Here is a 144,179-nt window from a genome sequence, read left to right on the forward strand (position 1 = left end):
AACACAAAAAGATAAGAAAGAAAGAAGCACCCCCTCCATCATCTCAACAAACCGAACCGGGTGACCGGCAACGAAACAATGAAATTGTTTAATCACCCAACGGGAATCGATCACATGATAATCGCCGCCAGTTGTTTCGCCAATTGTTCTCCGTCTTTGCTCGTCGCCGGCTTGTCAATCATTCGTCGCTGGCCACATAACGTTCCATTCGAATGGTGGCCGGGTTTGTTTGTAAGCATAGGCCACACTACAGCTTTTTATATGCAAATCCAATTGCACCCTCGGTCGGGTTGAAGGGCTACCTCGGTGCGACGGTGTTTCTTGAAGACATGTGAAGTCGATCCGGCAGTCAGGTTGACTAACTGCGAACGGAAATGTGGTTTGCGTGATCGGTTGGTGTATTGGTTAAAGGTTTCCGTTGGCGGAATCGGATATTCAAGGTACGATGCGTATGCTTCTCTTCCATTTACCGGAAAGTCTATCAGCGTTGATCACTACCAACGGGGCCAAATGTCATCGTGGGTAGAGGTTGAAGAGAAACAGCAGATGAATACCAATATCAATTCCGGTACGAAAATAACTGTTTCTACATCCTAGAAGGAAGTTGATGGTACATTAGCTGTACGGTGCCAATTTATGCACACCAGAATGGAAATCCTAACGGAAAACAATATGTGTTCAGTGCAGATACAATACGGTGCTTTTTTGATATAATAATTATATTCATTCATCATTCATTAATTTAAAAGCTTAAGATAGCAAACCTAGAAAGTTTTTTTTCTTGTCACCACGGCTTAAATGTATTTTTTTTTCATAAAAATTTTTAGCAATTAATAACAAATCAATAAATTTTTATATAAAGTGGAAAATATATGTTTTTTATAATGCTTACTTTAAAGGTTAATTTTTATTCATAATTGCAAAAAAATAAAGCTAACAACTATAAACTTTTGCTGTGGAATTTTCTTGTGTGTTTATATTTTTTAGTTTTTTAACTACAATTTGTATTGAATTTAGTGTTGTTAAGAAGGCACAATGCACCGGGACGATACTGTTTATGTTCAAAAAATGTATAATGTTTTTAGTATCAATGCATTAAGTAAGCTCACAGTTCAATGCATCAATTTTACATCCCAACTACTGCAAAACAGTGAAAAGAGCTTACACGAGCGACAGAGACAATTATAGTGCTCGGGGCGTATCCAAAGCTGTCCAAACCACCGTTTCAACGACGTTCACATTTACAGAGGGTGGTAATGGATGCTGCTGAGGGGTGTGTGCTTTTATAAACTGGGGAAAACTTTCATCCCTCATCGAAGCGATCGGTTAACTAAACAGGGGAAAACTTAAAGCTTTATAGTATGGGTGTGTAAGTGTGCGAGCAGCGTCAACCGCTAGTAAACTAAAGGCGAGTGAAAAAGAGTGAGGAAGATCATCGCGAAGTGCGTACACAACACAAGCACATCTCACGACCCGAAGATCGTGCGGACGATTTGTTGTCGACCACACCAACACAGCTGTGGGTCCGAACAACCCCATAGCGAGCAAGTAAGTATATTTCAACCCGCGCTGTGGGGCTCCCCATACAAAGTACACATACGCACCGAAGTGTGGTCCCACACGCACACACCGCTTAAACCACGAGCACGAGCAACGATCGCGCCTTCGGGTTGATATTATTTTATTTTCGTAATTTTATTATATCGACAGCGGTCAGCTCGAATCATATGTCGAATGTTGGCAGGTCCACGTGGTGCGCTTCCCGGTTTCGCTCGCCAGTGTACGTTGGTCGATTGATCGTTTTGGGCGATTGTTTGTGATCGTTTTTGGTTTTGGCGCCCCCGAAACTAGTTTCGTCGTTTCTGGATTTACCTCGTTGCCCGTGACAACTTCCCCGGGGCTGTTTGGTTTTTTTCTTCACCTGCCTACGTGTTGAGGTACATCGTGCGTTTGTTTTTACACTTTTTGCGGTGCGTTTTTTTCCCCCGAGTGATAACCATTGCCCGCGGTTTAGGATTCCCGGCCGCAAGCGCACTAACGTGACTGATGAGATCGCATCTGCAGCGTAACTTCAGTTTCGTGACTCGCGTGACGCTACGGACAGTGGCAGCATATGGTTTTCAGTGCAAAATCGTACGACCACCTGTCGCTTGTTTTGTTTGGTTACAGTGCAAAAATTGATCGGAATATTGAATCAAACGTACAAGTGGAAGGATCTAGCAAAAAGTGACCTCCCCGAAGAAATTGTTCTCCAAAAGAATGTGATTCGTTCAGATGAACGAGAAAAATATTTCAAACAGCACGAAGCGTGTGAAACCATAAACCAATGAAATATAAGCTGAATAGTGAAAAGTGTTGCTCGATAAACAAGATAAATAAGTGCAACTTTTAGTTAAATCACAGCAGTTTTCTGTTACAAGAAGCTTACCTGCTAATATCACTATTGAAGCATCACGTTATAAAATGTTAGCGAAACACTTGTGAAAAGATAAATCTTCAATCGATAAATAATTGAAGCAAAGATTGGGCAAAGTAAAATTGAAGTGAAAACGTTACAAAACCAATGTTTATGTTTTAAACGGAAAAGTTCATGTTCAAAAATCAACGCCGAAAGATGCTTTGCTGATTCAACTTTTACTGTGTAATTACTGCACCGCTGTTGCTGCATGCCGTGAGAGCTCCTGCTGGACAAAGCTGATTTGGAATTACCATTGACCCTGGTTGCTGCGATTGCTGAAGTGTTCCCGACCTGTTGCTGATGTTGCCGGTTGCTGTGCTGCAGAAGCTGTTGCTGTTTGCTGTCATCCAATCGCCGAGCGAGCTGTGTTGCTGACCATCATCACCTGCACCGAAAGAAAACATCGTGTACCGTCGTCATCGAGGAAAAATCGCACGTGTACTGCATCATCTTTAGCGCATCTGAACGAGAAAACCGGACCGTGCCATTATAACTGCCGCAAACATTCTCCACCACATCTGAACCACCCTGTGCCACACGCCACTCGCAACACAGCTGTCAAACGCGGTATGCGTTGACGTTTCCGAAGAAGGGTTTGTTTTGAAGTTTGATTGTTTTGATTCGGAGCGCCGTGTTGTTGTGGAGTTCGCGAAACCGGATCAATCCGTGATTCCGGTCAGGCTCGCGCAAAATCCGCGTATCTCGTCGTTATCGGTCCGGGTAGTATCATAGTACAGCGTAGCGGAAAGAGCAGGTCATGCGATAAAACGTTTTCGCGCTGTGAAAGACAGCGAGAAAGAAAGAAACCCCGTCTATCAAAACGCTCGTTATCGGCTCGAATACTTGGTTCTTTTCGTTGCTTTCGGTGTGATTATTCGAACCCCAAAGGTGTGTGGTGTAGTGTGTCGTGTGTTACGCGAAATTTCGGTGTCCCCCTCGTGTGTGGCCTTTGTAGTAAAACGTGTCACCCTTCTTAACACGTCAGAAGCATACGCACAAGGATTTACTTCCTTTCGTCCGGAAAAGCGCATTTGATATTGTGTGTGTTTGTGTGTTTACGTGCCCTCTGACCACGTTCCGCAGTTGTAGAGTTGTGAAGCGCCTCTTGTCGTTAGTTTCGGCCACGCGACTCAAATCCCTTTCGTACGTTTCGCACACCTTGCTAACCGTGCGAACCCGGCCGCCCGTGCCAACCATTTTTTGTGACCCCCGGTACCGTAAAAGCCGCAAAAATTTGGGAAATAATGGATCCGACCGGTGGGCGCGATTCGCGCTACAATCTGAACTACAGTATGAGCATGATGAGCGAATCGCCAGAGATATACGGCAACCCGAACGTGTCTCTGGCGCGCCCACCGAGTGGTGGTTTGGTCGGGCAAGTGATGTCTCGCGGTGGGACCGGCGGAACGGGCTTGATGAATGCCAACGGTCCACAGTGCGGTAGTGGTGGGGGTGGTGGTGGTGGTGGAGGAGGTGGCGGTGGTGGTTTGTCCCGCGGAATTAAGCGCACCAACTCGGACTGCTACGACGATCGGCAACAGATGGTCGGTTCGCAGAACATGACCGGTCTCGATGGATGTACCGTCGGGTCCGAGGTGGTGGACGACAGCTACACCTCGCTCCAGCCGAAAAAATCACCACCTAGCAATGGCAAAAAGACGAAGGGTCGTGTTAAGATTAAGATGGAATATATCGACAACAAACTGCGACGGTACACGACGTTTTCTAAGCGCAAAACCGGCATCATGAAGAAGGTAAGATTGTGTGTTATTGTTTTGTCGAATAGCCTCGAGCGCACAGTAGTCTTGCTACAGCAGGTTGTTGGAGAAATTGAAGTGACAGCTCATAAAACGAATTGCTTTGTAATTTAACTACAATGAAAAGGACATTATACACTGTTACGAGTCAAAGTCTGACAACATTATGTGCATAAATACCATAACTGTTAGGAAAAATTGAATGGGGACCATATTTGAAATGCACCTTAATTAATACAGATTTCGCCTCTATAGATCATGCTTATTAGATTTTTATCTTAAAACATTACGTATTTTTAATGTATTTCGTCTTTATATAGTAACATGTTCAGTACAAAAATTCAGTGTAATTTGCTAAAGAATGTTTTCCTTTTTACTATTGTTACTTTACTAAATACTTTACTCAAAAAAACATAATAATTATAAAAATATGTATAGATAAATAAATAAAAACATTTTAAATTACAAATATAACTTTATAGTAAGTTCTGGAAAAACATGTACAGCATGTATATTTTTTGTTTGGTTATCATAAAAAAATTGAGTTGCTATGCTGTGAGTAGCTTACAGTTTTGCTTCTATCTTATCGATTTTTCTTATCACTTATCATCCTTAATGACCGCGTTCTCTGTCGAATACCATAAAAGCACAAAATAAGTTGCTTCGTTTGAGAGTACCAACTGGGAACTTGCTCGCAAATTAAGCTGCGCAGTTACTCGAATCAAAGTATTTCTGGTTTTGAATACATCTACAAATTATTTGAGTTTTTATAACAGTCCTATTAAACAGTCCTATATTTAAGTTGATGTCCTTTAAAGCTAACTGTTGACAAATGAACGGTAATAGTAGGAATGCGTTGGAATGTTGATTTTAATGTGCATAAATTAACATTTTGTACAACATTACCCGATCGCTACACTTATTGTCAATAAGAATTTAATGAACAGCCAAAAGTCTTTTTGCTTCCTTTGACCAATCGTTGTTGTATCGCTTTGAAACGTTTCGTCAGGAGACGAGGGTGTAGAAAAAAGCTTTCACCCTGATACCATCCGCAACATCGAGACAAATCAGGTACTAATTATGTTTGAATGTGTTTCTCCACGAATGAGCCACACCAACGTAATAAAACCGTCATCGACAGTTCTTCCGAGTCTGCCTTGTGCCTGGACAGACGTGGAACAGATATAATGGTGATGATGGTATTGCGTGCCTAAATGATGAAAATGCGAAATCTGTCAAAACACATCTTTTCGCACCTTTTGCATACTTTTTGGGGAGAGATTTTTAATTTTTGCAAAACAAAAAAAAACATTCGCAAAGAGTTCACGCTGATTGGTGATCTTTTTATTCGTTTTGGAAATAAAAATGCGAAACTACGAAGCAGAAGTCACAACGGGGCCCATTTCTTCAGTTTGGGGCTAAATTCGGATTCTACTTAGAGGTTTACTGCCGAGAATGTCGTAAAAAGTCCAAAACTGCGCCGATCTTGTTAATAATAAAATAATTACTCCCTTGTCTTCTGCCCCAGATAGCAATCCTTGTTTCGAAGTGTTCCCGATAATTAACGACTCGCTGTATCGCAAACAGTGGCGGTGTCGGTTGGCCTTTTCTTTTTTGTTGTTGTTGCAAACTCGCTACTCAAAACTATCCTTCGTGGTAGAATCCTTTTTTTGTTGTTGGAATAGACGTTAAAAAGAACAGAAAATTAAGCGTCGAGCCATGGGGCTATGTGAGAGAAACATTAGACAAGCGAAGCACTCGTACGTGTGCTCGTAATTGTCGAATGGCCAATTATTCACCCTTTCTCTTTTTTCCCTGTCGAAAGCCAACATATTTTTCGAGAAGACTCTCTACCTGTTATGGAAGTTCCTTTTTTTTGCGTGGCGCACGTGAAGGAGACCTCGTCACGAGTATAGAAAGGAGTTGAATGGTTTGAGCATCTGCCTCGCTCCCTGGCAAGAGGAGGAGAGATTAATAAATAAATAAAACCCCAATAAAATGTGTTCATTAATTTTTGAGATGCCGTGCGTTCCGATGCGTTGTTCCGTGGTCGTTCAGTTCGCTACTATCATTTCGTGGGAGAAGTGTTTGAATATTTCACCTCAATGCTGTGTCAATCTAGAGACGCTGGTTCGTTTATTGAGCGCAGAGATTTCGACATGAAACAAAAAAAAATGCAAATAAATAATTACCATCATATCCGAATTACGGAGTGAAAAAAAAGTAACACAAATAACGGCCTTTTTGGGGGACCAGACGTAGATGTTTAAAATTTATTGCAACTAAAGGTTCCGACGTTGTGTTGCTTTTTATATCATATGTTTGTGTGTTTATAGCGATCGTAGGAAGAAGGCGCATCGTTAGCCAATTCGGGAGAAATGCACTTTTTGGTGGTGGTGATGATGGTAACATTCAATTATTTTTTCGCACTTTTTGATGTGGCTCCTCCCGACATCGAGCGGACCTGTCGTCGACCTGTCGCAAAGATGGTACACAAGTCAACGAGTTCTTGTGAACAACACCTAGTAAAACAGATCTCGTCTTTCCTTCGTACTGGGGACACACTTCCAGCTTGTTGCACAAACATTGCTGCACTTTTGGACACTTGAAGTTCCGGAACACAGCACCTACTTTGAAGTGTTGCCGAACGCCCGAGGTCGTTGCATGCTGACGGTGCATTTTTGGAGACGTTTTATTTTAGCCGCATATTCTGAACTAATAAAAAGGTACTGTGTGCTTCGGGACGCGGCAATGGTTTGTTGTGGTAAGCAAGTCTCTGCATGGACGTTTTGTTGCTTTTTTTCTGAAGGATTTCAACGCATCTCATTTCTGTGCTACGAACCATCCCGCCAATGCTATAATTTAATTAATCTTTAACCATCAACTTTTATCATCGCCATCATTATCGGGCTCGTAAAAAACGTGTTATCATGCGCAAGAGGCTTGGGTTGGGTTTCAGGTTACTGTGAATTTGCCTCAGGATATTGAAGGAACTCGTAATCAGTGTTGAAGAACTGAAGTGTATGTCGAAGAAATGCTGAAGCTCTTCCTCAGAAGTCCTAGTTGAAGAAGTTGAAGTTCCTGGTGGGATACTCCAATTTAGAGTTGGGGAATTTTCATATCTCAAATGTTGATCCTCATCGAAATCCCCCAATGTCTCAGGTCATTGTGTTTGTGACGTAATCCACATTTCTGTTGAAGTTAAAAGGCATTTAACCAGAAGACCTATTTTCGATGGATGAGAATTTAAGCATAGCTTTCATCAGTCCATGTGACGCGAGTGTGTGCGTGAGCTAATTGTATGATTGTAATTTGATGGCTACGCGCTCGCTGGTTACGCACAAAGCTTTGGCGTGAAATGAAGCGCCAACTTTACGCTTCGGAAAGAAGTATCGTTTTTATGATCCTTCTCCAGTGAAAACCGGATCTCGCTCGTTGCAATGCGTGTTTGCGTGATCGGTGGCACTTATGTGAAAAGTGTTAAAGTCCTGTGGGATGGCTTAATTTTAGCAAACGGTTTGGAGAGTATTGTGGTAAACACATAGTGTTGCCGACGGGCGTTGTCGTGACCGGTTGACCTGGCTACACAAAACCATGATAGCCGGAGGACCAATTTGGCTTTGGATCGAAGCGTCCCAAATGTCACACTTAAGGTGCAAAAACAAAAAATTATATATGAACTGTTGGTACCAATCAGAAACCGCTTCATTGAACTCTTAAAGCTCGCACGAAGTCGTACAGCGTGTTCGAAACGTTGTTTAAGCATTCTGATTATGATACAATCAATTAATGGGCGTTTTTTTTCGTAATGTTTCAAAAGGTAATACGGTGAACATCAATAATCTCACTTTACGGCACATTTCCTGTCATGATATTAAGGAAGTTTTATGAAATTCCTTTTTAATGAGTTCCTTGGATTAAATTCTCAAGACAACGGTCATTTAATCGATGAACTTTACTGCATGCTGTAAACATATAGTGCTGACAATCAGTGCCGGCGGTAGAAATGAATGGTTTCTTCGCATTCTTCTGGAGCTGTAGTGTTTTAGTGCAATGACAGCGAATCGAAAATAGATTTACCTTAAGTGTACATCTGTGCCAAATTGTAAATATTTCACAGCAACAATGTGTTCAAACTACTTTAAACGTCGATCAAGTTTCGGAAGTTACGATCATTGACATTTGAAGGGAAAGGTAGAGATTCGAACGACACAGGGAGGTAGTTTCCAAATGATTTCATCAGCCGCACTAGGTCGTTTATGTTATGAATGAATGAGTGCTCCAGATGGTCATAACAGAGTAGAACTTCGCGGGGTAAGGGAAGAAGTAGGAAGTGGTGCACGAATGGTTTCTAACTTCTGTTATGGCGACGGGAGACGTCAGCGTCCGATCAACCGAAACCAAGGCGAAAGCGTGCACTGGGTGAGCGAAAGGGTGTTTCGGCGAAAGGGCATCCACGACTGGAGAGGGATGTATTTTTGTGTAACTGCTGAATGGGGCATAGAGTGTACAGCGGTAGATAGAGAGAGAGAGAGAGAGAGAGAGAGAGAGAGAGAGAGAGAGAGAGAGAGAGAGAGAGAGAGAGAGAGAGATCAAAAGAAAACAGGGACGGAGGTATAATAAGAGAGACGTAAGGAAGGGAACTAACGTTCCAATGTAGCAATCGGAGCAATGGTGTGCGGAAATCTGCACGGCACATGTTACATCTTCCGCTTGTATGCACCTTGTCAGTTGGAAAATGGTACAAAGTATTCAGAAAATTCATTAGAACTTGCTGCAAACATTCAGTTGTGCAAAGCTGGTCGTACGGAACTTACGCGTAAGGCACGGAAAAGGCCACCCAACGGGAACAGTTGTATCAAGCAGCTGGTTGACCCAACAAAACGTTTTGGGGTCGTTTCGAGCTGCTCTCGGGCATTTCTCATCCGCAGGCTGGCTTTGTTGGTTTGCAGATGGTTGGTACCGCATGGTGAACTGAACAAATCGCCAAGCATTTCGGAATTTAAAGGTGGACACGAGCAACAGGAACCACCGCAAGGTACGTTTGTTGTTTGTCCATCGGGGCATGTTGAGTTGTTTGAGTGTAAGAAGCCTGTCGTCGGTATGTGCTAGTCGATGTCTTTCAGAGGAGGTCCCTGCGTTACCAGTTCGATTTTTTCAGAATGTCGTTTTTGGACTCGGTCCGCAAACTAGACTTTACCTCCAATTCCTGTATTTGTCCCATTGAAGTTCGAACAAACTTTTAAAATTTTCTCCAAAGAGAAACAACAGAGCGAACCCCATGAATCATTCGTATGCCGGCAGAACAGATGGTTTCTGGTGTGGTGGAATTTTTCCGATTCAGCGACAGACAATCTTCCACGGCGCTATCGCCGTGCGCAAACCGTTAGAGTCCGAAAGCGTGGTGCTGCTTGTAGATTAGATAAAGCCAACGTTTGAACCAACCCGGTCGAACGTTGCGCAGTGGTGGCTATCTGCAATCGACTGAGGTGCACAATTTCAAGCGCCTTCCAGTACGAGTCGTATGATAAGCTTTCCGATATTGAATCACGGACAGCCTGCAGACCATCTTGAAGGTATTAGCATTAGTATTCTCAGGCATGATGTTGATATCCTAAGGCGACGACTATCTGTTATCGCTCGTCCGCTCGATGGAACACGACCTTTTGTTATGCGTATGTTTGTGTCCGGTCGGTCGGCTTTAATCTGGCAAAGCCCTTAGCGCAAAGGCCTCACGACGTAATGCGGAGTCTATCGCGACGTACCGACCTAGGGTCGTCTATCACATAATTAACACTTTTTCAATTAGATGGTCTCGGATGGAGTTCGCCATACGGTTGCTGCTCTCGCGATATTAACATCCGAGTATCTTGTTGTATCTGAAGCTTCTCGCCATCTGGTACGCCTTCTATCCCGCCCTCGGTGTGCGCTGAAACTAACGGACTGCTCATAAATCTGAAAGCCAGCCAGCACCCGTTCCGTCAGTAAGTGGCGGCAGAGGTGGTCGTTCCAGCGATTCGTTTCGCATCGTTTCGTTTTGTCTTGGAAAGACCTGAAAGAAAAGTGCGGCGGCGACGATGCGGTCTTGTTTCTTAAATTACTTTTAAATTGTAAACCCATTGTGCGTTTGCTTCAGTGTGAGCCTTCAGTGTGAGTGGGGACGTCTGTTTGGGAACGTTTGCGCTTTCGTACGGAACGCGAAGCTCGGAGAAAAGATTGGCTATTTCTTATCGTCCAAAACTGCCTCCTCCACCCTCTGCACACACATACTGCGTCAATAATGTCTGATGAATGAGTCAAGTTAAATGTTTTGATCGCTGAGCATCGGCGGCGCTGAACTTAATCATCACCATCATCATCATATCGTATCGATCGTAGATCTAGCAGCTCATATGAACAGATGACGATCGTGTTATGGGGCAGAAGAGAAAGAAATAGAGGGGAAAAAAGATCGATCGTTGGATCAATCGTTTTCGCTTCTTCAGTAAGCTGGTATCCGTTGACTGTTGTGAAGAAGTCATTAACTCTTGAGTAGCGTTCGCGTTGATCCCGATCCTGGAAGAAAGACCTCCTTGATCTTGGGCTGGGTAGGCATTCGCACCTTACGCTCGTATAGCGGGACGGTAGGTTTATCAGCTTCTTTTCTTCGTAATTAAAGGCGTAGAAAATGAACTTAACGAGGAGTCAACGAGCTCTTTTTATCGGACGATCGAAATCTTTGGACACATACGCGATTTGGCGCACGCGCGTCCATGCTCATACGAGCTCCTCTCGTTTGGGTAGCTTACGACGGCGATCCTTTCGAAGGCTTTTGCAGGAATGCGACTAAAAAACCAAGTTGGGCGCTGGCGCTCGTTGAGATAAATAATTTGGAATGGGGGAATTGGGTTTCCATCGCCATTCAGCGACGGTTATCGGTAGATGAAGGAACTTAATTTTTCATCTCTTGTACATATTTTTTTACGACAATTGTATTCCTCGGCTGGCAAAAACTGTCGGAAAGATTTTTGTTTTTGTTGCTGTACGTTACACGGGTGCTTTTGGGCATTTGTGTGATGGTCTATCACGCCGTAGATAACGCGATTGGCTCGCTGCTTACGGTGTTTTTTTTACTGTCTGTGTATGAACAATTCTTCAAACCATTGTTTCTTTATTCAGCATACTTATTATTTTCTAACGAGGAAGGAAAAAAGGGAAACTAATTGCGGAAGATTGATTAGTGGGAGAAAGAAGATAGGCAAAAGACCATTTTTTACGGTATGTTTAACAGGATTCTATCAGATATATTCTTTCTCAAAAAGAAAAAAGAATTTTTTCTTTCCGTTATGTCGTGGCAGATAAGAAAATTGGAGATAGATTAATGAATATACCAAATGACTGAAAAGATTCTTACAGTAATATACACCAAATGATTTTTTTTCTGTAAAATAATTGAATGCTTTATTTTTGCTTAATTTTTTTGCACGTTTATGTTGCATTTTGTTGTAGAATTGTAGAGGTTTTGACGCTGAAGGGTATCTTTCTCCTCTTGGTTTAATTGAGAACAAGGATACAGGGAAATGCAAATGATAGAAACAGGCAAATGATAGGACGACCATTCCTATAGAAACACCAAATACGTTAACGGATCACCCAACACTGATACGGAATCGCGTGCCATTTATATGGAATGTCAAATGAACAGGCTGTTTACATATGAAAGGATTAAAGAGTTGACATATAAAATAATTTTTTTAAAGAAATTTTAAACAAATGTTTCTCAAAATAAGGACTATTAATCAATAATTTCACACAATAATATTTCTCACAATAATCGGATCAATTTTTTTTGTTTTCTAAATTATTGAACATTAGCATTGCACATATTGAGAAATTTACATAATCGATTGCCAGTAATGAATTTACTATCTTTTGTGTATAATATCCTAATAAAAACTGTCTTTTCGTTAAGCTTGATCATAAGTGCGGTAGAATTTTCGAATCACGATAAACAAATCAAAACAGATCTAAATTTACGATGGCATTTTCGAAGCTTCTATGGTAAAAATTACCCAATAGGTAACGCTACAACTAAAAGGAAGAAGATTTTGTGCATTTTAATGCTAGAGTTGCATTTTAATTATGTCCCCTTTTTCGAAGTAACTCTTAGTCATACCAATATGGTTTATATTTTGAATGAGATAAAGCGTATCTGATATTTTGCATATTAATTTATTAATTCAACGAATTATTTCTTTTCGTTAAACAACACAACAATCGTTTGAATGCCTCTGTATTTTTTTTATTAAACCACACGCTTCCGCGTATGCTGCCATCAAATGAAGAAAATTCTCTTCTATTCGCAGCACCTACAGCAGATCCCAGCAAATCTCAGCCCCATTTTCTAAATAAACACAAGAATTCATCATTTGCTTATCCTAACCCCAAACATGAGGGCGCAGCATTCGTGCGAGGCAGTATGCAGGAAATGTAGAAGAAACGAAAAATCCACCACAATTCATTATGAACGGACTCGTTCCATTCCCGTTCCCTAGTGATGCACCCTCGCCGCTTTAATCGGTGTTGGTGGATCTGTTTTTGGTTCTAGTGACACGATCGCAAGCGGAAAAATAGGTTACGCGGTCCACATTTGCTCCCGATGCGAACAAGTGTGTGCTGCTGTTCGCCACCGCTTCCCCGAACACGATCGTAGAACACTGAACGGACAGCTAAAATATCACACCGAGTTCAGTCTATTACCCTGCCTTTGCAAAGTGGTTGGATAAAGCGTGAAGCGGCTAGAAGCCTGGGGAGTGTGCCAAGCATACATGTTGCTGTATGCTGTGCGGGAGCGTGTGCAAGAATTGGTTCGGCAGCTCCGACGCGTAATCGGACGGTATGGCCCGGCATCTGATCCGATCCGAAAATGGTCTAAATATAGAGAGTAAATACCGAATCGGTAAGCGACACACAGCCGGAAAACAGGTCTCATAGACCCCGGGGAAGGTTTTTTCGCGCATTAGGGAGTTTTCACCGGTTTTGGTTTTTGTGCATCACAATGTTATGGTGTGAGTGTGTGTATTTATGTGTGTGAATGTTTTCTTTCCTTCGTGTTACGCAAAGCAATACACACAACGTACCGGCTAGACGGTTGTGTTTTCTGGCGACTGCAAGTCAGTGATTCAATCTTGTGCCGTGTTTATCTCGCGCGATTTTTTTTATGAATATCACTTCGAAGTATGAAGTATATGCTATGTTTAAAAGCTATTATACACCCATTTTAATTATTTATTTCGATAGTGTATTATTTATATTTGGGTTTTGATTAAGATGTCAAAAAGATAGCTATTAGTCCGTACTTCAATTCCGGATGGATAACCTGTACTTTGTACGACGAAAAACGTGTTTTCCGTTGATAATTGAATAATATTGTACTATTATACTCTATACTGAATAGATTAAATTGAAATATCTTACTATGGAATAACTTGTAAAAGCTTATCCAGTTTTTTTTTTATATTGGAGCAATTTATTATATAGTTACAATCGACCTGTGAAATTTACAATATGCTAAAATTGGGTTATTTGCTCGAAAAGTTTCATAAAAATTTTATTCTGAAGTTGTGGAATTAAAGAATAGTCAATTGAAATAACACCACTACATACGGTTTTTTTGGGAGTTCATATAAAAAAAAAATACTTACATAAATAAAAATTGAAAAAAAATATATAATTTTCAGTACAGCACAATTTTTAGTATAAAGTTTGACTATGTATTTTTGTTCCCTTATATTCGATACTCTTTTACAGTATCATGTAATATGTCAAACTCCTACTATTTAGTGGAGATATTTGGAATGGAATAGCTGATGGCGGTTGTACATTTTGGTCGAGGGTACGTTTTCGGTGTCGTTTTGCTGCCAAATCGGGATGAGATACAATTTCTGTGTGGAAGATGTTTTTTTTTCTCAACGCAAGATCTACCGATGTTCTCATTTGCTGTGCAGCACGACATTTGCATGGGCAACATATTTCAACTTCCATACACACGCGCAACGGCAACCCACGCGTCGTCGACGCTCAACGCAACACGGGTGTTATCTTCCGTGTCGCCGTCTTCAAGAGATATTGGAGATTGGGACAATTTTCAAAACGACATCCACCTTCACTGTTCAATCGGTGCTGACTGGTGTGTGAGCTCGTCTTTGAGACCTGGGGCTATGTTTTCCACTTAGAATGAGGAAGGAGAAAGGCCTTTGGCCTGATGCCATGGTGTGTGGAGATGATGTGTATAGAAGAGTGTGCGAGCAAGTGTAAATGAGAAGAAAAAAAAACACTTTAAATCGTTTTTTGGCCACAATGTTGCCCGTCTATTTGGCGCGGTTAAAAGAAAGCGACATCCAAAATGTGTCTCATCGCTTTCGTACAGTTAACGATACGCATGGCTATACCCGGGAAGCTGTCTGTTAATTACTGTTTCGTCAGGTTGCAATCGATTTTGAGTTTTTTTTTATTTTTTTATTTTTCACTCAAAAGACAACCCCGTTGGACTTGGTACGGATTTTGCGTGGGCCAAAAATTGTTTCAGAATAATAAGCAACAGAGTAAAAATACGGTGGATCACATATAAATGGTTCTTGTTGCTTCTTGCCCATCGAGAGCATCTAATCTCGTGCTTGCTTTGGGATATTCCAAGTGAGGTGAAGATCGTGCTTTTAGAGCAAATGTGCTAACCTGCTCTTTGCCAATTTGTATGATTCACCAGTGTAATTTAGTGGGAAAATAGAGAGCTGAGAAGGAATGGTATGTAACGCGATCCACGATGCGAGTGTGCGACAAATTAGAATTTTGCTGCTACCTTCATTCATCGTGAGAAAATTAATGACCATTAATTCGCGGCTCATGTATGGCGGATTTAGTGCAGCTTAGTAGGCAATTTATTTATTCCTTTACGGTGCAACTAACGATTTTGTGCTGTATTTAGATTGTTATGCATCAAAAAGCAGTGTTACATATAAAATGTAAATTTGTTTCCTCAACACATTTTAAATCCAAAGCAAATATTCTATATTTCAAACATGAGTTTCTGAATCAAACCCTCACTGATAAAACAGAAGATCTCTCTCGTCTCGTCTAATAAACATTCGTACTCATAAATATGTAATTATAGTTTAATTTACATTTTGTTTTTATTTCATTTGTCAGATTTTTTACGTTAGTTTAGTTAACCAAAAATGTTCATTCTTGATGGTTTTTCTATAGTTTTGTGATTAATTTTCTTTAAAAATTTCTTTTAAAGAAAACCTTAACCAATGTGAAGTGAGTTTTTTTCACGAATCCGTTGCAAGTTCAAATGTTAATCAAAATTTAATAATACTTGAACCGAAGATTAAATCCTGGTAAATGTAGTGAAAATGGTAAGAATTTGACATCTACTTTGACACATTCTAGTTCAATTTGAACGGAATCCTTACTCTGCCCCTTGAACTCGAAATGTCATTTTCGGAATTTCAAATACTATCTCCTATGTTTTGCTAACGACTGGAGAAAGCTTCCTATTTTAGATGGTCTCGCACTGATACCGGTGATTAATTTAAGTGTAAAATGTTTAAACCGCACGTACCATAGCTGATTGGAATGTGTTTTATCAACGCGGGAAGGTGACGCTTGCAAATTTGGTCAGGTTAGCGGTCTCTGCAGGTGAACAGGTGTCATACAAAAGATCTGTCGCTGCCGTTTCATGCTTGCCTTTTATCATCCACTCCTATCTTATGCTAAACGAAACGATCGTAACGCTGCAGATCACATGCTGCATTTTGTTCGAGATGATTGTGCAAAGTGAGGTTCGAAGCATGGTTTTTTTTTGGCTCTATACCCTAACTTTTGAAGGAGAGGTTTGCGTGCTTGTATGCTTCGTCCATCGTCAGCCTGAATGGAATATAATCAAACTATGAATTTCTATCGCTCTTTAACTCATTTTCTTTCTATTCTCTCTCTCTCTTTCTCTCACGTTCTCTCTCCACCTTTGCTCTCTCTCGCATACGATCTAGTTTTCTCAGCGGTTTGTGCCATGGTTATCCTACTGCATTAAGGTGGTTCGCACCATTAATCATTTAACACGTAGGAAAACATTCTTTCGCATGCCATCGTACCGAAACGATCGTTTAGAGCTGAACGATGTGAGGATGATGAAGGGGAAGGCTTTTACTATTATTATTTCTTGGTTCGAAACGCCCGCATTTAGGACTGAGCAATGCCCACTATCGGCACCTTCATATCGTCGTATCGGCTTCTTAGCTTACGAGCTGGGTAAAGAAATGATGATTTGGCGCTTTTTTCTGCGGCGGCCAAGATACGGTGAGGTGCCAAGCAGAGCAAACATATTTACATACATACTTTCGGGGGTGTACGACTTCTACAGACGGTCGTCGGCGATGACGCGTTTTCTTAATGTTTGTAAAAGCAACCTGTTGCTTTAGAGTTGGCTTCTGCTTCCTTCGGTTGGATTGTGAGCAAAAAGGGAGGTGTATTAAAAGGCGATCGTCAAGCGCACAGGATTTAATGAGTTTTTTGTTGACGTTAGTTTGACACGTTCGCTCCATGATGTGTAGTAGGAAGAAGTGTCCATGTCGAAAGCGCCCTAGAGATGGAATCCGATCGATCGAGCGCTGATAGGGAAATAACGGTGGACGGTCAGTTTGACTGTCTGTCTTTAGCATTAGTATCCTTTTTGACTTGTTCCGAGATTGATGTTTCTTCCTTGTAAAATTATCTCACCAACCTTAGGCGTACAAGCGTTATGTCAGGCAGAACCCCCGTTCAGGGTACCTGTTGCACGTATGATAGCGAGATCAGGGCGCAACATTAATCTTTTAATTATAAACCCATTCATAAGCGATCTTATCCGTGGGCTGTCAAATTTCTCAAACCACCGTCAGCTGTTTGTAGCGCATGTTCGGAATGTTGGAATGGTTCGCTAGGACGGAGGCTATTGTTTTCTTGCAGTTTTTGGTGTTATTTTACGGCAAAGCAAACAAACACGGGGGTTTAACCGTGCGGGGGAAAGGGCTGGTTGGCGATTGATTGTATTATGATTATGGATATTGGTTTGACTATTGTTTTCGGATGTGATTGGTTTGCATTTGATGCTCCGCCGATGGTAAAGGATAAGCGGATTTAATGAGAAGTGACTCGCAACAAAACATCCTGATTTTCGGTGTTGATTGTTGTCGTACGACGCAACGCTATGATCGCAGTACGGTCATTTGTCATTTTGTGTTACGTTGTCGGTGTCCCTCTACCTGTACCGTTCGAACAACAATGGCCACATGAATGCGTTTGCATACACACGATTGATGAGACCGACGACAGGTGATTTGAAAGGTAGGAAGAAAAAAAAAGAGGTTGATTCTTTACGCAAACCCAAAAGAAGGAAGGAAAGTTTTTGCCTTTTATTCGGTGGAACATTACCATTTCAAGATGAGTTTATATGAAATCTGCATGAACTCAGGAACGGTTTTAATTTTTTTAAATAATGTAATTCTTTAGAAACATTACTGAGTTTTCCAAAATTATCGTTTTTTTTTCGACAAAATACCTTTACGTGATTTAATTATCACATTGTGGCGATGAGAACCGCCAAAATCAATCGGCAAATATCACAATCACTATCTTAACATAAATCTGGTACAAATGATTCGCTTCACCAACATCCACCATCCTGCCAGTTTTCGTTTGTGCAAGGCGGCAACCCATTGCCCATTCGGTGCTGATGCATTTCTCCTTTCTTTTTCCGATACCATTTGCTTTGAATTGCATGAAATGCACAAGACAAAAAAAATGAATACAATACAATATGCTTCGATACGACTCCTGATGCGAGTAAAGCATACACGGCAACCGAACGGTTCATTCGCACCTTGTGTCGTGATAATTGATCAATTGTGTGTTGTCTTGCTTCATGTGTTCAGTAGCGCATCGGTGTAAAATCCGTGACTTTTTTCCAAACGAATTCAGAAAACCGAATCCTGTGGGCATCGCATAAAAAGTATTGAATTTGAATTGTAGCCTGTGTTGCGAGCTATTTGTGCCTTTTGAACTTGTGTTTGACTTTAACTTTAAACCAAACATGAAATTTTGTTAGGCTTGAACAAGTACAAATATAATAACACAAAAACAAAAAATAATAATAATAATATACCATTTTGTGGGTAATTATTTAAAATTTCTTAAAAAAATCTTAAATTCATTAGACATAATATTAGTACATCTACTGTTTGTTTTTTTTTAACTGTACCACCCTGTTGATTTTAGCCAAGCGTCGGCAAAGGCATTCAACTTGCAACGTAGAATAAATATATCAAAGGTGTTGATTTTATGGTTCATATTCATAAATTTATGCCTTTTACGCCTGCAGGCAGTGTAAACTGCGGGAGAAAAGCGTAAGAAAAACAAGTTTGAGCACCATCGGGTGCGCATCGGTGCAACGCGTGTAGGGTCGTGGGCGATATTCGTTACATCGGTCCGGAACGAAAGGGACGGTGCTCTTGATTTGCGTGTACGTGTGTGCGACGAGAATCGAATTTGGTTCATTTGCATCTTGCTGGTGTTGCGACGTTTGAGGCGATGTGTCCGTGCTACTGTGCTGTGGCTGCTAATGCACACACTCTGGTTTGGCGAGGTAGGAGTGCAAATCGTCGAATTCGCCCGCAGCTTCCGGAGGCACCGTCATAAATAACGAATGCCTTCGTTATTCGCTTCTGGAAAATGGAACGGTTGGTTCCGCTCGCCTTATGGTAGCTGGAGGGAATCACACGTCCTGTCAACTCGTTCCTGGAGTATCGTTTGAGCTTACGGGGTTCGAATGTACCGGCATTCAGGCGATTCGGGTTCGATTTGTTTAATTTTGTTGCTACGCGTAAAACTGAGCTGAACCTCCAATACGGGACTGTAGCAATGTCTTCAGATGTATAAACCAGACAGTAAATTCTGACCGCAAAGAGCATGTTATTACTGTTGGGAACAGTACGATATTTTGTTTGCTTCTGTTACTGCTACTGTTTTGTGCTGCAGATAAAGATGGTGTTTTTTTATTCCTTACTTCACTTTTGTTTTGTTATGAAATTCTGCCCTTGCGGAGCGGCACAACCGGAGAACTAAATCGGCATCGGTAGGATGTCGCCGTTGACAAAGAGCACAGAAACATAGATGCTTAAGATTCAGGTTCTGATATTGTGCTACTCTACTGGTGAGTTTTCGAAGCGAGCTGCATAATCCTGCACGTGCCTTCAGATTGAGACGGCACCGTTTGGTTGTACAGTGCTTTGCACCTCGAAAAGAATTTTTATTCTGTTTGCTGTGTAGACCGATCTAATAAATAAAAATTCTGAAAAAACCATCCAAAATTTTGGTTCTTATTTATCCTTCACTTTTTGCTTGAATTAGCCGCCGTTCGCATCGCTTCAGGATTATCCAATCGAACAAAAGCAAGACGTATTATTCTCTTATTCCTTTCAGGGCAGAATTATCTTCTACAATGACACTCTTTTTGTTGTGCTCGTATTGTGATGATTATTCAGTGTTGAACCTTCGAATAACAATTGGCTTGCATACAAATTTTCTCGTGTTTTTTCCTTCGTTTTTGTTTGTATTTTTGTATACATCGTACCGATCGATACATTTGCAGATGCATGAGCTATTAACGGCTTATCTTTACGCCGGCAAGCATGTTGTCGAGATCATGTTGAATCTTTGGCACAGTAATTCGTACGGAGATGGAGTTAAAACATTTTCCCAGATGCAAGATATAAAGTTGCTAGCTTCCAGTGCTGCTGCTATCCGCCGAATTTAACTCCGACATTCTTTAATCGTAATGTTCCGCACTGATATGTATCAAGATGCTTATCGCGTATAAGAAGAAAGAATGCGATCAGCAAATATTCCAGTTTGCTTTTTTCATCCTCAATTCTTATTCTTTTATCGCTGTTCATGTTGTTACCTACACTCTGTATTATGGTATTTCATTATAGGCCTACTTTCCGATAACGCTTCGTTCGGGACAGATGTGATATCTGCTACAAATTTCTCCCATCGAAATGATGAAGTGGTTTCGGTCGTTTTTTATGGGCTCAAGCCATTTCCAGCCAGAAGGATTTGGTTTTGTTTTATTTCATTAAACTCTGGTCGATCAAGCCTCGTGTGATGAAAGCCGCTCGAAACTTGCTGTTGTGACATTATCGCGATGAATTAATCATTTTTATTGCCACTTCCGGTGTCTTTTAACCGTTTCGGCGTTGGGTGACGGGTTAAGAAGAAAGGGAAACCACAGATGCAATATTATTTTCTTTAATGAATTCCTATATATAGTTGTAGCAATATGGCCTTTTGTTTCATGTAATATTAGGTCTGTGTATTTTGGAATTTTCGATTATATTATCGATTTATGTCCTTGACTAAAAAAACATGTTTTAGGAATACATTCACAACTTTTTATTGTACCATCGTGGACCGTATATTGTATAGGTTTTATTTCCATAAGAATTTTTTTTATTCAATTAATAATACGAATGTATCATATCCGTTTTTGAGTATTGCACAAGTTTGTGATAAATCGTAAAATAGAGTCAGTAATAAGTAAAAAAAGTAGTTTCATTGAAAGATTATAATAGGTCTTATTAGGTTAAGTTTGATTATACTTAGTTAGATTTTATTTTTTATAGACATATATAACTATGAATATAAAAATTATAACATTGAAATGGAGAAGACTAACGATGACAGTTACTGGCCCAACAAGTTTCAAAGACAGATAGTGCCAATTTTCAAAAATAATAAACTGAGAAATGCTATCACTGCTGATACTAAATAAGTAAGTCGTTTGACAATACAATTCGTTAGAATGCAGCAATAAGCAAGTAGATAATATTTACTTTAAAATAAAAAAAATCATTGCCTCAGAAAAGAAACTCCCAAACATCCTATTTGGATGAACGTATTTGAAATGTTGCAAAGATGTCGCTTTTGGAAATGATTATTTTACGATGAGCAAAAGAATGGACCGCCACACGCACAGCAAATATGCAGCCACTCGCACGTTCGAATTTGAACTATCTCATGAATTTTAAAACTATTTGTATTGCGCCGATGCTGCTCGAAGTACGAAAAGCTGTTTACCGCCTGTGTCCAGATCATTGCCGCTTCCTTTCTTTCCGTTCGTTATATACACATGAGATGGGATTTCGCGTCGCTAAACCCTTGTCTTTCCGAGCACTTTATGGATGCTTATGTTTAATCATCATCCACTTGTGTCCACCACCGCATTCACCTACTTTCCCCCTTGCTGGGGTGGATTGAATCGAATGTGGGTAAAATATAACGCGCCCGTAACAGTGTTCGGAGTAAGCCCGAATGGTGGCTAAAACATATTCCAAGATCGACGTCTGCGCGATCTTCAGCGCGGGTCAGATCCGCATGTGACTGGGGATTAGCGGTGGAATGTTTCCGTTTGCTTCTGCTTCTGTAGTGCCCTCGTAACCTTCCTTTGAGCTCATTATTCTGAAAGTATCCTCCTTCCGTACCAGGTACTTACTTCAACCAAGTCGCACATATGCAGCGTAAATTGTAAAATCGTTTCGGGAATCTGCTGGGTGATTTTATTATTTATTTATTTTGCACCTTCTTGTGTGTTTCTCTGTGTGCGTGTGTGTGTGTGTTTGGCGAGTCGCTACAAAGAGCCAAGGAACTGTGGATGGAAGATCGTATCTCTGTTTCTGTCGCAGCATCCCTTCATTGCTTTCATTTGTACCGACGATACTTTGCTAACATGCAACATGAGAGCGCGCGCCGTAAAGTCTCGTGCCACGTTTGTTCACACTTTGGTGTCGGTATGTAGTACGGTATTGCGGGAGGTTATGCTAATTTCGCGCACAATTCGCGTACTCCTCCACTGTGCCAAAAGCGTACCGTATCAAACCCCTTGGCTGCTAAGAGCAGCTCGATGACATTCGTGAAGAAAATCGGCACATAAAATAATGTTCCGCGAGGAAGCGGACGAGGACTTTTGGGCACGCAGGGGTTTACAGCGGGGTTGTGCTAAAGATATGCTACTGTCCGAATTCGACGAATTCGAGCTTCTCGAAAACGCATTGTCTTTGGCGGTCCTGGTGTGATTGTGTTTGAATGCGGTTTTTTTGTTGTCGGTTTACTCTCGCCCTGCACACGCTGGACGCTGGTTGACAAGGCTGGGAGAAAAGTTAACACCTTCACCTTCCGGTTTGAGGTCGGCTTCGGTCTTTTGGTTTGTAGATCGGTTTTCTACTCTTCGGAAAGCGCACCATGCCGCCCTGTGACTAAGTTACCAACCCGTCCGTTCAAGCATGATGCAAAGAGACCGAAAAAGTTGAAAGCGAAATCACCTACCAAAGTGAACCAAAGGCCCCGCAAGTATTCGAACGACGGTCGGAACGGATGAAGTAAACGCGAATTCTTCCTTGCCCCGGGAAGGAGCGAGGCTGGCGGGAGGTGAAAGAGATGGAAACATTACTCTTTTTCTCCTGCTCTCGTTGAGGGATGACTTACGGGGAAGGCTGAAAAACATATGTTCGAACATAAATTCACACTTTGGGGGCTACAAATGCAATGCCAAAAGAATGGCACCGACACGGATCTGTATCCGACCCGAATATTCGATTAAGTGTCTTCTTGCGTTTCTGTTCGGTCGGGAGGAAACGTGTTGCTGGAACGAGGCACGTGAGGATAAAGCGTTGAAATACAATCGTCGGGTATTCGAATAAATTGAGGTGACGGTGACCCATGCGTTGTGTTGTATTTTGTGTGCGTTCGTGAATGGAGAATGTTTACTTCTTGCGATATTTAATTAAAACGATTGACTTTAAAAAAAGGGAACACTACCATGAACCATACATGTTTTGTAAGCAATATGTGAGATATTATGTATGTTTTCTTTTTTTATATATTCTTAGCTTAATATTAAACTATATTGCTTGCATCTGTTTTGTATGACACTAATGGAAATTTATTATTTCATGTATTATTTTATCTATCCATGGTACAATAATTATAAAACGTGATGCTAAAATCGTTAGTTTCATCAAAAAATAATTTGAAATTAATGTATAAAACTCTGTACCCATACAGCAACATAGCAAGATCTGATTGAAATGAAAACTTCTATGATGAATGATGAAAGTACGCGTAAAAAAACAGAAGATCCATTTAAGAGCTATTCCGAGTAAGCTCTTGAAAATCGGCATGATGATGGGGTTAAAACTTGCAGTACGGCGAAAAAGGAATGAACAAAGCTACAATAATTAATCGTAGTTCTTTCGTAACGACCGCTAAATGCACAGCTGTTTAAGTTAGTGGTACGTCGCCACAGCTAAGTATAGCGACGGTTTAGTGATTTATGATTGCAGCAAGACAGAACAATTTCCTTCAGTAAGAGTTCTAAGGGCACGTGTGTCTTATAGGGCAAAAATGTTCATTAAAGAATTTCGGCACGATCGTAATGATCTCTGAGATCAGGTGCTCATTTCCAGTTGATCGTTTCTGCTATAAAATTGCTGTCTAATTTTGTGGGTCGGACGCATATCTGAATAAAAAAAAAACTTACTAATCGTCACATGCCATTGGCGGTGGGCACGCGCTCGTACATTGATTAGAAAGCACAAAATCCTCGATAAATTCGATTTCGGTCAATCAGCGTTCGTAGATACGTCGATGACATCTGTGAAGGTGTGTGTGTGTATGCGCGCGCTAAGGAATTAATAGAACTGTCCCCTACGGCAAACCAAAGGGTTACATTTCTCGGTCTCGTGTGGTGGGCACCTGTGCGTAATATGCAAATGAATTAATCAACGTGTGTAGCAAATGAACGCCCCCTCTAGGGGTAGGTGTCATAAAGTTGATTGAGCGGAATCGAGGCAACCAACTGGATAAAACGTAGTAATGGTAGAGAAGCAGCAGGTGTGTGGTTTTTTTTTGTAACACAAGTACACAAAAAGAGCTTTTTCATTGGGAGTAAAAATAATCAAGGATCTGTCTCATCTCTGAAGAATATCATACCTGGTAGAGTTATCCATGACCAAGATTTCGCCTGTTCGAGGGTTGAGGGTGCAAAAAAAACACACACACACACACACTTGCAAACACCATGCCTTGATGATACTGGAGATCATTTCTTTGCGTGACGATACAAACCCAAATTAGTGTGTTTACATATGCGTTGGCTATGATGAATCATAACCGGTTGCAAAAGGAACGAAAACGTATCAGAGGTTCGCCGCTTGTTGCCCGCTCGAGTCATTCGTTTTTCAATCGATTGTTTTACGCTTCGGAGCGAAGCAGCTTCGCAGGAAAGTTGTTTACCGTGGTCGTAGTTTATCGTTGAAATGTTGGCGCCCAATCTTTATGCGTGTGGATTGAAGTTGTTGAACCTGTGCGTGTTGTTGTGATTGTTGCGGTTTGGGTTTGTTTCCCGCTGGAAAGATTACCAGCGTGTAGACCTGTTCCCTCGGTTTATTGAGTTGTGAGCAAGCATGGACATTTGATTCCATCTCGTAGATCAGCGAGGGAGGTATTGGAGGCTTAATTAATAGCCTAAAAGCTCATTATAATATGTTGTTTTAAATTGAATCAAACCCTCGGGCGGCAAAACTAACCGCCTGCCTATGACAGACCATCAGCCCACACGCACGCGTGCTTTTGAAGTGGGTTTCATAACAGTTTTGCAAATTTTAAAATCTCAAACTGATTGACCGCGATGCTAATCCCGTTCTATACTGTTGCTGCATGGGCTCATCGTTCTTTTTCTCAGCATCAGTCACCAAAAGGGTGCTTCGGATCGGAAAATATAATTATAATACAACCGTATTTAAAGTCTCTCTCTTTCTCATCGTGTAATCTAATGTGTCGTTGATTGAATAATTTATTTCCTTGGTCGTTGAATCGTAGTTTGAATTTTTTTTCTCGCATCCATACACGTGGGCTGCGAGGAAACGGTCGCGAACGTTGTTACGCTTGGTATAGGTGATGCTGCTTAAAACAAAGATCTATAGCTGACGCTGAGATTAAGATTCTCTCGTTTCTAGGGTTTTTGTTTTTGCGCCCTTTGCTACGGGAGAAGGTCTTTCGTGGGTGGCTAGTTGAGCCGTTTCTCGTAGGTATCTACTTGATTTGGTTTTGCTTGCGTTATAGTTTTATTTAGTAAACATATAGTTTATGATTTTCTACACATTTACTGGACGGTTTGGTGCAATATTTGAGAAAATGAAACAGGTGTAGGTTAGGATAAAGCAGAATAGAAAAAAATACAAACAATCATTTATTACAATAAAGTTGTTTTACACAAAGCAAAAGTGTATGAAAAAATGTCTATTCTAATATATAAAAAAACTAATCATTCATATATATCAATACATTTTGTAACCAATGTTTCTTTTTCTTTTTTATTTTTAGGCATATGAACTGTCAACGCTGACCGGCACGCAGGTGATGCTGCTGGTGGCCTCCGAAACCGGTCACGTGTACACATTTGCGACTCGCAAGCTGCAGCCGATGATCACGTCGGAGGCGGGCAAGGCGCTCATCCAGACCTGCCTGAATTCGCCCGATCCGCCGACGGGTTCATCCGGTGACCAGCGCATGTCCGCGACCGGCTTCGAAGAGACCGAACTCAGCTACAACATTGGCGACGAAGACTCCAAAGTAAGGCAATTAGTGTACGGCCACGGCCACCACGGGCATGCTCATTTAGGTCACCCACAGACCGGCCATTACGGGCTCGACCAGGGCTTGATGCAGCAGCCGTACCCTGGCGGCCAAGGTTCCCCACTCTCCCACGCCCAAACCTACCCGCCACATTCTGGCCACACACACCATTCCCACATCCCGCACCACTCCCACACGCACATGACTCATGCGCACGCGCAACGGTAGTGTCTTCTTCTGCAGTAGTGTTTGACGCTGCAACTATTACCATCCCGCATTATATACGCATACACACAAATCAGCAACAACAAAAAAACATACTGTACTCAACATCCGACACCCTTTTGTGTCGTACTTCATCTTCGCATGCTGATGTTTGGACATGGTAGGAAAGGCACATCCGCAAGATGTTGCCAAATGACACAAAATGATTCGATTTTTTCTTCAGTTGTTGTTGGCCTCAAAGAGTGCCTGTTAATTATTGTCCAGAGATTCGTGTGCATAAATATACGACAATGCACCCTGAATAAATGATAAAAGCAGCGGGATGATGAGCATTGGTCAGGATTCGTCGATGCACATTAAAGCACAAAAAAAAATAACGAAATTCGTTGCCAATGTTTGGTATGCGAAATAAAGAAGCCACGGCTCTTTCAACCGTGTGTAGTACTGCAATGAATAAATACAGTGTAATAATTTATAAATAATCTTAAACAATTTCCACAACGATCTCACACCACGAGGAAAAATAATAACCTGAGTAAGGGAAGGAATAGGTAAAAAAAAGCAGACACATCCAATCACCAAGCTCACGCAGCTCACAGTGGGCGATTTTTCCCTGCCATCCAAGCACCTATCGGGGTCGCGGGAGAGTATTACTTTTTCCAGAAGCACCGTCAACTTTTGCATCGGTGGAACGATTTGCAGGCGAAGTGTATTTGCAAGAGAAAAAAAATGAATAAAATTCGTGAACACTAAAAGTGTTCGCTTCTGGACTGCTACACACTGACGAGAGATCATGATTTTGCGAAATGTATTGTATAGATTGCATACTCATGTGCAAGTATGTGTTCTCAAAAGTATGTAAGATTTTGACGAATTTATTGATTGTTTCTTTGTTGCATCTTCACGAATGAATTTATTTCTGCTGTGAGATGTCGATCTTTCGTTTTACTGGGACGAACCCAACATTTTGAACAATGGTAAAATAATATTTGTCGTTTTTCTTTTCTTTTTAGTAAAATTAATGATTAAAAATATATTAATGATGTGCCGCCAGGACAGTGTAGGTGCATACAAAGTTGTATTGCAGTTTTTTTTACTCTATCGATTGTTATCATATAGATAACATAATTCTCTCCATTTAGACAACTTGTTGATAAAGTGTATCTACTTTTGATGTTTTTTATTGTTTTGTGTTTGAACAAATATAAACCGGTACTCGTGGTTAAACACGGTCTCTTACTGTATATCTGCTTTGGTGAATTACTGGTTTTCATCGACGAGCTCACTTTACGTGAAGCTGCGAAAAAGTTTACACGCAATACTGCACATCGTCGGTACGATCTTTGTTTTTGGATGCGACTTCAAAGACGTCCAACGCGAAAATGTGTTGTGCTAATTGACAGTAATTTACTCCTGCCTACCGAAACGGAAACAGTCTGAAGTCTGAATGTGAGCTGCACCCGAATGCTCCAACACTTTCGTTCGTGTGTGTAATCTTTTTTTTTTGTTTTAATAGTGTTGTTTTATTTTTCTGTTTGCTGGGTAAAGAAAAACAATCTCTTGCACTCAGCTCACGCACAAAGACTTCGAGTAGCGAATCTGACAATGCCTAGTGAGTGTTGACACTAGCGTATCAGGGAAGTCCAAGTTGCTGGATGATGTTGCATTTTCCCATCGTGGAAGGTGAGAAGGTGCATTACGCCACCGCCAAATTAAACCGCCTGTGGGTGTACTTGTGCGCGTGTGTGTATTTGTTAATGTTGGCAACCGCACTTTCTTCCATAACTCTACAATACACCTCTTCCCTACTTTCCCTATATCCTTAGACGACATTCCTCAAAAAGCCTTAAATTCAAAATAAATCTACCCGTGACCCACAAATGAGTATGCCCGTCCGTAATGTTTGTATGCGTGTGTACATGTGCTTGTGTAAGCGTTTGCGTGTTATTGTTGGTATTTTGATTTTATTTATATGCATTTCGTTAGTTGCGATCAAAATTTTCCTTTCCGTTTTATTTCCTTAGCCGATACGCTATGCTTTAATTGTTTCGTTGTTTTGTTTTTTCTGGTGTTAAAACTTAATACAAGTTACAAAAAATGCTTCATCCTTTTCTAAAACGAGAATCATCGAAATAGACAGATAGTATATGTTTTTAAACGAAATTATTAGTGAACGAAAAGAAAGCACATTCATTATCAATCGCTGCGCAGTTGTTATTATATGGATGATTTTAAGCATTACAGAAAAGATTGATATCTTAACATCGCACAAGTAAATCAGCAAGAAAACCTTAGTGACTTAGCGAGTAGTGCCGTGAGTAATTGATAGTCTCAGTTATTATTGAACGTATGCGTAGGAATTTGTTGTTAAACATAGTATTCATCTCTAGCAGTGTAAGTAGAATAATACAAGCGTAGGCAATGTAAGTAGTAAACTGTACACGATACGTACTTTGCGGGGGTATAAGCGTACCGCATAGTGTCAACACAAAGAATAGTGAAAGATGTGTAATATTGTTGCGATAAAATCGATAACTTGAACAGAAAGATGCCAGCGGTAAAGGGCAGCAGATAGTACGCTTAAGAACTATTTATTTGTTTTTGAGCATTGATGCGCTTCTTGTACATACGAACATTCAAAGACTAGTGTGGATGAGCGAATTACTAGGGACGGAAGTAATTTAATTTCCCCTATAGATATGTGCTGTTCGTTCTAATGAATGGGCTTACTGCTGTACAAAAATACGAATAATAACAAAACAACAAAAACCATCGCTAATCGCTGGTGGTTTTAGAAAAATTTAAGTTAAACATATCAAGCACACTCAACACATATTAACTTATTTCAAATTAGTTCATTTTTCTAAATTGAAATGTAACAAAAATCAAACAAAAAACATTGAAAAAAAAACTTCATTAAAACCCTGATCCGTTAACACTAGCTTAGTAAGTAAATACAGTAGATAAAAGAACATTTTTCAAGAAAGTAAATCTATGAAAACGATACAAAATGAGCGCAAGGAACAACTCATGAAAATAAAAGAAAGTAAAAGAAACAATGAAAATATCCACTCATAAACAGTGTCGCATGAACAAAACTTTCTGTAAAACATAAAGGAGTGCAAAAGGGTAATGAGAAAACTACTAAAATCCGTGAAATTCTCGTACATCACTAGTGCCATTTCCTATTGCTGCAGACAACATAAAATTATATCATTTACATATTGTATTTTATTTTTCTTTATTTATATTTTATACTGTTTGTCAAGTCAAACAAATGTTTTATAAATTGTTATTGAAAAGACTGAGTTAAACAAGCTGAACGTTGTGAATGTTTGTACTTTTGGTGTGTTATTAGTCTGGCTGGTTAACTGCATGCAGCTGTAGAATTCGTTTCGTATGCACTTTTTGTCTTTCATATTCATAGTTGTGTGTTTCAGCATAGCGAAGAATCCATTCAACCATGGTAGGTGGGATTTAATTATATGTATGTTTATTTACAGCTGTATGAAATTGAATTATTGTTCATTTATTAAATATCTCGAATAGTATTCGAGTATAGTATTTATTAATTCGAAAGAGTATTTCGTATTAAAATATTAGAATATTTTAATGAAACAATTTTTGCCTTTTGGAGAAATTAAAATTGAAGTAATTGTTCATTTCTTAACATAAAAATAAAATAGTTGGAAAACGTTTTCAAATTGTTGGGGAATAGCAATTTTTTTATTTACCATGTTGAATAGCTCTTTTTCAATTGTCAAAACAAAATTTTGTTTCGCTGAAGGGCTATTTCAGTGAACTAGGATACGAAAAGTCCATTATTTTAAATAGTATTTTTCCGAAGATGAAAATGCTAATGACAGTTTAAACTGAGCGGTAAACCCCTGCATTATTTTATATTTTATTATGAACTTTCTCCAAATCACTAAACAAATTTAATATTATTGTTCATTATTCAAAACGTGTTATTTTTTAATGTGATTTATTCACTTCGTTTTTCATTTATCCAAAATGAAAACGCCAAAAATATTTCATCGTCGCCATTACGCTGTTAACATACAGTTTTGATATTTATTGCTTGAAGAATGAAACCCAAAAGCATTATGTGTAAAATATAATTTGTTTTATTAGCAATATGGCCAAGCCGTTCTTATGAATAAAAAAAAAACGTTTATTGCCAATTTCGATCACTCAAAGTATAATTTTTCAAAACTCGGATTACGGTTTACTCGGGCAAAGGATTACGGTTGATTAATAAATTATTTATTCTGGGTGGTTGAAATAATTTCTTGAAAGATGTATCACTTATGATAATTATCAACATGTGCAGAGCACAACACAGTAAAACAGTGAGATTGAGAGCGGCAGTAAGTTATAATAATTTGCATGGCTATAGTAAATGACGCTACATGATAAATGATCGGCGCAATGATCGGCGCAATGATCGGCGCAATGATCGACGATTGACTTGGCAATGATTTATTTAAGTTTGCTTTAAATTCAGCAGATTACAGGAAACAATTAGCCTGTGGAAACAAGAAATAAATTACAACCTAAAAAAATATACTACAAACTATAAAATATGTCTTTGATTTTTTAAAAATGGTTATACTCCTGTGGAAAATTTGTTATAATTTGCATGAGTATACCTTCCTACCGAGCTTAATGCTCCACTACTTAGTGCTGCACGTTCTGTTCCATTTCTGCTGGTCGTTCATTGACAGAGACCACGCGCTAGATGGTGAAATCCGCCGGAAGTTGGCATCACCGGCGTGCGCAGGAATGCACAATGTTTATTTCCTTCCTTTCCTCTACAGTGTTAGGAATTGAAAAATGCGCATCGGAATTCGCACCTCAACTACGAAGGTACTACGAGCTGCGATATAATTGACATTGCGTTAAAACAATTAGTCTCGTACTGAGTGTAATCGTCATGAGCTTAGTTTTTCAAACCGTGCCTGCCCTCCGGGTTACGGACATACAGGTTAAAAGAATGATCAAATGATTGTGAATTGCTTCTCAGGCGGAAGTTATCGACGACCAGCTAATAACTTATTCCGGTGTGACACTCTGTTCGAAGCGCGTGCTTCGATTGATTGATTGAATGATTGATTAGTATGATATGCTTTTTATGCACATCTGTATGTGTGTAAGTGTACGAGACTGGGGTGTGATAGTTAGCGAACGATTAACGCTGGTGTAAGTGTATATTTGCATAAATCGCTCCAATGCACGGAAGCTGGATGTCCGCTGTGCCGTGCTGATAGGATGCAATGACAGCTCAATCACAACCGATTTAACATGCAGCGCCGATTTGTTGATTTATTGCTGGTTTCGTCCCGAGGAAACGGTTTGTAGTAGAAAAGGTAACATAACGCAAGACGATTAGCGGGTTAAATAATGTTTTTTTTTACCAAACATTTGGAGGTAACATGAAATTTCGGCGACAAATATTTTTTGTCTACCTATCTCTCGTCGTGCCCTTATTGTTATGCTTGTTAGAAATAAAAGTTGGTTGAACAGAGGATTGCAAATATAAAAAAATCTTTATCGTATTTTTTTCAAGTTTGTACATTTAATTTTTACTTAATTACGTGATACTTTTAATTTTACAGTGAAATTTAAATTGATTTAAATTCAAAATTCAATGCTTGAGGCTATAGCGCGAAGTATTCATGTATTACCCGTGAATTCTCGTAGCCTTGCGTGCTATCTTCTTAGCACGAATCGAATGTTTGCTGTAAAGATATATGACTGTGAAAATATATGACAGTTTACAACCATAACAGGAACGCTTATGGTGAAATGCTAAGGACAGTATCGCCATAACGGGAATGACTTGATTTAATCATCAATTGATATTTCAAGTAGTTCAAATCATTCAATAAGTTCTATAGGCTTGCAGAGAACATAATATTACTATCGATTAACTTTTAGAACAGTAAAATCTTTTTATCTTTGTAATAATTATTATCATAAATGTATTACTTACCTTCAATATTTTAAATTATCTATTCGTTTCCAAACAGTTTGATTGTTCGTTATGTTAAAGTTAGTTAAACATTCTCTGCAAGGTACACTTTGTATGTTGTTTTCAAATTTGTGTTATATGTTCATCCATCAAAACCTCCTGTACTCATAAAATTGACAATACCTCGCACTTCAATACGTGGGTGGTTTCATTTTTAGTTTTATTGAGCTTCATCAGCATTTTTGACGTTTCTGGGTGGTAATCGTCATTGTTGGTCCGTTGTTGAAGATTTCCGTTTAGATGAGTACCATACGCCGTAAAGCCTCAACAGTGAATGGTCGTCAAAGCACGGTAGTGGCAGAAATTATGCGGCAATTTTTGTTGTTTGCTTCAGACGTAGGTCATTGGGTTAAGAATCACCTTTTGTTTGTATGGTTTGTGCGTTTTGGTCGGTCACATTGTCCAAATATTTTGACCATCGTACTCGTAGTGGAGCGAAAACTTACTTTCTAAACAAAAAGCTATAGTTGACACGTATGACGAGAAGCGACATTAAGAGATGTGATCAATAAAGTATTTGCTCAGAATATACATCAGCGTGTGGCTGTGAGTCACAGTTTGAATTGTCGTAAATGTGTAGCATCAACATTTATTTCGAAATAGCGAACATTTGTGAATGATTCTGGCTATGAGAAATTAGTAAATGTATCAAAGACTCCCGCGAATATTTCCAACCAAGCCTCAAAGGCAATACCCGACCGCGTGACCGACTAATGCTTCGCATATTCAAAATTCATTGAATATAGGGATTCATAACGAGCGTACGATCGTGAAAGAGACACGATGTGGAAGAGTGTAGTGTTTATTTTTGTCAATTCAAATCTCCCCGCTTTGGGTGTGCCCAGCTTCATTCATAAAACAGTCGAACCGGTACGATAAACATTACCTGATCCGGAAGAAACGTGTATATCTGATGATGCACCTCAATTTCTCAATGTTTCGAACTAAGTTGTTCGGCGTTGGGTTATGTTGTGCCAAAATTGCGATTCGTTCATATACATACGTTTGCTAAACGTGGCGATAAAGAGGGAAGTAACGTCACGATAACTGACCCTATTTGGAGACCACCGTGCCGTGTAGTTGGATCAGTACGGAACGGAACCAACAGTTTCTTTTGCCGGTTTCTGGCGTTGCAACAAGCAGCTGTTGAACGTGACTAAATATAGACACTAAGCCAGTTTTTAATGACCGTTTGGAGTTTCCAATATGAACTGATAGATCTAAGTAAATGTAGTATTAGAAATATAATTAAACAAGATATGCTTACCAGAGCACTATAAAATGTTGTTTTCCTTTTGTGATTTTCTGTAGGGTTTTCTTTCCAATTTCCAGGCTTAAAAATGACTTAGATGTAATGTATTATCGGAATTATTTTTTATTTATCTTAAATTTCTACTTAAATCACGTCTATTCTCGCTATGGCACATGCCACTTGCATGTAAATATACTCCATTAATGGCATATCTGCACCATTCCAGTAAAATCCTCACCGTACCACATTGCAACAACACGTTTGTGAATGTGTAAATATTTCGCTTTTCTGAACACTGCTCGCTCTAATTAGCCATAATGTCTCTCTAACGTCTAATGGATGACTCATCGCGCCTCGGGAAGGAACTGTGGCAATCAGATGTATTTTCAGCATTTTCATCAGTATGGGGAAATTTTGTGTTAGGCGTTGGAAGGAGACGCAAATTTGATTCCTCTTTGTAATGCTTGAAACTGACAGAAAGGGAACAAATACATAACGCTCAATATGGTTTCCCAGAATACGGGAGATACATTCTGAGCGATGATGTAAACGCGGACACATCAACACTGGGGAGCGTAGCAGTCGTTTACATACACGATCATGGACGCGTTTCATTCGTACTAACCGGCATACATTGCTGGGTGTTTTGTTGGGCGATGTAAAAACTAAATTTTATGAGTTTTGAGGCGTCAATGATTTACGGATAGTGAACGGGATTTTTTTTTCGTCACGGGTAAATATGCTTGGAATTCTAGGCGGTGGTTTAAATGGTTTTTGTAAAATGGCCAGTGGGCATGAATGTATGTTAATTACTGTATGCATGATAGAAGTATGCAGTGTACCACATGTGTGTATATATTTTTAATGTTGGGTCGATCCTGCCATTTACGAAATATAATGGTGGCACTTTCTAAATGATGCTCGTAAAATCTGTCACTAAAGGAGCGGCACCTCGATTTATGCGTAAGAACGTTGCGGTAGAGCTGTAACTCGGTGTATTAGATGATGGCGTTAACGAATTGGTTTCTATTTTTGGTCATTTCAGTAAAGTTTGTATTTCGCAGTAGACTAACATCAGTGAAAATTTAAAACTAATGGTTGTAATAATATTTATTAGTGAGTGTAGAAAATGAAGCACGTAGCTTAATGAAACACAACTCAAAATACATCTTGTTTCTTTCTAAAAAATTGTACAATATTATATCTCCAAATGTGGAGTAATGAAAGTTCAGATAGTGACGGTTATAGAATAATTAGACAATGATAATGGAGCCATATAAGAAGAAAATAAATATTCAGGGAATATCCTTATATTTGACTTAAATTTGACGTACATTTTGCTATTGTGTAAATTTTAAAGCGCTGTAATGATATTCAAAATTATTTGATCGCTGCAATTTACTACGAGAACCAAACATTTATACTATTGGGTCTGTAAGTAGATAACGGCCGTTTTGAAATCGATGAGACCAGCAGAGCTGTGACGCGTAAGGCCTGGCCGTATCAAGAAATTTTCACGTATCTAAAACTTCCTAAATCAAGTTTTTTAATGAAATAATCAAACCGTGTAAACAGATGAGTGATTATTTCGTGCGAGCAAGAGTTGTTATTTCTCGAAAATGTCTGATTTTGAGTCGAATAAGTTACATATGCGAGTTGCACGGTTTCAATTTGTGAATCAACGGAGATGCTGCTTTAAGCGAAACAAGATATCGGGAGTTTCCCACCGATCATACCCCAACATCATCAGTTCGGCCGAACATCGAAAGCTCTGGGAGTATTTGGTGGGACCAGCTCGGCATCATCTATTACGAACTCCTGTAACCGAGAGAAACAATCAACAATGAGCGCTACCGAAAACAATTGATGCGTTTAAGTAGAGTATTGCGTCAAAAACGGCCACAAGATATTCTGCGGCATAACAAATCTCGGCCACATGTTGGGTAGCCCGTAAAAAACTACCTCACATGGGACGTTCATCGGATTTTCATCTTTTCCGATTCATGGCACACGGGTTGGCTGACCAGCAGTTCTCGTCGTACAAACAGATCCAGAACTGGTTGGATACCTGTATTGTGTCAAGGGACGTAGCATTTTTCTTTTTTTTAGAAATAATTTCCTGATCAAATAAATCTTGAATCTACTTTAGTTGCTTATTTATTATCTAATTTTTCAGCGCACTATAACGGATGAAAAATATTTCAAAACGGGCAATATTCATCTTGTTGAGTCATCCTTTTACTGGTGTAAATATAAATATCCGATTAAACAAGTATCGCGGAGATTCTATAGTTTCATAATGGTGTAGAATTATAAAGCCCACATCACCATTAGCATACCAAATGCGAGAGTCGCTTGTAGCAAATCGCAAATTTCCGTTGCATAATGGTGGAATTGCATGCTTCCGGGGCATATATTCTATTGTTTTGCAGAAGAGCAACCAAAGCGTCGTCAATTATTTCAATTATAAGGTCACTAAAGCGCCAGTTTCCAGTCGTTCGGCCAAACCCTAACTTCGCCAAATGCGATGGACAAATAAAAAGTTTACAATCCTCATTACCGGCTGTGCGGCTCTAGTGGTAGGTCATCAGTGTGTCAGGTGCAATAAAATGGCATACTATATTCATCATACTGGTAAAGACCGCGCCCCATCCAACAGAAGGATGATCCTTGCTGGAGGATGATCGTGTGTACCGTGAAGTGGAATATCGCCGCGGTCCGAGACGCATGCCATAAATGTCACGATGAATCAGGCCGGACAACTGAACAAACGGCCGTTAACGGCAGTAAAGGGAACAAGCTGCAACAAACAGGCGCTTGCTGGCAAAATGTGCTCGGCGTTGCCGCAACACTCCAAACCGATTGCTGGCAGAGTGTATCGAAAAGGAATAAAACGTGTTGTTGGCGGTCGTAAAGCTTTCTAAATTATAGGATTTTAAACATTTCAATACATTTCTTAAATCGCAGTTCTTCTCTCGGACTGCAAGGGTTACCTTTCTTTTTTATCGTGTTCGTGGTATGATTTCATTTTTGGAGAAAAAAAACGCAGGATCATAAAGTCATTGGAAAAGCATCAAAATGTTCATCGTAATACGGCCGTAATCTTCCGAGGAATGTATTATATGCTGTGAGGTAGGTTGCCCTCGGAACGGAACTGTGACACGGTTTGATGTATTTTTACTTTTTGCTAATAATTTACTTTAAAACTGAGATTTAATAATGGCAACTACTTTCGAGTGTATGTATGCGATGAATAATGGTGAACAATTATTACTTCGTATAGTGGTGGGATCTTCACAATGGTGCCAATGAATCATCGGCCTGTTTCGGTTTCATACATTCGCAAGCTTCACTCGTGGGTGTTAAGTTTATATCAGTGTCTCATTTGCATATGGTGTGCTTTATCATCCCAATGGATCTAAAAAATCAATCAATATTTCTCGAGGCCAAAAAATAAATGAAAAAAAATTGATGGTAATAGGCCTAGTTCTTCAGTTTTGGGTCTTCTAATGAGAACCATCCTTTGCCCCTTGAACGCTACAAAGCTTGGATTAAAAAAATTGTCTAAATTTCAATATTTACACTGCAAAGATACACTCCAGGAAAAGCGTGGCGAACAGTTGGTTCGATGAAGTACGTAAACTTGTGGCTATAAAAATATTTACAGTTTCGATGTATCAACTCTTCGATTGGTCTGCACAGTCGTTTTGGGCAAGGGATTGATAGAGGTAATAGGATGCGAGTCGTCAGTGGTGTCATTTTTGGATCAGTGTTGTTTGCATTACGAGCGACGCCGTCGAGTGGCTCGAAGCTGATGTGTAGTCAGGAGTATATGTTTTGATTCACCCACGCGACTCCGGCATTGAGAGCTGAAGTCTTCAATGATGTGGAACGCGTGGTAACGCAGCGCACCGGCCTTCCTTTCTTGTTACCGGCCTTCCGACGGCTCTACTAACGGCTAATATTTATTTCTGTTCAATTCATTCATACTCTCTGCTAGCTTTGATCAAAGTTACTTCAGAAACCGTTTAGTGCACGATGGAAATGATGGAACGTGTCAATGTTTACCTGTTGACTGTCGGGGAAGAGTCTATAGATATTTAACGCTGCACAACCTAAACATCATACAATGAGAGTAAGTACTGTGAAAAGATGGTCTAAATGAGTGATTTTTTAAAAATAATAAATCATTTCATAATTTTAATTACAGAGTAGCATTTTGTTTATAGATTATGCATGATATGTGGTGATTATCGAATAATTGTGAGATTCTATGTTCGTTCTGATTGATATAGGATCATATTGAAGATGTTTAGCAATAACACCTTGCCTTACTGTGACTGATGCATCCTGACGAGATTCCTTCTACAGGCGTGATGTATATCGATTCTTATACATACGTACCTCATCTTGTGGCTCGTTTCTTTCCGTGTTTTTCAAAGATCAGCTGCAAGATTGATCGTCTCTGTCGTCATCGCTTCCTGTGTGTAAAGACGGATGAGCGAATAACGTTTCATCGGATTTTCATCCACCGCTCATCTATTTCTGCGGCATGGATATGTGATAATTTGACAAATGGTCGTCGCATCACATTAGCACAATTTAGCGGGCAATGTCGCACTTCAAAGCTAATCTTAGCTGATCCTAGTTTTATAGCCTTAAATTTATTCGGTTTCTGTATTAAAATGGTGCATTGCAGAACCATAGAGATAAAACCAAAATTGATTTATCAAAATAAATTTAATTTGCTTTATGAAGTACACCTCAAAAACTTACATAAATTAATAACAACTTACGTAACAAAACAATCTTCCTAACTCAATTATATTTCTTATTTGTGGTTTGTTTTCAAGTTTGCGTGTCATAATAAAATGGTTATATTTTTTTATTGTTCGTAACTGTCAAGCGGCTTGGATCAGTACATGCATTACTCTTCACTTATTCAATTAAATTTTCTGTACATTTACATTTTGTACATTACACATGGTACTGTACGTCCGTTACTACCGCCTTAAGCTGTCGGCGGAGGCGTACAGTTGACCGTATTGATCTTGAAAATGGAACCTGAGGCTAAAAAGTAGCAGCCAAGTAGATACGGACCCATTGGGACGTATTTAAAGTTTTGTCCGCTCGACAGCTAATAACATAATTTACACCGATCCGAACCGATAAATTACAAACCACCTTCGATCGAAGGAGGATTAAATGAACGGTGAAATAGAGCGGCGAAGTGTAGGGAACTGCAGTTGAAAGAGTAATGGGAGCTTGCCAGGGAGTTGACAAATCGCACAAAGTGGTGAGTTACAATGGACTAGCTTCTGGTAAAATTTTAAGTTTTAAGAAAATTGTGTCTTATGAGGAGTTTTATTATATTTTGAATTAAACAAAACTTGACCGGAAGTTCTTGTGTGACTTATTTTTCATATATTCCTGATTGGAATGCTTTACTTTTAATACATAACGCCCATCAATTTACACTAAATATGCTTGAGACAGGAAGTAGAAAGGGAACTTCAGAGGGGCAACACATATATCCCGAGAAAGCTTTTCGTCCGTGAGGAATCGCATTAAAATCGGAAATAAATAAAATAAAGAGCATATAACTCAACATTAATTTACTTTTAAGAAGATTTATTAGCCCTATTACGAGCGGCGTTACAGAGCGTTTGCCATACCCAAAGCTTTTTGCTCGGGTTTTCTCCAGCCGGCGGTGCATCGTTGCAAGATGTTGTTTTTCGGTTTATTTAACTTTTTATGTCTCAAGCAGAACAAGAAAAAAATACGTTAAAAAAGATTCAAGCAGTTTCATTTTCTCGCTCTCGTCGATCTGCTTATCCTCCCACCTTCGCATTGGTGCCATTATGCTGATGTTACTGTTATGCGATGTAGATGCTGCCGGCTGCTCAGCTGCTGTTGTCTCCTGGACTGGTTTATACTGAACGAGATAGAAATTGCATTGCAGTACGTGCGCGTGTTTGTGTTTTTTTTACATTAATTTAAATCAACCGTCATCTCTGAAAGGAAAAGAAGTCTCATTGGACAGGGACGTATTCGTATCCAAGTCCTTTTGGGTGGTGTACGCTTGCGACGCGTGCGCGCTTTTGACCACCTCTATCATATGTAAACAAACAACGCCGAGCATGCACACATACACACACACACACACTCCCATCCGGACTGCACGAGAAGTCAAATCGAGATATTGAGGCCGGAACACTGATTCTTGTACACTGATAAGATTTATAGGGACATTCCGGGGTGAGCTTTCGCGAATGGACGTCTCCATGGGGAAGATTTATGCATGTATCGAACGGCCGAAAGATGGGTTACTTGGGAAAAGAGGGATGTAGAATTTGGCATCAACGGTCATTGGACTTTTGGCAGAAGGTTCCGTTCTGTGCTAGAATTTAAATCATTGTCTTTCGTATTTGCCGTGCTGAATTTCGATGACAGTAGAGATTTGCAGCCAGGTTTAATTATTAATGTTTAATGAGAGTACGATCTGTTTGTTTTATGTTAAAAATATGAATACAAAAATTTAATATAAATACAACTTAATAATAATTATTTTATTTTTTATTCTATTCATTACAATATTGCTTTAACTACATAAAGGTAATGTTAATTTGTATTGTCTGTTTGTATTTGTTATGTTGTCTGTTTGTAATTGACTTTTTAGATGCTATGAATTTGTTCATACCGTTTTGTTTATATTACATGTACATTATTTATTGTGTATAAAACTTTGAGAATATGAGTTATTACCCAAATATTTTTTTTCACAAACAGTTAGTTAGTAAACAATTTAAATTCCGGTTTTTTTGTAGTCTGATTGTTGTAATTGTGAAACGTGATTTTCAATTAAATTATATTTTCTTTAAAATTTACAAACCTTAATAATTTAAAAACAATCGAAACGTTTCACATTTTTAACAAATAACAACAAATAATATTTCACTAGACATTGCATTTCCTGTTGGATGCAAGCACCCGAAACAGAACAAAAAAATCCTTCATGTCTGAGTGGATCTGCAAATGGCACAAATAAATGTAATCGGCACGCGTTCGCCCCGGGCACTTTCTCGTGAATATTATTTTGACAAGTCTCTCCCAAGTACGGGCAAAGGCATGGAAATTGGGTAGCAAAGCGAAGAAGGCGAGTGACTTCCAGCTGGGGCTTATTTATCTTGCGATGGCTCTTAATTTTAATATACAGTTTTTTTTTCATACACGCGCAGTTATTTATTTTCGGTTTTATGCGCTTGGATTTGATCGCGAAGAACGTTTGCAGTGGGGTAAGAGGTTTCGCCGAATCGCAGCTTCCTGCACACGCAACATTTGCTTCACGCTGACGCCTTGTTTCACATTGGAGAGGCATTGCAAAAGGATCAATTACCGTCTCTCTTACCGTACCGGTAATACCGATACCTTGCATAATGTCTTTTTATTCTTTTCGCTTTCGCTCTCTCCCTTTTCTCTTCATCGAAACGGTTCATTTATGCCATCGCAACAGCAACTCTCGGTCCGTCGATTGAATCACACCGATAAAAACAAATGCTTTACAATGTGTTGATGTTTCCGGATGAGAACGGATGGGAGAAATTTCCTTCTCCGGTTGGGTTTGGGTTGCATCGAGACTTGCGTGTGTCTGGCGCCAACGTGGCCACGAGGGCCAAAGGTTGTGCATTACCTTTGCGCAGTGCATAACCGGAAGCGATAAATAAAGTGTTATTACACCCGTTTCGATACCTGGGAGATCGTGTACGACATCCTGGTAGTTTGTTTTTTTGGGACTGAAGGCGTGTATGCACATCACCCATTGGTGATGTTGGGTTACTTTCTCTACCTAAGCAATATCTACGTATGTAGGGCATGGAAATGTGCGGCGCATCCGTTGCAGTTGCGCAGTGCGGAAATTAATCGCGCTTATTGTGTCGATACGATTCTATAAAACTTTTCTTTTCGAACCAAGTTTCCCATGCGGATCACAAAAAGGGTAGAGTATGGTAGGGTTAATTTATATCCTCCTTTTCGTTCGCTTTTCACTCAAAGAGTATCTTTAGCGTTGTCGTACAACGCATGCAATCATCAACTAACGCAAAACCACAACTCTGTGGTTATAATTTATTGTTAAAACGCTTAGGAAAAAGTATGCCTCACCTTTATCGTGCGCGAATAGGCCTCATTAATCTTGGCCAAATTGTCGTAGAACGTATAGAAACACAGACATTACTTTTCGTTTCGTTCCCAGTTGCCCTGAGCTGCGAAACATGCGTAATATTAGTCGGCTCACTAATAAAGAAACCCGCGAGCTAGAGATGGATGGTTTCATTCATGCATTGCTGAAGTGGTTTCCATCTGGATGCGCATACGGTGGTCCGCTTGGTTTGCAGAAGGCGCCTTGTTGGGCCTGACCCACGGTGCAACGGATCCACTTAATACCTGCCAGGCAGGTGTGTGACACTCTCGATCATGCAAACAGAACCACAACCGCACCGTACGCTGGATGGCAAACGACGACATAAAGAGTCACTCGAAAGCCGCACAAAGTAACACTGAATGTTGGGTAGGCCCCAAGACCTTGGTAATGAATTTCAAGCAACCCGCAATGCGGTCGGTTAGCTGACTAGATGGTGGTCGTGCGTTTCGGTGTTTATTTATCACACCACCGCCGACGATCCGACGGTGACTCCGTGGGAGGCTGCGGAAGCGTTGAGTGGTCCTACACGACGGAGTCTGAAGGGGATTCGTTTAAGGGGTGGCAAGGGTTCGGACAGTGTCGCGTGGGTGATCCTTACGCGATCTTATGAATGGCACGCGTACTAACAAACACCACCAAGAAGCTTCTCTGACGCAGCTCGTAGGCAAGCAAAACCTTGGAACAGTGCTGGTACACAACGTAGGCCAACACTGGCAAACACCCAAAGTAGCTCTACATGATAATGTAATTTATAATATCTGAGTATAACAATTCTTCCCCATCCCGCCTGCCTATACCATCACGTGCAAAACAATACTTCCTCGCGCTTGTTTTATTGGAAGTCCCCGCTGGGAAGAGTTGCGCGATCCGTTAATCGCGGTAAGTCCACCAGGCAGGCATACTGTGGGCCACCTCCGCTCGGTTTGCTGGAGTAGATGGAAAGCTCGGGCAACTGTAGTCCATGGGGTAGTTCGGTATGACGTTTGCCTTTGTCTCCACCGTCAAGGTCAACGGGGACGACCCCCTACGCAATGGAAATCAAAAGCCCTCGCCTCCGCACACAGATGATATTCCGTTCGGTGTTGCCAAGTCCGGATCCCTGCTACCTTCCGCAAACGTTACCTTTAAGCTCCAGGCTAGTTCATTGATGGGTGCTGCTTGCTAAGGCTGGTGTGTAGGGTAAGAGTAAAGGCATCGATGGTGCTGCCTACGAGCTATATACAGCTGGTTGTTGTTTTAGATCATCTGCAATCACACGGAGGAGGTGGTCGCTTCCAGTTTCTTGGGGACTTTAACTACCGTACATCTCAACGGCGGTAAATGCTTCGTATTTGGAGAAAAGTGTTACCGAAAACACGCTTCAATGATTAGTATGCTGTTGTAATGACTATTGCCTTAAAGAGATGCAAGAATTTTTGTTTTGTAATTATTTATTTTTGCAACAAATTTGTACAATTATTTTGTTTTACATCACTAGAATGCGACAAATATTATGCAATAGCAACTTGTTGGAAATAAGTCTCCATGGTAAAAAGGATGTTTTTTGTTGTTGTTTTTCATCTCGCTTATCATGTTCCATTCTTTGGTTGAAACTAATTGGGACATCAAATATGACAATGCTGGTCGAAAATTTACGATTATTTCTCATCATTTCATCGAACTCCCTATGCAACGTACTATCTATTCGAAAGACTTGACAGAGATGGAAAAAAATTGAAATTAAAATTAAAAACAAAACCCAGAAACGTTAACAACCCGTTCTCTTGCCGGTATTTCGATAAGAGATCGTCACGCCTAACTTTCGGAATTGCAAACGCATAAGTGTGCAAGCACATTCGCATGCTGCATCCGCTATGTCGCGAACGGTGCATGCGTGGATAAAGTTTTCATCTGGGCTATAAATTTAAAATCGTGAGCTTTACGACTTGCCGTCCATTGGGTTTGGGTTTTGTATGTGCGCGATGTGGAGGTGCCGTTTGGCAGTTTGTGTTGATGTCCTCTATTTCGGACGTTGTATCCCAGGGGTTCAACCTGTTGGCCGTGGTTGTTGGCGTGCAAAATGCTGTTACATTACGCATGGCACTCGAGGGGGGTAATTCAATAAGCCGAAAATGAGCGAAACTTTAAAGAAGTGTGCATGTTGCCGCAGACATACTCACGCTAAATATATTAAAGAGGTACCTCAACCATTCCAACAACATGGTCGCGACGAGATGACGAATGCTCGGGAGGACCGTCAGCAGCAGGTACGCGACAGGGGAATGGAGATGGATCCTCGTCATTCTTTCCCATCCTGTCGAATATTTCTCGCAGTGACGCCAATTAGTCAATTTACTGTTAGGTAATTTAAGCTTCACCTTCGTGCTTTTCGATATGGGGCCGATGGTTTTTACTGTGCGTGTTTGTAGGTTCACATTTTTTGTGTGTATGTTTTTTTTTTGCTGTTGCTTGCCAGTTATTGTACCTGCGTTTTGTTCCTTTTTGCTGTGTATAAATTTCTTCCACTTGCCCGGTTGATCAGTTGATTATTGAAAAATTTTCTTGCCAATTTCTTCGCACATGGGCTCTCCCCAATTCCCAATCCGGGAACAACAACCGCTCGCAACATCATCATCCGAACCGTGTCCATACCATTCCGCTAGCCCAGTTCGCTTGCCAACGGGAAAGTTCCCGCCAGATGACGTACGATGGATTCGAACTTCGATCTTTCCCCTGACAGAAAGCCACCCCCGCACCACGTTTTCCACTGCTGATGATTCTTCACCGTCTGTTGCTTTCTTTATACAAGGTTGTAAGCATTGAGGAGGTTTTTTTTGCAGATTTTTTAATAGTTCGGGGGTTCGTCGCTTGTCTTGTATCACTGTCGTTTAGGAGAAGATTTCGCGGTACAATGCAAGAGGGATGGACGAACTCTCCTCTTCCTCTCCGAACCACTAACGTTCCATAGCCTCCCAACACCCCCCTCCCCTCTCTCTCTCTGTGTGTGTGTATGTGTTGTCATTAACGAAGAGGAATTATTCACGGAATGGGACAATGGTTATAAAGATAAGATATTGTAACCTTCTTTTTATTCCCTCTTGGTCGTCAGTGTCCAACATTCGAAGGTGTACATTTTTCCTTGCCTCATCACGTCTGCCTGTAGTGTTTACCCATGATCTCACACCCGAACCAGTCGACGTTGGGATGTTAATCAGCAGATTACTGGAGCTGATTTAAACAGGTTTGGGCATTCTGTTAGCGTTAATTTATCGAACGCCGTTGATAAGAAGAGAAAGATTTTGGACGATTCGAGCATGCAGCATTGCAGCACATTTGTTGCAATGCATGTCTGTGTATTTATATCTGTACTGTTTTGTGTTTGGATAAAATTGCATGCGCTATCACGAAACCTGATCCGTTGAAGAAGGTTTGAGATACGTTGAGGCTTCTTTCAATCATGAAATCTTTTGAGCTACTTGGACACAATATCAAAAGGTCCATAACGAGATTCTTGATGGATGTTTGTGGGATATGGATCGCTATTTGTCTCATAATGAGTGACGGACAGGTGGATTACTACTGCACTTTACGGTTGCCCTTTGAACGTTGCCGCCAGATGGTTGTTTTAGTAAGTGGAGGAACATTTCAGTGGCCGGAAAAGATAAACTGTTGCTTCTTTCTTTTCGGTCGGTGTCGTCACGTAAAACAATGGACGTTGAGAAACCGGTAGCGTTAGGTTACAGACATCTCAAAGATCGGTTAAGACTGCCACCCAACTATGCCAGAAACGTTTACTTTTATAGTTTTATAATGCATTGTACATAATATGTTTTCTAATAGTGTGTTCACATTATCCTTCATTTGGGCTTTCCAACCAATTCAGTAAGGTGCGAGAATGCATACCGAAAAAATAGGGAAAAATTCTCTTTACGAGCTAGCATTGCGGCCACCGGCATTGATATTTATGTATTCAAATCAATTAGGAAGCCGTTTATGATAATTACACATCACATCGCCATCACCGGACCGGTTGAAGTGATGTGACGCAGACTGAAGAGGACCTCATCATTCCCGGGAAATGTTGAAGACAGTGCGCCACCGACAAACTGTCTCTACTAAACATCCTCCTCTAATGGACTGTTGGAATCTTTCATAAGAAAGTCTGAACCATTCCACTGTACATCGCATCACTGCCTAGCTACTGAACGTTTAGTTCAATGAATGCTACTTTTCTGATGTCCATGACAGGCAAAATAAAAACCACAGAAAAAGTTTCCTCCGTTCAAATTGTCAATCGAAAGCTAATCGAACGTCAAAACAACAACGGTAGCATGATTGGGGGATTGTGCCGACGCGTGCTATTGAAGCGCGAGTGATTCTTTTCTTCACCCTTTTGCATTAAGACCAGCATTTAAAAGCCCATTCATACGAGATTTTGAGTGAGACACATTCCTGTTTACCTCCATAGCGCTAATCGATTTATCATGGGGCAACGGTATCCGTTTGCCGGTTTGCTTTTTGGTTTGTTCGTTTTCTCGATAGAAGAGAGTGTACAGTTTCCGTTGAAGGAATGAGCAACAGTTCTGTCTTAGTTACTTGATCGTCTATTTCGCTTGACAAACAACCGTGCGAGTGAGATCTAAAGGAAGAATGTGAAAATGATCGATAATCATTATCACCCTAATTAATAACACCTAATTAACATAAACAAGATGAGCTCTGGTGGTGGTGTGGTTGTTTCCGTTGCTCTTTTTTATTATTATTATTTTCCTGCCTGACCTGTCTGTAAGTGTCATGAGAAATTTTCAACGAAGTTTTGTTTGGCACGAGGTTTTTTTTTATCGAGACCAAATGTAAGGAAGCAACCTCAGAAATCCATCTGGGTTTCTCCCAATAAAACAAGAGACAAGAGATCTGATCCATCAGTAAGCACCTCTTCTAGAGATGGAGCGAGTGCTTGACGGGAAAGTGTTAAGTATTTCCTTCTTTTTGCTTGTAAAATTGCTGTGATAACAAGCATGCAAAATTATGCGCACGGTACGTGCAAGTGTCTCTCTAAATGATACCTTTGGTCGTACTTTAGTAACACTAATTGGATTGCGCACGTGCTGATGATCTGTTCCGGGCACTGATTTCAGGATGGGTGTGTTAGCCCTGCGGGGAAGTGTTCCGTAGTTGTATGGTAATGGATATGCGAAGGATTCCGATTAGTCATTCAATGGTTACCAGGTACGAGTTGTGATGATTATGTATCATGCGTGCGTGTCGATCTATTGACTCATTGGCGTAATTTAAATGCGCATACCTACAAGTTTGCTATTGACAGCTCGTTGCTGGAGGGTTGCATTTTAATAAGCGTGAAATTTTACGCCTTTAAATCATTATTATGATATTTTAGACTATGTTTTGCAGGAGCAAGCTAAAATAAATTAATTGACCTATATTTGATGGTTGCTGAAGAATGGAAATAAACGCATATCCTTACACATCGATTAAGACATTGCATAACAGATGGAGCTAAAGATACCCCACATGTTGCTCTATACGATTGGAAACAAGCAGATGCCGATAAACTTATTTAGTGCGATCATCACACCATCAGATCGGCCGGCACTATCGACCATGAGGGTGCATGTGATGCGATCATCTTTCTATCTGTATTGCCTCCTAGTAGTAAACTGCCAAGTGCGGCAGTAAAATAGCAACATCCTGCTCGAAGTGTCATAAATCAGATGTAATCGACTTAACGATCTTTCAATCACCTTCCGCCCGACCGGTGTGCTCGCTGGTGGGCTAGCATAAACTCGTCATCCGCAGTCTCCAACCATTGCGTGTGTTGCATGCTGGTGCGTCAAGTTGTTGAAGCTTGTGCTTTTCAATTACCCTGACACAGCGCAAAACAGTCTCTTTCGCTCCTTCTTGGCGTGGAAGTAGTTGTGACTGGCTCTGGTTTTGCAAAGTGAAGTCTCATCTTTCTGTTGCCGCTCGATCTCGTGTGTAGAAATGCATGGAATACTGAGCAATGATTATTATTTTTTTTATTTCCCCAGGTATTTTTGTTGCATCCCTCTGGAAGTGAAAGAAAAATGATCCAAGTTTCCTCTTTGTGGCACGTGCTTCTTTGACACACGTACGCCATGATTTCCCGCAGAGACGCGATGAACAAATCTATTAGGTACACTGTTTTGCATTCAGTCATAATTATTGACTGCTTATTGCGTTTGGCACGCACTCTTCTCGTATGTGGGTAACATGGTGTTTCGTGTACAGTGTGAAATATCACCACGGATCTTCCTGTTTTGCGATGTGGGAAAGTGGCCTGGCGCCTCCGTATAGTCTGAAGTTACTACATACGACCTGCTCTATCAGTTAGGTTGTAAACTGTTCCACTCAGCAGCATGTAGTACTGTGATAATCCTCCGTGGCAATAAAATGAAAATAAAAGTTGATGTCGACGCTCGTTAGGTTCGCACTCGCTGATGGTATGTTTGACTTCTTGTGAGGCTCTTCTTGTAGCGATAGAGCGATGGTTGTACCCTTAGGGGTCTTCCCCGGTCACCATAGATTGGTGTTGGGCGTTGGGCGATTGTGCTTACTGCTACCATACGAGCCTTTGCACGTATGCAGCGAAGATAGGTGAAGATACAGATCGAGAGCGGGAAGGATGATCGTAGTTTGCGAGCCTTCATCCGTGTCAATCCAACGCCTAGCGTTGTCCAAGCATTCACAGCCTGGGGGCGTGGAGCCGGCAATAAAATATATTATAACTCTATCTATAATTGGCTAATGATGACATCTGGTAGTTGGGAACCGTTTATTGTTGCGTTTGTAAGAAGATCTAGTAGATGCGCGTTGAATTGCAGAAAAAAACCGCCCGCTCGTAGGGTAAATTTAGCTGTAGGCTTGAGGTAGTGAAAGCTGTGTAGTTTTACAGACATTAATGGGTTGTTTTCGGGGACGGATAGTAGGATCCTAGGTTATTGGTATGATGACCGACTAACAAAGATCGACTTTATGTGCATCATTTATGAGAAGCTAAAAGAAGTTACTTTAACAACTGTTGGTCATCAAAATGGCAAAAAACTATGAAGAAAAGCCATAAAGGTAATTGTATGCTGATGAAAAGTGGTACGTCCAGATGCATTACTTAACAATTTGAGCTAGAACACTGGAAATTCTTCATACCATTGGTTTTGAATTCTTCTCCAACCGTCACACATTAAACGAATAACGATTACACAGTCTCCAATTTATTATACAGAAACATTGCTGTAGTTCGCTGATATGAAGACATTTATGAAACTTTATCACTGTGGTCCAAAAACGGTAATGCACTATTTTTCGTTAAGAAATATGTAACCAGTTTGGGGTTTAAAGGGTTTTTGATGTTGTAGCATAACAGTGTTAATATAACTACTAACTTTCCTCAGATCAGAAAATCGGTTTACCATGCTAAAAATGCTCAGGTACCTTCGCATCCGGAGTGATTTTGCTTTTGAGGTCGCAAGTGGCATGTATTTTGCATCGAATTCCAACATCACACCCTTCGACAGTAGAACAGGTTTGCACCTCATCCAAAACAGAACGCAGATATTTACGGATTTGCTGTCGAGGTTGGAAACTCTGGAGGAATCTGTTCATCCGGTCAAAATGAAATAAGTGTAAAACAACCACGAGTGGGAGAGAGTGAAACACCGCCACCTCCTTCCATACATATCGAAACACTAAAGCAAACGAAAGGCAGGCTTCCTTCTCAAGCGTGACAGAGGTAAAAGTTGAAGCTATCACTTTTTGCACGAACACCATAACTAACCGACCTGAAGGAAGACAGAAAAAGGTGGTTACAAATCCTGCTGACTTCGAATGGACAACATTGCATTCAATCTCTGGGACGCAGAAGGTGTAACAGGAAAGGCAAAAAACAGATTAAGAAAGTGATGAAATATGACAGGCTCCTTTTATCGAACCACGGGACAACAGGTGATCGCGTGTCCCCGTTAATCAGTGCCTGGTGTAGAGGAATTTTTCAATTTACGCTAAGAAATGTCCAGACCAACCAGTGCTGGGTGTTCAACTCGCTCGACGGAAGGTAGCGGTTTGTGGAAGATCTTCTGCGGAGTTTAGCGTAGGCAAATGAGGCAATAATTAGTCAGAAATTGAAGTCCCACCCATTGAAGTGTGGAACCGTAAGACCGTGGCGTGCTGTCGATTGACGCGCTCTTGCAAGCGTTGGTAATTATCAAATAACAAACATTCACTAGAGCTTGCCGATGTGGCGTGGCTAAGGAAAGCGCTTTGCGACCATGACACCACCGACCGCCACATCGTTACCAGTTCCTGTTTCCCTTTAACTCCGGTTGATGAACATCGTTTTGGAAGGGACGTGCGATTAATGGCCAGATCGGCCAGGGCTAGGGGTGGCGAAAAAGGCTTGGAACTGATGGGTCGAGTCAAAACCACACTTTGTCATAATTATAAACAAATCAACCGCTTTTCTACACCTCTCGGCGGGAGCCGTTTTGGCTCGATGGTAGAGAGCAATTTTGCAACATTGCAGGGTTTACAGTTCTGTAGGATACGCTAATGTCAATGGTGATTTCTGTTGGGTTTAAACATGGTTTAGAGTAGTAGAGATTTTATGCATATTAGTTTGCAGATGGTCAACTTGAATGTTCTTAGTTTTGTTTAATTGTTTGGTCACTCCCAATCGATCAAGGGTTTGGAAATTGGTGGACATCAGATATTTAATGGACACAAAGTAGAGCACTACTCTCACTAATAACATCGTGACCTGCTCCTAAAAATGGTTTGAATTCTACCAACAGGTACTAGCTTAAAATCTTGATCCAACAAGGTGATAATGGCGATCGCACCAGACTATTGCGTGCCCGAAGCACTTTAACCTGAGCACGAGAACCTGCCCGAGAATTCTTTAAGTTTTCCTTTCTCCCGTGCCAGTGGATACCACAGCTTGATTCCGTCATTAGCAAACAACCTTGGCTCAAGGTCCACGTTAAGACGAGCAGGAAGAACGTATGGAAGCAGAAAATCCATGGAAGTTCTCTTCACTAACGGGCATAAATGGGTAACGCGTGCTGTCGATTAACGGACCCACAATGGCGGGGTGCGTGGTGGATGCAAAATTATGCCAGATCGATGATAGATTTATTACGTAATGAAGTGGGGCATAATCGTTTAGCGTGTGAGCCCTATAACATTTACGCTACGTTTGGTGAAAACGATGAAAGGTGGGAAGACTAGACTCTAAAGTGGGATGCTTGCCATGCCTGATGAATAGAAATTATAGTTATTGCTAGTGCGTTCGTTGTTTAGCTTCGTGGTTTTTTTTTGCGAGAGGGTATGCTCACTTATTTTTGATTGATAAATTTTGCTCTGCTAAGTCGTGGACCTTGGGGAAAGCCTTTTAACGGGTAAACCCATTCTAATCAAGCTTTTTTTTCCTTTTTACTTGGACCGCACTAGACCGCAGTAGAATTTTTATGAAGATAGGACTGTGCACTGTGGTAATTGTGTGATTTTAAAACTAAACCAGCTATGCCAGTTGTCACTCGTGTGTTGAAGGTTTTTTTGTTGCGACTTTCCTAAACATTGGAACGAAACAGTGTTCGTTCGCTTACCTCTACTGTGTATGATTTCTGTTATGTTCAAGAACGAATCTCTGTAGCCCAACCATTAACGCTTATAGTTGCCTAGAAGGTACAAGTATGCGCACTTGTTTAGTGAGAAATTCCAACTGATTAGTTGGGTTATTTAAGTTGAAGCTATAGGTAGTGACGTACAATCATGTCCAATGTTATAAAATTATGGCCTTCTATAAGTAGTTCATATTCGACTGCTGAGCGATTGTCGATGTTCTTTGCTATCCTACCATATTGGTTTGCGATTCTAGAGGGTTTCGTCCAAGTGATCACACAATGCTTGTCGAGATCGTGATCTGAGATTGATGTGATGCCGGCATAATACGGTTCAGCTAGAGGTATGATGGTGGCTCTGCACACAGCCCCTCGTCCATTAGTAGTGTGTCCATTTGTTAGAACCAGAGTCAATTAGTGTAGCCTGGTGCAACAGTTTGATGGACCGTCAGGGAATCCTCACCAAGGAGCAACAGTTTAAAAGTGGATAATCAAATGGTTTGCACTTCAGAGTAACGTTTCTAGGCGCCATATGGAAGAAACAAAAAAGCGATGGAATGTGAATGTTGATGAAAAATAGCTTTTAACGGGAGGAGACCATTTCACCGTAAAATTTACCTACATAATCATAACACATGGAGATGCGTACATCGCAGAATAGTTGCTTAAAAGTAAAGTTTGGCATGAAACTGCGCTTTTTATTTTCGTTCACTCGTATACTCTGCCTTTTTATTCGTATCCCACAAATTGATGGGGCGGTTGAGCTGGTAAAGTCTTCTCATTCCGATGGACTGACGAAATCTTGCTCGTCTTGCGCGATTGATGCTGACGCTTTAACTCTCCATAGTGAACTAAACCGTGAAAGAAACGTGACCGAAACGCGTGCTAGGGATCGTGTGGTGTCGATTGTAGCTTGTGCCATTTGCCTTGGGATAGTTGCACGGCTAAGACGCGATGTTGTGCAACGAAATGAACGGTGAATAATAAGTAGCATAAGCGTGTCATAGTTTGAAGGGCATCAGGAAGCTGTTTAATCAAAGCGAAAAAAAAGTCGGGAGTACTGTCATATGGGTGAATTTAAAATGGCTCTTGTGTTAAATCACATGCTTATACCAAAAATTCGATAATATCATTTTAGTTAATTCCTTGTTTAAGTGTCTAATTAGCAGATATATGGCCTGTCGTTCTTCTAAGCATTAAACAAAATGTCTATTTAACGTTATAAAATATTATTGTACCTCGTAGGTGTAATAATGTATCCAATGATACATCGAGTATATTAATCTTTTCGGTCTTATAAAAAAACAACAAAGTCTATTTGATGAACTAATTTTCGGCAACGCGTCATACCGTGATTATGCTTCGTAATCTGTCCCTGATGCAATGGTCAAAATTATACTATGTTCACTTTCTCTAGTACATTGATTTCCCCATTCAGTCGGATAGTTGAAAAATTGTGCATCTTCAATCAAATTCTCACTGCTCGCTTCGATTCTAATACCACAATTGACAAGGCGAAGGCGTTGATGATTGCTTTGTAGAAGCGAGTGAACCCCGCCACCAACTCCTTCCAAGAGCTTTTTTCAAAGGCGCCACGGCGATGGGTACTCCAAGGTTACCGATACTGATCGCGAGACCATTAATCAGCAGTAGGCTCGACTCTAGGCGCATCTTTCTCAGTGAGATGAGATATCGTTGGTTGCGGTTGATGCTACGCTCCACTTCCCAAAAGAGCCTTCCACACGACCATGAGAAATCGAAATGAATCGAAAACGAGATGCAGAGAAACGGCACTACTATAAAAAAGATAGATCCATCAACGAAGTCAACGTGCAGCAAAACTTCGCACCGCTTCTTGGTGGTTTCGTCATAGCTCATCTTTGGATATACCTCCTCCATGTACTTCACCAGATTCCCATATGGCTGGGTCAACGTTATGTTTTCGCCGGTTTTTTTTCCTCATATTTCAGACTGCGCCCGGAACTCGTACCCTTGCAAAAGGGAATGCATTGTAGCACTAGGGGTGAAGTCAGTCAGACGTTTGCGTACGCAACAGGCCCCTTACTTCGGTCATCGGACGCAACGGTATCGGCGTGGCATGTCGCCAAAAAGATACCTCCTGTCTCACACGTTCCACAATCATCCACCCGAGACCTGCAGTTCAAACCCCCTGTGCTGACGTCGCAACAATCCGTCACAATCCGGTGCGCGAAATCCACGAACGTCGGTATTGTCGGACCCCGGCAAACTGGCTGGCTAGGTTAATTTAACAACCTTCCAAATAAGGATCCACATGTTTGAATACGGGCGCGATATTACGTCACCTGCATCCTGTACGGTCCATTTCACTCCGTTCTCGGTATATTTCCGTCGAAAACGGAACGATTTCACCGCCGGTGCGGTGCAGAAATGGTTCGGAATTAGATTAAATTAATGTTCAAATATCAGATGGTTCTGAGGACGTTTTTTTCTGTCGTCGAGTACCTTAGCTCCAAACAGTGCGTGCTATTTCGGTCTTACCAGTGTATATTTTGCCGATTGATCTTGCTCTCTCTTCCTTTCTCATTCGTACGCCCGAGTCAACGCCGCATCTGACAGCGCCACATTAAACAGTGCGACTCACATGGAGAGGAAGGCGATCTTTGCAGCTACTGTTGGAGCGAGCGAGATAGCCACCAGAAACGAGAATGGTGCGAGAAAGAGAAGGATAGTAATCAAAAAGAAATATAATGTAAAGAGCAGGAGGGAAAAGCATTGATCAAAGTGGGAAAGTAAGTGAGCTGGTAAAAGAAAACGAAATCGAGCGAACCTGGAAGCTGGCTTTCAAGCTTGATGGGGTCACTGTTGTCCACTGTTAAGGAACTCGAGATGTCGACAGAGTAGCCGCCGCTAAAGATTTGAGTGAGTGAGAAACCGATATTGGTTGTTTCTTCTCCCAGCATTATCATAATGTTGCCGCAGGCCAAGAGACACAATTGCGTTGTAACAGTAGCATCAGCTGTTGCTGTCCGGAAATCCCGAATTCGCGTACGTTATTTTAAGGTGTTAGTTCGAAAAATCTTCGAAACGATGGTGAGAGATAATTGAGATTTCTAATATGATCTTAAAAGCAACAATCTACGACTGTAGCGAAAATGTGGAAAAGTTTCCTTTTAAGCCTATGCCGGTTTTTTCACAATTGTCGAGAATGCGGTATTTAAAAACATCGTTGCAACAATTACTACGGATTATCGATCAATTAATTTCCAATGATGTTATGCCTCCTTTTATTCTGAAGGAATAACAAACCACGGTTGAACTATTGTTTTATTAACTTCAAGACTTACAAATTCGTATAGTGCGGATAATATTTTCTCCTTGTTAGTCTTTCTAGTCTAAACATTTTTTGGATTGTTCGTGACGGATTTTCCGTACATATTGCAAAATTGCTTGTAGTTTCGAGAATTTATTTGTTATCCGTTAGGAATTTAATATATTTCTGAAATTGTGAGTATCATCTAAGCAACAGTAATCAGTAAGTGCGTTGAGCTTACATTATATTTTAACAATAGTAAGACAAACTCTTAATGAGTTGATGGCCAATAACAATATCGTGACATTTCCTTCTCATTCTTAACGCAATGCTAACTTAACGAACTAATAATGGTTTTGTTGGAAAAAGTATTTAATTTCCATATACTTTAATACATTATAAAGACTTTTAATATTAAGCAATTTTGAGCATGTTGTACACTTGGTCAAAATGTAGTCCAAAGATAATCTCGTTTCATCAATAAATATGTATCTGTTCACTGCTGAAATTTGCCAACGTCACGAAATCGAAACCAGCGTATTTATTCTCCATGACGTTACAATCAGGATTTGAGATTCCAGTATACCGCTAAACTCATAATGTATTTATCATATCCCGAGTGCCGGCTGTACGGTTCTTTGAAATTTCACTCAACCAAACCCGATCGAGAGCGATAATCGAATTTCAGTGCATCGACTGGTTGACTCCCTTGTCTGCACATCCGGCAAGACGGCATTCACCGGATTGAGCGCTGACGGCCATGGCAAGGATATCGATGATGGGCATATCGATTATTGATCCTGTCAGTCAGCCAACTAGTCAGTCACTCAGCACCAGCGGCAGCTTTACCCTGCTGGGCGATGCGCGTTTTGATCCGTTCCGCCGATAGTTATCGCCTACGGGTTAACCAAAAAGACGGATTATTTCAGCTGCTTTGCGTTGCGTTTTCATAAGACGCTCAGGATACCAAGGATACTTGATTGACTTCTTCCAACTGCGTACAATGTACACCTTTCAGAGTGTTTGATTTGTGTATAATTGATGAGAAACCAACTTGCATGGGTTGTTGGGTTGGAATATGAACGATTATTCCGAACGTAAATTTGTGACCAATTTGTTAAGTGTAGGTGTTTCTGTGAGAATTGGCTTATTAACATTCCAAATATTCAATCGTGGCATAATCAACTAGAAACCGGACGTGCAGTTGGAAATTCTAGAGCAGTAAACTCTATATTAAATAACTTACATAAATGTGATAAGCGGCCGGTTTAACTTTGAGGTAACGATATTCAAAACTTTTATAGTTCGTTTACTCATACAATGCTTTCAACCTGTTCGTTTGAAACTCGTTCAAGTGATTCATTGAAACACGTCGCAACATCGTGTACCATTATCGGTTACGCTAATAATCGGCCCATGATTGAATTCTAGACCAATATCAGGTACGCTTACACGCATTGCACTAAGGTGAAGAAATACAAGCAAAAGTAACGTTTCCGCGGTACGAATCCCGTGCGACCACATCTCATCGAGACGGCGAACATAAGCATGTACCAACAAGCAATGCGCTATTCGTACAGTATACGACAAGTTTGCTGCTGGTTACACCTTCACGTTCTGAGCGCTTCGATACGGCTACGCGTGATGAAGATGACGTGTCGTCTCGGTGGATATGTTGACGACAGCCCAATCACCGATCGAACTGATCGTTTGCGCTGCCAACGCGCAAACTAACCAACTTCAGACACGATAATTAGACTCCTAAATCTTTACAACTTGACATCCGACGTGGTATCCTGCGTATCCTGCGTATGTACCTCCCTGTCTATTGTGTGCGCTCGTAGGATGTCGTCGTTGACGAACGACAAGTGAAATATTTTTCAAATGCTATTTAAAATTCTCTTCCTCATTAGAGCGACAACAAACTCTCATACCTGTAAGACCCTCCGTTTTGGGCAGTTGCAATACCGCGAACCTCGCTTGATCTTTTTCTCCAGCCACGATCACAACGAATCTTCCATGCGCTCGAACCTGTCGATCACACCGATCAAATTGTCGATCGATGCGTGTTCCACTAGGACGGTATTCCAGGACGTCCATGGGACGTCTGTACGTGATCTTGCGACAATTCACAGTTGCGGTTCCCGGTTCGTCTTCTACCCGTCGGAATTACCATTCAGCGATATAAATAAACCTTTTCGCGCATAAACGTTCCAGGCGGTGTAAGATTGTGCTGGCGATCGAGGTATCGTGCACAAAAGTGGACGTTTCTTTTATACGCTGGACGCTATATTCCACGCCGGACAGGAACGATACGTCACCGCGTTTCTCCTGTTTCAACGAGATCGTTTGTGTCTTGCCTTCACACAAACTTTTCTACTGCAGGCGTGGCGAATTTGGTGTGAGATACGTGATAGGGCTTAAACTTTTTTTTTTGCTTCGCTACTTGCTTGAAGGTTTGCGCTGACTGCATTGCATTACGTTTAGCAAAGAATTTCTGTAAATTCTGTAATTTTCTCTGCTCTGTTATCGTTTTGTTTGAACAAATATTATGTACCCTTCGCGCGTATCGGGCGTTGTGGGTTAGTGGTAATGGAGCCAGTATTTCTCATCCGGACCGTTCCCCGGTAACAAGAAATGACTATCTGGCTATGTGGTAAAAATATGTATAGTAAGCCAGAAATCACAGACTTGGCCTAGCAGTTTGTTCCAACAGCAAGTTAAAGAATTTAGAAGTAAGAGTAAAAAAGTTTTTCAGTTAAATGGAAAATTTCCTTAACTTAACAAGTTTTGTTAAAGTTACTGAAACAGATGCCATGCATTACATGATGTATTAAAATAATCATAATTCCTAATTACGCGGATGAGAAAAAATACAAGCTTGATATAGTTTTTCGATTTTGTCCAAATGTGCAAAATACAAATCATGTAAAAAATAGTGTTGATATGATTTGGTGTTGTTTTCTTGATATTGCTTGATGCGGTTCTACTTTCCAGAAACCACTTCGTTGACTTCTCACCCATCGAGGAACGTTGAAATTCCAGTATTGATCAAGCAAATCAAGTGCCTCACCACGGGAGAACAAATTCGTCGTTTTTGCCGAATTGAGGAATGGAATAGGATAGGTAACGTAACTTATCAACGTCATCACTGATCGTAGCCGTGGTCCGTACCTCTCGCGGAGGAAATGATCTACTTTGAAAAAGGTAGCGCACAAGAATGCGCCAGAAAAAAAGCGATCAAATCAACATGGTCACATCGCGCTGGAGGGAGTTGGCGAATTTTACGCAAGATTCTCATTATTCGGGAAACCACTTAAACTGGGACGCGTGAAACGATTGCTGCCAAACTCAAAGTCCGTTTTGCCGTGATTCTGTACGTCCAGAATCCGAATACACCACGGAAAACTCTCTGACAAAGGCGACGTTCGTCGGATCGGTGGGAAGCATCAAATATTTTGTCCGAATTTTCTTCGAACCCTTTCAATCGGCGCACCGTTCGGTAGCCCAGGCGAATCAGAGTGGCAAAGATTTATAGGGACGATTTAGAAACGCGATTTGATTTGAAATTCAGATGACCGCGCACTGTGACCGCGCCTTGTGCTTGCGCTTTCTGCGATTCGCGGAAAAACGCCCCAAAAGCAAACGGCATAGAGGAAATATGTGTTCAATCCACCGCATGGGCTTGGCGATTTATGTGTTCGTTGGTGGAGATTTATTCTGCTCTTGTTGCGATCTGCGGCTTTTTTGTTGTTGTTGTGAAGAGTCAGTTCTTAAAGAGGGTTTGGAGGATAAGTGGGAAGACCCGCATCGGATGGCTACTGTTTCTTATTTATTCGTGCCAAAGGCAAGCATTCATCTCATCCATACTACGTTTCTTCGTGTATAGGAGCGAAGAGTTTTTTGTCTGAGAATGCTGAGGTGATCCTTAGGGACCTGAAATATGCGATACATTGAACTAACCGGCAAACAAGAAGCAGCTGAAAAATTTAGAGTTGGAGAATCATTTTGGAACATAACCGATACTGGTACCACTGGTTGTGAGGCATCCCTTTAGTCAGTGAGCCCTTTCAGACACAGTTCAAAGACCTATAATTAATACATCACTTCTCTCACGTGTAGGGCTGAACGGGATCTGGAAGTCACGCGTAGTGACCGCGAGTTTCATCTTAGATAAGCGTGACCACAAGATCTGGAAGACATTACGGGCTGTATGGTGTGATCGTTCGATTCGGAATCAACCACCGTTTGTAGAGGTCTGAAGGTAGTCTGGCTCAGTAAGCTGAAAAAACCCTTTAGAAGACGTTCAAGCCACACGCCACACGAAGCTTCTTTCAAGTCCAAATATCAACACCGCACGCGGCGGCTTCATCGTCCGACATAAATATTTAAATATCTTGCTTAACGTATCAATCGATCAATTCACACATAAATCATGCACTCGATATCGATATATCTTTCCATTCGTTGGCTTAAACCGTAGCGTATTGGTCGGAGTGGTCGTGGTAGTTTTTTTTATTTTGAACTTTTTTCGTTAGATCGTTATTATTTTTAGAGCTTTATGGATCCGATCCTTCGGTGTCATTTCCTCAATGTACCTTGGTTCGGTTAGTGCTTTCTTTTTTGAGGGCAAAAAGATTATATTCTCCCTGGTTGGGGAGATTTAAACTCCGGCTAGTTGCGGTTGGTCTCTGTCCCATCTTGGTGGACACAGACGGGACTCTCCACGCGAACACTTCAGAGTTCATGCACAATCTATCAAAACATAAACATATAAATATTGTCCTCTTTCTCGTTCGCTCTTCATCCCACCCAACTTTTGCTTACGTCCCGCAAATGTGTTGCGATCGACCGAGTTTTGCTCGTATAGTTACAAACGAGATGTAGACAAGCTAGCTAAAGCACCCCGACATAGCCACTTGGCACAGGCTGCTCCAGCGAAACACGCACCCAAGGTGTTCCGTTTTAATAGAGTTGACTAGATCTGGCAAGAGATCTGAAGATATACGTGGTCCCAAAAATGAACGCCCAACGATTGTGGTGCGGAAACGGGATGGACTCGAAGATAATTTTCTTAGCGTATTTATTATTTTTTATTACAAATCGTGACTAATAGATAAAATATGAACGTTCTTTCGTGGGGGTAAAAAATTCAAAAACTTCAATAATCTGCGCTGTATGGTACCGCCGTGACTCGCGTGTGCCGTCACATGTGCTGCGGACCGAACGATCTGTTTTCATTTTATACTGCTTCCACGAGGAAGTTGTGTTTAGTTACCTGGAAACCGAGCGCACGCGCCTCTGATGCTTGAACCCAGGGTCAGATCAGCTGAAGCTGGAGTGCCTGATTGGCTGGATTGCGATAAAGTGGGCTTCAAAATCGAGCTTCAATTCGATCGATGGGTATCGATCCTGGATTATGGTGTTGGGTTTGGCAAGTGTAGGAAATTAATACGGATCATCTGAAAGATGAAGAGGACACACTTAAGTTGATACCAAAGCTAGTAAAACTGTTGCTCTCTTTGGCCAAAATTTCCCATTCACCTTTCCCAATAAATTTAGTATTACAGTTTTTATTTTGGCTAATCCCAGTGCGTAGCCTATAAGTGGTGGCATAATGTAGCAGGTAAGGTTATTCGTTAATCCAAGAAAAAAAGAATTTATGCTTTGATTAAGTTGAAAATATGTCTTTAATAAAGCTAACAAAGCTACAGATTGCAGTATGTAAAACTGTTTTTAAAGTTTTGTTTAGTTAGCTCGAACCTAGAACGTCAAATGTCTTACATTTCTTATATCAAACAACCTAGAAAATCATTATTCGGATTCGGTTATATTCGGATTGCTTAACGGAGTAATTTACACGGGACATTTGGTATGCATGTAAACACTCTTGACAACTAACTTGTCTTAGTTTAGTCCAAAACCAAATATAAACGAGCACAAAAGCGTAACAGGAATTGTTTCAAGTTGTAATGTGTACAAACTAGCATGCTCTCATCAGCAACTTGCTAGATGCGTCCAATCCAAAGCTCGTGATCTATAAACGATTTGTTTTCCCACCGTTTTACGAATCCCAAGACCATCCCAATAGTTTCCCCATCAGCTTCATATATTTACAAGCAACAAAGGTAGAGGGTAAAGCTTCTGGTAAAGGCTTTTGTGTAGTAACTGCCGACGGTTGTCGTGGTCACACGTTTTTCGAGCAAACTGAATCTCGAACTTCTGGATCCCGTTGGGCTTCGATAAGATCGGGAAAGGGTTTGACTTTGACAACTCTTTGATTCGGAACAAAAGCGAGACTGATGATCGCGATCGTGAGCTGTGCTCGTCCATCGATTTCAAGTTCGATTCTGGTTTGTGTGCGCTGTGGGATGGCTAGGTTTAGATGCGTTCGACCGGCGATACCCAGTGAGTCATGAATAAACGTACCAGAAAAGGAAGAATTTCCCACCAGTTCGCGAAGCTCTACTTGTATTCAGTGAAGAACCGTTGCCAAGCATGTAATGCAATGCACGCGTATCGTATCATAACAATCGTGTTAGCTTTCTGTTGATGTCTTTCTGAAAAGCTTTGAATATATACCAGAGGCAACGTAAACAATGGAGAAAGTGTGTACGTAGAAATGGAGCATTATTGATTTTTTATCCGATCGAAACAAGGTTTAAGGTTATTGTGTTTCAATTAAAGTTATGGAATCTTTGCGTGTGACTTGCTGGATAATCTAAGATTATATTAACCAAAAAAATCTGTAAGAATTTATATTTGTAAGAACCATTTTGTGTTCTAAACAAAGACAGTAAACGAAATAAGCGAGCATATCCAATACCGATACGCACATTCAATCCATTGCTACAAGTGCTCCCATCTCGAACAAATCTACTCAATCGCTGATGAATATTGATTATTCATCGATTATGTCAAAACTGTATAGTTCATAAATATTTCCCATCAAGCTGAGATTTAAATTCTTCATTCAATGTTCCCAGCAGTCTTGCTCCAACAACGTGAGTCTGGAGGCGTGCTGAAGTATCTTAAGAGAGCAGGTATGGTTTTATGATCAACTTAGCTTGGATTGCTGATGGACAGAAATTTGAATTCAATATACCGAGAGTCAGCTGCTTGGTTGTCGCTCGGTCTGCTGCAAGGTTCGAAGTTATTATGAATATCGCTGTATTGTGCAAAAGGAGACGGGTTTAATGTCGAGTTTTGATAGCTAGTCTGTCAATCTCCTCATCGTGAACCATACATTACGTACTGTGCACTTAAGAAGCGGTACCGTTCGGTGAATATTTATAGTCCCATACTAAGCCATTGTTAAGAAGTTTGAAAGAATTTTCGTCTGTAATAATCGTATGATAATGCTTAGATCGTTCTCTCGGGAGGTTGATGCGCGGTTCGCGAAACTTACTATGCGGGTTTAGCTCCAACAAACCGGACCCCAATCTCTGCAGGACCAGTTTCCGAAACAATGTTTAATACACCCGTACCTCGTCAGTCGAGTTGATGCCACTGGTGCTGGTACGGGTACGCTACGGGTCCTGTTTTCACGTACGCATTTTTCCCGCCTGTGGGAAACTCGGGACCTTAGCTCTAGATACCGATGGCTTGTGTAGTGAGCGGTAGATAGAGGTGTCGGTGATGAAGGGTACGGTCACTGCGTATAATGCGTCTGCCTGGGTGGAGGGGCCACAGGATCGTACGAAGATCGACGATCTCACGAAACTGAGATTGTGGAAATTGTCTGTTGTAGAAGCTGCCGGTTTTACACACACCGTTCGAAAACCGGTTCGCGGTTCACTCGCGTATCATTGTAAAAGGCTTCTGGAGCACAGGGATGCCGTCTCGGCTGGCCGTCCGTGCCTTACCTCGCGCCTGTCAACCGACTCGACAACCGTACCGTACTTTCGGAACTCTGTGTGCTCCTTGCCTTTCTGCAAATATGGAGCAGCTCCTCACCGATCGGCATATTCGAATAACACGGACACAACCTGCAACTGCGATGATGCTGCGTCGTTAAGCACGCGTTGTCGCGCAATGGTTTCGCGCAAAGAATGCCGTGTGCTCGGGAACGATTGTGAGATGGCATAAAGTTGCCTCCTTGGAGATGCGCACACCGCCTTAGCATCGCGGGCTACTGTGCGATGCGGTACGCTCCAAAAGAGTCGATCGTCGATGGAAAATAACAAACGGCAGAACCGTTCTGAATTTTAAATTAGATCACTTTCGTAGCAGGGCATAACGTGCTTGGGAACGCGTGGAAAACGCGGAAGACGCACGTTGAGGAGTCTTTTTTGCGTTTTTGCTTTGTTGGTGCTGCTATCAGTTTGTTGTGCTTTTGTTTGGTTTTATTTGTACCCTTTCTTTATCGCATGGACCTCTGGTAGACCGCACATTTGTCCCTGGAACGGGTGAAAGGTTCCATCTTTGCGGCATAGCGAACCGATTGTAGAAGGCTAGAAGAAGGCAGAGCACAATTAAGGACCCGTATGCTGGTACTGAAGGATTGGGGAATGGTTTTATCGGTGAAACTTTATTATTACTTGATACTTTTAATTTTCAATAACATTTATTTTGTTAAGCTCATCAAATGATATCTCTTTTTCTTTTTCAAATGAGCATGTTTTTAAAGTTTAATGGTATATCCGTTGAATGCGAATTGCGAAATGCGAAAGTCATGATTAAAATATATTTGGATATAGTTTTGATTGTATTTATATATATCAGAAATATTTATGTAGATAACCGTTGTACATGTTTAAACATTGTACTGTAAACAATTTCCAGAAACTAGTTTCTAGTTTTGTTATTTTTTGTTGCATTACCATTTATTCAATTTGTAGAAAAATTTAGCAAAAAAAAACAATGCAAATATCGCGATAATAAAACAAAATAATTCATGCGTAGAAATTCACAAAAACGTATTAAAAATCACATTCTTTTCCGTTTAAATCTGTTGTCATTTGAAATATGGCAAAAATAATCAAAAAGATATGCTTTGATGAACTGAATCAATTGCATCTGTAATTTTCAATTACTTACCGCGGCCAATTTTCAGCCTATTTTCCAATTGCATTAACTCATCGCCCTTTTCCATCCGAACGAACCGAAAAACCACCAATCTGCTGGCATCAAATTCTACCAACAGTAGCCAGTGCGCTAGCATCGAGGAAAATCGAGTTTTCGATTCGCCCACAACGTTTCCCCTTCGATTTCACGCCAACCAAACGCAACACGGCCGCTATCGGATTCGTTTTCCACCATCGAATCAGACAGTGTGGGAGTCCTTCGTCATGTGCTGCTCGCCCGGTAGCGAACAATTCCTTTAGCAAACCTGTAATCACCTTTGGTAGTCAGTGGTACTTCCGGTGCACTAATGTCCGCTGACTGGACCGACCATGAACCGATGTCTGTCCAATAGGAGCAAATAGGCGCTGTCTACGTGCCAGTTGTAGCGTTGCGAGCTGTTGTCGTATGATAAGAGGGATTTTTTTAGAAAGCAGGAGAAAAATCCCCTAGGGGTGGTGAGTGCTTATGTCTGTGGACCGTTGATGGTACCTTTTAGTTTGAACCAACCAGGGCTGGTACCCTGGTAATTATTTGTCGCTTGAAATGTGCCTGTTGCCATTTTCCGGAAATAGCTTCTGGCGATATACTCGGCAGTATACATCGAATGCTCAAATGGCCAATGGTTTCGGCGCTCTTGGATTGGACTGTGCCTTCAGCACACTGTTGTCAATTTATATTTCCACTTCTTGTGTATTCGGTGTATTCGCAAATGGAGTTGGACAGAGGCAACTGTCCTGATTCGTCTTGCAACAGAAGTATACGTTGCATGAAAACGAGATTTTCATCCCGCAAAGGGTAAATGTTTGTGTAATTTCTGTCCTGCGCACAATCGCTAAGTCTTCTTCCAATGCGAGCCGTTTCTCATGAGGGGAAATGTTAGCCGAGAAACTTTGAATCGTGCATTGGTTCATAGGTTCGGTTCAGTTGGCTTCAACTGCTCGGTTGTTCGGTTTGTAGAGAGAAATATTTAGAGGATCATTCTTATTGACCCGATTGATTGGTCCGAATGTCCGAGCACAACGTGCTGAAACATAGCTGTCAAACTGCCCACTGTCCACCCAAGCGTTGACCAGTATCCTGCAGCATGGTCTGCTCTCCCAATAACTCACTCATTACTACGGACCTGCTAATGAACGAATCGGACACGATTCTGGATCGGATTTGCAATGTCCAATCTGCGGGTAAATGGTTCTTAGCCGTTTGCATTTAAGAATCTGTAGCGGAAATTGCCAGGATCTACTTTGAATCGGCACGGATGCGCAAAGGGAAACACATCCAGTTATTTTTCAGTTCATGCTCAACCTGATCTCGATTAGGTAGTATCGCCGTCTGTACGCAAATGCGGAAAACTTTATGATTTTGCAATATGAAGAAAGTCGATCCTATGTATTCCTGGGGCACACCCATGCACGGCGAACATTCTTAATTCCCCTTTTCTATAATGGAAAGCAACACGGAAGGCCGAAAATTCGGTTTCTGTTCGAGCTCATTTTTCGTACGAGTGGGATGGCTGTGGAAAATCAATATACTCGGTCCCACTCACGCAATGTTCCGGGCTTCGATTGCTTCCTGTCTTGCTTCCCCGATCCGCCGGACGACAATGCTACCCGTATGTGAGCCTTCGTATTGGGCTTGCTCAGTAGCATCGTTGTGTTGTTATCAACACAGTTTTCGGAGGCGCCAAGCAACCGCGCTGCTCGTATGCTGCCCTGTCTCCTAAGGTCGATATTTCTTTCATGTTGTACGCTGGTGAGTGATAAGCGAGCGAGGCTTTTATTTCGTCCTTCAAATTCGTCCTTCACCTCGAAAATACAAACGATATTTTCTCCCTAAACGTTCATATCTGGGGAGCCTTCTCCACGTAGAATACGATGTCTGTACTTCTGGTATCGAAATTCCAGCGAAGGAAAGCTCCAATCGTTTGTTGCTGAAGCAACAGGTGGATCTGCCCTGAACTCGGCCCTATTTGGCGATTTTTAGGGTGTGACTTTTTTTTAGGGGAAATGGTGTTTGTTAGCCGAAAATATTGTTTTAGGCAAGCCACCTCTGCGTTTCTCTTAATGCCTGGTAAAATTCCTATTAACATCCACAAAATAAATGATAATTTTTACGCTACATATTTTATTGAAAATAATATTTTGATCATATTCTCGTGCGTGCAGTTATCAGCAATATGTATATATATTTGTTGAAAAATAAACAGTATTCCTATTTCTTCTTTGAAATATACGTATTTATGAAGAATCGTGTTGGCAAGGTGTATTATACTTGTTGATTTTCATGTTTGTTTGGTTTTAAACAATATTCGAAATAATTTTAAACAAAAAAATTTCTAACTCCTGTTATTATACTTAGATATTTTTTAAATTCTGAAATAAAATATATTGATAACAAAACTTTCGGAACATTTTTCTTTTGCACATTTTGTTTTAAATGCCTTGTATTTAAAAAGTACTTATTTAAGCTCAATCATTCTTTATAATGTTTATATTGTTGTTTCGCTTATGTCAAACAAACTTGCTTGATTATTCCAAAGTATGTTATTGTTGTTCACCATTTCGATTTCACTGGCAAATAGTATTGAATATTCGACTGACTGCCTTTTCAGCCTTTTCGATTATGTTTACCTTTTCACTCACTTATGCACACCAACTATTCACAAATTCGATAACACACCAAACAATGTTAAACTTAATTTAATCAACGTTTGGCGTCCGGTTCGACGTCGGAAAGTCAAAAACGACATCATCAAACGCAAAGTCCGTCACTTTTGATGTCCACAAATACGAACAGGTGCGCAGGATTGCAGTAGGAAAACATCAAACTTGCTGTCCAAGCTTGGTGGTGCGGTTCCTTTTTGTGGTAGTGCGTTGCAAATTGGAAAAACAAAAACCATGGGAAATGCCTACATGAGTGTGAATGAATGTCGGAGGCAAGAAAGAAAGCAATCTAGGACATGCGCAGTTGGGAACGCTTTCGACGAAACTAACGTTCAAATATCTACTGCTTGGTTTGTGCTCCTGTTACAATGAATATCGACAACCACGGAATAGATTGATAAAAAAGTATTAGCAGAATAAATGGACGTTCAATTGTTTTTTTTTTCGTTTTTGGTTTAAACGCTGAATTTTTCCTTTTTTTCGGTGAAACATCAACAGATCATGCTGTACTCATAAAGTCACGTTTCAATGTGTATGGTGTGACTGTTATACGTTGCAAGTTATTTAAATGCAACAGTGTTATCAATTTTTTTCTGTTAAGACAATTTTTTTTATTATTATTAATATGAATTTTAGTATGAAACCCGTCGATTATTACGTTACATGTAGTGCAGTGTTTGGCATGTATCTGGGCTGTAGGCGAATATGTAAATGTTTATCCGTATTGTGCATTGACTGCTGAGTGTGTTTCTTGTTTAAAACCAGTATATTTTGAAAATGTAATCGATAAAGCTAAATAAAGGCGATTTAGATACCAATTCTTGAATGACATTTAGTCAAATGCCATGTTCTGTTTTCGTTTGGTCTTTAGTATCTTACGTGGCAAAGATGGATAACTTCATCTTAGACATGAGCTGTGGGATTTTACAACAAAAAAAAAAACTAAAATACATTTATAAAAAAGCAACCTCACCGAGTTAGCAAGAAAATAACACAAAAAAGAGTATTGCTGCCTGTGTGTCTACACGGTTATATATGCTACGGTGTCGTTGGTGTCCATCGACCGGAGAAGAGACGCTTTTCCCTCCTCAGATGACCATTCCAGCCAGGCGGATAAAAGGGAACAAAACTTCTAACACGCTCAACAGCGAAATAAGGTAGGACGGTAAAAATGGTTCGGACCGTTGCAGTATCAAGGGGCGATATCAGCGGACGGAATGGTGTGAGTTTATGTAGGACGTCCGAAAAGATACCAATCGTTCGTCCGATGTGTTGTTTCCCGGCTAGTTCGTTTGAAAGGACGTATCCGTCGAGGATGTCGAAATATCCTGGGTTCGTTTCAGTGAAGAAAGGCGATGGTGCGGAATTCTTTTTCTCATGCTCGTTCTATTTCCCTCGAACGGTAGTGTCCTGCTGCGTGGTGAGATAGAACAAGCTGGAAAGGAAAACGGACATTCAGACGTTGTCCGAACCGAAGGATTGTGTTTCCGCTCGGGAAGGGGAGACAATTGTATCCACGACACACGGCAGCGGAGCGATGCCAGCGGTGAATGGGTCTTATGTACTTCGCAACGTTGTTGCACGGTTTTCTCGCCGAGCTAAACTGAAGGCGGTTGCGTGACTCGATTTCCAGATGTTCTGGGTTTTAGGAATGGATAGTGGCGAAACAGGGTGGCTGTTTATCTGCCCGAGACACGGTCCTTTCGGTTTCGGCTGTAGGCTACATCCTAGCGCTCCTGGTCTCCTTGTACTGGCCTTATTAACTCCTCACGATAATGAGATAATTTAGATATATTTTCATCCCATTCGCGCTCGCTCGGAGCTGCTGTATATCTTGGTGTAGGAGCACGGTGAAATCTACATACAAACGGGTCTAACACACAGCTAAATGCTGGAACGAGGCTGCGTCTGCTGCAAGATAAGGAAAGTTTCGTACACGTGGTGTAATTTGAAGATGGTTCAAACCAACGTGGATCGGATGCTTTCATCCGTTTTTGTAGACGTTTCGCTTCATTAGGATTTTCTCACTCGGATGAAATGAATGCTACAGAAAGCGAACAGTATTCGTTTTGCCGTCGTCCTCGGTAAACTTTTCTGCCGGGCAAAGGACGACGAGAAAGTCCTTTATTGGTGAGCTCTCAGAATCATCCCACAAGTTGCTTTTTTTGGCCCTACCGAACGTTTTGTACCCTACGTGCTGTTTCCAATGGCCGCAGCAAGCACAATCTTCCTTTCTTGGTAGGATGACGAGGTATTCTCGGCTGTTGGTCGATGTCCTCACGTTTTCGGACGTTGGCGCTGACTTTTCACTTGTTTTTCCACCCACCTTTCGTTACCCAAGTTGCATGTGTGTGTTTATACGGTGCTGTATGTATACTTTCTTTCTCTCGCTGTGAACATCCTGATGAGCTTGGACCAGTGTTACTACTGTGCAAAAAGAAAAACGAATCTAGTGAAAGCGCTTCTCACACATGACCATGACACCCTTATCCGTGCCAGCTATCTGGTTGAATGTTTCCAGTCGTGTTTTCTACCCCGAGCCAGAGATAACTGGGTTGGACGATGTGCCATATTCTTGTGGACGTTTGTGGAGGGTTTGCTAAGTTTTCCCTGTACCAGCTGTGAACCGACCAAGACACGTAAGTCCTTGGGTTGGATTGTCCTCCTCAGTGTGCATGCTTTCTTGGCAACTTGTACTATATTAGAATAGCTAGAATAGTTTAGAAGCACGCTTTGGTGAGGATGTTCAACGGTGTGTTGCATGCGGTGTGATCCAGTGAAGACAGTATACAGGTTGTTTAGAAACGTTTCGCAAGCCAATCAGCTGTTCGCTGGATGAATTTTATGGTACGAATAGTTTGTCACAATACTGTTACTTTTAGCAGTTGATGGTATCCTAGCCTTGTGGTAAGAATATATCTGTATGTGTGTGAATATTGATCGACCAGAAGGGTTGCCCTGTACATATGTTCGTGTGGTATGTACTGTCTTGGTCAATCGAAATTCGCTTTTATATAAAACAAACGAAAAAGATGCCTTCGGGTGTCTGTGAGACGGAAAGAAAGGATGCCGTTTTTCGTTTCGTTTCGTTTTCAGACTCAGCATATTTGTTGTTTTGTTTTTTTTTTTATTTTGTTAGATTAACTTTTAAAGGAGTTTTTTCCCAGTTTTGTGTAAGTTTTAATGATATTAAATTTTGGCAACGTTAATAGTTTGTCCCATTTTGTTCTTTCTTAGTTCGCCTTTGATTTCGCGTATACATCTAATCGAGACTGTATCAAAATATTCGCAAAAACCTTATATTCGATGGAAGGAAACAGCGGAGCTGAACAACATCCCACACTTTATTTTTTTTTTTCAAGTATACTGCTTTATGTTTTTTGTTGTTGTTTTCGTTGCTTTTCCGACGTATTGGTCATCAACTCTGACTCATCTACTCGACACGAACCCACGGCTGGAGGCTTGTCTGGACGCAACCCACAACTTTTTGGTGATGCTTTTATGCCGCTTCAAAATATGACGGACAAGGTAAAAGATTTGGAACATTCAATCGGGTTGAAACAGCTTGATGTTTTTGTTTCGAGCACATTTACTGTACTTTTTTACGAGTTTTAAACAAAAAAAAAGGAATCAGTTAATTGACACGTTTCGAAGAGTTGTTCTTGTAGCAAGACCGTGACACGTTTCATTCAATAGAAGGAATTAAATTTAACCTAATAAAATTTCTCTATGACCGGGTATTTCGCTTGAAATTTGCATTTAATTGCACAATGCGTTTTTGTGAATTTACGAACATTTTGTAGAAAGCCATGGATTAAAAATTACCGAAAATAATATGAATGTCCATCATCACTAGTGCTTATGTGGATAATACTCGTAAAGAAACCTTTGGCAGAAGTAGTTCCAGCATGATGAAGATGACGACGTATTTACTTACTCACACCAATACCTCTCGTGTAGGTGTCAGTTCCGGCCAACAAAACCGAACGTTTCGCGGGGTAGGAATTATTGAATTTTATAGCTCCAGTGGCGTTACCGAGCGGTCGAGGGCCGCGACCACAGCTGCCTACACATATAGCCGCCGCCACCATCGGCGGCGACATTTTAGCCAACGCAAAGACTAACAACCGGGCAGAATTTGAACGCGCACCCACGATCCAATACACGGGACTGCTTCAAGACATTCGCTTGCGATGATCCATCTAATGGGAAATAAATTTTCTAAAGTCCAAAGATTGGGACTCATTCATCTTTACAATGGCGCAGCTGAATCGTGGGCATTGGGAGAAGAAAGCAAAAAAAAAACAACTCACACACACACTCATACGCAAGTGAAGGAAATGAAGAGCACATCGCTTTTGGATCACCTTTTTTTGTATTGCTGTAGGATATGTGATAGTGCCGGAGCTTAGCCTGGTGACGTTTGCTTGGACTGGGAGTCCAGCCTGAAGACGACCCGCTGACAGTGTGGACAACGGTGAGCGGTTGATGTAATTTATTGGCATTTCGAAAAAAAATCCTTCTCTGTGCGTTGGGAGTAGTAGGAGATTTGTTGGTTTTAGGTGAAAAATTGTAGCGAGCCCAAATAAATTTTCAAACACAATTGGTGCGCTTGAGCTTTGGTTGTTGCCTGTAATATGTTTCCTATTTCCACATTGCTAGCCTAAAAAAAACATGATTAACTGTTTAAAAGTTATTGAAAAGTGAGTTTTTAGTTGGTTTGTTTTGACAACAACGTTGAACAAATAACATTGATAACAACATGACCCGGCAGTAAAGTCGAAATTGCAGGATTCATTTTAAACGTTGGAACCTACATAATTCTTATGATAGTTTGTAGTTCCTGGTACCTTTATCTTGTCTGGTATCTGAATTTTGATATTATTTTTTCTTGCACTAATAACTTATATATGCACCAACGTACTCAGAATTAACTGGAGCTAATTTTTCAGTGTGTAAAACCTGCTGAAACACATGACGATACAAGTCGCCCCATCTGATTAGAAATGTCAGTTAACCTTTCTCACCTTTTGACATCCAGCAAAAATGTGTTGTCCGACAGTTATCACGTGCAAGTCGGTAAAAGAGAAGCAAAACAAGAAAAATACTATCTCATAAAAAAGCAATACCAAACATTTTCAACAAACGCCATAAGAGAGAAAGCAAGTGCCACATAAATCATAATCAAATCGCCCAACATTGGCATCCGATACTGTGATCCGAGGTCGATTGGTCACAACCAACAAGAAACCCAATCATATCTCGGTGATGTCTCCTTAGCATGAAGTATGGATGATGATTGGTATTGATTTGGTTGGTACTTTTTTGACGAGGGAATCCGTTGGCGAGGGGCATGGATCAACGGACTCGCGGTGCAGAATAGTTCATGTTAACACAGTGTTGTGCGCCACTTACCGTGCTATGGCGGTAAGGGCGCAAAATTCGTACGAGAGTAAAGCATTTTTTTTTGCTTTTGCGGTTGATGTCGTGTTTTAGAACCGTTTGGTTATGACGTATGGTACGCAAAGGTATGTATCTCTTGCAAAGGGGCAAGTAAGAAAGAAGTCTTGTCGTTTTCAACTTTTTCAAGCTCACTCTCTCCCACTACCTGTCGCACACACGCGGGTTTTAAGCGACATGACACATTGGAATGATTTCGAACAACGAATCACGACAATGGCAGCCTGCCAAGCTGCGAGCATGATGATGGGCATGAAGTTTACCGAATGAAGCTCACTCGCGAACTTGCGAACTTGCCTGCTCGAAACTCCACTTATCAAAAGAGTCCCATCGGAGAAGCCCCACGATGTCGCACCATCCTCTCGAGCATTTGTACGTGACTAGTCACAAGATGTTCGAGTATTGTCCGCGTCTATACTCATCTCCTGCGAAAGAGAACCCGGAGAGTAGAAGTTCGTTCACCAGGGTATGGTGAGGTGACGTGCAACTTCATCATCGTCATGGAGCAGGAACATAAATAACATAAATTTCATAAATGTTTATGTTACTTACGGTATGATAGATGTTCTTCAACCAGCTCCGACTCATCCAGTTTCCACCTTCGGTGCTTCATGGTTTTGTCGTCCACTACGTTCAGTAAGTGGAGAAGATATTTTCGAACTTCGATCAAGAATTCATAAATATATAAATAGGTCTACACACTGAGGTCAGTTTCGAATGCTTTTTGAAATGTGCTTGGCCTGCTGCCATTTCTTCCCTTGCCGCAAAAAAGCGTGGATGTTTTTCTTTTTGGTCGCGTTACAAAACGGATGGTTCAAACCTTATAGTCTGACCATTGTTATGACAGTTGCAGTTCGATCGATGGAAAATGATTGAATACTATTTGATGGATCTCCATCTCGTTCCCGGTAGAGTCGGTGGAACTTCTCGACGATGAGTCTCGTCGATAAAATTGCAACCGTGCGGGCTACTTTGCCGAACCGAAAACAATGGGCATTTAAATGCGAAAAATTTCACCGCGTCTCCTATGGATTCTGTGGAATTTTAATTCATACACCGATTTTTAACAAATTTAATGCTCAGAATGGACGTTGCATTATGTATGAGTTTCAAAGTTTTTGGAGGACGTTTCAGAGCAAAAGTCAATACCGTAGTCAATCTTTCATGGGCAAAATCATGGGAAATTCGAACACGGAAGCAGGTTCTTTGGTGTATTCGTGAACATACATTTACGAGTGAAGCACATGGTCAATTGAGTCTATTATTTTTCGTAAATTATCTAACCAATGCATTTGTGTTCCGGTATGTTTCTCTCAATACCACGTTATTACTTTTTCGCTCATATTTTGTACCTTAGGTAGACCAATCCCAGAAATATTCAACATTTTTTTAACGAAAAATGCCTAACAATAACCTGTTACATGTATGTATATCAAATTGTTAAGTAAAATATAGAAAAAGGTGAAATTCGTTATCGTCATCACTTAATACTGTGTACATCGGAATTAAATGATGTGTAACAGTTTCCCAAGAAAAGAATGTTTGGTTGTTTTTGGATGGTGTCAAAAGTTATCATTTAATGTTAACCAGCCCAGCTTGATGTCGTACATTATATACGACTTAAGATACATGACCGTCACACAGAAACGCATATGTAACTCAGAGTTTCACGTTTACTATATGTGTGAAGCTTATTCTCAGATTTTTAGTTCAAATAGTTTTGAACAAGGTATGTTCATCAGATCCATGCACAACAAAATGTGTTAAAGTTTGAGTATGCTGTACCATACTGATCTTTCTTTTGGCATATCTTTTTTTTCGAATCGTTCAAATAATTTTCTAAACTATTCTATCTATTCTAATATAGTCAAAACTCACAAGAAACCATAACTGGCAAGGAGGATACCAGCTTGGGATACTCTACTGAACCTTTTGAGAAAAGCCCCAATCAAGTTTTCGACCACCTCCGATGGTCTACGTATCCTTAGCACACCCCAACCCACTGGAAGTCCTTTTCTACCCCCGACACGTAAGAAGCATGTGGCAGCCTTGGCTAGCAGTGAGTGCTCGTATCCTTGATTTCCGTCCAACCGTCGAAAAGGATCCTGTGACATAGCCATGTACACACCCATACATAAAAAACGAAGGCTGATACACGAAAGGAAAGGACCAAACAAAGAATTGTCCATCGTCCCTCGTGTGCTTTGGTTGCGTTGGCATGCATCGTATCGATGTGTAAGAAAATGGCAAGGACGAAGAAGTTTTCCACTGAAAGCGAGAACGGTACCGACTGTACACGGAAGCAACCTTTCTGCGGAATTAATTTTCGGCTATGGTTGAAACCGAGACCGACCGACGGATGAGATGTTTTTCGTTTGTAGGGTGAAAGTCGGATAAAAATGGCACGGACCAACATAACCTTTTTATAAGACGACGGTTTATTCCCAAATGAAGATACGCTTGTTGTGGAGGGTGGCTTGTGACTATTTCATTGACTTTCATACGAATTTTACATTTATTTCCATTTAAAATAACAGTGTGTTTTAACATAGTATCAAAAATTACCAATAAAGTAAAAATTATAAAGATAAGTGTTAAATCAAATGAAAAAAAATCTATTTAAAGATATGCATCAACGAACGTTGAACTGTGTTATACAATATAAACAAAAATTATATGACAAATCGGCCGGTAAGATATCGCTCATTCTTTGATGTGCGTAACAAAAAAGCATTATCATAAAAGATGTTAGCTTCTCTTAGTCTGACAAAGGTCAACGTAATGATGTTTAGCCTACCTCAACATTAATGTACTTTAGCATGTGTTAAAGTACTTTTATTATCTAATTTTATAAAAAGTCACTTAATCTCTGTTTTAAAAACAATTCAACTTGACTCTCAAACCTTTGTTTTTACTAGTTTCCTTTACACAACACATATACTCGTAAAACGCTCATGGCTACCTTTCCTTTAAAGGAAAGGACTTTAACGCACCCCCAGAGAATAACGCAACTACCCAGCAAAACCTTGGTACTCCGAATTTGTTTTACCGCTAGTTTAAAAGGGGACGATTTTTCCTCGATTGAACGAACTGTTAGGGGTTGGATTTTCCTTTTTACACTTTATCCTTCACCCGGATCAGCTGCGGCAGAGTATTGGTTGTTAGAGGGGGAAATAAGTTTCCCGTAAACTTCGTTTACCTTTCGTACGTTATGCGATCCTGGTAAGAAATTATTAACTTATCAAATTGTTAGATTGTTTATTAGAATGTTTCGTTCATATTTCTTCTTCGATTTTGCTATGGGTTCGTTCCCTTGCACGTAACAAGTAACCTAGTTTGGAATAATTTCTAATCAACACTACCATCAACGGTGGCTCCATGACCATGACATTCGTAACGAATTTGTAGCTATGTATTGGGCAACCGACTGTCGGTGCTGAGATCCTGCTGAGATCTTATTAAAATCAGTGGAATGTATCGCAACGCTTTCGGACAAAGTTTAGTTTTAATAGCCTTCAAGACGTCATCGCGTAATGTTATGGTACATTTGTAGGATGGTCATAGGGATATTGCTTGGTATTGGTTTGGGCCAAACGTTTACGTTGCCAAAAATACCTGAAACCCTGGTAACTGTTTCTCGACGGTTCAATGATGGAATCTAATGCTTATGTTGTATGAGAAAATATTTTTTTGGAAGTATTAGTCTAGAATGTACACAATTCTATTAAAATGAATAATTTAACAGCTGCTGCACTAAAACATATTATTGGTCATTTTAATGTCATATTTGACGTTAAAACAGCCCAGCAAAATATTTTGCTTCCGAATCTTTCCAATCAAATCGTTTCATACTTATGAAAAATGCATTTAAAATTGACAAGTAACATCTATTTTGAGGTTTTTAGTAAACTTTTTTTTGTTTTCCTTATGGTTTTAAATTAATGGATTTTCTTAGTTTAATTAGCATATTTTTACAATGCATTATTCCTATAAATACAGCTTGAATAATTTAACTTATTTATAAAAAAAAACAAAACATCGATATTTAAACGAAAGGAATCTCATTTCGACAAAGTCCCATCCCGTCCTACTGCGCATGCTAGCTGATAACAACCGTTCTCCTATGTTAAATTTTCTCCTAACGTTTTATTTCTTACCATTGATACCACATAAACAAACAACCTGCTGGAAAGGCTGCTCGCCCGATACTGGAAAATTTCTCTTTTTTGACAACGGATTGATAAAAAAGCTATATGAGACGGTGTTGTGTTTGCGGTTTTTTTTGCGGTATGATTTCAATCGACCAAATTGAACCATATGCCGCATGCGACCCGCATCAATTGGCATTCCCGAGTACGCTTATGCATAGCGCGTGTGGATGCATATCGAAGAAGTGGCATAGTATTTCTTCAATCTAGTACATATTTCTTCACGGAACAGCTACTAGAATGCATTCTCGTATGTTTGTGAGTGATTTTCTAGAGTAAATGGACATAGCACCGCTTAGCCGTATTTCTCCTCCTTTAAGCATGTGTGAAGCATTTCCCCTTTACAGAAAACGTTCATCAATTTCACTCTCTGTGAACGGAGCTTTCTGTTCTGTAAAGCATCTCGGCGTCAGCTCCAAAGTAACGCTCTTGTAAGAAACGTTACATACTCGTATGGGTAGGTAAAAAAAATCAGAGCTTATATTGAAGGTGAACTTCAGCAAAGGCGGTTTGATCACATTTGAAATGATTTTTGCGGATGTTTGATACTTTTACAATTTTGGAGCTCATTATCATCCGACGTAATGAGGTTCATACCAGGCTCGCATAGGGATGGAGAAGTATCGAGTCCATGTGGGCATTATGCAGTCAAAATCACTCCAATAAACCATTTTGATATGTTTCATATGTATGCCTTTCATAACATATAACACAGTTCTGTTTGTTTATCGTTTGTAGACGTCGGCATTCTGAGCTTATTTTCAAGATTTTTCGTTTTAAAAAAACACTTTCGCTTAGAACTTCTCTGTCTGATGGGTTTGATATAATCAAAATTTCTATTGAAATGATCATGTGAAGTTCTAGACTAGACAGTAAACGATAACGGTTCTGTATTGTTTAAAATGTATTTTTAAAATTTTCCTCTCGCTACAAGTTTGATCGTGAGTTAGCTTTTTCCCCTTAAAAATTTCCCCAAACGCTAAAGAATTCGTTTTTCTTTCTTTGTCATGGGGAACTTTTCGTCTTGGAGTTTTTGGATCTGACATTGCACACATGGGTATGTAAATGAGGCTATGTGAAAGCATCATTCCCAATCGTACGGAATTGCAGTCAGTATCTGCTGACACTGTAGTGTTAGTGAGATCTGAAGCTTTTGAAGGATGAAGAAAATGCACAGTATTTATTTTCAAACGAACCATATCGATAGCAAGGATGACGTACAGTTGTATGAGTGGCAACTACTCATATAGATGAGTCTTGCTGGCACAGGACACCAGACTGATTCTTTACCCTAGTGGGATCGGAACGGAACTTTTCTCACTGTTTCCTCCTACTGGGTGTAGCTTTGCTGCACATGCTTTTCTAAAACGGAGGAAATCTGTGGTACCAATCGCTTTTGAGTCCAATCAGCAGAACATTGATAGCTCCACCCATAGCTAGATTACTTTTAGGAAAAAAGAACCCTACCTAAATTATAAAAAATAGGGTTATTCAAATAAAGGTTGCTAAAATATTTTATAGCTCCAATGTATTTCTACACATTGGCTCATTTTGTAGAATGTCTATGCGGATGTAAGTCCAAGAGAGCGATTTTTAAAGGCAGCTAGCATTCGCGCAATGTGATAAATATCATATATTTTGTAGAGCGCGCGTATCGAGGATGTTAATAAGAATTGGAACCGGGCCGCAGTACACGAGCAGGGTTCGCTTATGCAAGGGAGCAACCAGCCCAGACCATTTGGCGGCTTGGCGTTTGGTGTTCGGTTGAGGCTGTACATGTGACAGTGCCGTGCCAGGCGCATGCGCCAGATTTTTATCAATGGCACGAATATTGGTGGCGCTACGTCACGACCCACAACTTTTCGGTTTTTAGTTTTTTGTTGTGGCATATGGTTGGGTTTTGTTAGTTTATGACTCGGGACGCGGACACAGACTACTGTTCGCACAAAACCGTTGCAAACATACGGATGGCTCTGGCAAAGTAGTTCGAATCGATTAGCCTTGGGAATGGTCAGAAATTTACACATCCGTTGATTCGTGCGGTACCGTAAATGGGGTTGAAAGTTATGTGGTTTAAGAGGTTCCATGTGATACTAGCAGTAAACCTCAAAGTTTGCCGAGGTGAAGGTTATCGAACGGCGAATCGTGCCCAGAACTGCCGTAGTTTAATTCTATCATAAGTGATATAATATTAATAGATCGATTAATGTTTTACATTTTCATTTTAAATATACTTGTAATTAAAACCGACATTAATTGCAGAAAAAGTTTTACGATTACTAGTCGGTAACTAATCAAAAACAATTTCTGAATTATGGCAATGATAAATTATAATTTTACATTTATTTACGATTAAAATAAACTAATATAATAATTCCATATTACCAAAACATGTAACGTTTCTTTGAGAATTTTCAATGTATTGTATTTATGTTAGCTTTTCTTGCTCTATAAAATTGTGCATCCTTTGAGCTATTAATGGATAGAGCGTGCAACTTTCATTCATAAATCGGAAACAGACTCTCCTTTACCTTGCACACTCACACTCTGATGATCACTGTATCATATCAAATCCAGATCCGTATCGCCAAATTTGGTTAAAAAGCGCTTTCACACGCTGCGTGCTGGTTGCGTACGATGTAAACGTTAGTGTAAACTTATCAATGAGTCTGGAATCATGTTTTCCTCCCTAGCACTAGGAGAAAGAAGTTGATATCTAATTGAGCTAACCTAATTTGTAGCCCTGTTTTCGTCGTCCGCAAAACGATGCACTTTCCCATGCCATCATAACCCATGTAGACTGCCACTACACCACAAGGGACTGCATCTTCGCAATGAATTCCAGTTCCGTACGTGAGGAAAATGATGAATTTCAAAGTAACCACAACAACCAAGTGCGTTTCTATTGCTCACAGAAAGCGGTTTCTAGTTTTTGTTTGGAGCGTGTGAAACATTTCCTTGAGATTTGAGTCTTTGAGCGTAGCTGAGGTTCTGCCGTAGGAGAGTTTCGAGCGCAGGGTAGGTCTTTACTGCCCTTGATCGATCGTCGTTGAGTTGGACGGCTTCAGACGGTGCGCAAAAGTGTGGACGAAGTGTTTTTGGGGGCACTCGAACCGTCATTCAATTATTGCGTGCCTTGCGATGGATTCCGTCAATGAAAATGTCAGCTTTTGCCATGGTCACACACGATCTCAAGATCGGTGCGCGTTGGTAGCAATGGTAGATCCGATGGCGAACGATTAATTGGCAATCGTTCGATAGATCATCACATCAATTGGACGAGATAAAAAAAACGATCAGAAATGAGTCGGTACGTCTAGGTAGTGAGTTACATACGGTGCATAGTGAACATTGTACAAGGAATGCATTTAGCACTATGAGACACTTCGTGGTGGAACGTGCATTGACAATAGAAACAAATATCTGCAAGATGGTGGGAACAAACAGTTACGACTTGTTATTGTGGAACAAACGGGTTGTTTATGTGTGCGGTCGATAATTTAAAATATGATAAAACTCATAAAAATGTAAAATTTATGTTTATCTTGTTAGCCGCTCTTACATAGTTCACACATGTTAACAGTAGGTAATTAACAAAAATTTGCCACATTTTTTTTCTTCAAAAACTAACTGATTTGTGTATGAATGTTTAATTCATCGTGAAGCTACAATCAGAAGCGAATTCGTTAGTGGAACCACAAATCATTCAAACGCTAAACACGCGTGAAAAGGTGCGGTTTGTTGGCTCAGAGATTGATCGGTGACAAATCAGGACTGGGTGAGCGACACGCTGCGGCGAGAATGAAACGTGAGCGATTAACGTTTTATTAAACGACGCCGTGTAGTGCATAGTCAAGTGGTTTCGAATTACCGCTTGTAGTTTGCCTTCGTTCGGATTGATGGGAGAAGCCATCGGAAGGCTTCCGTTAAGCTGTATGATTCATGGGAGCGTTTGCACGAGCTTTTTATGCAATTTAATCCATTGGTTGTATTTTTTTTTCGAACATGCCTACCGTCGTGTGCTGGTTCATATGTTCACGGTAGTTAAGCATGGAACGCTAGCAAAGAATCGGTGCCTGCATAAGCTTTTGACCTGCGCTACAGTGACGGAAGTGCTACTTTTAAGCATGGATATTATCTATCTACACATATCTTACGCTTGTCAAACAATGCCAACGTGTGTAGCATTTTTGACGACATCACCGGAAACAGCACTGACTTCCGACTTTCGAACCAACTTTTGAACCAACGGGATTTTTCAAAGTGTAGAAAACGGTGAAAGGAAAATAAAATTTCGTTCTGAAGAGGAACAGCATTCACCGTGTCATGAATTTTGCTCGCTGTTTTGCCTGTTTGGATAGCGATGTCGGTGAATAATTTAACCACTTCCTGGCATTATTTTGCGGAAATCATGAACGGGAAGCAATCGGTACTCTATTCCACAAAATCAAGCGATCGATGGTCAATGGCCTTACGGTAAGGCACATGAACTCTGTTGCGAGGATAGTGTAGCTAAAATTAATTTTGGATTTTTTGTTTGTTTCAGGGATTTTATGCAAAAAAACTGCAAAAAACACAAACGAAAAAGTTTCAAATTGCTTATAGGGACAAACAATTCAATTATGATTCAAATTATACATACATATGTTCTTTATGAATAAAAAAAAAAAATTATACATACATATGTGATACACGGAATCTTGGAATATTTAATAATTCCCTTAAATTAGCGCCAATTAGTCACAGTAACGATATAATATATAATGTACATATTTTTAGATTTTATCATGTAACGGCCAGAGGGTATTCTTAATAGATTAATTTTTTTTCTTCTTATAATTAATGAATAGATAATCCAGAAGTGGCGACGCGGTGGTGCATGTGATAAACGGCGCTGGTCCACACGGCAGGACCGGGTTCAAATCCCATCCGGACCGTCCCCCCGTAGCAAGGACTGACTATCCGGCTACGTGGTAAAATAAATCTCGTAAGCCAGAAATGGCCGGCGTGACCTGTAAGGTCCTTAAAGCCAAGAAGAAGATAATCCAGAAGTATCTAAATCAATATGTATATTATCAAATTCAAACTCAAGTAATATTTTTTTTTTGTTTGCTTCAAGATTTCAAAAATTCAAGATAATTTGTATCGTCGTTGTCAAACATATTTTCACCGTCATTAGAATTTAAGCTTATTTTCATTTTGCTATGAAATATATTTATGCAATAATATTTCAATCGATGTATATTGCAAAAAAATTATTTATACATTAACACAAATAAAATTTATCAATTACTGAAAAAACTTTAACAAACCTTTAGTAACATACCCTACGCAAATTGATTCATATTCGCACAACCAGAGTAACCGGAATACATGTAAAAAACTGGTTTTCTTTTCGATTCCACATTATCCATGTTTGGCCGATTATCAAATGTTGGACGATTGCGAACCTAAATGAAACATGATACATTCACCTGCTGTTTTCTAAGAGCCACACCAGACGTGAACCTGCTGTTCGAAAGCCCATGGTATCCTAATTAGGAATTGTGTACTATCCGATGCGTATAGAGTCCAGCGAATGTAGCCTCCCGCATGTATTCTGCGTCCATCATTAGAAGAGACAGAGCTGGTCGTTGTTGCAAACAGTAGCTTCTTCCGCGTTGCTGCTCACCGTTCCCGTTCGAGAGGTGTGCACCTTGAGACGGAAAGGTGCCAAGCGTAATTTTCATGTCAATCAAGCCTGCGCATCCGTGAAAGAGTGCGAATCTAGGATCGATGGGACACAGTAAACGGTAGTGGAAGATGTTGCTGTGGTTCAACTACCACTTGACGCGAGTTACCGTCCGAACATCATCGGGTGGTGACTTCTGCTTCTTAGAGCTGTCAACGATGCCGTTGTCCGGCTGTCCACATGTCCAGAGCGGATGAGAAGCCAGAAGTGCGCTGGGAGAAAGACGGGATCCGCAAATCGTTGTATAAATCGAACAAATGATTTTGACACCTAAATAGATTTCTTAAGCTGTAATTGTAAACCTTGCGGTTGTTGTGTATGTTGGCATGGTTGCTTTTACAGGATCTATTAGCCTCAAACTTCAGGGATAAGATGAAGTCAAGTAGCAATAATAGTGGTATGTAATATTTTACTTTCTCTCATCACATTTTGGATCATTTTGAGCAAAAAATTGTAAGGAACACCTAAAAAAGTTACAGAAAAATATTCCAACTTAGAGAATTTTTTTATTTCTTCTTATCGACATATTCCTATCTGGACGCAAGAAAAAAAATCAAATAAATACTGAATCAACATGGTCGTAGTGGAGGTAAACCGATTTCAATGAATGATACTATGGTATTGAATTATTTATATCAAATTCAATTACACATTATCCGACCGATTCAATGAGTCATCGAAGATGTTCCGAAAAGACGTACAAGTTATGATAGCGGTGGAATGGACGAAAGCGTAGACGATGGGTAGATCTCCATGTATGCTGGTACATTTCCCTTCTATTAGCTAGATCACATCAATAGCAGATAAGTTCGCTACTCTGCACCTCATCGTTGTAGTCGACTCTATTCTGCTGTCGTCCGGCGGGATTTCGATTGAAGACGGCATACAATCGCGTTCGAGCACGGTGAGCCTCGCTACGATTCTGTGCATATAAGCTCTACAGAAAGACAACTTTTCCTCAGCTATTCCATCCGTATAGTTGTACAATGATTCTGGCTTGAATCATGAAGCTACCGCAAAAGCTTCATTGTTGAGGAAGAATTGATCCGCAGACTACGGTGCACCTTCTTGCTGCTTACGCATGCTAAAACGGTGTTCCTTCCTTCCGTACATCGGGAGTTGGCTAATTTTGTAACGTATAAAAATTGCCATTGTGTTAACGTTGCTGACGATTGTTTTTGGCGTCTAAAGGGTTCCGAAAAGGTATATGTGCTTTCCCCCTTTTAGAACGGTTCGGTTCAACGGCCGTGCGGGAATGTTTAAAGCTTGCTCCGTTTTTCCTGCACAACCCATTGTCCTATCGAAATCCATTAGTAGCGGAAGATGATTTCTTTCGCTTCCTTCGTGCATCCAATCTGCAGCTGAATGGTTTGTACGTTAGAGATAATTTTCTTACAAAGTCAACGATGGCGCTTCGTTTACGTTCCACGGTTTAAACCCATTTTTATAAATGATTACACAGCGAGCATGACTTCGGTATGCTCATTGATTGCACTCATGGATTTAATATCACAAAGCGAAACCGATTTTTCACCATTTCGGTTTCTTTGGTTAGCATTGAAAAATTTTCTTCCAAACTGCGTTGCTCAATCGAAGGGTTTTGAGTTGCTGTACGTTATTGTGCGAATTCACTTCCCAATAAACGCAACCCGATCGTCAGGACCATCCAGCGACCGCGTGCTTGCTAAAAGTACAATAAACTCATTAAAACACGAATCGAATCGTTACGTTTTGCGGTAAAGATGCTCCCATCCAGCATACCATAAGGCGGCTACCAAACAAACGAAACTCGCGAAGAAAGTTGGTGAAGAAAAAAATTCAACATCTTCTTACGTTTATGCCATCGCTTCGGTACTCAGGCGCTGGTAGTGAGCATTAAAAAAATATTTATTGTTGTTACTGTCCCGTATCCCGTCTCATCCAATCACGGCAAGAAGAAGGAAAGTTCTGCAGCTGTACATGTAAGGTGGAAAATAGGACATCATCAATCCGTTACCAAATCGTTTCCTCTACTGGCCTTGGTACATCTTTGCAACTTGTGGTACGGTTTTGTGTATCGCAACAACCAGGTCCGAAAACTGATATTCACTCGACTACCCGATGCCATTCTTGGTGCTCCATCTGTGGTAAATTAAATCGCCAAATTTATTTGCCCTACCAGTCCTTTCCCTTGTCCGAACGATGAGTTATATCGTCAGGATGACTGGTATGCATAACAAATGGCGACAAACCGATCGTAAGATCACGTTCATTACCAAGACATTTCATCATGGTAGAGAAACTGGGCGCAACTGCCTGGTGGTGGAACTCATCGGTTCGCATCCAGACACTCGTTGGTAATTTTTTTTCTTATAAAAGTGATATTTCATTTATTTTTTTATTCTTTTTTTAAATCCCATAAAGCGTTAAGCTTGCACAGGTGAGGCGCGAATGTGGGATCAAATCATCTTCATGTTGGAAAAGCTCTTTAGTATCACTTTCTGGTGACGGGCTGGCATTTCGCTTGTGACAGCACGAAAGGCGTTAATCAGTTCGGCGACATCTTGTCGGTGGCTCTGGATACAAGATGTACAGGATACGAATTCAACTGTATCGAGGACAACGTTGTGCCGCAAAGGTGTCATCCGATCGTTCACGCTTGGACTATCCAAATCTACAGTCGTATGTCACCGAATGGTGGCAGCCGAAAATGTCGAAGGAATATCATAAAACCGTTCATTATGACATAAATTCGTGTATTTTTGTGGTTTATTAAGCTACGGAATCTTCAGCAACCCTGTTCCAAAACAACAAAAACAAAAATTGATTAATATTAAAAAAAAAGAATAAAAAAAACTTTTTTTTATGAAATTATATAAAATGTTGTGCAGTTTGTAACATACGAGCTCAGCACATTTTGTCTTTGCAGTATCCTCAAATCAAATTTCTCGATTTATTTCATTTTTATTGCTCGGATAGAATGTCTCTGTCACGTTCGCCAATTTATCTTATTTGCGTACATATAAAAAAATTACAATTAACAATACATCAATTCCCTCACGTATGAACAAGCCAAGAATGCATTAAAACAAAAAAACGAACCAATTCAAAATCATCATCCCAAGCGCACGGTTGACCTCTGATGCCAAACCGCTTGTCACAATTAGTGTACGTTTAATTTGCAAATGTGTATCATAAAATTTAATTACTGAAAATCATGCATCCGTTCGTCAAAGGCTTCCGACGAGCCGTGCCGTTGAAAGTGGAATTTTCACAACAAACTGTCATCGCGAACGTCGGATGGTTTGGCAGGCTCAATAATGTAGATGGGCGCAAAAAGCAGTGCCTCTGTTGGCAGCATTCCCTTTTGCAAAAAAGCAGAGTACCCTGCAGGGCATCCAGCAGTGATGTGTTAAAAAAGGGGAAAGAAATTTCGCCCTAAGAAGCCGATCTGACGATTGCATCTCATTAATCGTGCAGTCAGCCGGTTCGCTGGCGTGCATCAGGTGGCATGGGAAAGGGGTGTTGAGGTTTGTGTTTGTGTTCAGTGAACCATTGTGTATGTACACACCGCCTATTTATCAGCGCCTGTCATCCGTTCATCGATGCCGAACGATCTGATATTTGGGTGTACCCATCATAACAACATTCTCGACATTGCACTCGAAAGACATCCGGACTGGCAACGAATCCTGAAATTCGTCCCTTTCTTATGTTGACCTCTGCATTTTTGTACATATCTCTTTCGCATATCAAAGCGCAGTGAAAAGTAAATTGGGAGGATAAAACGTCCTTCTTATTACTCTACACGCTAGGATTGGAAAATTTCGCATCTTAAATTAATATTCGTTAAATCGCATCGTATCAGTTTACATTGAGCGAAACACAGAAATTGTTAGAAGGTTGAAGATTGACGCTTGAGCTGGTTTACTTAATCATCGTAAGACTGGAACGATTAAATGAACCGCACCATAAAGAAGACAGTAAAATACGAATATATTCAGCCAGCACGAAGCGTTAGTTTCTGAATTAGAGAATAACAGCAAAAAAAGTTAAATGAGCATGAATAAAAATTCATGTTCATTTAATTTTTAATTTAGTTTACTAAACTAGTTTTAGTAGTTTCTTAACTTTACTTTTCTTGTAACTTTAGTTTTAGTAGTTTATTTAAACTACTGATATTAAACCCAAGGAGCGTAATATCATTTATTACCTGTGTTGTAACGATTTCCTATCCTGGTAAAGAAAAGGCATGAACATTTTTAAACTATATCTTTAGTTAAAAAATAAATTCTAAAGCATTTTTTGTGCATCACTAAAATATATCTGTTTAGAACTGTATTTGTGGTTGTTTAAAAAAAATGAATAAAATTATTATAACTTTTGTGAAAAAAAATGATCGTTGTGCAAAATATTTAAATTTCAATTTGTTCGTCCTAGGCTTTAGACGAAAATTTTCTCATATAAAATGAAGCAAAGATCAGCAGGAAATCCGCCGATGATGGTAGCTGTAGGTGATAATGGAAGCAATTCTTCATCCGTTGCAAGCTTAACGAAATCATACGGCGCTGCTGAAGAAGTCATCAGTCATGCGCAACGTCCCGCATCGGTATGCATTTAGCCGTTACGCGATGTCCTTCTCCCGGAGGCGATGTACAGCAAAAAGGTCCCGCTCGATGCTCGATAATCTGCACGAGCACGAATGCACTCCTGCTGCTGTTTGCTGCACATCGTGGCGGCATAATCTCTCGATCGCGTTTATTGATTTGTTGTATATTTATGATCGCGCTACGGCTTTTCGTAAGCTCCTCGGTCGGTAAGCCCGAGAATGTCTCGTGGTAAAAATTTGACACATCGTGGACGATGGCAGCCAGCACTAGATTGCTATCTCATCAGCCTAACCGTTTGCCTTCCTTCGTGTGGTGAACAGAAGCAAAAACTATTTATCCATACAAACGCTAGCGAAGAAAACCTTTTCAGCGTGGTGGTCACTCCGGCGACATAGGTGTATGCAAGCATCAAGTGTGAGAGTTTGACGGCGCCCACCAAATGGCCTCCATTGGATTTTGTATGCGGCGCCGCTTTTTCAGCACAACAGTCGATCGAGATTGAAATTGAATTTCAATTTATTATTCACTTCACCATCAATACTCTCGCGCGATGTTTGTGTGCGTTTGTGTTTTTTTTTTCTTAATTCATGTTTCAAACTTGAAGAATCTCGTAAAGAGGCAGTCGCAAGTACCCACATCGTCGTTGCTGTTGAACAACGTTGATGAATGATTGGGGCGCGAGTTTGATTTAGTGACCGATTAGAAGAGTATTGATCTGTGTAGTGTTTTTATTCTATACTTTTTTTTAGATTTTTCTCCTCAACCATTTTTTTAAATTATGATATTGAGCAGAAAAAATACTATTTTTAAACTACACAGTGCTGAGTTGTGGTATTATTGTTAAGAATATACACTTAAATAAGATATGTATTAGATCATTAACATACCTCGCGTCTAAAATAGAACATAGTTAAATTTTTTATGCTTGTAATAATTGGTAAGTTTGTAAAACAATTAGCAACGTAATTGCAGAGATGTACTTTCGTAGTCGTAAAAACTGATGAGTTATACCTTTCGTGTTGAGTATTTGGAAATTTTTCTATAAAGGGTAGTGACCCGATGGCGAAGAATAGGAACAAAGAAAAAACATAACTGCAACATAAAAATTGCCATAAAATGTTCAATTGTTCTTGGTAAATTCAATATCTTTCTTGGTTTTAGTTATTTGGTAAACAAACTGCATTTCCAAGTTAATATTTACGATTCGTCGATGCCAAGGTGTTCGTTCACTGCCTCATAAAAGTGGTCGGTGCTCTCATTATAGCAACCGTGCAGAACAAATAAAAAAGAACGCTTGTGTTGCTTCTGGCCTGTCGATGTATAAGCCTGCACGTTGCAGAAATGGTATCAATTGCCAACAATAACCGCACAAAGTAATAAGACATCAGTTGCACGCACTTAAATTGCTGCCCAATTCACACCGAATTCTGCCACGGTACGTTGTGCGCGATTCGGTACGACTTCTTCCCTGTCATTAGCGCAAGTGCAACTTTACTAATGGATGATAAATACAGATCACACCATTCGGTTGTGGCGCAAAGTGGCTCGTTTTCGTCACCCGATACCGTTACGGGGAAAGCGGCAACTTATTCGGATGTGCGATGTTTCTGCAAATCGAACTGAGAGGTGAGTGACGTAAGGCAATCATTTCGCTGTGGGATGTAAAATCCTGATGCTGCATATCCCTTTTCTTTGTGTCCCTTTCACTACGAGACAGGTAATGCGAGTAAGTGGAATTTCTTGCCATGAAAACACGTTAAAACACTTTCCCTGGAAACTCCATACTTTTGTTAAGCTTATCAAACGAAAGGTGGAGTTCGCAATTCATACAATGAGAGAAATACAGTTTTTTATGCGCGTAAAATGATTTACGGCCTTCTGATAATAGCCTCTATAAAGTTTAAAGAAAAAAACCTTTCTTTTTATTAATTTAACCATATTTTCTAAATAAAATAAAATTGAACAATTAAAGGAAACATACATTCGAAATTAAATCCGTTGCAACTAAACACTAAAATAGTTAAACAAGTTAAATTGCATACAAGTAATGAATTGACACTATGTGATCTAGTAAATATGCGAATTGCTTCTCTGATCTAGTATCATAATCAATCGTTCGGTTTGTCTACAACTGTAATTCTGCGCCCAACATAAAACAGCCCGGTGTGATAAATTAAGTGTTTGCGATTTAGCGGCATTTACGTGTATCCCATTTACAGCTTCCTTTTCAGGATGCGGACGAGCGTACATTCCCTACTTCCATGGTCCATGTGCTCCATTGGAAAGGTGTAAATTTAACATTAATCGTTGCGACAGCCTTCCTCTACCAATTCGCACACTCGCACGGAAACGCGGTAGGGTTTCTTGTTTTGCAATAGATCTTGACCGGCGTGGAGCACACTGAAAACCGTCTGGGTAAAGGGTAGCCCTGGAGGATTATAAAAAAAACGAACATACCACTACACATAGCACGATGCACGACAGTGATCCCGGCTGCAGACCGCGGAACTTAATAGCATGCTAGGTTTGCGCAATGACCAGTAGCATAAAGGTGATTAAATTACGCTTCTAAGCACCACACCGCACACGATCATCGCCCACGCTTGTGGAGTGTATTTATTTATATTCCCAGCACACCCTGCATACGTTCGGTTCTTTTCTTTCCCGCAACCGCAAGTGCTGCTGAAGATCCGCGATTGGCGTATGCTTCTCGTCGTAAAGGAAGAAGTACACATTTTATTAACTCCTGCTGGAACAGTGTTTACCACCGCCAATAGTCAATTGCTCGCTAGGGGAAAGAAAGATTTATATGGCAGTCGCACTATTTAGTTGCCCGATCCGTAAGCAACGATCATCAATGCGACCGGCAAATGTAACCACAATTTATGGCCACAAATAAAACGCGCTTCCGTTTACATCCGCACCATTTACGGGCCAGGAGTGATTAGAATAAAATCTGCTTATTGAAACGGTTGTTTGAGCAAAATTGAGCTATTGGATGCAAGAGATGTGTAGCATTTTATTGCTCGCTAAGGAATGGTATTGAAAAACAGTTCCATATTTTTAAGCCAAATAATATTCTTAAAATAATGTTTTATAACTGTACTGCTTTTTATACTTTCGTATAGTTTACATTAAAACAAAACAGATGTTTAATTGAGATGAAAATGTGATAGGACATTTTGTAATATTTATTCGTTTCTTTTTTTTATAACCAATTATAATCACTTTATAACCATTATTTCTAACAGAATCTGTCTTAATTGCCAGAAAGTACAAACTTCAATAGAAAGACTACAACAAGCGACGAACCGAATCGCCTATAACAATTGCAAATGCAAATCTATTTTTTGTCGCTTTTCAAAGGGCAATTTAAACAGTTTTTAAACAAAAAGTTTTTGTAATGTTCTTTTTGGTGCCTTTTCGTCACTTACCAAACAGTATTGAAAGCATGCCAATTCTAAATGTAAGCATTGTTTAATTTATTTTTCTTCCTGCTTTTAAAACACGAACAGTTTTCAACGGGTCTGCTTTCGTGAAGAACCCTTGCCCTCTCGTGCGTCGTTCAGTGCTAAGATTACATTTTCGAATATTTTTCGTCTCGTTTTCTCGAACGTGCATACAACAAAAAATGCTCTTTTTCATTGCTCCACACACATGACCTTCTTGTTAAAAACAAGCTTACAGGGATTGTTGCATACGGTTCCGTGGAAGCAGACAAAACGAAAACTTTTAATTTGTAACTAATTTGAACATTGGTAATCAATTAGCTTATTGGGCTTTTGTTTTGGGTGTAGGTACCACTGAGGTAACACTGAGACCAAAAAATTTCACACCTTTTATACGTTGTTCGAAAACATTTTGAAAGCTTAAATCTGGGAAAAAGAACAGAATGAAAACATTGTGAAACTGTCATTACTTTCAGGTGCAATCAATACATTTTCAAAATAGGCTTTATTTTAATCAAATTGTGCTTTTGTTTATCTATTTTTTCGAAGACATAGAAAGAAATTTTTGTTAATTAGATTAAAATGGGGTAAAATTTGGTTATAAAAAACCCGCTTTCATTAATACACACCTCAACATTAGCAAACCTATCCAGCTGTATTTGTATAAAATTAGCAGTGTCACTATAAATGTGGGAGCTACGAAAAATATTTTGTTTCAATCTACATCTTCAATGTTTAGAAAATCTTAACATTTTGGGTTTCGAAGCATTGCGCCACAATATAAAGAGACAAACTTTTCCAATGTACACTGACAGCTCCACCACATCAAACGAGCTCCAAAGATGAAACAATTGGTGGAGAAGGGTGAGAAAAATAATCAGAGAAAACACAACACAGTATATTGCCGCCCGACCATCGGTCGCGGATCAATCCACCGGTTATTCGTCATAAGCAATCAACCCCGAAATAAATAAACATAGTTTGATTTGTAGGGATACTGTGCCGGTTGTTCATTGATGCTGGATTTTGGGTCGAAATGGTAGAAGAAATGGCGAGGCCATTTCACTGCTAAAAGCCACATAAAAGAGAAGAGGTAACAAAAACCAGCTCCGGTAGCTGTGTATGCTGGTAGTTTCCGTAATGAAGTAGATGACTTTCGTCTGCTCCCTTACACCCGCCTGTAAAGACTCTTCACAATCACTTAGGTAACGAGCGAGGAGCGCGCAACTTAAAGCAAAAGAAATCTCAAATATCATCATTGCAACTCATCAAATTATCAAAATAAAATTAATAGCTAACACGTCCCCTGCCTCGTTGTAGGTTTATGTATGTATGTGTGCAATGGAGGAACCCCGAAAGCGATGAAACTATTGCAGATTTTACTTCAAGTTATTGATTGTTCACGACAGGTTATATACATTTTTTATGTTAATTTACTTAAAATATTTACAAAACCATTTGCCTTTTACACATTCGCTCATACATTTAATTGTAAGTATAAAATAGTAACAACTTAAAGAAAAAACTTCAGATCACAACTGTAAGATTTCTTGGAAATCATTTTAATCTTATGTTAAAATATCGATCGTTTTCAATGTCACACAGGAAATGGTAAAACGACATACTGTAGAATTCATCAAACGTCTTAACAAAGCAAAAGCAAAGTTTCACATGATACTTATTTTCTTTTATTTGTATCCGATGATCTGCCAACGGGAACTTTTCAATTTATTATCGAATTTTCAAAGGCACTAAGAAACGATAAGGAAATTGAGAAAATAAATTCCGCGAAAAGTGGTCTACTTTCTGAACATTTATAAATGACTGGTAACTTAAGGGTTTAAGATGATGCTAAGAAAACACACTCTACCGATGACGACAACAATAGAAGCGTAGCGCGTGCTGAGGAAGATAGCTTCGCGTAAGGCGCACCCAACGACTCGTTATCGTAAGACAATAAAATAAGCGAGAAGGAGTGTGTATCAAATGAGCGGAGAGATGAATGCAGAAAGGGGAAATGAAGTATAAAAGTTCGATAATAATGAAAACAGTATGGTTAAAGAATAAACAACGGATGAAGCAAAACTTTACGTTTCACTGCATGACGTATGACTTCCAATTCTTTCCCTCAATCTAGTTCAGCATCCCCAATACATTCGTCTTGTACCACTGCGTATGGCCCATCAGCATCCACCCTCGTAGAAATTGACAACAAAACCAGCCACAGAGTTATGAGAGAGAGAGAGAGAGAGAGAGAGAGAGAACGAACGAGAGAGATTGCAAAAAAGAACAAGCGAGAGAAATGACAGAAAGAAAACGAACTCCCCGAGATCCGCGAACTAGATTTGGTCGATCTTTTCGGACCCTTGAGTATGCGGTCTCTGTGTGTATGGTTTTTGCTTTCTTTCAATTTTTGTGAACGGTCGTGGTCGTTTGTGTCTGCGTTTCACATGTTTTTCGGATGAGAGAACTTTGACTGACTGACTCCGCAAGTCTACACGGCAAGTTGGAGGCATGAGCGCACCGACTCAAGTCGAATCGATGTTCGGGTCTCCGCGTGCACGTTCACACACGCTTACACACGTTTTGCGCGATCCGTAACCGAAAACACGCAACAGTGGGGCACTAAAACAGTCCCATATGGTGTATTTTCCGCCGGTTTTTCACCGGAAAGGAAAGCCTTTTCCCGATGATTTTGGTACTATTGGGAAGAGGACGAAAAAAATGATCGATTGATGTGCGATCGTGATATTTAAAGAACACCGTAGAAGAAGCGTGGTGAAAACTTAAATTTATGTGAGATCAGCTGTTTATTAAAAACAATCTCTCCAACACACAGATCGTTCATATTGCGTAGGAATACACGCAAATCTTGATGTCAGCTGTAGCTTCTGACAGACCTGGTAGAATTATGGATGATTTTTAAACCTTCCAATTGTATTCCCTACAAGCTCTTTTTATCAGAAATAACAAGAAATCAATAGTATATTTACTCACACATAATCTATACTAGCTATCTCTTATCAGTGAAAGATTCTGCGGCTTCTGTTGACACGTAAACGAAGAACCTGTACACAGCCGGCATGGAAATGAGAAAGTTATGTGCCCCTTCACGCTATGTTGACACTTGCTGCTTTCGTTCGATCTCGCGCCGGCACGGTGACGAAGCACACGACTGCGGTACGATCGCTTAAGTTGTATTGCTGTTTGTCGGTGCTGATCGTGAGGTCCCACGTGCATCTTCGCGTTCACCCATACATGTACTATACACTATGTTCAAGCTTTGGTGGGGGAAAAATGCTTGTGGATGTACTTGTGAGCTTTTCGAGGTGATTCATGCGTTAATGTTCCGGACTGTGAAACTCATCAGTTGTCTTGCTCTAACGATCTTGTGGATCGACTTCTGGACGTAGATTGGAGCATTCTCGTTTGGGGCGGAGTCAAATCTCCACCCTGTGTTCCATGGGGTAGTGAAGATAATGCAGCTATCAAGTAATCATTACCGTATCTCGGAAACAGGGAGCAGCAACACCAGCGTAGTGGGAGTTTAGGTTGGTGGACGTCCCTCAACGATATACCTGCACTTCTATCTACAGTACATCAAACATTACCTCTCTATATTACCGCAGGCAGGCACTCCCAAAGGTATCACAAAAAGGCCCACTATCGGTCAAGGCGTTCGCTACCATCCATTCTTCCACCCTCAACTGGGTACCTCGCCCAATGTCCAGAATTCATTTGGGGCAGCTACTGCGCAGGCAAACAGAGTTCGGACGATCGCTCGCGCGCGCGCGACGTGCCTACCTTATTTGGTGCGCTCTCCAAACATGGAGCTTCTGAGCCCGACCGGACCCGATGCCCAGTGCGCTGTCCAAACAATCGATCGGTGAACTTGCCACTGTTGTTGCTACCGTTTGGTGGAATCTGTTTTGTTGAACGCACTCTCTACCCTGGGTTTTAAAAACTGGACGAAGGTATCACAAAGTTACTCTTGTGTCGTCAGAGTGTCTATTGCGTAAAGTATGTCTCTAAGGGTATCCAATCGTTTGGTGGAGAACTCTTGGATAGAGTTTAAGGTACTCCAAGTATTGCTCAACTTGTTGTAGGATTTTTTTTAATGGAAGACGTTGAATATCGCTGCGAGAGATAGCATCCGCAAAGAGTGCCCCATTTGCATTTCTGATGGAGCCACACGCCACCGTCCGTAAGACGCATTTCCTATCTATAGCATCATTTCAATTAACCGATTAGCACAAATCATCCGACAGTGGCCACCGCGAATCACATACAGTCTTCCTACCGGCGATGCGCAGATCCAAGATCTCCAAACATGCCGTGGGTGTGGGTGACCGTTTGCTAGTTGGGCGGAATTGGTTTTGGATGTGCCTGACCTTTTATGGTCCGGATTGCTGGATGATGGCGCTCGGACCTCGGTGATCTGTCTGGGAAACGTATCAGCTGTGGAATCGTTGCTTGGTATTCATCTATCCTCCGAAGTGATGTTGGAAACATTGGAAACATTAGTGTGAGAGAGTGCACTGACCTGAGTTGCGACGGGTAGATTAGAGTATATTTTGGTAAAGCTTTTTACCTTTTTCGGCGACAAGCGCTTGATTAGAACTAATGTTTTCGTCTGGACAATAATTCAGCCTTGTTGATCTTCGCTGCCAACGTAGAGATCATGTTGCAATGGCAAGTGGTTTATTTAAGACGAAAGAAACCACTTGTCAAATTTTATCTTAGCGATGTTAAGGAGAGTGAATCAGCAATATGGAACATACGGTCGATTGATAAAATTTGGTTTTTAATTTAAATATTCAACACATAAGATACGGTACATTATGGCATTTTTGAATGCATCATCACCCTCGATACGGTGTTTATTTTTTTACACGTCTGTTAACCATTTTTACAACGACCAATACGAAGAAAATGACTATAGGGAGTTTTCAAGTAAAGTAAAAATGTTCAAATTTTTTTTCGACTGATATCTAATTTCAAGGTTTATTTTTCCACTATGCAACTTTCTCCATCGTTTGCGTGATGGTGCGTGAATCAGTCATCGTATTTGCTCGACTCTTGACATACCCAACGGTGCACTTAGGTACGTGTTGATCATATCGAAGAATATAGCACAATACTTGAAAGAAATTGAGTAGCCTTTCTTTCTCACAAGATAGAACCTACTGGAACCAGCCGATTTCACAGACTCCCTGGCGCGTTACGTATCGGTGGAAGTAGCACACAACATGCACACCGATAAAATATGCTGAGAAAATAAATTGGTCTGAGTGTATATGCATTAATGCATTGCAATTCGCTTGTGCACTACCGGTCAGCATCGCGGCGTCGTAGATAATAAACTATCGCCCCGAGCGCTATGCGAGGTGGCATATCTCCGCTGGATATGTTTTAGACCTCCTTTCCGAAGGTGCTGTTAGATTTTGCGTTTCGTTTTACCACCAGTTTGCTAACAAGCAAGGGATATGGTACAATTGCCCGTTGAATTGGATCGACCAGCTAGGCGCACGATAATCTACTTTTAATATGCACACGCCCGGTAGTTGAAATTGGCTTCCACCAGGTTTGCATGGGATGATTGCGGTGCAACACAAAGGAAACCGTTGCGCCCTTTGATGCGAAGAGATGATGCATCTGTTCTGTGTGGCTTTGGAAGAGGCACCATATCGTGCGGCTTTAGTTCGTTGGATCTTTGCGTTTGTTGGAAGAGGAAGCGTTCTGCAAACGTTGGATGATTGTGTGGCTATTGTTTCGGGAGTTTGTTTTTTGTTGCCGTTTTGTATGCATTGATACACTGATGCGGCGCAAGAGAATGGAAACATCGAAGGCATGCAAAGCGCGAACGAAGATGGCATTATCGGTTTGGAGGAGGTTTTTGGCTTCACCGCAGTCCTCGATTGTGCGATATATGTTTTCATCGCAATTTTCCATTATGCGTTTTATGTGTGCTTTTGCCGTTTTTTTTATATCGCCATTGCATGAAGAGGATACAAAACCGATGCTTGACTTGTTTCTTGAATGAAATGTTTAGCGAATATTGTAGAAATTTTATAATTTTTTTATAATCATTTTAAAATGATCAATTCAATAAAATAGGCAGACTTCTTTCGTAAAAAATCGGCTATTAGCCATTTTAAATTTATCATTGAATGCGTGTAATAGCAAGCAAAATATTATATACATAATATAAACTGTGATTCAGTTCCTATTGCAACAGACAATCAGTATAACTACTGGCATGTTCACCATAAACTTCCAGTAACACTCATGGTGGATTGATCCGACATACATTTTATTTTGTCTCCTATCTCACTTTGTTTCATAAACCATACACCCCAAGCAGGAACTGTTTGCACGTGTAATCGTTCAATTGAGCTTAGCGCGGGTCGATAAAAAGAAATCTAGAAACCATCCCGGATGCTCAATTGCGAAAGCATTCCGATCGCTTCCGATTCCGCGGGTCGGCGTTTTCGATACGATAGCTGTTTAATGGTACTGATCGTCCTCACCCATTGCAGACAGCAACGGCAAACCAACAGAGAGTGAACGACAACAAAAATCTGCTACGAAATCTACCGATCCTTGCCGAAAGGTAACGAGACGCAAGTGTCTTCGTTCGCGGCTGTAAGCATATTCACGGTTTACACCGGATGGACACACCGCATGTGGAGCAGTGGAATGTGCAAAGAAACGATGCGATGTAGCGACGATTCTTGTAGCGCTTCCATGCTACGCTTTTCATGCACGCTTAAAAAAATGAATAAAAATAAATGCATCCACGCACGGCATGCCGCGTAGGAGTCAAATGAATGTTTTGCCTTTATCCTACCGTGTACTACTTTGCCGCATCGGGTACGATAAACAGCAGCTTCTTGTGGTGCGCTCTGAGCTCGAGAAATCGTGCACTTTAGGTGCGGGAAAATATCAACAAGAAAAGGGGACGAAACGCGAGAAGATCGGCTTGAATAATAAGAATTAAATTGAATTAAATTTATTTATTAAATGAATTTAATAATAATGATAATAAAAACAAGCAACAAGCTGGTCACATTCACAAGCACTGCTTGCTGGTACGAGATCTTGGAACCAAACTGTGTTGGTAGCAAGAGTGCATTTTAAGGGAAATGTGCGGTGTAAGCCATTTTTTGAAGGGAAAAGATTTTTCCTACACGAAAGATCCACGCAGTGTGGGATGGAAGGGACGGGAGCGGATGGTGGCGAGAAGTTGTTTTAGTTTTACTGCATTTTGTCTTTAAATCTTTTCTTTCTTATTTTTATTCTTGCTACTGTCCGTAATTGCGACTGAAATTGGTTTTCGATTGTGGCCACGGAGCGTATAATGCAGCGCAATGCAAAGTAGAACTGTGGTTAATTTAATTTAATTGACCCAGCTGCGGAAGCTGAACATAACCATTGTTTAGTGGGTTGTTGTGTCACGTGGCTCGTTTTTAAGGGATGAAATTTTAATAATTTGCATGCACTCTAATCGTATTCGCGTGCACAACGGTGACTCGTGCAGCCCTGTTCGTATAAATGTTATTGATGTGAATGGTTTATAGCCTTACGCTTTGGTAGAATATTGGTCATGCAGAGTATGGTTGTAGTAGCCATGTGAGATACATAGTAACAAACGAAAGCTTTTTTTTCTACAAATTATACAAAATAATTTAAATTTGTATAAACCTTAATCTTTTAAATTTTGTAATGGTAAAAATTATGCTTAAACAACAATGTAGAGGGCAATAAATTTGTTATTTGGATTAGTATTTGTCGGAAAAAGTAATGCTTCAATTGTAATTATTGACCAAACATTTAATCCATATATCGATAAAAGATCGCCGATAACCTTCGTGACCTTCTCGTCTAGATCATGCACCAAGTAACACTGATCCTCAATAGAATCTTTTTAACAATTTAATTGCATCGTTCATGCGTCCATTTGTCAATTAAATTCAATCGTCAACGCCAAGAGCAGCTAGTGAACCGATTGAAGGGAGAGCATTTGATGCCAAGCCTGCGCCACTGGGCTTCTGAGCCTTGGCCTTTAGCAATGCGTAATTGGCTGGGAAACGTTTCGCACCGTTTCGCTGCATTTGAATTGCCTTGATCGACTAGCCCGTCGTTCTCTTTATGTTACTTTTGTTTCGATTCCGAATGTGCTATTCGTCGTGCGCATATGATTGAGCTCAAAAATGGATTTGTTTCGTGATAGATGATTCCGATGAATATCTACTTGGCATTTGACGTATAGGTGCGATATTGATGGCTGTATATCGTGCATGAATGGGTAATGAACATTTTTCATTTTAAATTCAAGAAGCTTCCATTCAAAGGATTACAATCATATCGGAAATATATTAGCAATAATACCTACTTTTGTTCGTGAAAAGATTTTATGGGTTGGTGTTATTCATATGACCAGCACACCGAAGCCCTTGTGAATCTAGTTCAGGGGTCTCCAAACTACGGCTCCCGAGATATCATGCATTCTATGAACATGCATTCTAATATGAACGACAGAACTTGCCATTTTGCTTCGACCGTCAGGTTTAATTCATCTGCTATAACAAAAGGAAAAATGAAATGTTAACATTTTCTAATCAAATCGAGAGATTTCTTACCCTTCACCGTGAGATTCCGAGATACACTTTGAGAATTATTCGTTCATTTTGTGGGTTCCAAAGTTGATCATAGCCAATATCAGCCCGGCGATCGTGGTTTGGAATTGGTTCTTTTTGAAGATCTAAAATTTCCAATTTACTATCCTTTTGCGCAACGGACTTGGGTCCATCAGAATTGAGAACAGTAATTCTACTACAATCGTCAAAATCGGAAGATTTTGAATTGGCAGCCTTAAAAAATTTCGTTTGAGCCGCACTGGGCATCTCTTCAATGCTGGTTTCATGATGTGCCATGATTTTGTAGGATCGTTCACGGAAAATTAATACTTTCGAAGTGAATTATGAACAAGTATTCCGTTTCCTACAATCAAAAACAATAGCAACTTGTTGAATAAAATGCCTAAGCAAATTCCAAAATTGCTAAACCCTCACTCACTGTTTCACAAAAAATGTTGTTACTTTTCTCCAGGACAGACATTATCTAGTATTGATTTCATCCTCCTTTTTTGTGGCACTGCAACCTCAAGAATTCTTGGCCAGTCATTACTGACTTTGCTTGACTTTAGTTATCCGTAGTGAGACAATCATTCCTGCGTACGGAAGTTTCACCTGGCTGGGATTTTATTTCCGATTCGGTAGTGTAGATACCGGCGCCGCTACCATTCAACAATTGAAAAATATCAAATCTTCGTGCAATTGCTTCATTATTCTGTTGGTAAAATGCGGTTCATTTTGCTTTCTTGAATACTTTCACTTGGTCGACAAATTCCCAAACCAAACAACTTGTACCATTTGTTGATCCAGGCTACTATGAATTATTTACCATCGTCTTACCCTCAAATCATCGTTTGGAGCATTTTAACGTATCCATTCACATTTCAATAAGTAGCAGTAGCGAAATTTTTGACGACTGGAGGTTTTCTCTCTGTCAATATAGCAAAGAATTGCATGGTCATCATGACCAAGTAGATCTATCTCTTTTCTTGGCTTTAACGACCTTACAGGTCACGCCGGCCATTTGTGGCTTACTAGACTTATTTTACCACGTAGCCGGATAGTCAGTCCTAGCTACGGGGGGACGGTCCGGATGGGATTTGAACCCGGTCCTGCCGTGTGGACCGGCGGCGTTTATCACATGCACCACTGGGCTGCCCCAAACTACCAAGTAGATCTTATATGCAAAAAAGGCGTTCATACTTTTCGTTTTAAAAAGGTTTTATTGATAATTTTATAAAAATCCTTCCTATGAATTGCGCTGTAATATTCCCCAAGCGATGTCTTTCTTTTGCTTGCTACATTTGTTCAAACAATGCATTTTGTCTAATTTTGCTACAAACAAACAAATTACACCTGTTGAGCAATTTGCACGATTTGTTTTCTGCTCACAATTTCACCCAAATTCCTTCCTTCGAGCGCAGACGGTGATGACAAAACAATAAAAACATTTACATGTAACATTTCGACAACCCGTCATCCAACTACTGTGTACAGAAAGTGGCCTCCGAAGCTTGGTGTACCTACTTCCGTCTGCACTCGGCGAATGTTCTGAATTGTGCGAATGTTCTGAGCGAATCTACGTACGAGCTGCATACGTGAAGAAGATTTTACTTTATCTCCACACACCTTCAGCGAAACTCTTCGACGGGGTGTGTATTTGCGATTTTTTTACTACACTTTTCTTTATTCCACACTACATACGCCTTTCTGCAGCATCGCTGTGACACTGGGACGTAAAATGTGCGCTCAAAAATAAACAGCAACAATTTTAATGATCATGATTCTTTCCCGTCCAAAAGGGTTGTTTGTTCGGCTAAGTGGGACGACGATTTGCAAAGGACTCGGATATTTTGTGAAAATGTGTAAAAGCTTCCCGTTCTTGTTTGCCCCCATCTTCACGGTAACCGGTGCCGTTCGAAGAGTCGAAAAGCAACAACAACAACAACAACAACAGCAAAAAAAACTGTCTCCACTAAGCATTTGGGCTCAGAACTTCGCTTGACAGTTGGATTGGCAAAGGCAAACGCGCAGCCAAAGACAAACACGCTCCGAATCGTTCGTGCATCATTGCATGAATGCAATAAATGACATTGCCGAGTGAAGTTAACAACTAATCAAAGCGAATTTTATTACATTTCATTGATTTTTACTGGCCCCGGCGCTGGCATGAAAACTATTTAAACTTTTCAATTAACATTGACAATAAAGCTGGCTAGAGTACCGGGAGTTGGTTGAAGTCTCGTTTTTTTTGCCATTAATGAGGAAGCGGTGGAAGAGCCCGTTTCGGAACGATCCGTCTTTTTTGTGTGCGAGACAAGAGTCGAAGAGTGGCTCTCATAGACTGTCTGCGTACATTCGATGCAACAGGACAGCTTGAGCAGGAATCCCCCTGGGTCGAGCATAAATCGATCTGGAGAGCTTGTAATAGCACCAGCTACAGATCAGTCGTACCATCGTTAGATGAATTTTCTCTCTACTTGAGCTACTTCAATTGATTATACTGCATCATGTGTTCCCAACGGTTTAATCATTCCCTTCATTATCCACCCCTTGTATCTGCGAACGCAACCGATGCACGGTGCAACGGGGAAAATTTCTTTATTGCGTACTTTTGCAGTTAATTAATTAATTTAATTATAACACAGGTTTCAGCCGGGTTGGCCATTGCGACAGTCAGGTCAGGAATTTGATGGGATGGTGTCGCGACGTGCCACTAAGTGTGACTAACATGTCTGCTCACGGGTACACCACTACGAGGAAGCAACAGTCGCAAAAAAAACTTGACGAGAATCGAGATAGCATTGAATTTTATGATTCCACTTAGCGTGAGCTTTAACGCATACAACGTTAAAGCTGATTTGTTGATTTTCAATTTGCACGCATTAGATGGTGACGTTAGCAGCCGACCGTTTAGGGCGCGTTGGAGGTGTAGAACAGGAAATGCTGAGTCGGGAAAGCTGACGACGCTAATGACAGCGATGGCGACAGCAATTGACATTAACGCCTGTTGCAATTTGAATAATTCACATAAAAATACTGCCCAACACTTTGTTAGTTGGACGAGTGGCAAATTTTGTCTGTTTTGGTTTATTTTACATTAATTGTAATGTTTACAGAAGCTTTTGTTTATAGAAAACTGTTTCGAGACACGCTTTCTTTTAATCAATTTAATTTTCATTGTTGGAAATGTTGTTTGTTCGATTGATAGAACGATGTTACTGTTGTTGGTCATATTTACGAGTATAATACAATTCTATGATTTATAAAAATAAACTTACCATTTATAAAAGCGATAAAATACTTGTTAGTTCTAATGCTGATTAAGTTTGTGTCAAATAATATTAAGTCGTTAGTAAGTTTCGTCAGTAATAAATATTCCATGTTGTGTAAAATTTAAAATATTTTTGTAATTAATATTTTAATCCTAATTTTTATTCGTTTTTATTCATTTTTTTTCTTGAAGCTGCAAAAAAAACTATGGTTAGCTTTATTTGTTTATCTTAATTTACGGCTGTTAAGCAGTCACTACTTTACACTGCTTCCGTGATCCTTTCAACCAACCCGAGTCTCCCGAGCAGTCCAATCTCATTTGTCGTGGGCAAAACATCGTTTCGCTCGACCACCGGCCACGGCTTTGCGGCTTACATGGTTTGCATTTATCTCCTTCTCGGTACTTGGAACATAAGTACTCCCATTTCGCACCCTTCTTCCATTCGAGATGAAGCGGAAAGCAAATACGTTTTGCAAAACCTTTAGCGCCAACGCACACGGCGAACCGCGCGAACACACTTTGCTGATAAGCCATTCTAGCCACACCGCTCGCCATCCGTTGCGCTTGGTTTTATTGGAATTATTTGTTGCTTTTTTTTCTTTCTTTTCTACCGATACAATTGTTCCGTCCACCGTTCGGATAGAAGCAATTTGTACTGTCCGATCTTACCGATGCACGTTTGGTAGCGTTGGGCGACGTGTGACCGGTTCGGTAACGTTGTCTCGTGCAACGGTCGCCACTGCACATGTAAATGAGATGCGTTTATCTTTGCGCCTAGCGCTTGCCGTCGTTAAAACTGACGTCCAATGTGATAGTGTGACCGGTTGGCGAGAGTTTTTATTCCGTGTTTTGTGTGAAGTTTTGTACGTAGCGCTGTATAGCAGCTGGATTCTATTGCGTATCGACTTAACGAAGGCTAATGAGCCACCAACGCGTTGTGTTGCTGTAAATTTAGTAAAAAAAAACACTAGAATCTTAGCGGAACTTTGTTTGTTGACACGAATATGATATTTTTGCTTCCTTTTTTCACTACCACTGCCTTATGTTGCAGATTGCTTAATCACAAAATTAAATCAACCGACCAAATATTAAAAGACTTCAATGGCTGGGAAAAAAATAAGCGAGTAACCCCGTAATTATTTTTTTTTCAAACAATTATCCTGCTGGATAGTTAGTTTTTTTACTAGTTTTTTTTTAATAAATTTAGTTTATTAGAATAATTGTGAAGATCATGAATAATTGTGAAGAAAAAAACAAGCAACAATTGATTCAAAGCTCAAAGTGCATAACATTCATCGGACTACAATTTCAAGTTCCGTCTTTAGATGGAACTCAATTCAATAACATCCCGCTTTGTTATTATGTGCAATCCTTCCGGTACACAATCCTGCATGCGGAATCTACAAAAGAAACGAATTTTCATTTGCTTTGCATTTAATAAATGGGAAATTAAGTTTAACTTACACCGACCCGCGCCGTCGGAGCAATGTCGGAGGCACTGGCGCTTTCACGCAGGAGGGTTTTCTCCACTCCTCACCAAAAACCACTACGAAACCTTCCGGGTCGTTAAGTGAGGTGAACAAACGGACCGCCACATAGACCGTCTACCGTTGCCTTTTACTTTTTTGTGCGGAACGGAACGCGTCGTGCGTGTCGCAATTCAATTGCGAAAACAATTGTTATAGCAATCAAATAAAATGGTAAAATTTACCGGCATGCACGTGCGTTTGTTGCTGTTGCTGTGTGTGAGTCGCCATAGTGAGCCATTTCCTTGTCACTTGTGGCGGCTTTTCTGGGTGACTTTTCCATTTTGCCGTTCGGTATGCGGGGAAAGAAAGGATGGTTTGTCGGGATAAATTCAATATTCAAATGGCTTTTATTGTTATTGTTTTAGCGCTTACGCTTATGTGCACGTAAAGATAGGGCAAATGCATGCAGTAAAGGAAACCACAGGCTTCGGGTCGCCACAATGCCGTGTACGGATTCTGTGCGGTGAAGCGTTTTCGAATGGATGTGCTTTAGCACTAAGCGCCATGTAATTATGGATAATCGGCAACAATATTGCAACGCTGCGACACGGCTGTACGGATTGTTGTTCGTTTATCGGTTACCTGTAGAGTGAATTGTTCTCTTTTTTTTACTTTAGTACACATTATACAAAGTCTGATATTTACATATGATTGAAATTTCCCTCTATGTAAATCAAATTAAAAATTATCAAAAGTTTATCAATAAATTTCCTTGACCATGTTGTAGATTACGTGGGATATAAACAGGTTTTGTCTAAAAAGTACAATTTTGAAACATTTAGTATGTATTTACATTTCTTCCAAAAAATATTTACTTATAACACACATAATCCAAAAACAGTTGCGATTATTACAAATATATAAAATTCAATAATCATACTCTTCTTAAAATAAATTTATGTATACATTTCTTGCATTTCCGTAATCTGATCACTAACGCAGTTAATGTGTGTTCCAATTCTGGTTGTTTCAGTGCTTATTTTTGTCGCAATTTCATCCATATGTCACAATCCTTCGGTTGCGATGACTTTGTTTCCGGCCAGCATCAGCACCACCATTAATCAAGTTTTGCGGCATGCAAATTTGTACAATTTGTACAAACAAATGTTTGTCCGCTCAATCTCTTGTAACCCTTCATCCCGAGAGCAGCCCTTTCATGCGCTTGCACATACATATACCACTGCAGGATGGCGAAATTCGTACGAGAAAGAAAGATAAACATATTTTAAGTTTGGTGCGTATGTGTGCCGAATGGAGCCGAAAGAGCTGACAAAGAAGTTGGCAGGACATTAGGGCAAACACGGCAGGGGTCATCTCCATAGTGACGCCGGCGCAGTGCCACGATTAATGGGATGCTGAATGGTGATTAATTGATTATTTATAACTTTATTCTATCATTTCGATGGTGCGGACGTTACGTTTGGTTCCGTGCAGGAGTGTTGCACTGTTCCGCTACATTTTGTGCAACATGCGCGACATCGCCTGTGCGTGCGTGTGTCTCGCTTGCCTGTACGCAAGTTGACATTTGTACTAGTCCGGCGGACACCGGGAATGAATTGCGCGAAAACTTACGCGCAGATAAGATTTATGGATTTTCCTGTGCCCTTAACTCTCGCCCTGCCGTCGCTGCAAGCTTAGCAGCGATTTAAGCGCGCGAATCGAACAAATCTTTCGACGGATATAATCGCGCCCGTCAACGCAATGAGTAATTTAGAACACTGTGTGCGAAAATGTACGCGTGATTTATTACCCTTGGAACCAGTCAATATGGTCGACATACTGCACGTGGATAGTGCCCATTGGAAAGGGTTGGTACCGTGGTGCCTAAAAGTGTTGGAGCGCAGAAAAACGTTTCGCTACTGGACTGTAGACCACTCCTTGCAGGCATTTAAACCTTACAGTGACCTAATAGATTAAATCTAACCTTCGTGATCGTCAATCGATCACGTTTCTTTTAATATGACGTTCGATTGTACCTGACGTGATTGCATTACGTCAAAAGGAACCTCCCGCGTAACCTGTCACTCTTTTTGAATTCTAGTGGCGGGGGTTTCATAAACACACAGATATAGCACATACGTATGTGATACGGTTAGATGCTGGTTTAGCCCCATTTACCATGTTCCAATGTTACCATTGAATTCAGACAGCGCATCGTATCGCGCAGTTGAGACGAAAAGCAAATATGAAAGAAACTCAACCATCATCGACATTTGCCTTCCCATCTTCATCGCCATTCTTCACTGAAACTGTCAATCTTCGGCATGTATTTATGTGTATGCTTGTATGACATAATTGGGCTTTCGCGGGGGGACTTCCAATGCAGTGGGAGATGTCATGATGATCTTTTGTCAAGACACGTAGTCCACCAAATGCAGAACGGCAATCGCTTAGGTCGAAAAACGGCATCACGGCAAGACCGAATGTCCGAAAAAACATCAAAAGTATTGGGTAACATGTCACAATTACTAATTAGATACTTACATACCAACTCGAGTTTCTCTTTAAATTTCAAATTAAGTTAATTAAATCAATTTGATGAGTTCAAATAGAGGGATTTGTAAATTATATTTAATAAACGAAACTTAACTAACAACCTTAAGGTTTTCTATGACTAATCTAGTATCTCTAAAACCTTGGGGGATTATCCAGGACGAAAAAACAAATGATAACCAAAATTATGAGACGTATAAGCAAAATATAAGCAATAGTCAAATCAATATTTGGGAAATTTTCAAGATAAGCTTTTGTAAATCTTTGAAACTAATTTCTTTAGAATTACTTACATTTTCATATAATTTAAAATATTTTAATATGTTTTTATTACTTTTCATTAATTTCATTACAAATCAAAGCTTTAGAAGTTTTAGAAATCAAGCAGATCATGGTTTTCCATAGCTTTATTTTTATTTCCCATTCCCAGTCTCATTTTTTTCAACTTCTTCATTTTTGTGTTGCTTCATTTCCTGTCATAAAAAAAAAAGTTTATTTGTGATTGTTTGTACTCATAGTACGCTGTATAACGCGTACAGTGTTCTGTGATACAATTTTATTTGTTATACATCTTTGTTTCTGTGTTTCTGCTTCGGTTCTCTCCTATCTACATCGTATTGTTACTGTTTTCTTTTCTTTCTCTTTCCTATTTGCAGCAGTGCACATGCAAATTGCTCGATCTCGACTTCGATCTAGATTTCCTCTGAATTGTATGCAAAGCAGTGCGCAATTGCCGGGTCCCGTTGTCAATCTACCATTGTCGAATGCAATGTCAATGGCTATGAAATAACCACTTCCTCAACAATGCAAAAACTACAGCATCGTCCCACACTCCACACCCTACTTCGGGAATATACTTATACACTCTTGCAAAACTCTCTAGAATTCTTATTCCTTCGATTCAGTGCTTGGCAAATGTTGGCTAGGGATCGCACTTTTTCCAATCCGTTTACGTTGTTTGTATTAAACATTGTTTTAACAAATCATTCAACTAGCTCACAACTAGCTCAGAAAATGTAGTCACACGTACTAACACATGTGCTCGACACATGTGTCTTTACTAGTCTTTACTTTATTTTACAACGAATTTTAGAATGAGGAATCCTTGAAAAATATTGTTTTATCCATCTTTCAACCTCTCGTATGAAGATTCTAGTAAAGAAGTACGATGCCGTTCTACAAAAGAACGAGTGAAGTAATTACTATGTGTGTGTGTGTGTCATATCAAAGCAGAAATAATACAAATCCCTCCAAAATATGCCAAGCCCGTTCGAAGGAATCTAGAAAGAGAGTTTTGTTTAGTAGAGTGTGTATGGAGTGGAGTGTGGCTTGCGTTATAACAGCAGCATGAAATGATAGTTTGTTAAGTTTGAATTCTACGCCTCATGCGTGTTATAATAAGGTAAAATATTTTTTGTTTTTATTTGCTTTTTAATTTTATAGCTTCAGCAGATTTGAGCTTTTATTTGTTTTTTTCGTGCGTATGTCCGCTGCAATGTATTTTTTTTCATTTCATGATATAATATTATATTATTAATATATATTATATTGTTTAGGTTTTTCATTTGCGTTTGGTTTTTTAAAGAGGCTTCAATCATTACTTTTTTTACACATTCATTGCTCCATTTCATTGAATGGGTGGATCTTAGCTAATTTCATCAGTATTCTTTAATGTTATTTTCTTTTAATTTAAATATACTCCCAACTAAAGTTTTGAAATATTTAGCGCCGGTTTGTATTACATTTGTTGTTTACAGAATTAATTTTTATTTAATGTACTTTTCGAAATCACATTATCAATTTGACCAAACAAGTAATACAGAAGATTCCATGTTCTACCCTTTGCTTGCACTTGTTTCGATGCATGCGTGCAGCTCACTTTGTGTCAATACTGCTTCAAAATGTTGCTTCTGCTTGTAAAAACATAATCGGCTTGTGCTCTGACAGTAGTAATGGCATGCCGGCTTCAAATGCTTAAAGATGTTTTCCTTGTCCAAGGCGAAACTCACGCATTCGCATCGTTTTGCATTGCAATTCATCATTTTTTTGTAGGATCCACTTGTCCGAATACTCCCATTACTCCCACATGATATCTTTCGTTTTATGTTAAAATTGAATACAAAAAAAGAAGCAACGAAAAAGTGGTCTTTGCTGTGTAAGATGGACACGGGATCTTGTTGTCGTTTGTCACCCGGAAAGGGATGTGAGCAAAATTGTGTATTCATGTCATCGCTGCTCCTTCATTAGGCTTATCGGTGAGTGCAGTGACACTGGATTCGTTACAGTGTCCTCGCAAACACACGTGCCAGTGGTTTGACGGTTACCAATCGAAAAGTGCAAGATTATTTCTACGCTTGCTGTACCGGGGTACAGTGATGATGGACGATCATTATCATAAGACTTTGAGAGTATTCGAACCGATATTAATTATGCTGTTATGCGCGCGCTGCCTACCAGTTTTGCGAATCTCAGTGAGCCTTGCCGAGTTCCATACAAGGACGAAGTATGTCCGGCAGGTCTACACGGGTATTGTTGCGATCGGGGTTGTTAAATACCACGCATACGTATGACCCAATGTGGAAATCAAGGTTCCGGGAGCCTTCCGTCAGTTTGAGTTATGCATGATAGTATGTTTTGTCGTAGGTTTCGTTGTTTTTCTTGAGTATTGTTAGTGGTTAGGATGGAGGTTTTTAATTGCACTTAAGAATGTTTTAATCGTTCGAGTACTCAAGGGAACGTTCCTCAGGGGAATAGTTTTTGGCACTAACGGATCGATGAGATGCAATGCAGAATAGTTTGAATAATGTAATGAATTTTCCAAGGACTAAAATCAAGCATTTATTTTTCAAAAGTGGTTTTAATTTAACGAAATATCCAGCATAAATAAGTTTGCGCTTAGACATATCAATAATATGATCATAAAGTACTCATCCAAATAATATTTGTCAGCAATATCGTAACAAATAGTTTACACACTTTCCATTACATTTACTCAAACAGCTAAGACAAACACAATCTTCAACCAACACAGTTGCAGCATGAAATGCGTTTGGATGGCAAAAGCATCTCGATGCATCATCAATAATTTAGAGCATGTTCGCTGTCACTTTGCCAGCCGATATGGTCATAAGGAACAAGAGCATGTTCGAGGTAGCGTTGTGATAGCAGTGAACAAGAACTTTTTAGCACGCGGAAAAAGTTGCGCCAGCTACACCACAGGAAGCATGCGCATCCTTGCGCCGCAAGTTGAAAGCTTCGATCAAAACTAACAAAAGAGTGAAGGGTTTTCTTTTTACGACCAGAGCCGTTCTCCTTTTTGTATTGCCTTTTTTTGTTTTTGTTTTGCACAAGAAACAAAATCTTCAGCGTAAATGGCTTTTCAGCATTTACGCGCGCGCACGCTAACTACCACGGCTGAACGAGTGAAAATAAAAAAAGAAAAATTGAAAATATTTCACTTATTTATATGTTTATTTGTATTGCTTGCTTTTTGTGTCTCGCACTTCACCACGAGTTTTCGCACAAGTTGCAAGGAGCCAAAGTCTCCTTGACCAGAAACTTCAACGAGGTATCGTAATTTATAGCGATCGCGTAAAGAATGAGAATGAACGAAAAAAAATGATATAAACCAGCAATAGCCAAGCCCGGCCAAAGGGACTGAAAAAAATGCGTTCTTGAAATATTCTTCCGTGCATCACTTTCAATCACCGTCGGAGACTGTATGGCTGCAATTGTGGGCAAACTGGCAGTCGTTACCTTTCGTTGCTTGAAGGTGAAAATTTGACGCTTTGTGCTTTTTGGCCAAGACGACGCTGCTTTGACAGCAATGCAACCAAATGCTGCGGCATGAGCACATGCCGAGATATTATTGTAATGTACACCTTGCGGAGGAAGCGGGAAAATAAATTGCGGGATGTAAGGAAAACATTTCAAACCTGAAGAAATAGAACTTTGGATGGAACTACATGAGAGGCAGTGAACATTAAAAAAGGAAGACATTTTTGCACTAATAATGATAACACCTCGAAACTTTTGTTAAGTTAAGACTTAACTTATTAAGGAGTTGAAAACTTTTTGTTTTCGAGTACCATAGGGTCATATTTTCATGCTATTTTCGTTACCTTTTTTTAATTAAACGTTGTGGTTTGAGTACGACCGACACATAAAATTCTCACATACTTTCTGTTAGAAGTTTCAAATCGAGCAAATATACAGTGGTGGGTTTGAACTAAGTTGTATCATTCTCATGTAAGGTTTGTATAGTTCTACTGAAAATGTTTGATTTATTTTATTGTGAAATATTGTAAAATATTGTGCAAAACGTATGTATTGAAAGAATTTCTTTAAAATGAATGAAATTTTCACGTACAGTTTTATTTATTTCTTTAATAATCTAATATAAACTACTTTTGAAGTAGTTGTATATAAAAGTTTATTGTTTTTACATACATTTACATACAAGGCCCAACTTAGCTAGAAAAATGGTTAGTTTCGATTTTTATTCACTTTTTTCAATTCACTGGCTAATTTCGTTTGTTAGTTTGTTTGGAAAGCTAACAGCAGGTTAGCCTTAAAACTATAAAATGTTACATAAAAATTAGTTAAAAGTATTAAACCTAATCAATTTTAATAAACGGCACACAAAATGCATAGACGATAATAAAACTAGGATTAGGATTGCTCTAACGATTGCTTCGTTTACCTTTTTTTTATATTCTATATATAAATAATATTTCGCAAATTACAATTGACTAAACAAATAGAGTCAGTTTAGTGAAAACTCGGAAAATGATCCAATCTGAGTAATTTATAATAACAGCGTCGTTTAAATGTGTTCCATCATCAATGAGTAATCAAGCTCAAATATAGTGAAACATTTAGCATCAGGAACCAAAATTAAACGATAATCTAAAATGATAAAATCACAAAAATATATTTCGAAATTAGTTACTTGAATACTGATATCCACGTTTCGGGTCTGATGAGTATCTAAAAATTCCCAAATGTGTTGGTCTTTTTTCAAAAGGTGCTAAAAATGATATAAAAGATGTCATTTCTTGAGATTATTATAATTGTTTCATACGTCTGTTTTTTTGTGTTGACTCACTAAACGTGCGGGAGGATGCAATTCGAATCTCAAACAAACTCTGCATGAAACTTTCAAACTTAAATAAAAACTATAAAATAAAACACCAACTTTAATCGGGTGAAAATGTTGCTGTTAACTTTGATATCGAACCACTTGTGTCAATTTTTGCGGTCAGGACATACGGTTTGTAATAGTCGCCGGCCTGCTCGGCCAAACCCTTGATGGATTGAAGTTGATTTAAAATGCAGAAATGCAGTCTAAAATTGAAGTACAGAGCAGCGAGAACACGTACCCGCTGTCGGCAGAGGCAGCACACCACGATCATGAAACTGATCCGTGCTCTTGAGTGATTTGTGTGATGGACATTTTGTGACGATCTTGGTTGTTTTTCAGTTTTTGCTTTCGAGCGCTACACGTTACTCGTAAAAAAACGGACGGTTCGCTTTTCTAAGATTTTCCTTTCGCAACGCCAGGGTATTTGGGTTTGGTGCAAAACATTGCGAAGCTTCCACCTTCAATTGACACGACTAAAAATGGTAACAACACCCGGCTACGGTTTTGATAATTACATCATTTTGCATAAAATGCGTACGACAAGCAGGAGCTTCAGAGCGTTCACTTATTGATGGTTTTCTCTCCAGCAACCATGGACAGGGCGTAATTATCATCTCTGGCACGCACATGGAATGTTCGTACGCAATTGTGAAATATCAACCTCCAGCAACGACGATGATTTCGTGCTGTTCATTTTGTGTTTTTTATTTTTTCTTTTTTTTTTGTGCTGCTGTTGACCACCCCTTTTGGCAGCCTGCCTGCTGGTTTGAAAAGGGGCGGACAATCACGTAGTCATTTTGTCGGCCATTTTGAATAAATTTTCCATCACGTCCAATCGTCAGGCGCAGCTGAGTGCTAGTCTTGGCTGAGCTTTTTTGCGTTAAAAAAAATAATCCGAGAACCGACAGGAAAATAAGAAACCGCCATGAAAAGGAAAGCACGTCGCGTAATTATTTGTATGTCCATAAGTCCGGAACCTCGAGTCTGTGTTTCGAACGGATGTGGGGCGGGTTTGTCGCTTAATAGTCGTTTAAAAAATAGCAACTCAGGTGAGGTTTACATATCACGAACAAATGAGCAATTTGCGTTGAATTAAAATAATTTCGACGATTGCTAAATTATTGCTTAAATAAAAAAAAGAAACTTATTTAAATTTGTGCTCGAACCCGCAGTGTTTTGAAATGTCGATTGTTATATTTTGCATTTTTATTTATAAGCAAAACAATCTAATCTTGATCTCCATTCTGGGCGTTATTCATCAGAAGAAAATGCGCTTCAGTACAACATGGTTTCGTTCTAGCTCGCGTTGGCATATGAAGTTCTATCGCTAAGTCCTAACCGTTGGAAGGAATGATTTGACCTTCGATTTGACTTTTTGTTGTTTTTACGATTCTACTTCCAACCGCAAAAGCCATACGAAAGGACAAGTGTCAACCTTACCAGCTGACTTTGTTTTCAATTCTTGTTTTTTCCTTTTCCAATTGACACGCAACTCGACGGTACAGGTTCTCCTGTCAGTCAAGATGTGTCCTAAATCGCTGCCATTTCGAATGAGCTTTAGGTTGGGGATGTATGAAAAACCCTTTCAAATGGTCACTGTCGACGATGAAGAATATTTGTTGTAAAAAAAAGTAATCAATCCATCCATCCTTCACATGTGGAACAAAAATAAATCGAATGAATTCAATGCTATTTTTAATGTCAGTTAAATCGGATAAATCGTTTTTTTTTTTTTTTGCTCGGTTAGAACGGCCTGGCCGTATCAAGACTTATTTTACCACGTAGCAGGATAGTCAGTCCATGCTACGGGGAGACGGTCCGGATGGGATTTGAACCCGGTCCCTGCCGTGTGGACGGGCGCCGTTTTTCACATGCACCACCGGGCCGCCCCGGATAAATCGTTTAATATCACTAAAATTGTCAATATTTGTGTTCCTTTTTTTGGTGATTGCTTAACAAACATTTAAGACCAGTTAAAACTTATTGCATTGGTAGAATTATTTAACATAAAAAAAGTCATGTCACACGTTCTTCTAAATGAAAGATCGGTTAGAAAGATTACATTCGATCAATTTATCGTTAGAACGATAAGTTTATTTGATTTTGTAAACCTTTCTTGATTGCTGCTATGATTGCTTGCTATAAGAGAAATCTTAAGTCAGTAAATAAATAATTAGGAAAATTATTCCTCCGAATTAGAAACTTGTTTGTTGCATAATGAAATGTTATTCTCCAATAAATCAACGATTCAGCCTGAATTCAGCCTGAACAAAAAGTGATAAAAGTATAAATGTTTTAAGACCTACAATAATGAAACATATAAATGCTGATAAATTAGAGCAACGGCTGATAAATGAGATAAATTTATCGAATACACGGCCTAGAAAATAGATGAAGTTTGTCATACATTTTGCACTTAAATATTTTTTTAAAAATAAAATCAAATAGCAAATAAAAAATATGCAACAATTTTTAAAAGGAATGTAAATTAATAACTAGGTCGCATGTAAGAAATTTATCTTGTATGTTGTTATTAAAATTCATTACGTTTTTATAATTACCAATAACTCTATGATTTAAAACTCTCTATTTAGCTCTATGACTGAAATTGTGACTCGCACAGTTCAATTTGAGAAATGTTATACATAGAATCATTTTAGTTATTTTGATTATATTCATTAAATGTGCCACCAATGTACAAAGTATAACAAAGTAAAAAAAATTAAATGTAATGGAAAGATTATTTATTTTTTGTTCTTTACTTTGCTTGTGAAATCCAACAGTGCAGTGTCAATAAATTAAAAAAAAGTCATAGCATTCCGCATTTAATTTCTGTTACATACCCGGCAGGTGGTAAAAGACTGTACTCGTCACTTTTATCGGGTGCAAACAGTGACATTCCCGAACATAAACTCATTGCAGACAAAATGCGCCACTGGGGAAAGCACTTGCTAATTATTTGTTTTTATTGTTTCTTAATCATTGAACAGTTGCAAAAAAAAACACAAGTCCCTTGGGAAGATTGACAGGACAAGAAAACATTCGCAATTGTCAAATGTTGTGCCACAAAAATCAAACTCGTTTGTCTCGCTGTGTAATCTGTGTGTTGAAAACCAAAAACATACTTACAAAAAAAATCAACGAAACAGTACCATCCTCGCACTCGCATATCACACGCTGAGCGGAATTGCAATTCGCCTCCGTTGGGAAGGATGTGGTTTTTCACGTGCAAAAAGCATGGACCACCCAAACCGTCATCGTGGGAGATTTTTTGACAAAAGTATCCATTTGTTACCTTATTTGGCGAGGGTAGGTTTTGTATCTTGGCGTATTTGACAAACAAAAACATACATTTCCTCTAGAGAAAATCGGCAGCCCGGGGTGTAATTGAGACATCCGTTGGAATGCGTTTTCAACGGGTACCGAGTATTTACGAACTGGACCACCTTCTACGAAAATTTGGAAGCATCAGTCGACACTCTTTAGCAGAAATGAGGCATTTATTCGGAGGAAAGAAGAAATTTTTATTCAAGTCAATATGCCTCAGGAACGGAACAAGTTTGTGTGAAATAATGGAAAAGATTAATTCAACTCTTCTGCAACATTCCGACCGGAATAAGACATATTTTTCAACGATTTCGTGATTTGATAAGGAACACCTTCAGATCCATGTAGAAGAGTAGCAGATCGATCGATTATTCCGTCAAGTAGCAGTTTGCCAGCCTATCTTGCCTGATAAGCTCCCGTGATCACGTAGACATGATGAAAAACGACATATCTACTGGCATGGGTTGGTGCACAGAGAGGACGTGTACGAAGGCCCCTGCGGTCGTATGCTTTTTCCTAAATGGTGTACTCTATGACAAACAACATTTAACTAGAATTAAATATTTCCACCCCGCCTGCTGATTGCGTCGCGTCTTTTCGTGCTTCGAACACATTCCATCTTTAACTTATGGCAAAACTCCTGCACGACCTGCACCAGTTGTCGCAGATGCCGTAGATGGGCACAACTCGTCAAGTTTGTCCAAGCGGTCAACCCCTGCCCAAGTAGTCGATCGCAACCCCGTGCGCAATCTATGATTCGATCCACCACAACAGACACGATGGCTCTCCCAAACGCATTGCACCAGGTCCAGTGTGTCTGGTCCGAACGTGGTGTACGAAGCATCACTGTTTGTCTCAGCGGTGTCATTAATTTATGCTTTCAATCCGCCGGTGTCACTTTTGGGACCGCCGGGAAATCGTGGCCCAGTACGCGATGCAATGTGTCGCCTATCGGATGCAACAGGTGTGCACGTACTACGCTCTTCCCGTTCGCAACAAATGCACCCTGCCAGCGCCGAGAGATGATACCGTTGGGAATTAGAGTGTCCCGTGGTCAGCTCATGGCCACCAGTAGCTGACGGCTGTGAGCTAGAACAGTGGACACGAACCTACCCTTGAAGTTGACGAACGTTCTCATTAGACCGCGTGTGTGATTACCTGCTAAATCTCGCTGATGAATGAACGTGACTGTGTGTCCTTTTTCTAGATCAACACCTTCTAGTTTTTCTATTGGAAATTGTACGTGTTTGTGGGTTTGTCTTTTTTTTTTTTTTTGCAAGCACGTTGTCTTTGTCGGCTTGATAGATCAAAATCAAAGTGGGACAATGTCGTTGGAATAGTCTCCTCGCTACTCTCAATGTGAATCCATCGAAACAGAATAAAGTTATACTGGCTCAAGGATGAGGGGTCCTACGCTCAAAGTCAAATTCAAAGCTCAAGTCCTATGAAAATAACGAACGATACTTTTCTTACATTTTTTGCGCAATCCAAGTGTTACAAATTTGAGAATAAATTTCTTTTAAAAACAAAAACAAAATTAACTTTTTTTAACAAAACAAACAATTCTTTAACAAAATATTCTTTTTTTTGTGCTAAAAATCGCATTTCCATCTTGAAAGGGTTCCATTTTGTTAAAAGTATTTAGTTTTCAAAATTCGTTGCGGTAAGTACTAATTGCGGGTACATTTTTTATTAATCTTTCATCTTATTAATAAGGCTTTTGCCGTCCGTATCGCTTTCTCCTTGAGTTTTGAATTATTCCGGTCATGAGTGATGAGTGTTAAAGATGTTCTATTTCGTTGTGTGCTTCGGTTTTGACTAATTGAAAATATCTTATTACAAAAACAATTTTAATTTCTAAAATTCTTTAACAGAATTACACAGACAATTTTAGTTTGAACGAAGTTTCAATTGAACCGTAAATGAGGTTATAGAAAACTAAACACATTTCCATCACTATCCTGTGTTGAAGAAGTTCTATTTCAAATAAAAGGCATATAATACTTTAGATCGGATACACAGATAAACGTGAATACGATAGAACAAAATACGTGTCCGGCTGAGTAGATTGGAGTCAGTCAATTTTATAATGGTTTATTGGAGCTTACAGTAGGCTACCCAATTTTAAATTAGTACAGACAGTTGCACAGTTCAAGGCTTTAATATTAAATGAATCTTAAAAAGGTTCTACATTATGAGCTGATTCCAGAAGACAGTAAAATGTTTTACGATTTATCATGCTGATTTGTTTTTATTTATTTGAAGCAGAGTTGGAAAAGAACAATTAACAATTTTATTTTTTTAAACTTATATTGTCCTGTATTACTTGAACTTTCCTTCAGATAAGCTTAAACAACGTTAACAGGTAACAATGCTGTACACACTAATTCAAATACATTTTGTCTACCAAAGTGCATTTACAATCTATATGTACTACTTCCATTCCTATACTTCCTCTTTCTTTCTTACTTTAGTCCGAATATTGTTTGACACTTTTTTTTCGTTAAATTGTGTTTTCATCTTCCTACAGTCCTCATCTTCCAGACACTTTTTCAAGGTAGCAAGGCGCTTCAAAACAAGCCACCGCTCTTCCCCGATCATCACTGTGGAGGAAAATTTCTGAATTCGTAATTTGTCTTTACCACTAAATATTATGGTATCGTCAAGTTTTTTCCACAACATTGCACCATCCCATCGCTGTTGCTACTGTTAGTCAACAAACGCAACCCCGGGATACGATTGCACTGATTGCGGTGTATGTGGTGTAAAAAAAACACACGAAACTGCTACAAGCCCGATGTGCAATTGCACTTCTCGTTGCATCGCTTTTCCTCTATACCACACTGCAACGCTTTTCTTCCGATCTGCGGTATTCGCGTTTGACCCAAAAAGGTGCGCCGTTGTCATGCATAAAAATAGAAAATATCTCGTTTGTCAGATCGGTCCCGTGCATGCCGATGCTCACCTAACTTGTCAGCGTGCGTCAGTTGGTCTGCGATGGATCCACATCGTACCAAACGATGTACACTACACGACAACAGAAAGCTCCCGGTGAGAAATGCTTTCCTTCTGGCAAAAGAAGTACGCAGCAACGAATGGATGCGGATCTTTCGCTGGCTGCCATCCGCTCAACAACGGCACGTCATAATTTTGCGCTTCATTAATAAAATACACCACAGCACCGTGATGTCGTGGTATGTCGCAGGAGGTAAAGCCGGATCGCACCGGGAGACTGGACGGCTCCGTCGGCGAAAAATGACAACAAGTGTACACACGGTGGTTCCATTCCGACGACAGGTGATCGGACCCCGTGCGGAAAGATACAGAATATTGGTGGGGGTTGCCGCTTTGAGGACAGTCTTAAAAAGGCAAACCAGCAGAAGCTATCGAACTTTCCCAATCGGGCAGAGACGGTTTGCCAAATTCGGGTGGAATATTTTATTAATGAAATACCTTACCATACCCGGTTCCTTGGGCAGTGCGGGTAAATGAGGAAAGTAATGGAGGAAAATGCAAAAACAAAAAAAAAACACACATAAACGTGAAACTTTGGAGTTCGTCTATGTGAGCACATACCGCAGGGTTCGTCACTTGTGAAACATTTAGTGCTTTAAAAACATTAAACCTTCTTCAGTAGAGATCATCTACAAATAAATATAAAAAATTATCAATATAAGGATCCAAAGGATATTTATGTAAAATATCCCGATTCTTCCAATTCAAATGTATTTATCGTACAACACTGCAGAAGATATGTATTGTCCAGAAAGATCACAACCCATCCTCTCTTAGTGGTTACATCACCAGCATCGGATAGGTTCGAATCCATCAGCGCCTAGGGCTGCGCAACAAATCGACGCATCGTCAAGCCCAAATGCATCCGTCCATCAATCGTTTCATCTAACTCATGCTACAATCAACTTCTCCGGACCACAACCTCCACCGCAAACACAGGATGGAATGCATTTCACTGCGTAGACACAACTTTGGTCTTTCCATTTGGTCAGAAACGATTTATCTCCATTCCCTACCGGTTAATCCGTTTTTGTTACAGATTGTGTAATATCTGCTGCTCGTGCACTTTTACGGCACATAGAAGGATGGTAGCTTTAAATGTGTTTGCTATTGACTTGTAAATATATAAGTGTGTGTGTGTATTTGTTTGAGCTTAGATCATGTTACGCATGCCGTTTTTTTTTTGGTTGTTTCCAACTTTGATACGCCATTTGTCGTATGTCACACCAGGCGAGCCGTGTCAAAACAAATTGCCAATAAGCCAGCCTCGTCGTTACTGACACTCGTACTCTTTCCTTTTTCTCTCGTTGCAGGATGATCGGTCGCCGATGTCGTCTGGCAGTGAATCGGACGATTATTCGCCACCGGAATCGCCCCCTCCAGGTCCTAGCGTTAATGTTAGCAATAAGACTAATGCCAGCAGTAGCAATAATCATCACCAGACAGGTGGTATGAATGAGAAACCCTCAACCAGAAGTGCAGCATCACATAATACGGGCAGCACAGTAACACCCAGTGCCGCCGGAACAACAGCCACAGCTACCAATGTGCTGTCCGCTAATGCAGCTACGATTAATGCAATTCAGCAGCAAATACAGCAACAGCAGGAAGCACTTCAGCAGCAGATACAAAATCGTCAGCAGCAGTTACAGCACCAGAAACAGCAGCCAAAGTCCGGGAAAGCTAAAACCACGGCGGTGAAGATAAAACAAGAAGTAGTGTCAGTAGCATCGCCGTCAACGACAGGCATCACTGCCGGCGCAACATCGTCAACAACCATCACACCGGTAACTACCAGTGCGCCACAGATAACGAGCAGCATCATCTATCCGGCATCGGCTCTAAGCAGCTTACCGCAGGACATGCTGATCAATCTGCTGCAATCGGGTCAAATGAAACTGCACAGCGAAGGTAAATTATTCTCTGACCCCGTACATGTACACCAAATCTCCAAATACTAATGGCCCCTCTCTCATTCTAGGTGGAACACAGCAATACGTCACCATACCACTACCACTAATGCCTGCTAAAACGACAACCAAATCACCAAACTCGTCCAACGGACAGCAAAAATCTTCGAGTGCCAACTCGACGTCCTCTACGTCATCCAACTCATCCGTTCCTGTTACTTCAGCGCGAACCGGAAGCGGTTCGTCTTCATCGCGACGGAACCAATCGATCGTCTCCACCATCAAGACTGAAGTGCTCGATTAGCCTGTCACTACTGCTGAACAAGAATGCCCTGCAAAAAGAACCAAGAATGCAATTCCTTTTCTTCAAAACATATTTTTACGTTCTTTTCTTTCAATTATGTTGAAATCTGTAGCTTTTTGTTGAAGTTGATTTATCGTGAATGAATTATTCTTTTGTATTTTTACTGATTAACGTAAAATACATTCTAAAAAAACGCAAATAATTTAGCTTTTGAAGCCTCTAAAAATTGGATTGGAAAATTTGCAAGTACGTGAAAGTGCAAATAGCACTTCTTGTAATGGTTTTGATAATAATGTGTTTTTTTTAACTTCATTTTATTGATTTCAATCTTGGAAGTTGTTTTCAACTATCGACTTGTTTTTTACCTAATTTTTACATCATTTTTTACATAAAAATTTTGTATCTTACTCAATCCTCCGTAGAGGTATGAGACTTATCCGCATCATTATTATTATGTTACTAGTTTCAATATAATGATATGTCATTTTGCTTAAACGGCAAAACGGCTTTATTCAATCCCGTTTTTCTTTCGTGTGAGAAATGTATCAAGGTTAAGTTTTGAATCATTTCATACTATAATGTGCTTTATGCGCGATAAAAACATAAAAATTGTGAAGGACGATTTTGATCGAGGATTGATTTTGTGAAGGACGAAGAACACTACCTCCAAAGCAGTGTGATTTTTCTCAAACAACAAAACAAAGCACAGTTTTCGAAGAAAAGAACTCAAAACGTATAAATGTTAATGTTAGCAAAATGAACAAGGAAACATGCATTTCTAAAGGTTTTTTTGTTGTTGTAAATTGGGGAACAGTAAGAGCTTTGTGGAGGACGTAAAAATAACCGTATCGCATTTTAAGGCAAAAAAACAATAAGCCCCAAACGCCTGGTTGCGTTTGTTGCGTTGTTGTTTTGTTTCGTTTTTTTTCACTTCTAATTCGTTATTATTTTCAACGTGAATATTTTTGCACAGGTTTTATATTTCACTAAAGAAATTCAAACCACAATGACTTCAACCAGTACATAACCCACCTTTTTGGACGCCGTTTGTGTTTGTGATGTTGCACTTTGTGAATGATTAGGGGTTTTCTTTCTTTCTTGCTTGCTTAACGATTTAAAACAATCGGCGCTAATTCGAGCTAGAATGTTTAACTTATTGTTAGCTTTAAGAACACAGGTTAATTAACCATTATTTTGTGAGCTTTCGAGGTTTGAGTCGCTTCGCCGCTCAGCTAGGTTTGTACTCGTTTTAATCCTTTACGTTTGTATTCCTTTCAATTTTTTTTTGTTTTTGATACGAGAAATGTTCAATAAAAACAGTTAAAGACTTCTATAAAGTATAATATGTATGGATGCTATTGTGTGATTTTTTACAGCGCACTTTGGCCAGGATGTGATTCCGAAAAAAAATAGTCGTAATAAAATAATCCATTTGCATTCGCAGCGATTCGCAGCATACCAATGGACCCTCGCCCCATACTAATTTTGTCCACTTAATGTTCTGGACCGTGTTTGCTGGATCGATCAAAGAATTAAAAGCATAAAAATGCAATTTCGTCATCGTCAACGTGGTGGTGGAATATTTTCACGGCGGCGAGCAAAGAATAACTATTGCGCCAGCCAACCCGTACTCCGTACTTGGTTGCGAGTCCCTTTTTCGGTGATGGCGACAATTTTCGCTTCCCTGCACACCTTCGCGTACGATAGCGTTTCTAATCGAAATTCAAATCGCCATCTTGACCGTCGTAGATTCGTGTGCGCTTCCGTCGGTATATCAGGGGTGGCAGTTTCGTGAACTCGCGGGTAATTATCGTGATTGGAATTGATTAATTCCGCGTTTATTACCGCTTCGTACAGTTGGTTTGTGGCGTGAGGCGTAGCAAAGTGTGAGCGATTTGTTTCGGTCCTTTATTCCAACAGAGCTGGCGAGTTTACTCATAATCCTAGTGACTTTTATTAAAAAAATACTTAAAGCTTCTGATAAATACTAAAGTACAATACGATTACTAGAAGTTCCAAAATTCCAAATTAATTATCTGTTTGCACATTAATGGCTGCCGTAAACTTATTAATTTCATCTAAATCATGTCCAACTTAGTGTTACAAACCTGTCAAATGCTTGACGATAAAATTGTTTACCACAAACAGCAACAATAAAAAAAAACACATCCCACCAATATGACCCATTGACCGATGACTTGCTGGTAAGCACTCTGGCACACTATCGCATTGGAGGTAATGATGGTTCACACCAGGAGACAGGTGAATTCGTAACCACACATACGTATTAATCAAGAAGGGACAACATCGTGGTCCAACATTGGTGCTACGTACTGGTGCCCATTTAATCGATCCCTTTTTTCCACATGCATTAATAATAATGATGCAACTTGTACAGCATGTACACATGCAAACAGGAAGCAGGAAGCAAAACTCGTGTCAATGGACTCACACTTTTTCTTCCCTTATTTCTAACCAGCCTACCAGAACGCTTTTTTAGTGGTGATAATTCGAATGCACGCTTTAAGCAATAACATTTCAAAAGACTACACCGGACAAACACACTTTGGTTCGGAACGGGGGGGAGGGTGGTGTTGAATAACCTTTGTGTCACTTTGGTAGTAATCGTTGGCTTATTGATTTTTTGCTTTTTGGCTTGATGCTTTTCCCAATCAACTGATGTGTGGTTCCAGTTGAGTTAAATTAGGATATTAAATTCTTGAGAATGAAATTCGTATTTCTTTAAATGAACTTTAGTTTGTTCAAAACTTTCAAAGTATTTCTTTATAAAAAAAATTGGATTATTTTTTTTAATTTAATAGTCGATTGATGTTTTCTAATTGTAAAACTAATCACACACAATCATAAATAACCAATAACGAGTAATTATACCATCACATAAAATTTAATAATGTTGATTTGAACTTTAAGCAACAGCTTGTTGTAGTATAATTATTATAATTATTATAAATTGATACACACTGCGTAAGTTGAAAGTGATTCTTCCACTAACTTTTCTTAGTGACATGACCGTACATCCAACAAATAATGTTAATGCGCCCTGTTGCTTAAAATGCGACCAGAAAAGGTTAAATTATCAACGAAATTAAATCTTTCGCCATACCTACACCTTTCCAAAAATGAAGGTTAAGTGTGGTTCAAATCAATAAACAAACGGTTGCACCCACTACCTTCTCCTTCACCGGATTCTCGCCTCTTCTCCCTTTGCTGCTCAACAGGTCTTTGAGTAGAGAAAAAGTACAATAAAAATTCTTCCCATTCCTAGCGATAACCTTCTGTCCGTGAACTGTATTACATTTGACCTTCGGGATAGAATTTTAATAAACTGCTGACCTTTATCTAACACGACGGGATAAAACAGGGAAAATGAAAAAAGGACCCTGCGAGGTCTCAACAAGCACTAATTCGTTATATTATTTTTTTTAGTATAAAACATCTACATGGAATTATACATGGAACCATTAAAAACAAGCCGAAGTGTAATAGTACATTTGTACAAAGATTAACCTTTCCGTTCCACAAGCAATCAAACACTGTATAGCCTTCAGCTCTACCAGTCACCGATTCACCCGCTACAACAATAAGCTGTTTTGCTCCCTAAGTACCTTTCAGTAGTAGTTCGTAAAAACAAAAAAAAACATCCTTGTGAAATTTTGGCGTCAGCTTTTGGGCACTTTCTAGTCGAAGAAATGCTCCCCAACAAATTTCCCCAAAATCACAAGGATGAAGAAACCACTGGTCACAAATCAAATCAAACAATACAATCCGCACAGTTCCAAGTACATTCCTAGCCCTTACCATCACTGTGAAGTTAGGGGTTGACTCTAGCAATCGTTCTCGTCTATAGGACGAGAAAGTGGATGGCAAAAGGTGTAGATTTCGATTGCCCGATAATTACATGGTTACACCGCTTTCGCTCGTGGAACGTACCCATGACATACACACACGGAACTATGGACCTTTGTGTATATATATTTTTTTTCGTTGGAATTAATGTTCACGACCACGAGACCCTTAACAATTTCACGAGTTATAGTTCGGGTTTTTTCAGACTTCTAACTAAGCATCGAGTCCTGGCCCGGGTCCAGTACGACGGCGACTGGCCCATGGGAAGGACTCGGGTACATTCGTTCGTAGTAATAGAGAGACGGTTCTACATGATGATGCAGCAGTAGTAGTAGTAGTAGCAGTCGTGCTTGAACGGATACACCCGTTAGACAATGAACGGATAAAGTGTTATGTTCATCGGAAGGATATCATAATGGGATGTGGACCATCGAATGCAGCTGTGCCGGTAACGGGCGAAGGGGTCTCAACCATCTCCAAACTCGTTTACCGTAAGTGTAGTATGAAGTTTAGTGTTGACTGTATTCATACATCTCATTCTAAACAGTTACATTGATGAAGAATTGTGAAGCGATATTTTTTGTTTGTGGGAACTGTATCGTGTCGGATGGGTTATAATTTATTTTTCAACAGTTTACATAAACATTGAGGAGTTTTGCTTCCCATTGAGGAATTGGAATGTTTGATATTACATTATATCGAAAAAAAAGGCACAGATTTCATACGATCAAACTGACGATAACAGCAGGATGACGGAATTAATATAGAATTCACAGTGTGTCACAATGGATTGTAACAAGTGTCAGTAGCGAGTGTCAGTGAAATGATAATTCGATAGTGGCTGCTACGTGTCCGAAGTAGTATACGAAATTAAATATTGGTTAGTTGTCAGAAATGAACGATCTGGAGAATATTTGTTAACACATTGAAAGATCAGCAAGTACATGAACTGGATTTTCTATGTACACGAATAATAAATGAAAGTGTCAAGTTAATGACTGTTAATGACTGATGATGAGGGGTAGAGTGTATCCTGTGTCACTGGCAATATATGTAAAATCATTCATTTCACAGTGTGTCTGTTGCTTAAGGTGCTTTTAAATGGCAGTAACTGTTAAACGAATATTTCAATTGTGTGCAATTGATCAACGGAGGTCTAAATGGCGTTAAATTCCAGTTTCAGCGTATGTTATGGTCAGTCAGTTTTTTTGCGACGAGTATGTGGAAGGACAATGGAGAAGCTATGCTATAATACCGAACTCGAGTTAGGTTCGTACGATGTACGATGAACTCACTCTCGTGCAGAGAATTAGACTCACTCGAAGTAGGCTCCAATATGCTGATCATGTCATTCGAATGGCACCGGACAACCAAGCTTGTAATGTATTTTTGAATCTTTTGAGATGGACTGATGGCATTGATGCCTCCGCCAGGAAAGCCGGGACAATGGATCGTCATACGACGATCCAAGACCGTGAGCGGTTTTAAGTATTCTTCCATCAGGCCAAGATCGCGAAACGGTTGTAGCGCTTGATACGTAAGAAAGTAAATAAAATCAACTTTGGATATATGACAAAATATGACAAATATGACAATATGACAAAAAACATTGAAATATGACCGAAATTAGTCTAGACTGATTGCGCCAGGAAAAGGATGTTTATGTGAATTTCTCATTCACTTTATCGATAACAAGTTCACGCATTTTGATTAAAGTGACTTTTAGACTTCTTCTATCGCTTCACCTTTAAACTGTTGGGTTCACTTACACCGCATTGTGTGCTTCAGTTTAATAAAGAATTTATATCCCCCAAGATGTGAAGTCTGCTAAAATTTTGCAACTGTTGCCTATTGTTCCAAATATTAACCAATCATCTGTTCATCATGAAGAGTCAACATTTTGACTCTTATTTGTAGTTTAAATTTCCAGAAGGAACAGAATGTGAGCTGCAAAGGATCTGGTTGGTTCATTTGTTTCTGTTAAACTTGTTAATAAAACTTATTAAATTGAATCAAATACTCTAAATTCAATATTTGTTTGATTGGTCCTATCGGTGGAAAGTTAAATTAGTAGTACTGAATATTCCAAACCATTGTAAAACGTTTTTTAACAATTTTTTTTAATTGTTGATTAAAGCAATTAATATGAAAGTCCTGTATCAAAACAGCTACATGTAATACGAAATTGAAATTGGCAGAAAATTGAAGAAATAATATTTAGTATTTTGCAGTTGGAAAACTTTAGTGATGTTGAAAAGTTGTTTTTTTGTGATTTACATTAATTTTCTTCTAATTCCATATTTTAATCTTCATCTTGTAATTGATAATACTAGTCCATCACAATTAAAACAGCTCAACTAAAAAAAACACAATTTTCTTATTTAATTATTTCGATGTTAAATTATATCATCATATGATTGTTCGCTTTTCCCAAATCTGTCGTTTGAGACTAGATCGTCCGATGTTATTTCAGTGACACGACCAACCTGATGGAGTCTCTTGATCGACATGGGGAGTAGAGCTGATAATTAAAACGAATCCTTCATTGTACTGCTGCGCATTTCAGTTCAAAAGACGTTCTGCGCAATTTTTGAACTCTTACGCGGTTGAAATAATTTCATCAACATTGTACAAAGAAAAAAGCTTCCAAGTCAGCTCTGGAGTTAGGAAAATTCCTATTAATTCCGTGCATCCAGCTTCGGGACTATTTTTTTCAAATCTTTGTTATTAATATAAAGAAGATAAATTACTATTTCTTTGAAATTATAAACTTTCGATGTTTTTACAAATTCATTACGCCCATCGATTTATCGTCCGTTGAAAATTAACGTTGTACGCCTTTTTCAGCACGCCCAGAAGCATTTGAAATTCCGCTCGGTGATACAGAAAACCCGGAAAGTCTAATAAAAAAACATCCACCGCGTCGTTTGAAGCGCCTTGAAGAACAGTCCAGTTCGACGCCGAGCATTGAAGATTTGGAGGAAAAGCTAGCCACGGCCGAATCTCGCCGACAACAGGTAACATTCCCATGTGTTTTAGTAAACTAATGATAACCTAACCGTTTCGAACTCGGTTTCAGTTTCTAGCAAACCGATCACAGAAAACCACCTTCGACAAGACCAGTCTAGATGCGACGGAAAACGATGCCAGCACGATCCCGGAGGAGGGTGAAGATGATCGTTCGGCGGACGGTACACGGGTGATGGATCATGATGGAGACGATTCGGGTGTGGAACGGTCCGCTCCACCGGATGGAAATGGCCGACGGTCGGTATCGGACACGGAGGACGAAGAGCACCAGGAGGAGCAGTACGATCGACGAAGGCGTGGATCGGATCTCAGCATCGGACATCTGGCCAGCATGCGGATGAAGATGAATCAGTATAGGAAAAAGTCTCACCATTAGTTGGCGTTTGGTTTTTTATTAAACATACATTTATTAAGTTTTCAGTTTCTGTTTTCTTTAATATAGTTTCCGTTTTTTTTTTTGTTGTTGCTGTGTGTTCTCTTATTTGCATTCTCACGTTCATTTCATTCCGTGCCCATCCTTGCTGTGGTTGTTAAATGTGTTTGTGTTTGCATGTATATATATAATTATATAGAGTTTTGCTGTTTGTGTTCGGTTTCTTCCCCATCTTTTACAGTTTAATGTACGGGCCCATTTCCTTTTATCCGGCGATTTGCTCTGCGGTGTAGATTTGTTTGGTTTTGCCAAAAAACTGGTTGTTGTGTGGTTTGGTTTTGTTTATTTTTCTTGCGTTTCCCATTTCCCATAGTCTAACACCAAGTTCGCACTCTTTAGTGATGCTTCTGATGCATTTATCTGTATTTTAGTTTTTTTAATCCATGTGCATCTTTTCGTTCCATTCCTTTGATTCGTTCGTAACTGTTGCTCTCTTCCACACACTCTCGCTAACGAGTGAAAAGTTCCACCGTCCTTCTCTGCCTGCTTCCATGCTAGTATTATCTTCTTTTTTTTGTTTTCTTTTACTTAATAATTCTTTTATATTTATTTACTTTATATTAAATATACTTTTTGGCATACCCGTATAATACTTTTATAAAATAAACACCTTGTTAATCTAGATTTTTGTGAGTTTCCCTTCGAATCCTCTAGCGTTATCAAATAATTCCATTGTGGTAATGTGTTTGAGTGTGGTTTTCTCTTCGTTTTTCGTCGTTTCTAGGTTGATTTTGTGACCACTAATGTTAGCGTCCGCTAATCAACTGTTTCTTTCATTTTTGTTTAGGTTTTTTGTATTATTTCACATTCATTTGTTCAATCGTTTCTCACTGATTTCAGAACAGTTTGTTCTATTGATTTTGCACACTTCCATATATGCTCGTACTCTGTTTCGTATTAAATCTTTCCTCTTCTCGTTTTTTTTTTTCGAGAACCATCTCACTCAGCTGTTTCCATTGCGTTTTTTTTTCGCTCTTCTTCAAACATTTGCATGTTACATGTTAAAACTCTTTGTTTTTCCTATCCTTTTAACATCCGTTTCATTCCGTGCTATCATTCAGTTTGTTAAATTACGCTTATCATTTTATTACAAAAAGTACACGTTCTCTATTGCATTGCGCCGCAGTTGTGTTACCACTAGTGCAGTTTCTACGTAGGAAAATGGTGGAAAACGGTGATACAGTTCGGCGGTTTTATTTTCCTCATTTGTTTGTTGTCATGAAAGTGAAGTGCGGTTGTTTGTGATTTTTTTTTTCGCGTTTCTTTTACTATTATTACAACATTAGAATGTGTTCTTTTTCTGTCATACAAACGTTCCGATTATAAGGGGAAACAAAAATCTCGAAGCTTCATAATGGAAACAAAAATTGCATCGTTTGTGTGTTGATGTATGAGCGTAATACGGGTTGTTTATCATTTGATTCTATTGTTACATCCACTTAGATTATACGATTAATAACTATCTGCATACTTGTGCCTTCGCCAATACGTTTTACTACTTTTACCTCGTTGGCTTGATTCCTTCTCGTTCAGCTTAGGTTTGAATGTGGGCCTTTGATTTTCATTCCTTATCGTGTGCAACTTTTTCTCTTTTTTTACCACCCATTCGGTGTGGGAAAAGTGCTGCATGTTGTATTTTGTACTCTTAACAAATCTTTCAACCGAACCTGATAACAGATTCAAAACCTTTTTCAACTCTCTTGCCTTTTTTCTTCATCATGGATTGTTTTATACCTTTTCGTTAAATTGTTTTAATAGGACAAAGTGTTACGAAAGGAAAGGAAAAGTAGAAAAGTCAGATGAAAGTGTTCGATATAAAAAAAACAGTGCAAATACAGTAAAATATAGTTTTAGCAGTTGTTGCGATGTTTTACAATTGTAGAAGAAAGAAGCATTTTTTGAGAGAATGAGAAGAAAGAAGCTGCAAGAAGCAAAAGTGGAAAGCTGACACGGAAAATCGACGTCTTCTGAAACCTATTGGATTTGCAATTATTTTTTTTTTGTCATTGTTTTATTTTTCTTGCTTGTTTGTTTATTTTATCGATAATAATAAGAATATATCCCTGCTATAATGCTCTCCCCGCAAAAGGAGAATCAAATACAATAGCTACTATCATCAATCCTTTATCGGCTACGGCACAATGGCCAAACAGGTTTGTGGCTCAATAAAGACATACGCATATGATGATACGAAAATTGTCCCTTAGTTGAATATAGACTTTGAAAAATCTATAACACCGTATAACTAATTGTTTTATTTTTCTTCGTTTTTTCTTTTGCTGTAATGTCCATTAATTGCTTTTGTGAGAAAACGATTTGGCTTATTTAACATTCTCTTTGCACTGCACATGGTAAACTTCGCCGTACAGAGTACATAACATTAACTTATTAATGACAAACGCCTCCCTTTCAATTTACTTTCAGAATTATGATTTCAAAATTATTCGTTTTAACTAGTTGCTTTCTTGTCTTGTTATGCCATTTTAATATACGTACTGTACATAAATGTTTTCACAAATAAATGCTAACTAACTTTGAAAAATCTAAATATGCTTCTCGCGTGGCTTTACTCTGACTTGACAAAGGTTTGACGACACTACTTTTAGGCCCAACATTACTCATTTGGAATGGAATAAAAAAGTTCGCTACAATCAAAATTAATCAGATGTTGCTGCGGTATGGTTAGCAAATTTAAATGCTTTTTACCGTTTTATTATATGCTTTAATAAAACGAATCAACACAGCAACTTATCCATCAAACGTTTGTTTTAAGGTTCCTGTTTTTTTTTTTTTTTGCTTCATTCCATTCTGTCGCATCCATTGATCTGTCACCTGTTTAATCCTGTTTACTTATGCTTACAGTCTAAGTTTGATTTGTTTGCCATGTTTGGATTCAAATTCCTTCTGTTTCTATTCTCACCTCAATGAATTCCTTTTTGTTTTGCTTTACACATATTGATAAAAATCAAAAGCTTTGGTTGGTTTCTTCTACCGGGCAAAATTCGCTCACAAAGCGATGATTGTGCGATTAAAAAACAAATGTAATTACGATGAATTCAATATTTAAGACAAGAAATACTACTAAAAATACTAAAGTAGTCAAAAGAAAGAAAGTAAGCAACTAAAAATAAAATAAAGATAAAATATTCAATATTTAAAATCATTTATAAATAAAAAATATATAAAATTCTGTTTAGTTAGTAACTAAATAAAACAAACCATTGGTGATTTAAATAAAAAAAAAATACTTTACGACTTCATATAAATATGCGGATTATTTAAACATTATTTTAAATTATCTGTGTGTATTAACTCCCTTTGCACAATTGTGCTTTGTTTACTGTGCGCTTTGTTTTCAAAAAAAACTTTTTTTCTTGGGAATTTTTCTACATACAAAACAAAGTAGAAAAAAGAAAACAACTCTTTCGTTCAGTTGTTGCTTGGTCCAGCAGCAAATTTTGTTTTTTTTTTTGCGGTAGGTTGTATTAGCAGCAGCAGCAGCAGTATTAATAGTAGTAGTATTAGAACCATCAAACGTGTTCCAATGTCGCTTCCAATGTGCGACGACATTTTAACTATTCCTTTAAATATACTAAAATCTATTCTGTTCCTCTATTTATCCTTCCGTTTATAGAATTCCACCATGTTTTTTTTTGTTTGTTTTACTTAAAACGCCCTAAAATGGGACACTGTTATTTCGTACGTCGAACCTGTTGCTGTTGTGGAGTTAGAGGAAGGACATACGTGTTATGCTAATACATCGACAAAATACACGCACACGCACAAACAGAGAGATATATATATATATATAGATGTATATATGAATACGCGTACATACACACTTACGGACTACGTGCTAGAGAGTAAGCTCCGCTCCTGAAATGCACCACAGTCTCTAGCCTACTGTTACAGTACTTAGTGTTGATTTCTTTTATGCCCTCATCCATTTGGCTACTGTTTTGCCCAATGCTAGCATTCACGTGTATATATATATGTGCCCTGTAAAAAGAACAATCCCAAACGGTGTTATTACAATTGGTATAGTATTTATAAACGATATTTGTTTCATCTCACTGTTTAGTTTATCTAGGGTGTTTTGTTACAGCGCGTCCATCTGCAATTGATTACGGAACTGGTGCTGGTATTGCGATCGGTTCGCTTGTATCGCTTTGTAACATCGCCATTTTATATATCGCCTAGTGTGCTTATAATATGGGGTTTTTAGTGTGTGTGTGTGTGTTTTTTTCTTCTTCACGCTATGGCCCATGACCTTGTCCTTGCGCTGTCTGATACACTGATTATGATTGTGTGTGAACTGTTGTGATCGGTGCTGCTTGCTGAAATGCTTCGAAGCTAGGCGTCTCTATTTGCGACTCGTCTAGTTACATTCTACTTACACCATTCCGTTGTTTTGTCTTGTCTTGCTACCTTTCTTCCCACTTGTAAGTGGCCAAACAATTCCACCCTTGTTCAGCTAAATGTTACATTCCTGCCACACACACTTCTTCACGTCCTTCCAGCTGTGTTTTGTCTCCACTACATTTACAAAGTTAGTTGACTTACATTAAATTTATTTATTGTCTGCTGAATAATACATAACGTTTTCGTACTTTGTGCGAACTACTATTCCCACATTGTTATCGCCTGTGTGTTGTTGTTGTTGTTGTGTTTTTTTGTTTGCAATTTATAATAGCTAATCCCAGCAGGAATTCGTTTAAATGTTTTGCCCCTTTTTTGCATTCATGATTGTGTGCGTTTTGTGCGGTTTCGTTTGTGATGATGAAATGATTCCAAAAAAAATCGAAGCGTTACGAAGTGTTACAGCTGTACAACGCAATGTTGTATGCAATGCGTACGATACGGTATGAAAGATAGCACGCAAGATTTATGTGTTGGAATGTAAATGTAAATGAAACCCATTTTTTTTAAAGGAGAAACAGAATCAGATTACCCATTTTTTAAATAATATACAAACTTCTTAATCATTAATTAATTTCTGTACAAAAATTCCTATATACGTATGTAGTTCCAATTTTAAACTACCCTTCATCCTTCGCTTATGCTTACATTCAACATTTGGTTCGATTTTTTTTGCATTAGTTTTTGCGTATCAACTACTAATTACCTAAGCCTTGAACGCGCTCGATCAGGTTCAGGACGTGCGTCGTAAAGATGTAACGTTACCAAAATTACATGTCCTTTGGCCTTTCCCAAACCGTTACAAACTCGTTTTCCATCCCCCGGTCAAGCGCGTTCGACAACGACAACGATGACGACGTGGAAAGTCGCATCCTTCTGTTTTCCCTAATCCATGAGCAATGTTTCAATTGTGTGTGTGTGGGTTCACCGTTTCAGTGGTAATATTTGCAGCATTCCGGTGGTCCGGCAGCCGAGCTCATCAACATCTGTCGCTCTGGTACCGGGCCGGCCATCAATATTAGTTGCCCTACGTACTAGCTTTCGACTAAATGTTCCAAAGTGTAATCGCACCCGAATGCGCTAATGAATGTTATGAGATTGGTACTAGTTTACGATGAAATGGTTCTATTTGCACAACTATCTGCTATCACTACAAGTCTGGCTAATTACATTGGTTTTGTTGTCCATTTTTTTCTCCTTTCTTCCTCTTTTTATTCACCCTACTTGCTACTGTATGTACGGTATGTTAAGCTTTATTGCCCCACTAGTTTCTATTACGATTCATTCTACACGTTGTGCTAATGCTAGTGATTTGACATAATATTATGTACCTGTTTTCTAAACTTTAATACCGTAGCTTCCTGCGCTGTTAAAGACTTTAGATAGATTCATTCCCAAACTTAACTCACCGTATGGTTTCGGTTTGTGAATTCAACTCAAAACATCTCCGATATGCTCAGAGTTCAATACACCTATCTATCAACAAACGTAGGAAAAATTAGATTAAAAAAACCAATACGATGGCGATTGTGCACCGGTTGTGTAGTGAAACGTGTATGTGTGTGTCTTTTGTTTGGGCTAGATGCAACAGGAGATTTTGCATTCCAATGCTCACGCAAGTGTACGTTACTGTGTCCGTGTGTACTAATTTTATTTAGGCCGTAAAACATACAATCGCCATGATGCGGAATGATTGATATAATGCAAGCCAATGCCCCTTTTTTTTGGTACCCATCTTTAGCAAATGGAGTCTACAGGTAGTTTCGTACCATATCGTACCACCTCAAATGACCACGCGTCCTGGGATATGACTATTAGGCTAGCTTTACGTTTACCGCCCAAGCAAATGGCGAGCAAATAATGTTTGATGTAACCTTATGTTTGATAATAATCCAACAGCACATTCCCCAAATTATAACAAAAGGAAATTGATCCTCCAACATCGTTGTCACCACGAGAAACTTTCGCTCCGTTTTGTTTGCTCGTGTCCACGGAGATATACGCAGGGATTTAATGTAATTAACATTGCCGAAAGCTCGCCAAATCTCGCTTTATGCGTGCAGTACCTCCCACCTTTTCATGTATGTGTCCGATTGCGTGCGTGCGATTGTGTAAACACACGGACAAATGTCATGGACGGTAGGTTGAATTTTCACCTTCCTGTCGGATCTTAAGTGAGACATAGCGGGAAAACGTCTCGCACTAACGAAAACTTCTCGGTCGTACCGGGAACTTTTGCTATCCCCAGTAGGATTCGTCCGTATCCCAAACGGTGGCAAAAAGGGATGCCAAACGAGAAGCCACAACAAACGGCAGCAACTGGGTGTCAGTTCTGTTCTAACCTTCACCATTTCGCTCCTATACCTCCTATTGCCAATGTTAAATTAGGAGAAACAGTCAACTCGCACAGCGAGCAGCAAAGCAAATACACTCATTAATCTTAATTAAACACGCAACAGCCACACAAACACAAAGCCAGCAACCGGAACGATACGCAAAAGTGAAAAAAAAGAACGAAAAGAATCCTTTTCCCAGCCGGTGTACATAAAGCAAGCCACAGGGACACATGGATGGCAATGGAAGGACAATCTCTAGAATCCGGTGCAAGAGAGAATTAAATTGGTTCCCAGCAAAACAAAAGCGTGGAGCAGTTTCGTTTCGTTTTTTTTTTTCTAATACGTTGGCGATCCTTGGGGACGTACAGCAGCAAACGATTTGACTTCCGTTGCGCGTAGCATCCTCGGTTGGAAAGAAAATCCACCACCGACATCGTGTGTGTCCAACGCAGAACCGTGTCAGCATCAGACAAGACATGGTTCGGGTAGTAGCAGCTACGAAAAAGGCCGAACAGACAAGACAGGTTGTCCCGTCACGAAAACGGATGCATCGGAAGTCGATTGATATCCGGTTAAGCGGGGAGAGGCTTGAGGTTGAAACGAACAAAAATCTGAACGGAATCCTTTCTTCTGCGTTGGGCGTAGGTTTGGTGGCACATTTCAAATGGATCAAAGTTAGATAAGACGTATTATTTACTCATTTCCTTTCTGTGGGGGATCGAAGGACCGGTAAAAGAAAAACAAAAGTTCCAAAAGTTTAATTACTTAGCAGTAAGACCTGTTCTAAAGGGTGTTTAGAATTTTAAAACTTCCGTAAAAAAATAAAGGATAAAAAAATCCAAAGAATAAAAAAGTTGCAAGTTATTGTATAAACACGAGACAATATTCTAGCTAGCAATCTCACTGAAAGTTGCTTTTACGATACCTTTACGCACACTTCATAGCTTAAGTATTATAATAAAATAAATTATGTCAAAATTATGGTTAATCAAAAATTGTAGAATACAAAAGTGTAATAAAGGTTTCTTAACGAAACATACATTTATCTGCCAATAAATTTACATCCATTTTAAGCCAATAAATTTAACTAAAAAAACTTCAGGTTTCAGTCGAACGGAGCGAACTTAGAAAGGATTCCGTCAGAAGTTATTCTCGTATATTTTAATGCCCAAATCTTCACACGGCTTCTTAAGTCGGGTAAAAAAACCTTGTATAGAGCTGTTTTTCACTGCTCACCGCTATAACAGTTCACCGCTCTGGAGCAGATGTTGTAACGCTTTCCATCTAGGTCATTTCGGCGTCAATGCCATCACTCTATCTTAATTTGAGCCTATGAATCTGCTGTCAATGTGAGTGAATGACCAAAAAAGACCAAGTACATGGCCTATGTGCCAAAGTGACGAAGAATACACGAAGAAACGTAAAGAACAAAAAACAGATCAATAATGAGAATAAAATCATGAAATTAGCTTAATTGGAATACACTATTTTAATAAAAGAACACCTGACCACCGACCGCCAATACGTAATTCACAAAACCAGTCATCCCAGGACCGCTGATCAACAAACTCGATATTCCGATAGCTAAATAAACATCCAACCTCCAGCACCCAACCTGGCAACTGCTGCTGTCTGATGAAATGTGGTGAATGTTTTGGTCAAGTACCAGCAGTACCGTGATTTAGTTGTACACACCGCGTGTCATCGCTTCCCGATTGCGCGTGTGCCATTTGCAGGTCAGTATGCGCACGTACGTCCGCCGGAACGATGCATTGCACAGCGCATAGCAGACCGGATTGATGGTGGAGTTGATGTAGCAAAGTGCGTAGAAAAAGTCCCACAGTTCCTGCGGAATGCATTTCGCACACGCAGTCAGTGGCTTCAGCAGCACCAAAATGTTGTACGGTGTCCAGGTGATGATGAAGCTGAGCAGGATAGCCGACAGCGTTTTGGCTGCCTTCGTTTCCTGACGCTTTTCTTGAGACTTTTTCTTCTTCTTCACCTGGCGTGCCGTTTGGGCGAGGTTTGCTTGGTGCAGTTGCTGCTGCTGCTTGGACAGTGGCTTCGAGATGATTTTCGCCGAAAGCGGTAACCGGAAATCGGTGGTAGCGGTTGACTGGCGACGGGTCGCCACCGGTATGATGTAGTCAGAATCGCGCGAAGGTAGTGGACGCCGCGGTGGTACCGTCATCGACATCGGGACATCGTCCTGTATCATCTTGATCGAAGGTGCACGTTCGTCACCCGAACCGCCCTCAGGTGGCAATCGAATGAGGATGGTATACACCGAATCCTGACTAACGGAGCGCGATCCCAGCCGGTTGCTGTTGGGTAGCGAGCGTGAATCCCGCGCACCGTGCATATCTTGCAGATGAGCCAACGGTGGCAAAGCGGGCCGTATCGGTGTGGGCGAAATATCCGGTATCATGCTGACAACGTTACTGCGACCGCCACTTCCGGCCACGTATGGATCACGAATCACATTCAGTGAGGTGCATCTGCAACGACAGAACAACAAATTGCATTAGTGAAACGAGAACTGGACGGCGGGCATAAACGCTAGGCAGTGTTTCAGCGTACAAAAATACACAAAAGTGAGTTTTGAAGGATGTGGGCGAAGGTGCACTAGAACAGATGAGCTTGTTTGTCCCTTTGCTCACTCAACCGTCCCAGAACATCTTGCCCATCCCCACACAAATACGAGTGAAAGTTGAAAAATCCAAATACTAACGCAAATACCAAACAAACGAACGCAATGCCATGAATGAATAAAGGCGGATGAATCACATCATTTCACAATGAGTCCGGCGTGTGTTTCCCTGTTCGGGAATTCTCGATGATTGTTAGTGCACATGGTCTCTATGTTGGGGTGTGTGTGAGGGGAAGGATTGTTGTGTGCGAAAAGAATAAAATCCTGACTGATACGACACACACGGGATAAACAAAATTCTGGTTCAGCTCAGATACTTTCTCGTTCTCTCTTCCTCCCTTTTTTTCTCTTTCTACCTCTCTCTTTTGATCTACTGTACTAGCGTTATAAAAGATGGAATCGGACACTAAAAACACATCAATGGCACGCACATAAAAAAAAGAAACCCGGATAACGTGGTACAAGTACTAAATCATACACCAGCACTAAAGAGAAATGGTCAGTTCCCGATGGTTCGGCGGGATAGCACTTCTTGACGTTTGATTGACGACACACGATGCTCGTTATGATGGAAATGGCGCATGGGATGATTGTTGCTGTGCTGTTATGCTGTAGCGCATGGTGCACAAAAGCCATCACTGGAAGGATTCGTTCCGGGAAAGGTAGTTTAGTTTAACCGTGGTGGTATAAATTATTTATACATGTTTTTTTTACAACTACAAATAAAGTATTTCAAGTATAGAAATGTATGTGTTTTTTTTTATTTACACGGTTTTATATCTTAAAAGCCAAAAGTTCGTAAACTTTCTTTATATTAAGGGATTTAAATGCCGAAAGTCATGCCATAGAATAACATTTGCATAATTCTCGATTTAAAAGTTTTTGTAAGAGGGTTGAATTGTACAGAAGAGTTTATTAAATAAAGTTAATTATTTAAAATATTGTTTATATTGTCAAAATTTTAAAATGAACGAGAATGTTAAAAGCGCTTTCAGCAAACAAGAGCCATTTTCTTTTCCTGCAAATGATTTTTTGCTTTGGTTAAAAGCTAACCTAACTGCTTAAACCAAACCGTTCTTTCCACGAATCCTTCACTCGTTGTTCGGCAAGACAAACACAGTGGAATAAATCAAACACATCGAACCGGAGCAACAAAGCGTTGCCATGCGAAACGGCCGGGTTGAGCTAGGGGTTGCAGCTTTCCATGGTCCATAGCTCAACGCGGTTGAAAAATGCTTAAGAAAACTTTCGAACGTTACAGATTGCAGAACGATGGGAAGATGGAAATCTAAATTAAGCAGGAGCAAACGCAAGACGAAACAACAAAAAAAACAGACACACATTTTCTTTATATGTTAAAGCAAAAACCAAAACACGGGAAGCATTAGAATGGTCGCTGTATGCGACACACAACAGGTGAGGTGTGATTGCGATGGTTTAGTGGACGGTAAGAAACGGAATAAGCTTATCAGCTTTTGCACAGCACAGCTCTATATGGAACATTGAAACATGAAACATTCTTTTTTTGTGTGTTGCTTATCAATTTGATTGTATAATAGAAAAAAGAAAGGTTCGGAGACCGAGCTTCCTCTACCTGGTGACTGAGCTTGGTAGGGGAGTTTCTATGGATACAGGTGTTGCATACCCTAAGTCCGACGGTTCCTCGACGTCATACCCGTAGTCGTCGGAGTCCTCGCGGCCGGAATGCCACCACGCGATACACCACTCCTTGATGCCGCCGAAGAAGGTGGTCGGCTTTTTCGGGACTCCGTTCATAGTGATCTGCAAGAAACGAAAGCAAGAAATAGACGGTTTTCGAACAAAAGATAATGGAAAACCACAGTAAAGCCGTCGAGACGAGATAATATTGGCGATTCGTCGATTAATGTTCCTTCGGTGCACTGTCAGCTACAGACGTGTGTAGTTACTTACGCTTGAACGTCGGGACAACATGCCATGTCCGTAGGCACCATCCGGAAGGACGGCATTGGTCATGTAAACGCTTTCCGCGTCCGCCGAAGATTCACTGCGCGGTCTTCGCCAACCGTCCGGATCAGCTACGCTGGCGGGCAGTACATGGCCTCCCGAATGGTTAACGGCTGTGTTTTCATCGCTGCAATGAGAGAAGCGCACGAAGCTATTAGTTATTTATTCAAATTTTTGATTTGAAAAATTAATGTGAATTGGTTTAAAATATATCGGACACTTTAATGTTCTGTAGAAGATATGAATACTGTTTAATCATACTGGAATCGGTGAATTTTATACTCGGTAAAGAAAATGCAATAAGGATATCCTTTCTGCCTTGCTGGTTGACCTAGTTTCTGTTGATGTCAGGCAAACGAGCAACGACTGTGCGCTTTATCTTCACAATCAAAGCGATCTTTGTAAATGTTCAACTATGTTTTCTGTACATTAATTTAGCGATAGGACAAAGAAGTTGAATATGTTTGATATAAATAGATCTATCGCTTGATCGCGTATCAATACATGTAAAGTTGCTTAGTCTAAATTCCTAAATTCTCCAAAAATAAATTGTAAAGAGATATGGTGAATCATAAACATAGTAGGGTCGGTAAAGTTAAGCCACAATGTATAGAGACAAAAAAGAAGCATAATTTTAGTTGTTTATCCATTTTGAACCAATTCTTTCATTAAAGAGTTTCATTACCGAGTTAAAAGCTTGATTATTTACTTTTTTTGATTTAAATATGGTTTGCTCTAGGTGGTTCAGAATTTAATTGTTAAAAGACCATAGCAATCAAATTACGCTAATAAATGTATGCAATCAGAATGACTAAATAACATATTATTTTTTACAAGTTCCTTGTCAAGAATTTGAGTCGTGTCAATTTGAAAAATACTAGTCCTGTGATATAATTTAAATTTAAATTCTTCAAACAACATTTCCATCAAACCCTTTCGAAACACTCATTATAGGATTCCTTTTTTTTTATTTGCCCTCATTCAACCTTTGCTGATGTTGAATACCCCTTGCACAGTAACATAAAATACCGTCGAGGATAACTTTTACATTAACCGCAATTGTTGCCAAATAAACACCACGTTAACCAGAAGCACGGTATCTTATTCATCGTCGCAATCATTTTCACCTGCTTTTAACACAGTTCGGGTCGTGCTCGTAAATATTTCCAGTTTGTCCAAGGGTTTAATTCAACATTGAGAGACAGATACGCACAAACAGAGATAAGGAGAGAAAGAGAGAGAGAAGAATTCCCTTCATCTTCATGTTTATCATCACTGATCCGTAAGTCAAGTGGATTTAATAAAAACTAATAAGGAAAAAAGTAAACGCAACTAAAAACATAACGTAAAATCGTATTTGCAGCCAATTCAACGGAATGATGGAACGTTGAATCCTTCTTCATCCGTAACCTGCAATAAAAAAAAGAAAAAGCAAGCAAACTCAAAACCCACCCTCAGCTTGATAGGGGTACATAACACAGATCTGAGGGCTGCCCGATTCGGTTCGGAGAGTTTAAATCACTCGACCGCAAAACTGGGTCTTCGAGGTTTCCCGAAAACGTACGGCAAAAGCAATCCTCCTCGCAACAAAGTGGACCCCGATGGGCTTTTCGGAATTCGGGCTCGTGAGAAGTAACGTGATAACCTTACTTGGCGTATCCGTTACCCATGGACCCGGCTTACTAAACCGAACCGGCATCATATCTTGGAGCCCCCTTCCCGTGACCTTTCCCGCCGCTTGATCTTTGGTTGGGATGGGATTCCATTTTCAAATGCCATTGGAACCGCCACACCACCGCCAGCTACTGCTACAGCTACACATTGGTTTCTGTCGTCGCAGTTCCCTCGAAACAAAGCAGCCTTATGCCGTTGGTTAAACCTTTGCCCGCCCTTGTCGACACTGGATTCCAAATTCCAGCATTTTCCCACCCTTGCTTGTGACTCCTCCTCAAATCGGTCAGCTGAATGTGTATGTTGTTTTTTTCAGGAAGGGAAGTTGGAAAGATTGGAGAGCGTCTATTGGATGGTTTTGTCCCACGAACATCATACGGACAGCATATGCGAGTGGGCAACATGTTTTATTTTCAATTTTTCAACCCACACCCACCGCATTTCCAAGTGTCTTGAAGTGGGTTAACTGAAAAGCAGTGAACAAGGGGAAAAAAACAACAACATAAAACACTCGCACTCGGAAAACACTCAGCACCCTCGTCTTTGTCGAATTCTGTCTGCCGGCAGACTTTACAAAAAGGTAGTTCAAACACACACGCGCGTACGACTTACTTTTGACGTAAAACGATTTATTTGTTGTAAGGATGTGCAAGGATGTGTGTGTGTGTGCTCTGATGGGCATCCAAGATGGGCCAAACTACCTACATCCTTCAGGACATAAACTAGTACCACACCCAATCCATCGTGATGTGTGCTGAAATATGGAACCACTTGACTGGCTCACATAATTCAAGCCCATCGCTACCCATATAATGTCCAGCGCTAAGAGCCGAGGATGTTCAAAAGGGTAGTTTACAATTGTACCGTTTTGAAAGACCAGTCTTCCAAGTTTTGCCCCCGAGCATTGATGAACTACACACGGATGCCGGTATCAGTCACAAATGTAAAAGGCTATCTGTCCTGCAAAAAAAACCGGTGATGATGCCACTTCACAACGCGGAAGATGCCCGGGGGTCACAGGAAATGGTTGATTCAATCAAGAATTATTTTTTCTTCTATTGGATAAAGTTGATTAAATTACGAGCCTGTGGAGGGTTGGCTCTACAGCATCTTGTACGGCCGTGAGTTAGCAGCAAACTCCAATGGTCATCAAGCACGGGTCCGGGTTGTTCACAGTTTTCTTTTCGTGTCCCTCCTTCAATATCTCGAGATGTTGTTGAGAAAGGATGACATAGAGTCGGATTTTTGTGGAGTTAGGAATGAAGTGAAGTCTGCTCATTCAAAAGTTCTCGTCCATGGTGCAGGTGGTTTGTGTTTGTCGCCTGAAGGACATTTCTTTACAATTTTATTTCGTTTGGCAAAGAATACCAGTTACTTAGGAGCATTTATAGTTTTTAGTGTTAATGTATAAGACAAATGAAGTTTATTGTCATTACGATGACTCTATCATTTATACAAGAACAATACAACGAAACAGCTTTTTTTTTGGAGAGAGAGAGAGTTTGTTTTTTTTTAAACACGTTCAAATCTAAAATACAAATAAAATATTTTCTTCTCCGACCCAACATCGATGCAGCATGGAAAGCGATTAAACGAGAAAAGAGTTTCTTATTCTTAAGTAATACAGAAGAAAGGTCGTATAAAACTCATCAATGCTTAGGCTTGTATCGTGTAAGACACATACATCTCTAGCCAAAATCCTCCCTGGTAGCGATGCAGATACGATTTTAAAAGCATCAAAACCCTACCAATCTCGTTCGACAGCTATCATACCCTTCTCCAACGCCAATCTGCTGATTCGTATGCCATCGATATCTTCACCAATAATCGTTTCCGCCTATCAGGCCGCCAGATATTGCTCTTTCGATTTGCAGACGTTTGTCTCCGAACTTTTAAGGCTCCCTTTTTGGCCGGAGATTTGCAGCGAAATAGGTTCGATCTGAAGCCGATATAAGTGTGACCATGGCGGATACGTGACGCGGTTGTTATTTTACAAATTTTACGTTCTAAACCGCGTCTCCACCGTAACGCATTACCGCGTACAAATGTTCCCACCGAAAGTTGTACGCTTATAAAGATTTTACTTCATTGTCATTGCTTATCTGTCACCTGGCTGTCTCGCTCTGGCAGCTGATCTAGATAACATTGCCATACTTTGCCAACGCCGCTTTTCCGGCAAAGTGCGCCATCAGAATCACGGTACAAACGCACGGACGCACGCATCCACGTACCACTTTCGCCGCACCAGATGGAAAAGTTGAAAAAGTTCGACAGCCTCTAGCGCAACGTGAGCGACATTATAATGGAACATGACCCCAACCACACCTGGTTGGTTGTTCGTTGCCGTTGGGCGCGGAAAGATCCAGCCGGGTCAGATGAAGGGATATGGGCCGGAACTCTCACCCGAACGATATTCTTTTCTCAGCCTCTTTGTGTTTGTGTGTTTTTTTTTGTGTTTTCCTGTTGTCCTGTTTTGTGTTTCTCAACCCATGCCACCAGTACGCCCCACAAGTACGTGTTCTCACAGATGACACCGACAGGAGGTGTTCTAGCGCCATCCTCCGTCTGGCACAGGCAAATTAGGTTAACTTACTTTCGAACGGCACGAAATTGGTTCGCCGTAAATCCCGTAGGGCATTGTCCACTGTAGCACCGCAGGAGATCGTGCCTCCAGGCATTATTTACGTGCAGGTTTCATAATGTCCCTGGTTGAAGTTCGCGGGAAAAAAAACATGTTACATGTCTGTATTACTGTACGCGCTGTGATGGAAGAGGAAGAGCTTGGACAGCCGGAATAAGGAAGCAGCTTTGTTTTTGTAATGATTTATTACATTACCAAACGATCAGGAACAGGATACCGTAATCTGTGTAAGTTTCCATCGAGTTTCCGGTGTTGCTTTCATCACAATTTTCCACAATCTGTTACGTCTATATTCTTTGCAAACTTTTCAATGTATTATGCAAAACCACAAGACAGCAAGATTGCTTACAGACAACTGAAGCAACATATGGTAACCACATAAGATGGTCGTTCATATTGCTGGGTGCGAGCACAGCTGTTTTAAAAAAAAACTTTTTAAAGGGAATATAGAAATAAAACATTTGAAATTAGTCTTTGTAATTCTAGTACAAGTAAATTTGTAATGGACTTCTTAATTACTTGAGCGTTAGCTTTATCAGTCCATGTCCTCCAGCTAGCTCTTGGTCTGATAGGTCAAGTCATATGAAAAGACCACATCCTCTTCGTTGTGATATTTCTGGATGTACACTATGAGCCTTGAATGTAAAATGGCGTCGATTTCACACGACAGGACCGAGTTTCAAATCCCATCCATTTAAAAGTAAAAGAAAACCAGAAATAGCCAGCATGAACATAGAACTTAGGCCCTTTTCCAAAAGAGAGAATATATTCTAAATATCAGAACGGACAAACACTGAACAGCTCTGAATGTGAGGCTGGCAGTATGAACAAATCATCGTGAGCAGTTAGGTGACTGTTTTCGCAATGATACTTCTAAATTAAATAATCTAAATAAGCTTACTTTACAGCTATTATAAAAGTGCACTCGCCTTTCATTCAACTGATTTTCAATTGAAATCCAACTACTGATCAAACTTCATCATTCTTCAAGATCGTATGGTGGACTGTAGTAGCCCAACTGCTACCATTTCCTTTTCAATGTAAAGGCTGTTTTCGGTAACACATTTGGGATCACGACGCTTTATGATCTCTTTTGGAAAGTGGATGCAAAATTTTGTACTTATTTACTCTCCAACTCTACATATATTACAGAAGGCCATCCGGGAATGAAGGGGATAAGCTTCAACGAGTATCATCCATGTACCAATCCTGTCAATGCGTATCTTATGTGTAGAATAGACGGGTAAAGAAATATTACTAGATAGATAATTGGAACTTTGAAGTCATTCTAAATTCCACCTACCTTGAATCAAATGTCAGCACCTACAACAACGCGCTAGAGTGCTGTAGCTATGGGCGAATTAGGAAGGCACAAAATTGCCCCGTTATGCGCATAGCCTGTGAGGCAGGATCTTTCTTATGTAAATCTGAAGAAACCCAGTCAGCCGCGTTCGAGAGGAAAATGATCGAAATGATTTTCGAATATATCTTGAGAATGCCGCTACAATAACGAGCTATGGAGCTCGTTCGTACCTCAGTATTGTGCAACTTATTACATCTATAAGGCTCTGGGGAAATGGTCATGTTAAAAAAATGATACCTGACGACCTATCCAGTTCCAATCTTGTTGGGACGTTCACATGTACAGATGAGATGAAGAGGAGATAACGGACTGGTAACGGCGCACGAAAGCAAGCAGTTTAGTAACTACAGCAAGACAAAATTACAAGTTGTAATAAAAGCTTCCGAAAATCAAAACATTAAAACTTAAACAATTTAACAAAACAGATATTACGT

At 40.0% G+C, this 144,179-nt stretch overlaps 3 protein-coding genes across 7 annotated transcripts in view; 2 read left to right on the forward strand and 1 right to left on the reverse strand.

The window, feature by feature from the left end:
• Positions 1–1,692: 1,692 nt before the first annotated feature.
• LOC125769627 (serum response factor homolog) lies at positions 1,693–119,569 on the forward strand. The gene is made up of 4 exons (XM_049438427.1): positions 1,693–4,212; positions 25,669–25,917; positions 118,449–119,046; positions 119,117–119,569. The coding sequence occupies exons 1-4, from the start codon at positions 3,703–3,705 to the stop codon at positions 119,347–119,349; spliced, it is 1,590 nt and encodes a 529-aa protein (XP_049294384.1). The 5' UTR covers positions 1,693–3,702; the 3' UTR covers positions 119,350–119,569.
• Positions 119,570–122,609: 3,040 nt separating this feature from the next.
• On the forward strand, positions 122,610–127,387 carry LOC125769687 (uncharacterized). The gene is made up of 3 exons (XM_049438497.1): positions 122,610–123,707; positions 126,064–126,233; positions 126,296–127,387. Exons 1-3 carry the CDS (start codon positions 123,632–123,634, stop codon positions 126,620–126,622), a joined length of 573 nt encoding a protein of 190 aa, XP_049294454.1. The 5' UTR covers positions 122,610–123,631; the 3' UTR covers positions 126,623–127,387.
• A 7,563-nt stretch (positions 127,388–134,950) lies between these two features.
• Positions 134,951–144,179, reverse strand: part of LOC125769616 (muscarinic acetylcholine receptor DM1) — an 81,940-nt gene continuing 72,711 nt past the window's right edge. For 4 of the 5 annotated variants that reach the window (XM_049438407.1, XM_049438409.1, XM_049438408.1 and 1 more), the window contains exons 4-6: positions 138,017–138,197; positions 137,679–137,866; positions 134,951–135,932 (exon numbers count right to left, since the gene is read on the reverse strand). In XM_049438407.1, coding sequence (XP_049294364.1) covers positions 135,116–135,932; positions 137,679–137,866; positions 138,017–138,197 — 1,186 coding nt within the window. In that variant the 3' untranslated portion in view covers positions 134,951–135,115. The remainder of the gene's footprint in view (positions 135,933–137,678; positions 137,867–138,016; positions 138,198–144,179) is intronic. The other variant, XM_049438411.1, reaches the window with a different exon arrangement.

Source organism: Anopheles funestus, chromosome 3RL (assembly GCF_943734845.2).
Source record: "Anopheles funestus chromosome 3RL, idAnoFuneDA-416_04, whole genome shotgun sequence".
NCBI classification, from domain to species: domain Eukaryota; kingdom Metazoa; phylum Arthropoda; class Insecta; order Diptera; family Culicidae; genus Anopheles; species Anopheles funestus.

What these genes read in the sequence shown, in the direction of transcription:
- LOC125769687 (XM_049438497.1), top strand. Translation starts at nt 123,632, where the DNA reads ATGGGATGTGGACCATCGAATGCAGCTGTGCCGGTAACGGGCGAAGGG. An exon ending in CATCTCCAAACTCGTTTACC is followed by an intron (nt 123,708 to 126,063) that starts GTAAGTGTAGTA and finishes CGCCTTTTTCAG; the next exon opens with CACGCCCAGAAGCATTTGAA. An exon ending in CCGAATCTCGCCGACAACAG is followed by an intron (nt 126,234 to 126,295) that starts GTAACATTCCCA and finishes ACTCGGTTTCAG; the next exon opens with TTTCTAGCAAACCGATCACA.
- LOC125769627 (XM_049438427.1), top strand. Translation starts at nt 3,703, where the DNA reads ATGGATCCGACCGGTGGGCGCGATTCGCGCTACAATCTGAACTACAGT. An exon ending in AAACCGGCATCATGAAGAAG is followed by an intron (nt 4,213 to 25,668) that starts GTAAGATTGTGT and finishes TTTTATTTTTAG; the next exon opens with GCATATGAACTGTCAACGCT. An exon ending in AATGAAACTGCACAGCGAAG is followed by an intron (nt 119,047 to 119,116) that starts GTAAATTATTCT and finishes CTCTCATTCTAG; the next exon opens with GTGGAACACAGCAATACGTC.